Genomic DNA, 141,775 nt, shown 5'->3' with positions numbered 1-141,775 from the left:
TTTTATTATATATAATTATTTGTTGAGTGTGATATTTTAAAAGAAGTCACAATAGGTAAACTGCAAACCAAACAACTTTCCATGTTCTTTACAAAGAATACAAAAAAATAAACCCCAAAACTTGATCTATGAAATAAATGGCAAACGACAAAAAACAGTTATTTATGTTTTAGTTTGTCTTATAAGTGTGTAAAATCTGGTTGTAATTTTTTTTAAAGCACTTTTCTTTAATGAAAATGTTTTTTCAATTTTAATTTGAGCTATTTTGTTCACTATAGTAACCTTCAAAACATGACATGTACTTTATCCCTGACCCGGCTTAAGTTCCAAAAACATGCATCTTCGTTGATTCAATGAAGACACAAAATTGTCCATGCATACATACAATTTATGCCTTACTGCCACTCCAAAACAACCCCCTGAAAGTCACTTAGTGGCACCTCCCAGAAAGTAAAAATAAATAAATAGATAACTATCACCAGTTTCACAGATCAAAGCGAAATTTGGTGGTCAACTCTATCCTATCAGGACACTTGATAAAGTTTCAAGAACCCTTGCCCAGTACTGAACAGAAACAGGAAGCTGGCCATTTTGGTTTGAAGTCACCATTTTGGGAGAATTCCAGCATCCTACTTCATTGTTTCTCATTGGCAACATTGAGCTTTTGGACTAAAACCAACAAAAACGTCATTTGAGGCCCGCCACAAACGACTTGTTGACAGGCTGCTTCCTTCTTATGCAAATTAATCAAACGGACCCGTGAGCGCCGCCGGCTCGCGCGGAACAATCAAAATCTGTTTTTCTGCTCCATTACATCACCACCAGGGGGCACTTGATTCCTGGAGCGTGCAAGTGTTTGTGTTTGACAAATTGCCACGGAGGTAACATGTACTCAGCAGAGGCAAGGAGGCTTTTACAATCAGCCTCCGATGACCCACGTCTGATTTTATATGCGTGTAATCTGCTCCATGGTGACAGCCTGCACGTGACCATGAACAACATGCTTCACTGATAGGGACTCCATGTTGCCATTAAATACAGCTATAGGCATGCCACAAATAATCAATTACCAGTCATTTCCCATAATGGTACATTTAAATAGTTCCTTTTTGTGTCATGAAATTTACATGAGTGGTAATATACATATGTGATGGTGCAATGATTAATTGTTAACTAATCGATTATCAAATGAATTGGTATTTTATGATGATCAGATCAATTAATCGTTTTATCTATAAATTATTGACAACATAACTTCCAAATTTAAAATGCAAATATTATCATTCACTGCATCTATTCACGGCCAATAACAAATGTTCAAAGTACCAAAAAATGAATACATAAATAAATAAATCCATATTCATCCCATCTGTCATATTTTTTGTACATATATGGAGCCTTTACACTAGTGGACGATTAAAGCACTAAACCTTAGAATTAAATCTAAACTATAATGAAACCCAAGACTTGTAATTATACAAATTATGAGCGAATTAGAACAGCTTTTTGCATTATCTCAGTAGCAACTAGTGTTGTTTCGCTGCATGTTTCTGTACTTTATTGATCTATAAATGTCATTGCATGAGTGTAAGCACTAACCCATACGGTGAGCAGCTGCCATCAAAACCTCTTTTTTCTCATAAATGTTATCACGGAACAAATTTCCCCATATTAAGTGCATATGTTTAAAGGCCCGTATAGCTTGAAGTTCAAAGAGTCAACCCAGGGGTTGAAGCGCCGTATGAATTATTTGCCGGGAGAAAGAAAAAAAAAAGCACGATGCATCTTTTAACGTGTGCAGCCACTGCAGAGTGCGGAGCCTACAAATGTCACGTCCTCTCAGCGTCAAAAGTAATTGGCCAAGCTGCACAGCACGCCGCGGCGGGGGTAACGAGGCGCTTTGCTGCCGTAACAGACTCAAACGACGCGCTTTGCCGCGCGGCGCATGAGCTAATAGGCGTCGCGCAAGTACACAGCACACTCGGCGTATCTAAATATAATAGCTAAACTGATTGGCCACTTTTTTAAACTCACCCACCACCTGTCAGCCATATTGTTCTCATGCGAGTTGCTTGTTTGTGTAGTGGAGTTGATGCACAATTACATCAACAACAATTGTCAGTTATAAACAAAAACAGAGCTCTCCTTTTTATTTGTTAAGCCACCATTTAATTTTCAACAGATTTTTTAAATTCAACACCAGTAACATGATCACTGAATAGCGGATGTTAGCTTGTGCTTTGCAAGGGTACTAGTAAAACCTCTCTCCTCTGAGCTCGAAAATGCTGGCTGCTGTTAGCAGCGTGAGCTATTAGCTCAGCAATCAGCGCTCTCGACTTTAGAGCTGCAACCGCAGTGGCAGCGTGGGTTTGAGGTCAGAGACGGTGTAGCTGGAGAGCGCGAAATTGCCGCCATTACACATCACAGACGTGCTACTTTAGCTAATAATAGCTAACTGTAACATTGATGTTAGCTAGCAGGCTAGCCATTATGTTTTGCTAAACTATGCAAAGAAAGACAGCTCAATCAAACATTTTATACATATTTGAAAAAATGTCTTCCACAACACCAATGATAGAGGTTTGGTTGCTAGTTGACCCTTTAGAAGTTGCCGCTCTGCTTTAAGGTAGTCAAAGCGATTATTGACTTTCTTTTTTTAAGGAAATCGAAACAAAAAAAACATTTTGGGTATATCATTGTCCATTCAAGTCAGCAGCAATCACTCACTTTCTGCCACCTGAAATGATCCCACCACCCTTTGCTTACAAAACATTATGAAATGGTCTATGTATGGGTGAGCAGATTTTCTAAATTAAAAACTGGGATGCTACAATTTTACTGAAAATCAAACACAGCGTACAATAAATTCTCACCAGAAGCTATTTATAACAAATTTAATTGCTAATCAATCTGGTGGCCGGTGGTTGTGTTATTGCGCTAGCTACTGCTAAATGATATCTTGGTTGACAGTTCAATAGCGCCAAAAAAGAAATGCATTCAGCATTATCTTACTTTTTTGCTTGGTTTTGGAAGCTATTGCAAGCTGGATCTGCCGTTTACCTATTGCCGGTCCCTCAGTTTAACGTTAGATATTTTGTATGTAACTTATGGAATAGATTTAATGAAATCGTCATTTAAGTGCTTTTTTTCCAGCCCTATAACAATACATAATGTTACCTCTTTCTTGTTTTTGTACTGAAATTCAATGTTGTCATTATGGTGATATTTGGAGAGGTCATTTAAGAATTTTTGGATGTGGTTCTTGGTGTAAACTTTTTGGGAACAAGTGAGCTGTATGACATTTGGTCACTTCTCAAGTCAAAAAATCAGGTTATGTATATTGAGTGATTTTATTCCAAGGAGTGACATTGAAATGTAAAGGCCATTAGGAGGGGCACAAGGAGGTTGGGGGATGGTGATGTGCGCTGGACTCGTAGTGCCGTGCCTGGCGGGCTGCAATGAAGAGAGTGACATCAAGGGAAGCAGCTGATGTGCTCCAAGTTGCCCTTCGCCACTTTATCCCGCTGCATGCGTCTTCCTACCCGCCAGAGATCACGTCAGCTCTCATGAGTAGCGCCTCATGTGAGCGTGCACATGTGCTTTTATTCCAGGGTCAGCAGCTACTTCAAAAACGTGACCCAATGCATGCCGTAACCGAGGTAATTGGATAGATGGGATGCAAGGATTAATATTCAAGGTATAGAAATATGTAATTTTCTTACAGTTCTTCCAATAGGAATGAGAAATAATCAATCCAATGGGGTCAAAATGGGGTAATCAAAAAGCCTTTAAACACCCGGAGGGCTTAAAGTCCTAGAATAAATTAAATGAACTAAATAATATAAATTATACAGAATACAAAATAAACTACAAATTTTAAATTATAAACAAATACAAAATCAAATTCAAAATATTTCAAATTAGATTTTTAAAAACTAAATATTAAAAATAGTAATACTAAAATAGTCTCTAAATTGTCCGTAGGTGGGAATGTGCGCGTGAATGGCTGTGACTGTCTATTCATGCCCAATTAACCTATTGATCGACAAGTAATCGATTATCAAATTAATTTACATTTATTTCAATGGTCAAGTAATCGTTTAGAGCCACTGTTTAATTTAAAATTGTCCTCTGAGTTCAGACTCTCAACAATAGTTATTCTCTGATTTCTGTAGTGCCTAATGAGCTTTTGTTTTTTAATCAAAATAAAGACGGTTGAGGGTATTGTGTAACATACTTTAATGCATAGTAAAATGTTCATTGAAATAATTGATAGAATAAACTATTCTAAAAGTATTGGAATTTAGACCTATATGTAAATTATATTTTATTTTAACTTGAATTAAATAAAAAATTCTAAAATTAAATCAAATATATCAAGACATACAATTTTCATTTAAAATGTTATCAAAAAAAAATATTTTGTGAAAGTACAAATTGATTGAGAATTTAAGAAAAATATGTTGGAAATTTAAAATATAAAAAAATTGTATTACAATTTATATTGAAATCCAAATTGTATTATTTAATTAAAAAAAATAAAATACAAATTTGAAAAACTTGTATTGATTAACTGCATAAACAATGTCTAAAGTAATGTTTTTTTAAGTGTCATAAAAGTATAATAAAAAAAGTTAATCACTTTCCACTTCCAACAATACACTCAACTTAACAGAAAAATGGCAAAGATGCAGTGTAATAATTTAAAGTCCTTAAAAAAGAAATGAACCACTGTTAATAGTAAAACACATAAAAACAAAAATTACATTACAAAAGTGGTTTTGCAGTTAGAAGGTAAAAATCAGCACTGCTCTACAAGAAAGATGTGGGAACATGTCGCACAGTCGTCAATGGCTAAGTAGGTCAAAGGACCGTACGTGACCCAGACATGGGTGGCGCCCCTGCGGGTCAGCGGCCAGTCAGGCATGAGGTGCCAAGTGAGCGCCTCTGATTTGACTCCCAGTAAGGTGGCCGGCCTCTGCTTGGCTGGCTTTCAGCCCTGAAGGCGCCCCCCCACCCCCAAACCGGCGTGATCTCTGACATGAACGGAAGACCTGAGATCACACCCAGAAAGTCTGCTTCACTTTTGCATTGGTTTCTCTCAATTTAACCAAAATTATTGACACATTTTGTTGAATTATATTAAAGGGGAAGTCAAGTCAACAATTTTCTTTATAATGTTCTAGTCTTCACTAGTCTAAACATGGTATTCTGATTAATATTGTTCTTGTGGAATACAAATTAAACAACAAAAAACACCTGTTTGTATCCATCTCAGGGGGCAGCCATTTTGTCAAACTGTCAATGTCTCAAAACCAAACAGCTCAGCAGTGATGGGTCGTTAGGCACTGTGATGCCTTTTTCAATTTCCCAAAGATGCCCTTTTTTTTTTCTTTCTTTTCTTTTTAGTTAACTCTTTCACTGCCAGACGTTTTCAGAAACGGGTTGTCCCCACTGCCAGCCGATTTAAGCATTTTGAGTGATCTTTCAAGGTCCACAGAAAATGTTGTGTTTGGACTATGGAAACACACATACTACCAAATGAAAGATTGGACTCAGCTTTCATCAGAAAAAAAAAGTTTGTTTCTACCTTATTCCGTTCTTCAGTAATCAACAATAGAAAATGGTTACTTTCACCGAAATTCTCTGTTTTGAAACAAAAAACGGAGAAAAAGAGCTTTTTGTGAAACGATGTTATTTCATGCACTCTAGTGAATTGTACACTTCTTTTTGTCCATGAATGATGCCACAAACACCTAAATAGTGCTTTACTTCTGTAAAACGCTTTCACCAACAATGAAAAAGTGTTTTTTGATTGCAAAATACGTTTATTTCCATTCAACAGTGTAACAATTTGACAAAACAATTTCGCAAACTATTTACAAATGTGTGCAACTGTGGTACTACTTACAATTATGTGGATGTTTCAAATACAGTTTTTCCTTTTGTAACGCTCTCCTGCGTGCAAGGAGACGCCAGGACTCACGCAACAGTTTACTTTCACTTTCACATTGGTCCGTTTTGCGTGCAAACGTTACACTTTCTTGACGGCCTTTTTTTCCGGGGAATAAAAAGCAAGTAGCAGACTGTACACACTTCCTCCGATGAATATGCATTGGACTCGGGGCACTCTCCGTCGTCCGATCGAACGTCCGCCTGTGCGTGCTCGGTTATGCTCCGTGTTACGACACCGTCATAGCCGCCGCGTCAGCGGTTCCAATTTCGCCGTCAAGCTCGGATTCACCTTCATCATCATCGTCATCAATGTACTCTTTTAGAGTTGGTCGATGCCTTTCGTCTTGTAAGTGTAGAGCTGCTTGCAAACGCTCGCCATTGCCCGTTCCCTCCTCCATCTAGCTCCATCTAACGTCTTCTACTGCCGCGTCAATGCTTCCCAACCACGGAGTCACCACCCTCATCTTCATTATCGATGATGATCATCGTCGTCAACAATGTGCTCTTTCAGCGATGCTTTTGGTCTTTGAAAAAAACGGCTCGGGCGTGAGCTCCTCGCGACCGGCTGCCATTTTTCCTTTGTCTTCCATTCTCATCTCCTGCTCGACGCTCTAGCTCCGCCTCTACTGACGCCCACCCGATCTTGTCAAAAGAGAGTCATCGCTGCCCTCTAGGGGCCAAAAATAGTCATTAGGCACAACAGACCGGCTGGAAACTTTCACCACAGCTCCGGAAGCCTTGCCCGCACCCGTTTCAAAAAAAAAAAAAAAAAAAATTGGATGACGTCTTTAGACGTCATTGGCATTGCTCCGTAGGTTTTTACTTGACGTCTATAAACGTCAATGGCAGTGAAAGAGTTAATCAATTTTTAAAGCAGTGGTGTCAAACTCATTAGCTCAAGGGCCACATGAAGGAAAATATATTACCAGGCGGGCCGAATCTGTAAAATCATGGTATATAACTTAAAAACAATTGGCGTCAATTATATGCAAATGTTCACTATTTATGGGTTAGCCCTACATTACAGGGCTCAAATGTAATTATATTATTCCAAAAAATAACACAAATGCAAATGGAACACAGCAACACTTTGCCTGTATGAGTTCCGGATGTGTTGTAGCTACCCGTTTTGTGTATATATTGTTCCCAGAATGCATTGTGTGGCACAGTTAATGAAGTTGTAAGGACGTTAATCCTTGTTATATGTGTTTATGTTACCAGTTATTTAATTTGTGTCTTATTTAACATGTTTTATGTCGGTCTATGATTTTATTTTTTTAACTTTAGATGGTGTGTAACATAGTGACATCCAGGGCAATTCCATTTGCAAGTTGCATTGCTCATCTGAGGATTGCTTGTGAAATTATAATTTTATATGTTTTGATTGCGGGCCAGCTGATTAATTGGTCCGACTACTATTTTTTTTTTAACTTTACAAAATCATCTCGCGGGCTGGATTACACCCCTGATCCGACCCGCGGGCCGTATGTTTGACACCCCTGCGTTAAAGGATCAGCAGAGAGCACTTGGTGTTTTATCCATGTGTTATTAAATTTGATAAATTAATTAAAAAATTAAACTGGAAAAAAATGTGTGTTTCATTAATATACTTAATTGTGTTCATACAGTGGCATCTCAATAGATAATAATTATGCTAAAAAATAATTTCAGTTCAATTTCAGGGTGAAACATTCCATTTCTTTCTTTTTCTTTTAAAAAAAATGATTATAGCCTTCGGAAAAGTTTTTATTTTTATTTTATTTTTTTATGTGTTTACGAGAATGTATGGCTTTTTAAATGAATTTTTCTAGCAGAGAGACCAAACTGTAGAAATGTGTCTTCTGGAGTGTGATACTCCACTAGTACTGTATTGACTATAAGCTGTCCGTAAACAACATACAAGTACCTTACTCTTTTGATTTGTATTTATTTTTGCTGCGTTTCCTTGAAATCGCCTTGCCTCCTGTCACTTCTCAATCGAGTGTGAAGACCCTTAACCTGGGATTTCGACTTTTCACAATCATCAAGGAAATATTTGGACCATTGTGTTGCGTTTGGAGGACTCACAAAAGCAATTCTGAGTGAAAAGCCCTGAAGCTTCTGATTGACAGTTCGACACACAAAACAACAACAACTGGGAAAGGCTCCATTTTTTAAGGCCTCCTGCAGGGACAGAAAATATTTGTTGGGGTTTGCCCATCAAGGACGTGATTTATAAAAGCTGTTGCAGGAAAATGGGAGGAAGAACATAAACAACATCACAAACACGACCAAAGAGTAGGAAAGCAATCTCTCTCAAATATCCCGTTAAATTGATAATCTTTTCTTTAATTATGTATTGTTTTGTTGTCATTTAAACAGCTTCTCGCTTTCTAAACTATCCTAACTGACATGCTTTCAGTGAATTACCCCAAATTTAAGGATTACAGCACGCTTTATCTTATTGAAAATCTGATACAAATGAGGCACTGCTCACCTTTCCCCTTCTGCTGTGGGGTCTGTCGAAGCCAAGCATAGGTTTAATTTACACGTTGGGGGGGCTACTTGGTGAGCCACAAGTTTAAATATATATATATATATATATATATATATATATATATATATATATATATATATATATTCAGTTGACAAAAAAACTTGAAAAACATGGGACTGTATTTTCACTCGTGAAGGCAACACTTCATCCAATTAACGGACATTTCACAAACAAAAAAATAAGTGATGTAACATGTCATATGCCAAAACTGACATTTCATCGCTAATTTCAATGTTCAATTTCATTATCATCGCGAGTATGTACACAAAAGCTTTCTCAGGTTACAAGCTCCATCTATGATAGCCTAGAAATGCAATGTGAAAAAAACACCACTAGAGGTCAGTGTGTTGGACACTGTGCTGTAGAAAGCAGTGACAAAAAGCTGCAAAAAACACAGCACTTTACTTTACTCCTTGCTTTAAAAGGAAGTGTGTTACATGCCTTAGTTCTGGTTTACTGGTCAAATGTTCCGCCACACTATCAAATGAGCCACAGTGGATTCATACAGTGATCTTGGTGAAGAGACATTTTCCAAGGACCCCTTCATAATCCTAATGCCAATGCCCCTAATTGCCAGAGACATGGAAAAGATGCCTAAGTGGTAAATAGTTGTAATATTATGATAACATATTCTTCTTTTTTGAGAGAGAGAGAGAGAGAGAGAGAATGGTTTGCAATTTAATGAAAATGAAGTTTTTTTTGTTGTTTTTTTAATCATTACAAGAACAAAGCAAACAGCATTTTGTTGGAAGAAAAATTTGTTATACGGGTTATTTTAACAAGTCAATTTTAAAAATCTGATTTGTATTCTTGAAAAGATGGCTTTCATCTCTTAAAAAAAAAATAATATTTATATTAAAAAAAACATCAAAAATAGGAATTTGTTCCTCCTAATAATATGCCTTTTTGCTTATAAAGGGATGTCACAGATAGAAATGTTACTGATTATATGTATTATTGATTAAAATAAAATAATATTCTGTGTACCCAAGACACAACTTGCCGACCCCCTGGGAGTCCCTTGACCCATGTTTGGCAACCACTAAGTTAGAGTTACTACACAGTCAACAATATGGTCACCCAGATGCTTTTTTTTGTTGTTGTTTTTGGGTGGGGGCCCGTGGGCTAACAGCATCGTGGGATTTGTCAGTCATCCCAGTATTTAATAATCCCTTGCTTGTCATTTTTTTTTCTCTTTTGCTGTTTGTGTGTATATTAACCTGTGGTTGAACCCTCTTTAGTGGCAACCTCTCGCCACAAAGTTCAGTGAACATTCAGCACAGAAGCAGCGAGCATGTCATCTCGCATCTATTTGCCCACGGGGGAGACGGCAGCGTCCAGTCAGTGTGTGTGGAGCTCGCCCTCTCTTTCTCTCTCTCTCTTTCTCACACACACTCGCACAAAACTCACACACACGAACGAGGTGAGCTTGTGTGTGTGTGGGGGGGCACACACTGATGGTGCATGTAAGTGAGATGATTACATAGAATGCCCCGGTGTTGACCTCTGCTTTTTCACTCATGCTTAATGATCTCATCACACCACGCACCGCGTCACTCTCACCCCCTCAGAGCTCGGCAGAGCAAGGAGAGAGATGAGCGGATATGGTTAAGGTGTGTTATTATTTAGCTTCTCAGCGGTTCCACATTCGCGTGGACGATAGGCCGATGAGATGAATGCAAGGCGGGCAATTTAAAAAGCATGACTTTAAATCTCGTCGTACCGCTTGAAGAGATAAATTTTTCCCATATGAAATGCCATTCATTTGTGCAAAACAAAAAAAAACGCAAATTTACAAATACATATAGCTATACATATACAGTATACATACATAATTAAGGAGAATGTAAAAAAAATAAAATAAATAAAGACAGCAAAAAAATGGCCGATTTTATGCCATTTGGCATTTATTTTCCAGTATTTTTAGTGGATAAATTTTTTATTTTTTGCTTATTTTTGACCATTTTAAAATAGCTACTATTGGCCGATTAAGTTGTTATCAAAACCATAATTAAAGCTAATTTGGGCAAATTTGTCATTGCAGAAGTGTGTATCAAACTGGTAGCCTTTTGCAATAACCAGTACCTAAGAAGTCATTCTCAGCTTCAAAAAGTTTGGTGAGCCCTACTGTACTGGACAGGATACCACAAACTATGATCTGATTGTGATACATCCTAACCAAGTCTTGCTGCATGAACTGATGAAGCCTTCTCGGATGATATACGAAACGTCTTCCATGACAAAGTAATCCAGTTTTTATTGAGTAATGACCTGGATGAATGAGAATATCCGCAAGCATTTTGAAAAATACAATATACAAAGCTTGTTGCTCAGTCTAAGTTTATCAATACAAAATATTGTACTTTCTTATTTAGACAGAGCTTTAGTGACACCTTATGGCATCTTCGTGCATTTCAGAAAGCGCACAGAAAAGTAGGTGACTTTTTCAGGGAACAGCAAGGAGCAGATTCCACAGAAGGAAAGTGGATAACAGTGAATATGTGGGGGATTACTGTATTTTTCAACGAGCCCTTGTTCATGTTCATGTATGTCCACCAAACATAGAGAAAATGTGACTCTTTTGGGAGGGGAGTAATTAAAATAGGCCAAAAAAGAAATAGTGCGTGCGTGATTTTTATTTTTGTATTTCTGCATTTTGCTCACAATTAGCCATTAACTCCTCAAACACTCATAAACCGCACATTCTTTTTTTATATATATATAATCCATTGTCAGAGGATTAACAGGTTAATTAAGCAAAGACAAGAATTGGAATTATCTCATGTTCATTAATCTCCCCAAATTACAGACCCTGGGCGCTTTTCACTTCCTATACCGTCAATTTTATGTATGCTGCATGGGCTACTGCAGGCAAAGTATTTTATTTAATGTGATCTAAATGCCATATTGTTCAATTAAAACATTTCCTAAATTATCTGGGGCTAAAATTCCTCAAGATTGTAGAAGTCATTTTCATCCTCATGAAATACATTTCGACATCCCCCATTTATCTTTGCCGCCCATTTTCTTCCAATGCTTAACCTGAGCAAGCCTGAAGACCCCCCCGAGAAAACACCTCCAGTATTTCTCTATGCGCTCGTATTTAAGCGGCCCGATTCTCTCCCTTCATTTCCAGAGGCGCGTTCAGATTAGCACCCCGCCGACCACTTATTCCGTTCGGCTCATTTTATGAGATCAACATTAAGATTCATGAGCAGGCTGTAGAGGTTTAGACGCTGTTAACATATTCTCACTCATCCCCAGAGAGTCATTACAAGCTTTTGTCAAGCACAGGTACAAATAGTGTGGCACATCCCAACAATACGAGCTTAGTAATGTTGGTGTAGGCGTAATGTGGGGGTGCGGGGGTGGGGTGGTGTAATGGTGTATGGTAAAACCAATCACACCGTTAGCTAGAAATTGACAAACAGATGTTAGTCATTCTACACGCAGCTGATACATTAAGTCACCGAAAAATATGAAGGTGCATGCTAGCACAATGGGAATCAATGTTTCAGCCAAGGTATTCGAATTTTCAGTTGGACGAACGTTTTCAGGAAAAATATGTGTCTTGTGCTTTTTATTCCGAATTTTGTAGCGTTTTTGGATCATTCATCACATTGTTGACAAATCGACGCCTTCTTAAAGTAATAATTTTTTTCACATTTTTCAGGAAACAAAAAAAAATGTAACCATTTTTAAAATGAAATGATTTAGGCAAAAAAAAAAATGCAAAAAAAATGACTTCGGCAATTATTGTAAACCATTCAGACTCACATTTTTTTCTGCTGGGCAAAAGTTGTCTTTTTTTTTTTTTTTTTACTGATTTTGACTCTTTTACCACATAACAATATGGGAAAAAAATTTGGGGGGTTATCTTATGTTTTTATTTGTTATAGTGGACGCCAGGATAATGTGTTGTAAACTAAACTTACAAAGCTTATATGTAACATTTTTAACATGACCATCATGCAAATCAACTTGCGATTGTGATTGGTTAGCTAGGATCCAATCATGAACCAGAAGTGTTGACATCATCCAAATTATGCATTTTTATGGATTTAGACACGCATATAGGTCATGTCCACTGCAATCATCTATGGGTTTGAAGGGGTTAAGAGGGTGACAATTATATTCCCTTCCGGTGATAACATACATTCCCGATTCTATTATATATATGCCATACTAAATGGCCCATGGACCGATGACTGCAGACCACTAAAATTGTACCAAATGTCCCGTGCCTAAAATATGAATACATATACCATTACACTCATAGGCTCCAGTGAACCCCCCCCCCCCCCTTCCCCGCCGGCCCTAATGAGGACAAGCGGTTAAGAAAATGGATGGAGGGATACCATTACACTCCTGTTCTGAACAGTTGTTAAAAAATATAATCAGTTATTTTTAAGTATAAGTATTTGGTTCCGTTTGGGGGGGGGGGGGGGGGGGTTCTGAAAAAATTACCTGGGTCATTATTTTTCGATTTACTGTACACTTGGGGCGGACTTCATTTCTGTTGGCAGCTTATTAAATTAGCATGCAGCATAACAGCTAAATGCTGCTTCACCATGTTTGCGCTGAAACCTGGGCTCCACTAACTTACCCGAGTCCACATACCTCAGAGCCCTATTAGGTTTATATTCAATGAGACTTTTCTTATTATATTCAGGACCCAAACCTTCTTTTTAGACCAAAAGTAGAATTTTCAAATCTATTGGAATTTATTGTAATGTATTGTAAACTGATGGGAAAGGAGAGCCACGCTCGTAATGAACTTTTAAAATGGCACAACTATAAAACACACAAAGACATAAACTGCTGTCTGCCACGGCTCCCACTCGGACACTCACACGCAGACTTGCTAACGTTATAAATCATCCTAATGGGTTCCGCCTCTTAAAAGCACATTAATATACACAAACAGTATTTTTCTCTACAGTTTATGCTTGCAATTTTTTTCTATTCAAATGCATTTTCAATGTGTTTAAATGTGTGTTTCCGTAAGTTTCAGTGTCTTTGAAGCATGTGGAAGTGGTAAAAACAATTTCACAAAGTTGTTTATTCCTGTATCGCAGATTTTCAGCTATCACGGATGGACCTAGAACCTTGCGATAAATAGGGCTTAACTGTATTTTTTTTTTAAATCGTCATGACATAATGAATTGTTCTGCTATGAATAATAATTTAATAAGATGTTCGCACCCCGTGACGGCTTTCTAGTACAAATCAGCTGTAGCAAATGAATTCAATCTAGAGCTACTTAGTGTCAGTAATAAATTAAATGTTTAGACTAGCTCGAGCCGTGAGCTTGCAAACTGCCGAGCTTGTAAAAACAAATCAGAAACGGTCGCTCATGTGAAAAGCCCCGGGGTGACGTTCATGTGTGGATGGTGGTTTTTGGCCCCCCCGTACGTTCCTGATGAAGGGTTAAGTGGGGCTAGTACAGGTTTGTTTGGCTCCATAATACTCGCCGTAGTCACCGACAGCAGCAACAATGTGTCTTGAAAGTCGGCTTATAAAAGTTTGATGAAACTCGAAGAGCTTAAGTGATCTTCTCCAGCTCTGCGCTAGCCCTGCGGCAAGAAGGATGCCTGCTTATATTAATTTCATGGAGTTTAAGAGGTCACCAAACTCATTTGGAGAGTCTTAGTCATTTATGAACTCTGCAACCTCTCTGTTCCTCGGCGCTCCGAGCCACGGGCCCTGAAATGCTTAAATTTACAAGAATATCACTGGAAAAAAAAAAAGAAGTGTGGTGTGTTTGGAGTTTGAAGTACAAGGCAATGAACGAAAACGCACTTTGCAATGACATTTACCTGACTTGAAATAAAGAGCAAAGCGCAATTTTATCTGCTTATCGGAAATTGAGGAGCCGCACCCGGGGAGGGAGACTTTCAGATAAAGGCTTTGGGCGGAAAATTGGTTTATCCAATATTCACAAGCTTAGCAATAAGACAATGGACTTCTCCAAAAAGTGGCTTAGCTCTGCAGCACTGAAGCCCTGAGAGTGAAACCGAGTAAATGAGCTCACGCGCCGGTTTTCACTCACGCAGAGACCGTTTCGACAATGGAACGAGGGGAAATTGGACATTCCTTTCAATTAAAAATGAATCGGAGGTGCTCAAACAGGAAGTGGTTGAGGCTCAGCTTGAAGGTTAATCTGATGATACCGTCGCTGATCGACTTGCCCCCAAGTAGCCTGACAGTCGCTCGGCAGCCAGCTTGACGCCCCACTCGAACCCTTTGAAAGCTCACTTTGTGACTGAAATATTTAGAATATCAGTAATGTTATGTTTGTTTTCACAATAAGAGTCCTGAGTTCTGATTTTGACTTTTGAGGTCTGCAAAATCTATTTTGCGTCAATTCTAGACAAGAATATACTGTTTGCTACTGTACACAATGTGAATTAAAAAAAAATAATAATTGATTCTATTACGAAATATATATATACAGTATATATATATATATAAGAAGAATATTACAATATAACAAATGTGTATATATATATATATATATATATACATTTGTTATATTGTAATATTCTTATTGTGTACTAAAACCCTTGCTTCAGGTCCCTGGGGTTAACCTGAAAAAAAAAAAAAATGCTCCACAAAATTATAAAGTTGCACCTCAAATAAAGTTATGAATTCACAAACCTGCTCCTCAAAAAAACGAAAAAATATTTTGAGCCATCCACTGTATTTGTTTACTTCTCACCACTGGACTCGGCCGAGGGCGGTCAGCGGAGCTAGCGGGTGATTAATTGACGGTCGGCGACTGCTGTCCACGGCGCCTTGACGAAGAGGGATTAGGTTGGGCACCGCAGGCGCAGCTGATAATAGGAGGACGCGGAGGAAGTGCTGGTGTCACGGTCCACAGCAAAGATTTCAATCAAAGACCTCTTCAGTCAGGGTGCCAAGGTGCTTTAAGACCTTCACTCAGGTCTTTGTTGAAAGATGGAAGGAAGTGTGTCTCTAATTATTTTTTTCCCCAAACTCTACAATTTCTGACAAATATTGTAATGCAATCTAAGAGACACACACGATTCTTCACAAATTCTATGCACTTGTTTGTTGGCCAGAGACAAAAATATTTAAGTACAGTGGTGCTTTGACATACACGTTTAAGTTGCTCCATGACTACGCTTGTAACTCAAAGCATTCATATCTCAAATTATTTTCCTTATTGAAACAAATGTAAATGGCATTAATCTGTGCCATCCTTCCAAATAAAACAACGAAAAATCGTTTTCCAGATGGCTAGTTTAGCATGCGGCACAATAACCGACCAGGGTTTTACCTTTGGCCACATTGTTAAGTATGCCATTTTAAACTACCTGTAAAAGCAAAAACGTTAATTTAGGAATTTCAAATCCAACCGATGTCAACACGTTTAGGGAAATTGGATTTTGAGCTCTACTGTTATTGGTTTCAGTTTCTTTTCAATAAATTTCCCTAAAAAAGTGATTTACAGTCTAGTGAGACTGTTTTTTCTTCTTCATTATGCATTTTTGACTGGTGCAATTATAGTCTGAAAATACAGTTCATACCAGACCATCATCAGAATTAGGTGAACGTTGGTCTAAACATGTTAAGAAGAGTGCTGTTCGAATTTGAGGCATTCATTGATGAATATAAAATGTTGTTACATTTAATTTCCTGCAAGATTAGAATACTCAAGTTTCTACATATGCAGTTGGAAATTGAAAGTGAAAGGATTTATACATTTTTTTATGAAGCCAAGCCTTTATTTAGCCCTCTTTCTTGTTCCCCTTCCCGCTGAACCAAGATCAGTCTGCACTTTTCCCGAGAGAGCACAATAATGTCACATCCGCATGTGGCAAGACGATATTTCACATCCAAACCAAAAGCTATTAGGGATGACTACTTACCATAGACAAGATACTGTATGTCCTTCAAAGCAACAACCTTCACATTCACCTCACAAACGCGCACACACTCACACACAGAGTGTATTCTTTGAGTGATTTTTCATCTACTCGCACGTGTGACGATGTTATCCTTGCATTCTTAAAAAAACGACAATATGTGTGGAGCAGAGCACAACTTAATGACCAGTGTCTATGACTTCACCTTTAAACAAGTGACTGGCTTATAAGACTACAGTACTTTTATACACAATGTTGTGGTTAGTTTTGCACTACCGTCATCATGAGAATCTTTGGCAAATCTCATGAGACTTCAGCTGAGAAAAGGTGAAACTCCACAAGTTGTTTTTCTTTGGATTTTTGTGTGTTGTGTGATGCCAGAAGGGCATCGTGGTAAATGGGAAACAGAGGGATGGGCCATGCATTTGGTACTTGCTTTGCCACAGACAAAGTTAGCTTTAAAAACTTTTGTTCTGATCAACAATTGAAAGACAGAAAACTGCTGACGTGATTGGGGAAAAAACACGGCTCAAGCTCTGCCACTTTAAAGGGGGGCACAGCACGGACAACTGAACTCACTAACACATGGTAGAATGCTTGTTACCGTATTTTAGCATACATGCTACCATTTGTTTTTAGCATGCATGCGCCAAGTATGGTACGGTGCGCTCGTTTCGGAGCTGCAGTTACCTACAGTTTGTCACCAGTAGCTCTGTGTGTGTGTGTGTGTGTGCGTGGTGAGGACGTGTGTGAATTGGAAAAAAACAAGGCAAATTGACAGTGCAACATATGAAGTGTAAAATGACAATATTTTTTTATGTTAGAGCATACAGAAGGCTTTGATACAGCTTCTGACATGAAGAGGTTACTTAAAGCAATGGTAGTTATTACAAAAAAAAACGGCCAGCAGGTGGCAGCAGAGTATAAGAGATCAGTCAGGGCCATATTGCAAAAAGCTCTTTCCCCCACTGTTTTCAACAGGTTTATGAATAATGACGAAACTTATATATTCTAATGCTCATTGCTGCAAAACGGAAGAAGAAGAGACTCTAATCTTTCTTTTGGTAGGTTCTATGTTACTATAGCAATAGAACAATAGAAGCAATAGAATATTCTGTGGACCTTGCAAAATCAGTCAAAATCTAGTAAAACAGCCCAAAGCAAAGGGAGTTGCTTCCGTGAAAATGACTGGGAGTGAGTAAGTAAGCACTGTTTATTCGTAATTTTTATGAATTATGTCTTCTTCTTGCGCAAGTGGCATTATGGGAAAAAGTTTTTAGCAATTACCCTACAAGTACGTTCGAACATACAGACGCTCCCCTACTTACGAACATTCAAGTTACGAACAACGGTACATACGAACATGTCTGCGCGCATGTCAAAAAATGTTCGGAAAGAGATGCTGTAAGTTAGATTTTGTATTGCGCACCTTTTTCCGAGTACTGTAGTGCTTCTTTCCGCCGCTAATACCGACGCTTGGCGCTGTGAGAGCTCACCCAGCATTGGAGGCTCAGCAACGTGTCGAGGAGGAGGAAGAAGAAGAAACGCCTGTCGCTCATAGATAAAGCCATCGCACTCTTCGAGCAGCAAGACCCAAATATTGAACGTTGCACAAAGGTTGCAAATCAATTGAATGATGCCATACAGTGCTACCGCATCATTTATGATGAAAAAAGAAGAAAACTGTGCAATCGTCGTTAGATCGCTTCTTTCGGCCAGTTTCTAGTAAATCCTCCAAGGAAGATACTCATCAACCCTCATCTTCTTCTCCTCGACCCTCAACTTCCTCCTACATTGAAGTTACGGAGGAGGAAGCCCATTCCAGTGACGACGAAGAACCTCTCATGATATAAAATCCTCCTCTTCCTCCTCCATCATCTCCTTAAGCATCGAGTACATCTTCCAAAAGTAAGTTAAACTTCATTTTATTTATCTTATTACGTACATGTACATACTGTGTGTGTCTCTCGCTCTCTAGCATACGTAGTACAGTACTGTACGTATTCTCTTTAAACATAAATTATAATACAAAATATAGCACTGAAGCAACTTACGAACAAATTCACCTTACGAACGATCGCTCGGAACATAACTCGTTCGTAAGTTGGGGAGCGTCTGTACTTGCAAATACGTTTAACCGTATTTGCAAATATTATTGGCAAGTATGTTTAAACATAACTGCAAGTGTATTTGAACATATTTTCAAGTAGATTCAAACATACTTGCAAATAGTACGTTCAAATAGAAATACTTGCAAATAGTACATTCGAACATATTTACCAGTCAAAATGATTTACTCCATATTGGCAGTTTCACACTTCCGTACAAAACAGCTTCACAAAAGTAAGTCGAACTACATTATGTTGATGTGTAAAATCAGCAGTATTCCCCATACAAAAAATAATACGACGCACATTTCTACTGTTAACATTTCTCATGTTAACATCTGTATGCATCTGTGTTTGTAGCGCTAAAGAACACTTTGATTTATATCCTCTCCAATTCTTTTGAACTATAAGAAAAGAACTCTCCACCTTGACCGCTCTATTACAGTAAGAAGCCAAAGTTATCAATCGAGGCGCCGAGAGCAGGGGGAGTCTTTTTCAAAAGGCATGTTTGCTTTGCGGCCTAATAGATCATACCCGACGGCGGAGAGAAGGAGTGAGATGTTGCTTCAAACTGTATAGCTTTGACTGATTATGCGTTTTCTCTTAAGCTATTCATAGAAGATAGATTCATCATTCCAATTTGTCAAGCGGGTGAAGATTTCGATTAATTATGTGCAGGGAGGGGGAAACACACGGTGGGTGTATTAGGCCTCTCCTGTCAGCTCTAGTCTGAGGCCCCATTTACCGGACTCAAAATAAAGAGGTATCAGAGAGGTGCTTGGATCCGCCAGTAATTAATTTGATGAATGCCTCGGTGGCACAAATAGTGGCAGCCGTGCATCTTTTCATCACACACACCAGCGCAGGCTCTGTGTGCTTGGTGCTAATTTGAAGGGGGAGCTCATCTGTATAGTGTGTCTGGCGCTATTCTTCAACCCATATAGTCGCAGCCTCCTGCTGTCCACACGTGCAGGGGAGGGGAGGGGGGGGGGGCTTTATTGTATTCTGTCAACTCTGTCCTTGTGCCTGCACTACCTGCTCCACATTGTGGCTGTTTGTTGACATTGCGCCCTGAACTTAATAATAGGGGGGAGCGCCTGGATTAATGGAAGGTACGATTCAGGTCATTTCCATGAAAAATACATCAGGATTGGGAAACACCTGATCCATCCATTACTGCAGACTTTTTCAGCAGAATTTTACATTTGTCTTCTCCACAGCACCCAAAATATATAAAGTAGTGCCATAAAATAAGAGGGTTGGCCAAATTTCAAGAAAAAAAATTTAAGGATACAAGAATCAGTTTGACATGATTTGACTTTAATGTATTAAATAGTGTTGTTCCGATACCGATACTAGTATCGGCAGAGGCACCGATACTGCATTAAAACAGTGGTATCGGTGAGTACTAACAAGTAACATGCCGATACCATTAATTCTGACGCTAATATAGGACTTTGGATGCAGCAGCTTGTGTCTTGCTCATGCACGACATTCACAGATGTGTGGCATGTTCACTGCATGCCGAGCCCTTGAATGCTCTGAACAAATGGCAGAACAGCTTTTTCATGTTGAGGATTTTTTTTTTTTTTTAAACTTATCGGTATGGTATCGCCATCGGCCGAAACTGCAAAGCTGAGTATCGGGGGCCAAAAAACGGTATCGGAACAACACGAGTATTAAACATGCTAAAACTATTCCTAAAGTGATTATATATTGTTTCTATATTTTTATTGACATCCTCATTTTTAATTTTAGTCAACATTATCCTTAAATGACCCCTTCAGACCAAAATTGAGGCTTTTTGAGGGGCTACTCATGAGACACGCCTACCATTTCATGTAGCTACACTGTAAAAAATGATAATAAAATAGCGGCAATTTACGGAAAACTATAAATTTACAGTGGATTACCATAAAAACAATATAGTACTGTGCGGAACAAAAGTAAAGATTACACTATTATACTGTAACCCAGAAGTCTCCAACCTTTATTTGACCGCAAGCTACTTTTAGAAAAGCAAAACAGTGAGCTACTCATGTTTGACAACATTTATTTTATAGCCAAACGTGTGTTACATTGCCTTTACTTCAAACACAAAAAATCAACAAAATGGTCAAAAAATGCATACGGTGGCATAAAAAAAATAAAAAATCACAGGCCTACCGAAATTATGCTTAATATACATGCGCAACATCTCAAAACCATTGCCAATTAAATACATACTTGCTCCTGATTGGCTGCTTCCTAGAGCCAGGATGTTACTTGCCGGCGCACGATGTTAGTTGAGCAGGTAGCGCGCATGGACTGGTCGCCGGGGAAGTAAATGATGTGTAAGTAAATAAAGTTTGTTAAAAACTGGAGAAAATTGTACACTTGAGCAAAAGGGTGGACATGAGACGGGGCAGGGCACGACGCGACAAATCACACACTAACAGACCACGACTGTGATGGTACACACATCTGAAACCAATGTGGCAATCATGGGCTCTCCTGCGCTCCGATTGGCCCGTCAAACTGGCGACGTAGGCCACCAATCACGTAAGCGAGCTCGCACATCCTGACATCCAGGACACATGCACAAACAAAAACAAACAGCCATGACACGGAAGGGCAAGCTAAGTGGTATATGCAAATTTCGCTGTGTGAACGCACGCTCCTGATTGGTGGGCTGGTTTCACGCTCGTTCACATTTTTGTCAGCAGCGGTGAGTCCAAAAAATGAACGTGGACATCTAAGACAACTGAACTAGAGGATAGTGGTTAAATAAAATAAAACATTGGTTAAATAAAATAAAAAATTGGTTAAATAAAATAAAAAAATGGTTAAATAAAATAAAAATTTGGTTAAATAAAATAAAAATTTGGTTAAATAAAATAAAAATTCGGTTAAATAAAATAAAAAATTGGTTAAATAAAATAAAAATTTGGTTAAATAAAATAAAATTTTGGTTAAATAAAATAAAAAATTGGTTAAATAAAATAAAAATTTGGTTAAATAAAATAAAAATTTGGTTAAATAAAATAAAAATTCGGTTAAATAAAATAAAAAATTGGTTAAATAAAATAAAAATTTGGTTAAATAAAATAAAATTTTGGTTAAATAAAATAAAAAATTGGTTAAATAAAATAAAAATTTGGTTAAATAAAATAAAAATTTGTTTAAATAAAATAAAAATTTTAAAGAGAGTTGCCAATGTGGATTCACCGTTGCTGCCTTTTTTGCGGACCTGCTTGCCTGTCTTCTTTGACACCACCTTCCCCAGGCTGGTCTTGCTTCTCCTCTTGGGATCAGGCATCTAAAATGAAATAATAGAGAAAGAATGATTAGGTACAGTAAGTAAATATCATTTGCATTTAAAATGGAACCCTATCAGTCAGCGCAGCGTTATGCACGACAACCGCACAATGCTGTACAGTACACCAAGGGTCTCCAAATCCAGTAGGCTGCTCAAGTGCTGGATTCTTGCATATTTTACATAAAACAGTCGATGCATCGCCCACACTATGAGAAAAACTAACATTTCATGATTGACAGTCATCCGTTTACGTAGTATACATGGCTCAAAATTGGTAGCAATTAGACCAAATCTAAGGGGAGGAGTTTCACTTTGAAGGAGCCCAGGAAATGGTCAATGGCCTCTTCAAAACAAAATGGCAGACATTAAAGGTGAATTTTTGAAGTGGAATCATCCTAGCAATTTCATATGTTGTCAGAAACTTCGGGACGCAGCTTTCTATGATTAGTCTGCTTTTATTTTGCTGACAAGCTTGTGTCTTAGATAAATCTAAAAAATGGTGCACGTTCTCTCTCTGTCTGTCCCATCTTATTGGGCTTGAAAATGAATAGCTAATGTTATTTTTTGAATATGTATGGCGTTGTATCACTAAGTGTCATCTTATACTAGAGAACTTATTGTCTTTGTTCTTTGTTTACCTACACTGAGATAAAAACATATTTTCCTTTGCCTACAGGCTTCTTTCACACCTGGCTAAACCATAAAAGCTTGAGATCAACCAAATGGAATCTGAGCTATGTGATGGATCTGTGTCTAACTCAAGCCTGAAGTATTGTAGGACTCTATTTAAACCATAGGTCAACTTTTGTAGTTAAATAAAGAAACCTAATAAACTGTCGAATCTATGTAATTTATACGTAATACACCATGCTTTCCTTGTCTTTTAGACATGGCTTCAAATCCCATGTTGACAAGTTAAACTAAAGTTTTGGGTGGCGAGTGAGTTACACCCACAATGTTGACCAAACATAAACCCGATGCCAAGAAAAATGTGTGCATGCTTGATGATAATGTACTTTGATAAGGAAAAATAAATTGACTCATTTTGCCTCCTGATGGTAAAAGTTTCACATTAAAGAAAAATGTAAGCATATGAAAAGGGTCACATCCCAGCGAGAGGTGTGGTCAGGCCATCGAAAATGATTGATCATATTATTGTTATTAGGTGAAAGCTACAGTAGCAGCTGTTTGCGGATGCGCACTGTCAATGTCAACGGCGCCTCGGCCCAACAAAAAATAATTGGACCCGTGCCACATAATTCAGGTTCGTATTTTCACAAGTGTGGGGAGGGAGGGGGGGGGGACCTCATTATAAATCAGGTCGGCCACTGATACGAGACCATAAATCAAAAGAAAGACACGGCTTGAACAATTAGATAATTACTAGAGTGCCGTTTCACCGCCGTCGCGATGTTATGCTTTTGTCTCGGAGACAGGAAAGGGCCGAGAATCCAAGTCCCACTTTGGGAATCAATTCAGTGTGAAGACGAATATTTTGATAATAAAATAATTACCTCCACCAAGTGCAAAGGCGAAAGAAAGTGGTGTCTGCTGGTTTGTTTGCTTTGTAGTTAAGCCAAAAATAACATCACCAATTTCTACAAAACTTTGCAGAGGGGAGGCACTTGTTCTCTAGAAAGTCCAGTTTGTTTTTGATGTAGCTCTGGCTACTTACTGTGATGCCCTCACGGTGGGAAAGGAGAGACACGGACGCACATGAACAGTTAGCACACACAAAGCTCATGTTCAGACATTCTTGCCGTCATTACAGGCCACACCTGCGTCTTGTAGGAACATACACATTTCTACACATTTTATTGTTGGACTCTTTTTGGTGTGTTTAAATGTATTTAATTAATTTGCTCCCAAAAACGTATAAATATGTTCTATTTTAAATGTTTTAAGTGTCCCAAAGACGTATTGATAAAAAAAATGTATGCTGGAGCTTTGATGCAGCCTCTCAACTGCACAGTATGGTTGAGGAAATGGTAGTTATTACAAAAACGGCCAATAGGTGGCAGCAGAGCAAAAGAGAACAACCAGGGCCATGTTGAAAAAAGCTAATTTACTTTTGTGAATGCTAATGCTAATTGCTGCTGAATGGAAACCGATAGGAATATACAGTTTTTTCCAGATAAAAATCTTTCTTTTGGTAGGTTCCATGTTTTGATAGCAATATTCTGTGGAATTTGCCAAATCAGCCAAAATCCAGTAAAACAGCTGGGAGATTGTTTCAGTGAAAATGGCTGAGAGTGAATGAGTTAAAGTAGGGCTGTCAGGTGATTAAAAATGTTAATCGTAATTAATCACATGACTTCAATAGTTGACTCATGATTAATCTAATAAACAATAAAATGTACAAATATTTTTATTCATTTATTATATTTTTTTAAGTGTTCATACTCTTAACAAAAGTGGAAACAAATTAATTAAAATAAATATGAATGCATCTTTTAGTCATTGATACAGTAATTTCATAATTCATAAAATTGGGTTAAAATGTATATATAGTGTGATATTGATTTGTGTTGAGGTCATTTTTCCTGCCACTAGATGGCATAATTGCATTTGTAACAAGTTGGTGACAGCTCAGTGCATTTTTCATTTTACGAGCTATCTATTCTTTAACATGAAGTAACTTGTGACATTCAAAGACAACTCAACACCAGTCTCCAAGTTTATTACTGCAAAATTTTGACGTGGACTGTACGTGTGTCTGCTGCATTGCGACTGGAATTCCCCCAGTACAGGTTTTCCAAGTAATGGGCGCTTATTAATAACGCGTAAAAAAAAATAGTAGCGTTAAAGGAACTTTAAATTAACTCAAAGTTAACGCAGTAATTTGGACACCCCTAATTTAAATAAAACTGTTCCTTGAAAAAGATGAAATATCTTTTGAAACAGAGGGCAACAGGGTACTGCACAAATGCTATCCTCTGTGGGAAGTCATGTTATCCATGATGGTAACAGACTAGTGTCTGGATGATGGGATGGACTGCCACTGACCCCTAGCGTTGCTTAAATATTCTGTTACACTAGCTGATCCACAGCCTGCGACTTTAATTATATCTACGGCCCGTGATTACCCCCTGGCAGAGAAGGCTGCCGGAAATCCAGAAGCAGGGGTCCAATTGACCCCAATTGAAAGTGTCACTTCACAGGCTCGCTAAACTGGAGACGCTGCTGCGGCCCAGGATGTGGGATGTTAACGCACGGCTCTTCCACGGTGTCGTCGTTTGATATTTGAGCAGCTTCTGTTTGCTCAGAAAGGGGCGAGTGTAGCTGACCGGCGTCAGGAAAAAAAGCGCACAAGGAGGCTTTAACGGCAGTGGAGACGAGAATTGAGGTCACGGCAGTGGAGTGGAACGAATTGTGGTGGAACCTTCGGGCTTTGGTAGACACGTGTTGAACCCGGCCGGCATCACACCACGTCCAAGCTTTTACCTTCCCAAAGGTTGGCCTCATAACGACCTTGACCAGTGGCTTATGGATTGGGCCTTTCAAGTCTACTCCTGCCTGTTAAGACACAGGTTTACGGTATCTCCTATTTGTGACATTTTTGTTTGTTTTTAACGTAAAATAAAATGCCTCAGTTAAATAAAGGTTGCAAAACCCCACTGCATATGATTCAACATGATATTTTTTGATGACTGACTGCGGCTTGGCTCTGAGCTTTCTTAAACCCCCGGAACAAATGTAAATGTCTCATTAGATCATTGTCTCCAAAGCACTTAAAATAGACGTTAAAGCCGCTCTGCGTAAGCCCCATCTGTTCTACAACACATCCTCATCGAGGAGAGGTCTTGTTTGAAGGCACAATTGAACCTTTAATAATGTCATGACTGATGTATGACCCTCGGTGGGCTCGGGGGCGGGGGTTGTTTGTTCTGGGGAAGGATGATGGGACTAAGACAGGTATGATATCTGTTTTCCAACGGAAAACGTCACATTGCGTTAGCGGGCCACGTCGGTCAACATTGATGACATTCTGTCATTATTGTCACTTTGCATGAGAAGCGGGACGGTAAACAAGGAGCTTTGACAGCAGAGTGACCCCAGATGCTGTGCATTTGATTGATATCTCCACAGACAATGATCTTTTTCTTTTTTCTTACGCTGCCTTGGTGGTTTCATACGGGAGGAAGCAGTGGGCGGGGGCAAATACAGGAGAAATGTCACACCAGGGAAGCCAGCGAGGCGTAAAGCCCTGCCTTGACGAGCGCGGGGTCAGTGGCTCCTCTCTGCCCCCTTTGCGCCCCGGGTAAAATGATCTAAGTGATTCTGGACCTCTGCCACCGATCTGCTGGGGTGCAGAAGTCAAGCGCGTAGGCATGGAGGAGTGAGGCCTGGTGAAGGATTTGCTGGTAAAACTACATGTTGTGGGCTATTGCCTAGAGGAAACACTCACTCCTCTTTGCTGGCTTTCTCCATAAATAATAACACGACCTAGGACTCAAAATATCCTCTGTAAGCCTATGAGTAATTTCATGTTTGTTTCATTATGCTTTATTTCTGAAGGAAGAGGAAAATATTTTTGCCTAATGCTCACTATACATAATACAAGTACAAATTGCGATTAAGTCTGCTTATGTCTCTGCAAGGGAGCTAATAATCCTCGCACACTCTCTGATAATGAGCACAGCACTGCCACCTACTGTAGTGGATGTACAATTACACTTAATTCTTCCATCCATAAAGTTAAAGTACCACTGATTGTCAGGGCAAGGGAACACGGTACATAGTCTCGGTGGGTCTGGAACAGTTATCACTTCATTATGATTTTTCAACTAAAAATAATAATAATTCGAGAATAAAAATGAAAAATATCATTAGAAAATATGTAATTTTACAAAAAGGAAATCTCAACATTAAAGAAATTAAAATAGCTTTTTCTTCTGCATTTAATTTTTTTTTAAACAACTACAAATAAAAATATTTTGGAAATAATTTTAAAAACTCACAATATTTAGAGGTAAGCTAAACCACGGCCACTCATCTTTAAAAGGTGACAATTGGACTGTTTTTGTCTAAATGAAGTTCCTCAACTAATTTTAACAGTTCTTAGGCACCAAGATGCCAAATCATTACTGTTATTGGTTTAGCTTGAGCACAAAAGCGATGAGTGGACAAGTTCTTCAGTAGATAACGGGGAATTGGCAAATTCTTGGCTCTGCAACTTTGTGGGGGTTCTCTGTACATGCTTGAATTGGGCCATGACCAAATACAGCAATATTTTGTGCACATTCTGTGGTATTTCTGTTTAGCCGGCACCAGTGCATTTTATATTTATAGCTGCAAACGAGCCTCTCCAATGATGGCTAAAGGAGAGAGGTTAGCATCACATTGTTCTGGTAAATTACTTGCACATAATGGCTGGGAGGCAAACAAAAAAAAAACACAGGGAGGGAGAGAGAGAGAGAGCGCAGTAACATTCAGCTATCCACATTCAGGTATCCATGTCTGATAATGACGATCAGGGTTAATTAAAGCAAAGCTCAGTTCATTTAAGCTTTAAAAATAAAAAAAGAGTTCGTTACCGCTAAAATAAACTTACACAAGATTTACTGAATCCTTTCAATGTAAAGTTAATGTTGTGTGTTAACCATCGTCACTCTGGGGGTGTGTATGTTCCGCAGTCAGAGGGTGCAAGTGATGGGGCAAGTACGTTACTGTGCAGGGTAATAAGGTCAATGCAAAAAGCAACCCAAGGGCACATTTCCCAGCAAATAGGCAGAAACACACAAAGGACGCATACACACTACTGTCCCGGCCTTATGTTGCACAATCCAAACCAATCGAGTCAATTGCCAGAAAACATGACATGACCTTTCAGATTCACTGAGCATCAAGCGTGAGTGGGACTGGCGTGCTTTCCGTTTCAGCGCACCCTCTGCCCCTCCCGCCCACTCTGTCACCCCCCGAGGTCCTAAAACCTCCACAAATAATTACTCTCGCTGGAGTCCGCGCTCCACAAGGCAGAGCCAAAAAGACTTGACTCTGATTTTGACCCGTACTTAAGGTGCTCCCCGCTATGAAAACAGACTTGAACAATTGTGTCCATGTTAAACGAAGGAGGTCGACATCATGTTTGGACATAAAATGTCAGAAGCTTGCAGGTTCGGCTACATTCACCGCCATGGCGAGTCCAGACTGTATTCGAAAAAGATACTCTGAGTCTTTAGTCCTTAAAAGATTTAAGAAAGGAGTACTAAAGCGGGATAGACATGACATGTAGTGACAATTGGACTAAATTTGAGTACTGTGTCTCAGAAAATAACGTGAAAACGCCATGAAGAAATCAATATATCAAAGTTTGGCTCGCTTAGCAAGTGGCAACGTAAGATGGCCGCCACACTTACAAGTAGTTCTTGTACTCAAAAGACCAAGATTTTTTGCAAATAGAGCATGCACAAAACACAAACCAAGTTCCATTTAAAGGAGGTACCCCGATTGTGTTTATATGACCAAATATATAAAAGGGGTACCCCAGGGGTCTTATTCAGGTTTTTGCACGTTAACCAAATATTGGCAGAGTTATTGACTGCACAGTCAGACCGACAATCGCAAATATGTTAAACCTGAAGGCCTGGAGATCGTGCTGTTGGCAGACACAAGTTGAGGAGTAACTTAGTTTGCTATAACAACAGAAATTGATAGAGATTTAAACAAATGTGAATTTTAAAATGTTTGCCATGTGTTATACATTTTCTCGCGAGTAAAAATGATACGATACATCCCGATGTTGATGGTTTGCTCTCCAGGAAACCAAACTAATCTTCATCTGGTATCCTTTGACATGTAAACACACATACGAGTTCCGTTGTGTACTACTTGCACTTGAGCAGACAATGTCAAAATGTCAGCGGTCAAACAAAGTGCCAGTAGAGGGGTTTTGTTTCAGTGTTCTGCATGGCAGCACCTGCTTTAGACACGGATCACTGAGGATTGTCACAAAGGTGAACTTCAATAATGCCATCAGAAACCTTCATTTGGAGCTGGGAGCAAGGTGCGATGTGTCTTTTTTTTATTTTTATTTTTTTTCTGGAGAGCTCAGTATTGTTCATTCGGTAATTTTACCGATTTGACATGTCATCATCATTGTTCTTTTTCTTTTATGTGGGTGAGTAAGTGTATGTGCGAGTGTGTGTGTATTCATTAGTTCACCTAAGACATATTAAAAAATCCCATACCGTTCACCTAAACCGAACACTTCCAGCCAGAGTCGTGAGGCTGTCAGGAGACCCGAGGAAGGACCAAAGAAAGGAAAGTGAAATCCAGCACCGACCAGACACCACCCACCAGGCCACCAACCAAGGTGCGATGTGTCTTGATTCAACTGAGGAAAACAGATCATTGTGGCTTGTCTATTATTCTTTGACTAATAAACTGAAACAGTAGAGGGGGGGAAATAGCTCAAGGAATCAGTTTCACCCGCGCGAAAGTCTCCAGGAACCATGCCCGAAAATGAACAGGAAGGCGGCTATTTTGGTTTCAAGCAGACATTTTGCACCAATTCAAGGAATTGCCAATATCAGCCCCAATTGAAATCAGGTCTAGAAAAATGAGAGACCTAAATTACTAAAAATTTTGCCAATGCTGATGTGGACGAAGCATACAGTCAAGGCTGGATGAATAAATGTAAAAAAAAATGTCTTATGACCCCTGAACAACATTGAAGAGGAAGTCAGAAGTCAGTTTAGTTGGTAGTTTTGGGCGAATTCTAGGACTTGTACAGATTTGTAATATTTCCTTCTAATTCCTACTAGGGTTTTTGTCCAAATGAGCACCAAGTTTGAAGAATATTTCCAGGATGTCAAATGAAAAAGGAAATTAAAAAAAAAAAAACAGTCCGCCATACAAGCTCCACAGATAGACCAGAACTTTGGTGAACAGGTCACACTAAGAAGTCCCATACCCGAACAGGAAGTCAGCCATTTTGGTTTGAAGCCACCATTTTGGATTGTCTGCGTTCCATTTGAGTACAATATCCATCCTGCATCTTAAGAATCAATACCAAAATCGACATCCTTGAAGAAACACACCCGTCAACTACACAGGATCTGTGTTTACCATGAAGGGTACTAAGAAAGACAATCACGACAGCAAATGGGACAAGACAGATGCATGTTATTCACATCCAAGAAGAAAATCTGTGTCAAGGTCAAACGTCATCGTTGTTTTTAGATATTGCTTTTGATTGCGACTGGCTCCTCCATTATCCTCTTTCTCACCCACTGGATTTAATGCCAGCAACAATTCAAGGTCAAATACGGTTAACCCTACATATTTAACCTTTTCCACTGTCATCTATCTTTAAATTAATATCAGCCCCGAGCGCATTTGTTGTCCACAGCGGGGAGGATCCAACAAGTCGCTTTATATTAACCTCAAACGGAAGAAGGGCAGAGTGATAGGGGGGGTCACAAGTTGGACTGCAACAATCTTATTTCATGGAGGATTCTACACTTTCGCCCTCTTTTTGTGCCTGTGGTATTTTGATTTGAAGTCATTGTAAGTCCTTTTAATATAAGTTTGGGTCAGAGATATTTGCCAACTGGCGAGGTGGGGGGGGGGATCTTTTTTAATTGTCAGGTCACTTTGTGCAGGGGCAGAAGATCCTTTGGGCACACATTCTGTCTTTGTGTGAGCGAGCAGCCTTCGGAAATCCCCCGCCTCATTATAAGGGAGGGAAGATTAATTGACCAGTTCAGCAAGTGGCAGCCTCAAGACTAGATCAAGCCGAGGCCTCGCCAATTAAGACCGGACTACAGCACCTTCTCTTATTCCGAGACTAATCCTTTTTTATCGGCATTAGTCACAGTGGTTTTGCCGAGAAGATCAAGGCTCAGCTGTCCTTTGTCAGAGGCGGAGACATATCTATCACGCTTGACAATGAGATTTAATATTCTTAATAATAGCCAATCAATTTAAATGTCACTGCACCCATGTTTCCATTCGCTAAACAGTTCATTTCAACATTTTTTTTTGAAATCTTAAAAGACACGTTCATTCGAGTCCACAGAGCGTAAACCCTTTACATAAACAGCACTACAAAAAAAACCTTAAGGCCTTTTTTCACTTTCCTTTCTTTTCTTTGATCCTTCCTCGGGTCTCCTGACGGCCTCACGACTCTGGCTGGAAGTGTTCGGTTTAGGTGAACGGTATGGGATTTTTTAATAGGTTTTAGGTGAACTAATGAATACACACTCACACGCACGCACTCACCCACATACAAAATAAAAATAAAAATAAAAAAAAAGAGAAAGCAATGATGATGACATGTCTGAGCTCTCCAGAAAAAGAAAAAAAAAAGAAACAAAGGCATTTTTACTCTGTCTTGTCTCGGTTTCGGATAAGGCGGACTCGAGATTTTTTTTTGTCAAGACCGGTCGAGACCAGTGAAAGAACAAATATGCTTAGATTTGAGGTTTTTTTCTCTTGATAGTCTTGGTCGTGTCTCGGTCTCAATACTCTCCAGTCTCGATGATGTCTTGTTCTCGGTTGGTGTGGTCTTGACTACAACACAAAACCAGCATACTCATACGTCACCCATTGAGCATGTTTCAGATGCTCGGGTTCGAGGTATACGATATCGGGTTCTAGTTCCTACCCAGTAACTGTGCACAGTCTTTGAAGAGGACTGAACCAACATTCCACTAGCCACAATTAACAACCTAATCGACTCTTATGCTAAGGGGATGTGCTAGATGCTACCCTCGCCAATGAAAGATTTTCTGACCCCTGAAGCCAAATATGAGCATTAAATCATACGTATACTTTGCAGACTACAGAAGCCCGATCGTGAAGGTGTCAAAGGCTGCTGCCAACACCTGCCGCTTCCCCCCAAGCCTTAATATCTTATAGCGCAATACTCACACATGTATACACGTTTTGTTTACAAGCGCAAACACGCACACACATTCTCGCTTGGTGTTTTGCGCACACCTAAAATTCTCCGAGGGGGCACAGAGTGCTAAAAAAGATGTCATCATCGCTCTCTTCAGGAGGCCATTATGGATGAGAAGCTAATACACACTCCAGATATTTCCCCATCTTTTTCACCAAGGGCAGTTTCCCCCTCGTGGGTGATGGGTAAAATTGCTTGACATTTTCCTGGCTCCAATTAACCTTTGATTTGACTCTCAGTTTTGCCTGTCTTTTTTTATTTTCCTCCCGAATGTGGCAAATGGAGAGCGCCATTGGAAAACGCACTCATTGTTTTCTCAGGTTGATCATTTCCTCGTTTTTGGTCTAATTGTTATTTTTTTCCCCAGAGGATTTTCACATATACTGTATATGTGGATAGAAAATGTAGTTCAATGGCAGGTCGTGACATTTTGCACATTGGGTTAATACAGTACCGCTCTTTTATTGTATTGTATGAAATGAACTCATAAGAGAAAGATGGGTGTTATTAAGATGTTTTGTTTGAGAGTCTCCCAGTAGATGCTTCTAATAAAAAACGGAAAACTTTCTACAAACTAAGAAAGATGCACCAGTGAACTTTTCTTTCTCAACCCTCCTGTTATATGTGTTTCTAAGCAACAGCAATTATGTTTCTTGGTCAATTTGATTGAGGGCATGTTTAATTAGCCAAAGTCAGAAATGAAATTCCGGTAGACATTGATTGAAGCAGGGCATGTTTGATTAGTAAAGGGTATCTGAAACAAAGCCAAACCATGTTTAGTGGAATCATTTTCCAATAAACGTTCTTATTCTGCGTTTTGGATTGTGTTCAGGATTAAGTTTAGGATTAGGGTTTAAGGCAGGACTCCTGGCTGGCCCTAAATGTTGGCATTTTGCTCCCCAAAACCTGAGAGGGTGCAAGTAGCCTAAGTTTTATCTACTCACGCAAAAGACACAAGTAAATTCTTATTCAGTATTTTTTTCAGTTGCACACCCCAAAATTTTCTACTTGCGCCCCGGAATTTTCAGGTTAGGAGCCACTGTGCTCTGGGAGACCTGGGTTAGGGGTAAAGTATTTCGGTTTAAGGGTTTAGTGTTAAGTACACAGTAAATTTTGTAGAGTACATTTGACTCTAAAAAGAGTCTATTTTGTGCCACTCTAAAAAGAGTTCAAATTTACACTTGGATGAGAGTGAAATATTTTGTGTATGGGAGAATGTTTTTGGTCTCCTTTTGAATATCACCGAACAGTAGGAGTGGCATAGCTCAGGTGGTAGAGTGGCCGTCTCCCAAGCTGAAGGTCGGGAGTTAGTTCCTCAACCCTTGTGTAATGTTTATTTTTTAATTATTATTATTATTATTATTTTAATGAACTACATAAATGTAGGCCTACTCAAAATTCCTTCTAAAATTTACTTTGAATTTCTTAGTGAAAAAAAACTTTACCAGGTTTTTGTCATGAGATCGTACACATTTACTCTGAATATTTTACTCACTTCCAAGTGTAAATCTTACTCTGTTTAGAGTGGGACCAAATACTATTTATTTTTTTATTTTTTTTGTTTTTTTTGTTAAATGTACTCTACGCCATCGCATCTCATTTCTCCCTCACGGATCGTCTTTGTAAGATGAGGTCGAAACGGTGCAGGCATCACTTCTGTGGCGTCTCACCAACTTGAATGCATTATTCAAATCCCAAGGTCACAAGGAGCCTCACATTGGATTCAACAACGCCAAGCAAGCCACCTCATGACAGCACTTTAAATACTCGCTGCTTTACAAGATACGCTTCCCTCAGAACGGCAGAACATGAAACGTGTCAGCCCGATGCCAAGTACATGCATTAGAAAATGACCTTAAAGAAAGCACCGCAGATCAAGCTATAGTATATCCGGGCCTTGTGGACTGGTTATCTTCTACAGAAAGTTTGATTCAAAAGAAAGCACAGGAAGTGAAAACCAAGGCTCATTGAAGCATGCAGTGAGCAAGGACCTGGTTCATCATTCAACTTTCTTGTCAACATCACAGCTTGTTAAGCTCGTGTAGCTTCAGGTCAGAAGGCTCACTGACGGAGCTACACTCGCATCTGAATAGATTTGACTTTGAAAGACACCGTTTCCCTATTATCCCTTCTGGGTAAAAACCTAGCAAGATGTCAGTGGCCTTGATTGAACTCAAACATTATAAAAATGATTAAAGGTGCCAGCTCAGTGGCCTAGTGGTAGAGTGTCCGACCTGAGACTGGGAGGTTGTGGGTTCATTCCCCCCGGCCGGGTCATACCAAAGAATATAAAAATGGGACCCATTGCCGCCCTGCTTGACACTCAGCATTATGGGTTAGAATCGGGGGGTTAAATCACCAAATGATTCCCGAGTGCAGCCCCTGCTGCTGCTCACTGCTCCCTTAGGGGATGGGTCAAATGTAAATTGAAAAGAATGTGATAATATGTCAATTAACCAAGCATCTGTGGACTTGAGGGCATTATGAGGACATGATCATTGAGAATACAGTACCTCTATATAGCATAACTGATAAGCAAGTTAGCCACAAAATGAGTTAGAACTGACAAAATTTGTAGGAAACTTTCTGTAGTGATAGTTTTTAAGTATGACTATTCAAGTAACTACTGTATAGTTGCACTGACAATAAATGTTGGCATTTTAGGATATATTGACAATTGCCTAAAAACTGCACAAACTCTCAGGGCAGTGAATCGATCGCAATTGGACTGTTGTGGTTGTCTTACAAGACGTTTTGACGCAGCTACCACAGGGTTCATATCAAGTGGAATCAGCATTTTCTCTGTGCTCTCTTGGTATACTGTATGTTAGCAAGGAGGCCATTTTGTAGGCTAAGCATTCTTCCAAAAAAGGACCTTGAAATGGGGCACAATCTTTATAAATCTACGTTGGCATTTCTCTAGTTAAGTTGCTATGTTGATATTAAAATATCAATTGTTAGCATATTAGAATTTTAGCTATTCTCTTTCCAAAAAGTACCTGACCCCAGTAAGGGCACAATGTAAAATCCTCATCTCGTTTTCTCCGCTGAAGTTGCTATCTTGATATTAGCATATCAACTGTTAGCATATTAGCATTTCAGCTATTCTATTTCCAAAAAGTACCTGACCCCAGCTAGGGCACAATAAAAAATTCCCATCTTGTTTTCTCCGCTGAAGTTGCTATCTTGATATTAGCATATCAACTGTTAGCATATTAGCATTTCAGCTATTCTATTTCCAAAAAGTACCTGACCCCAGCTAGGGCACAATAAAAAATTCCCATCTTGTTTTCTCCGCTGAAGTTGCTATCTTGATATTAGCATATCAACTGTTAGCATATTAGCATTTCAGCTATTCTCATTCCAAAAAGTACCTGACCCCAGCTAGGGCACAATAAAAAATTATCATCTTGTTTTCTCCGCTGAAGTTGCTATCTTGCTAATATTGTTAGCATAACAACTGTTAGCATACAAGTATTTCAGCTATTCCCTTTTTTCTCTAAAGTACTTCACGACAGCGCACAAAGTTAAATCCCTAACAATCTGCCCATGCTATATGATAGCATAACAACTGTTAGCATTTTAGCCAAAGTCATACAAACAAGCTGTATATAATAGGCTCAGTGACTGACTAATCGGCTGTGTTACTTGTCAACAAGAACCGTTAGGCTGGAGTTTCTTTATGCTGTTAAAATGTGACTAAATTCAACTTGAAGCCATTTTATTCCTGTTTTACATCCCGCCCTGTAAAACACAAAAAGTCCAATCGACCAATCTAAGACACCAAGGTGTTTTGTTTGTTTAATTCCAAAAAAGCTACGACCGATGTTTTGTGTAGGTCACATGCGCAGATGGCCTCATGATCTGGCACAATGCCCCCAAATGTCCTAGCCCCGGTTTAAGCTAGGGCGAGGTTATACAGAGCCTCAGATCTCATAGCGCTGGAGTGTTGGCTCAACGTCAATCAGCGTAATGTTAGCTGACACACTGGTGAGGGTGGTGACAGGGCAAGGTTATGTGTCACTGTATGCTCCGGGCCTGTATGAAGACCACCAATGCCAGGGTTCTGTCTCATGTGAGTAGGCAGGGGGGGGCGCAGGGTCACCCTTGGGGGGGTTGGGATTCAAATTAATTTACACCACTACTGCACTGCACCTATCAGCAAATCAGTTCGCGGAGACCTCCGATGGAGGGCCTTCAAGCAGCCTCAAACACATCACCGTTGACAGACACGCGCCATCATAATGTATGTTTGCTGCCTTCACACGGGAAATTCAATGTTTAAATTGGTAACAATATCATTTTTGATATGCAGTGTTCCCCTCAAGTATGAACCATAAAGCGCATGTGAGCCCCCATAAGAAAATGGAAAAACGTGGATTGTTTTTTCACTCATGGAGGCAGCACTTCAAGTCGCTAAAATCACAAAAATGTACATGAGAATTCTATCCTATTCTTACAACTACATTTTTACTATCATGACCCAAGGAATGAATGACTAAGCAGATCATATGACAGATCACTACAAATGTCTAGTCAAAGAAACATGCTTTCCACTTGCGACAATGATGTTTAGTTGTGTAGGTTTCAATGTTTCCTATTAAATGATGGATGGATCGTTGCATCTCTCTGCTCCGAGATGTGAATCACATTCACCTGGCGGGTCGACATTTAATCAATGAACGTCTGAAATGTTGCCGTGACCTTAAGCCATAAGAATTTCATTACTCGCGTGGAACCCCCGCGGATTTTCCGAGACAAAGCTCCAATCGCCCGCTGTTGATGTCAACATTTATCACGCTCTAGTTTTTGCAAGGCAAATAATCAAACCTACTTTATCTGACGGAGAACGGCGACAAGGAAGGGAACAAGGCCTGTGTCAACACTCCATTAACAAACGTTGCGGAGGCATCTATTAATAATAATGACAATGTGTTTAATGAATTGATCCACAATGATTCAGAGGGTTTGATGCGCACGTATTTATGAATGAAATACTGACATGTATGCGGAGCTCAGTATCTTATCTTACCTGCACATCGATCAAATTCGCCAAAAATTTGAAGAATCTAGCAGTTAAACTAGTTGTCTACCCTGTGTCGGCACTAAGACGTGGCCTGAGGAGGCCTAGGTTTAGATCAGGGGTCACCAACTGTTTTGAAAGTTAGAGCTACTTATTGGGTACTGATTAGTGGTACTGATAAGGTTTTGAATTCCCTTAATAATATAACTATATCATTTTCTATTTTGATATCTATTTTCACATTTTTTTCTCTTTATTTATTTGCTTGTTAATTAATAAATGTATTTATCCCCAAAAAAAATTATTTACACTATACTTGATAAATATTAAATATCATATTATAATATTAAATCATTTTACATTACTCATGTTAGATTATTTTTTAAAATGTTTTAAAATAAATTAATTGATATAAATGTGTTAAGCTGTTTGTGTTGTGTTATTTTTTCTTTCTTACTTTTTTCTCTTTATTTATTTGTTTGTTAATGTATTTATTTATTTATATATTTATTTATTTACACTATACTTGATAAATATTAAATATCATATTATAATATTAAATATTTTTACATTACTTGTGTTACATTATTTTAAAAATGTTTTAAAATAAATTAATTGATATAAATATGTGTTAAGCTGTTTGTGTTATTGTGTTATTTTTTCTTTCTTACTTTTTTCTCTTTATTTATTTGTTTGTTAATGTATTTATTTATTTATATATTTATTTATTTACACTATACTTGATAAATATTAAATATCATATTATAATATTAAATAATTTTACATTACTCGTGTTAGGTTATTTTAAAAATGTTTTAAAATAAATTAAAGTGTTGAGCTGTTAGTGTTATTGTGTTCTTTTTTCTTTCTTACTTTATCTCCTTTATGTATGTATGTATGTGTTTATTTGTGTATTTATTTATTTATTTACACTATACTTAATAGATAGATAGTAAATATAATATAACATTCAATTATTTTACATTAAATATTTGCGTTAGATTATTTTTTAAATGTGTTAAAATTAATTAATTGATATAAATATTTTTGCTAAACACAATGTCATACAGTATTTTGTACACTGGTTATACCAAATTATTAAAATACTCAAAATTTGCTCAGGATGTGATATTTATAGGAGTCTGATACACCTTTCCGACATAATTTCCCATGTATAATATTTTAAATATACAAATTAAATGTATTTCTATATTAAAATATTGATATAGTAAGTATAAGGATATATGATCGATTCCGATCTCAAGTGTTGAAAATGGGTTGCGCTCTTTGAGATTCCTTGTAAATTGCAATGCAAACAATGCATACAAATGTGCCGTTTTTGGGTTGTCCTGAAAAGTGCTGATTTTGGAGGTACGAGGAATTGGCATGACGCCAGCAATATGTTCCAATAGTTAGGTTGTGCAACTACATTCATAAAACAAGCAAATCAAGCTCAAGTGTGTGTGGGGGTGAGCTAGTGGGGGGGGGGCAACTATAATGCAGCCGCACAGCAATACGTTTGTAGACGCGGCAACCATGAATCTTTCACCTCCATAAATATTTGACCATTTCCTTTGAATGATTTAAATAAAGGACCACTCTGTTATTTTGCAGGGCAACATGTGCAAGCAGTATACACTTTTTAACCCCCCACACTTCACTTCTCTCCATCCCATGCCACTCTCTCTCTCTCTCCCCCTCCCTTGCTCCCTCTCTGACAAGCTGCTCAGTGGCCCTGAAATCTCGCACATTATGCCGCTTTGTTGCTCATCATTCGCGTTCCACGCCGCATCTGAATGCAATGTAAACGATATGATGATCTGCCCCTCTAAGGCAACATTAGCTTTATGATCGTTAACGCCGTCGTCAAGCGCAAGGGTCAAATTTGTCTGATGCTCCTTTTGAACGCGGTGGACCAATTAAAAAAAAAAAAAAATAAGAAAATAAGAAGAAGAAAGAAATGAATATTTTGGCAGCAATCAAGGTTAAAATGGTCATAAAATCAAAGTGCACACCAATACCATGTCACGTTTTGTAAATGAAACGGAGCATTTGGACACAAGATCTGATTAGCGTTGAGTCAACTGTGCAGTCTGGAGTCAACTGGAGGTCATTGGTGCTTTCCAGCTGAGTGGCGATGCATATGTGGAGAGCAACACTAGATTATGCATGACTGCTATTAGCCACAACTGCTCGTAGTTTAGCTCTCTGTCAAATGGAGACTTGGGGGAGATTATACAGACGAGGGATCAAATAAAAGTGGAGTAAAAAATGTGTAATGCTGTACATTCAAGTACATAAACTCTTTTGAAATGTATGCATTTCCTGTCCAGATTTTGTTAGTTCACCTCTTACTAAACATCCATTTTTTAGAAATAGCAACGTGTATGATAGAATAGACTTGACTGCTTATTAAATTGTATTTTTATCATTATAAAGGAGTAATATGATCACACTGAAAAGGGAAAAAATGAAGCTGAGATTTAAGTAAAATTTAAGAATCTTAAATAAAGTAGTCAAATATTTTATAGAATTATAATTTTTATAGAATAAAAAATGTTATACTTTCAATATTACAAGAATACATTTCTATATTTCCTAGATTATAATTGTAATGTTACAAGAATAAATGTGTATGTTTTTTAGATTAAAGTTGTAACATTAGAAAAAAAAAAGTTGATCATGATAAAACATACTTTTTTTAAAATTTAAGTCGTAATGTTGCAAGAATAGAGTTGTATATCTTTAGATTTAAATTGTAGTCTTAAGAGAATAAAGCTGTATCTTTTCTAGAAAAAAACAGTAGTATAATGTCTAGAGAAAAAGTCTAATGTTTTTTAGATTAAAGTAGTAATATTACAAGACAAAATATATTATTTAAAAATGTGACTTTTATTTATTCAAGATTCAAGTCGTAATATTTCAAGAAATCGTTTTGGAAAATAAAGTTGTATATTTTCAAGACTGCATTTTTTAAAATGAAAGTAAGAATCTTATGAGAATATATTTGTATATGTTTAAATTATAATATTACAAGAATACAGATGTTTATTTTCAAGATTAAAGTTAAAATATTGTAAAGTACTGCATGCATATGTAATAAATATATATTTTTAAGTGTTTATATACAATACAAAATAGTTTCAAATTTTGTCATAATAATACGAGAATAAATCTGTACGTTTCTTTCAATAAATTGTATATTTTCCAGTTAAAAGCCGTAACATTACAAGACTAAAGCTTTCATATTTTCAAAAAAGTTGTATATTTTATCTATAAAAGTAGTATATTTCCAAGAAAATGTATATTTTGGAGATTAAAATTGTACTGGTATTCTAGATTAAATGGCAATGATAACAAAATGTGCTTAGTGTGAGGAATAAGCGGTTAAGAAAATAGATGCCTGGATGATAGACAACCACAGTATCGATATATCCTGGCCATGTTTAAATGCTCTATATGTACAGTATGTACCATTTTTACTGTTTGGTAACCCCAAAATATACTTTTGAATGTCATTAAATCTATGAGGAAAATGTCAGCGGTGAAATATGGTATACTGTTTTAAAAGTAACACCCAGTGGTGACCCTCAGTGGGTCTTCAAGCTAGACCATTAAACGTCATGTTTCATATAAATTTATCTCATTTGCACTCTGATTTTGCATATACGTATCCTACGATATTACAGATGGGGGAGTTGTGACGTCATTGAAGGTTTCTCTCCATACTGGAATGCTTCCCCATCTGCATCTGCAATGACCACAAAAACAGCATCAGTCTCAAATGTCATGACCAAAACACTTGTTAAGCGAGGAAACCAATGAGACTTTTTGATGATGTGATGCCTTCAGGTGTTTAAAATGTAATATTTTGCCAGCGTGTAACTATTGCAAACTTGGAGAAACACTTTGGTGAATTTTTAATGGGGTCAAGCACAAGAGCAAGAGTGATTTTGTTGTCCTGCTGCGCCCTCAGGTGGCCAAAGATTGAAACAACATGTAAAGCGTGCAGTGATATACTGAGCAGGTTAGACATAATTACAGAAGACACATCATTCCAATAAGGGGAGATTATATTTTTATGAAAACTGTTCAAAATCCCATTCAAATATGTGTGTGACTCTCGCAAAAGCTCCATCTTAACCTGCAGTCGCCATGCAAGCCTGACTCATATGCAGGCAGGCATGTGCGACCGCAGCGTCTGTTGAAAGCCTCTGGCCAAAAAAAAACGATTCCGCAGTCGCCGCTTCAAAAGCGCGTGCCAACCAAACTACACCTCTGCCAGGATCTTCTGGGTGGGCGCAACAGATGTAAACTATTACAGCAGCAGAAGGTGCAGGCTTGTACTGTAACGCGGAGGTGCGTGGGAAAACGGCAGGTCGTTAATTGGCAGGGGTGGAGGCTTGCGATGATGGAACTACAGGACACTGTCAATCGAAAATACTGGCGATAGTTAAGGCTTTGATCAATATGACAAAATGCACGTTTTGATGATTGGAAAACTCAATATCAAAATACGCCTACATCCTAGTTTATATACAGTGAGTACAAGAACGAGGTGCGTTTGATTTTAGTCAGTGCCCAAAAAACTACCAATATTGTTGAATAACGCCATCTAGTGGCTAATTATAAAATAATAATAATAAATGCCAGTTTATTAAATATTAATTTAAGACAGTAACTGCGCTGAAATGCTGTAGAATGAACATAAATTGAGACATAAGGAAGAAAAAAATAGATGGATTGCAGGAATAACTTGTAAAACAACTCCATTAATTTGGATGGGAATATTCTCATGGAAATGTACAATTATCCAAAAACTGGTTAGATTTTGAATGTTAAACATTCTGAGTTAGAAAGTTTGCTTGAGATATGGTAAAAGGTGCGAAGAGTATTCATTTACTACAAACAACATATATTTCTTCATCAGTCTATGCCATTGACTTATAGTGACAGGCAGAACAATTTAATTACTCTCCCACTAAATGTCAAAAGATACTATATGCCTACAGGCATCTGTACTTTCTTGATTGTTTTATTTAACAACCGATTTATTCCCTACATGCTGATGTCTGTGAATACTGTTTTGTCAAAATAAACTGAGCACTTATTATAACCTACGCAGATGACGGAAGGATGGGGGGTAAAGAAAAAAAGACGTGTTCTGTACTGTAACTACGCGTGACAGCAGAAGTCAAATGGCATAAATATTTCATGACGTCACACATTGTTTTTATCACCCGGAAGTACGTGCTACGTCACGGTAGAGTAACGGCTTTAAACCGCGAACTACATATGAACATATGGAAGAAAAAAAACATGAAAACGCCGCAGAGAAATCAATGTATTCAAGCTATGAGCACTGAGAAAGTGGCAACGTAAGATGGCCAGCAAGACACTTCCGGTGGCTTCCGCGCCTTGAAACAGGTTGTAGTTCTGGCGGCTGAACATAGAGTGGCGGTAGTTAATCTCCGGCCTAGTGTGTCTACTTTTTAACACCCATAGAAGACGAGCTCGCTGACGTCACTCACGCCAACTTGAAGTTAGTTAGCCCAAAAGTAGCTGGCGAAGGGGCTGAAGAGCATTACGAGAGTGGTGCCTTTTGTTGTATTTCCCTTTAAGGTAATACGTTGGAGCCGCGACAGCGTAGGCGACTTTATGGTTGTGTGTCTAAAAAGGCGCTCTTGAAGACAACCGTAGCAGAAGTATAACACGTCGTGTTTGGGGAACACATGTTCCGGGAGTAATGCGCTAACAAGGCTAACTAAGCTACATATGCTAACCAGGCGTAGCTGACTGTAACGGCTGTCATCCAGCTGCCTGAACAAAAGTGGCACTCGTCCTGGCTTGACGTCATTTAACCTACCAGCTGAACATGTTAACATAAAACATTCAACGTAATCCATTTTGAATGTTGGGTTGGGTGACTAGTAGTTCTGTCCACCCGTTTTTATTTTTATAGCAACAGGCAGTTAGTTACTAGCCACGTCCAAAGCGAGTCAAATAGGTTACCACGGTAACGGCTCATCTGATGTTCAACATCATGCAAACAAACCAATCAAATAACTGTACACCCTATCGTGTCAGCTGAAACATAATTGTACCATATAAGAACCACACGAGTGAGTAAAATTATTTAAACAATACAAAGAAAAACAATAGCACTAACTCAGTGTACCTTTGTGAACAGAGGACCGCCTTTTTTCTTTTCATAACATTCTCTTTTCTCTTCATTGTTGAAATTGTTATTCCAGGCCGGTGTTGAAATATGCGGCGTGGTGAGCATGTGCCGCATGCGTTCCAGGCCCCGGTGGACGTCCACGCCAGTGCCGATGGCCATGTTTACATGTTCAAGAGGAAAGCCAATGGCACGGCCGCGTCGTCGGACGACGAAGATGACGAGGAACTTGGCCTGATGGAAATGAGACCTCGAGCCTTCCAAGAGTCGGAGCAGGACAGGCTGAGGAGTTATCACCTACTGGAACGAGACGTGCTGGACGGCGACAATCTCAACAAGCTGGCCTTGCAGTACGGATGCAAGGTAGGTCGCGGAAGGATGTCGGGCTACAACTAGGGATGGTCGAGATTCATCTTTTTATCTACAAATAAAATATATTATTATTATTAGGGATTTTCTATACCACTTTTTTTTGTCTTTGTTGAAAAAAAATGTCATGGCAATACGGCTGAAAAATTTGTCACAATATAAGTATTTCATATCAGCCGATATTGATGAATATAGATTATTTATTTTAACTATTCAAAATGAGAAAAATTCTGATAGTAAAATTTTAGAATCCCATATTCTGCTGATTATCACATTTGGGTTCGCCATCTTCACATTCTCTACTGTAGTATCTGTGACTGAGTGTATACGCTTTCAATGTTGGGGCCTGGCCTGGTGAGTGACGTGGGCATCGGCGAATGACAGTATTGAGGTGGCTTGCCGGGGGCGTATTGACAACTTAATTTAAACTTGTTTCAGGTGGCAGACATAAAGCGCGTGAACAACCTCATAAAGGAGCAGGATGTATTTGCACTGAAAACCATCAAAATTCCCATTCCCAAGCACAGCTTTTTAACGGAATCGTACGCAACCCTGAGTGACCCTTTCATGGAAACGCCAGTCAAGGCCCAGCCGAAGAGACACCAAGTTATTACGGACTTCCTCATCGAGGTGGACAACGACACGGAGAAGCTGATCCCGACTACGGACGACTTTGACATGGATCTGTTGGATGACGAACCCAAAAGGTCCCCGAAAAGACAGAAGAGTCAGGGTGCGGACTGGGGCATCCAGTGGTGGAACGCCGTGGTGGCCATGCTGCTCATCGGCATCGTGCTGCCCTTGTTTTACGTCATTTACTTCAAAACGCAACACAGCAGCGCAGCCTCGGCAGAAGATGGCGCCGTCACCGCCTCCCCCGTCACGTCAAATAGGACCACCACGGGCAACTTTGGTACCGGTGGGCCCGAGCCCGGATAGAACGGCTTCATAAAGCGGACTACCTTGAACATCACGTGCAATTACCCGCCTCGTCGGCCATTAACAACTCGTTGCACTTATGTCAACTTCAATTTGTCAAATTTTCCCTATAATTGCTACTGTTTCGTGTGTGGTTTTATGGTCATTATTTTGTGTTTTCAACCTCATTTGACATGCGTTGAATTACCATCGCAAATTCAAAAACTATATTTTCCTTTTATTTTTTAAGCATTCTTCATATTTGCAGTTCTCTATTCACAAATTGCCTTACATAGTTAAACTATGGCGTGTCAAGTATTTCTCTACTGCAGGGATCATCAATATGGTTCCTTGGACCACGAGTAGCCCGCAGGCCTGTTCTAAAAATAGCTCACCAGTGATGGGGCACTGTAATTTTCTAGGGATGTTGAAAGAATTAGTGAATAGTGACGCATGAATATGTGGAAGCTTCCTGTACACTGGCTGTGTTCGAGTAAATAGAGAGTTTTGGCTTATGCTGCTGTATGTGATGAGTCTGTGAGCTGTTGTTGTTGTTTTGAAGTTAATTTATAGAAGGTTTGTGTTTATTCATTTGACATTGTTCACTCAGGCTGGATTCACTTTTTTACACTACAGACCCTAGTGAATAAGTCAGATTTTAATGCCAATATCTGATTTTTTTATTTTTTCTCCATGAACTATTTAAGTGAATGATAACACAATTGGCTGTTTACATTCATTCACAGTATTAGCAAATACCCCAAATGTGTCAAGTCAACTCATTCATTGCCATTGACGGTTATAAACGTCAAAAATTCATTTTAACTATTTCTATTAGTTTAACATTTTTTTTTCCACTTTTGTTTACAAGAGTATGAAAACCTAGAATTTTTTTATTGTACATTTAGAACAGATGTAAAATTTGTGATTAATCGTGAGTTAAGTAGTGAAGTCGTGCGATTAATTACAATTTTAAAAAATTAATCGCCTCTTGCCCCTAATTTTTAAAAATGAATTTATGGCAGTGAATGAGTTAATTTATGGTTTGCGTTTATTAATTTTGCATTGTTAACTTAGGTTGGATTCACACTACAGGTCCAAGTGAACAATTCAGATTTTATTGCCAATATCTGTTTATTGTTTATTTATTGTTTATTTCCATGAACCTTTCAAGTGAATGATAACACAATTGGCTGTTTACATTCACAGTATTAGCAAATACCCGAAATGTGTGGGGATTTTTTTGATACCCGTTTGGACATTTGGAAGACGTGTGATTCCAAGTTTCGATTCCATGCATGTTTTATTTCTTCTGTCTGCGTTGCCATGACTCGTATCCCAATTGCGTCAATTTCGACATAGTGTAAATCCAGCCTTGTTGCTCATGCTGAGTGGAGCTGAACGGTGTGCCAAACGTGTGAACTGTGTTTACGACAGCGCAGTGTAGTGCAATAATGGATGTGTGACGTGTTTCTGCCATCTAGTTTGTAACTTGAAATAATGCGTGGAATGATAATACAAGGTGCCTTAAACGTTCACTGTTAAATTCAGATTCTGAAATGTGCACCTTTTTTGGACTTCAGGGAGTTTTTGATTATATTTTAACCAATTAGCCTTGAACGTGAATGTGGTTTAAAGAGTATGTTTTGAATAAATTTTCAAACTGTTCAGTAACTTTGGACGCAGTGACTGATGAGCCCCCCCCCCCCCTCCCTTCCCAATACAAGCCTCACAAGAAAGCAACACTTTGAAATTAACTTTTTACTTTTAAATATTAGGCCTAGGAAATACTTTATTTGACCAAGTTTATGGAAAGTGTTTTTTCAATTATTATTATTCCATTTACTGGAGAAAAATGAAAATCTCACCCAGTACAGTTTTTGTCGTTGTTGTGTTCTAGTTTGTGGCGTTCACGTCTGCTTGGCGGTTGCTAAAGTGCAGTTTGGTGCCCGGCCGGTGGCCCTGTGGCTCAGGGAAGATGCTCCTGAAGGTCAAGTTGATGCGAGGACCACGGTCGTGGTACTCTTTCGCCACCTGGTGCTGAGAAGCAGAAATGCCGTTCAAAATCAATCAAGTCAGCCTCTGACATGATCAAAAAACAAGCATCCACTGACTTTACCTTTGGTTTTTACAAACTAGTGGATACCTTTAAAAATGTACAGGGCTCTTGATAATTCCTGATGTAGTGTAAAAGATGAGAATTCTCCATTTTCATTCAATTAAACAAAAAAGTATAGATGTCTGAATTATTAGTAGAGCCTACCTACCTGCCAGTCGTCCTGCGTGGCTCCGTCCATCAAAAGCAAAGTGCCGTGACCCAGAGGAATCTTAATACGTTCCACGTAGGTGTAGTCACCATTTTCTTCCTATAACATAAAGAAGACCATGCATTACAAACACCACTGGGTTTGCGCTATACTCACACACATGGCACAATACTATGGCCACACATACTACTACTAGGTAAAAATCCAGATCACTCTTACAATGGTGACAAATCTTACCCCCAAAAAACTGTTTTTTTAAATAGAAAAAAGTTATTTACAGGAATAAAGAAATATATTTTTAGACATTTTTTAGAGTATAAAAAAGTTGTTTTTTACCCCAATTAAATAAAACAACCTACAAGAATTTTTTTTTATTTTTTTTCAAGTCAGAATCTTAAGAGAATGTAATTGTTTTGGGTTCTTTTTCAAGAAAAAAGTTTGTATATGATATTTTCATCAAGAAAAAAATACATTTTAGGAGAACAAAATTAGTATTTTTCAAGAAAAATAACCAGAGTAAAAGCAATATTTTTTTCAAGGAAAAAAATGCAATCTACAAGAGTATAGTGGTAGTTTTTCCTTAAAGAATCTTAATTTTGCAAGAATTAAGTTGCTTTTTTTTTTCTTAAAGAATAATTTCAGATTTTTTTTCCAAGCCGGATTACCTTTACAAGATTAATGCCAGATTTTTTTGCCAACAAAGTTCTATTTTTTTATAAAATAATGTCTGTGTTGTAACTTGTTTACTATAAAACAGATACGTCAACAAAATCTTGTGAGATTCAGAATGTAGTGCTTTGTATCCATACAAATACCAGTGATTGCAGAATCCCAGAGAATAAACATAATCTTACAAAATGAAATCATTTTAAAATCAAAATTTTACAAGAACAAAGTTCTTAAAAAATAGTTATTAGAATCATAAATAGTGAAAATACTGATCTAAAAAAATACTGAAGAAACAAAAGTCATATTCCTACAAGAATAAAACAGTATTTTTAAGTGTAAAGTGGTATGTTAAAAAATTTTTAAAAAAAGAATTTCAGAAATGTATGAGCCCGAACGTGCGTGTGCACGTGCGCGTCTGACCGGTGGCGGTTTCTTCCGTAGACTGAACACTCTGCTGTCACCCAAGCTAAGCGAGGCGACGACAGGCCGCGGGCCCAGCGAGGCCTCGTCGTCGCTGTGCCAGCCGATGCTGTCGTGTCCGTCTCGGTATTGGTTGCACAGCAGCGAGTTGAAGCAGTCGCCGCCGCTACATCCGCCGCCACCGCACGCCTCGGAAACCGCTCGCCGCAGGTTCATCAGCAGCGGATGCCACTAGGACAGCCGGACAGTCACGGTTCAGTCAGTGTGTGACAAAGTCAACAAAAAGTCATTTGTATTATTTGTATTCAAATGAAGACCTTTGTGTTGGCGGCCATGGTGGAGCGAGCGTACGTGTAGGGTAACTCTCCAAACCAGCAGGTCAGCCTTGGTTCTGCGTAAGCCTCACCTGATTTTGGGGTTTTAGGGATGCAAGTGTACACTGAAATGTGTGTGGGGGCATGAAAACATGAGCGTGGAGTCATAATGTTGACTTATTAGAATCAACCTTGTCTGATGTTGGTCTTTTGTGACCAGGGAAGCTCTGCCAGCAGTTTACTGAACATCCAGTCGGCCTCCTGCGCTGGAAGAAAGCCCGGCACAAGCCGCAGTCTGAACCCAAGAAAGATCATAATCATAAGTTTACGTAAAATAACTAAATAACTCAAACTAAATTGAAAAACTTTTTGCAAAGGAAATTTTTTTTTTTTTAAATGAGTGCTTTTAAAACAATGATAACTACATTTTACATTTGTATAACAAACACTACAATGAATCTATTTTATTTGTTTTCATCCTTGCCAATTAATATCACGCATGAGCTTTAGGGGTTCACTTCAAATGTATTTATTTCAGTATTACTGTATTGCCGAACAGAAGAAAGAAGGTCAAACAGTCATTTGGGAACTTATAAATCTTACACTAAAACTCCATTTAAACAATCTAATACTAAAAATAATGTAAAAAAATATATATATAATAATCCTGATTAAACAAGCAACAATTCATTTCATTGCTGACCTTGACACCCCAGACGGTCCATGGCTGATCTCGTAATCACCTGCCTGGCTGTTGAAATCAAAACACAAAATAGAGTTATATGTTATGTTATATAAGCATTACACAAAAATGATAAGCCATTCCATTCAAACCGGACACTTACTCAATAATCTTCTCTGGCGGAACATCTCGAACTGGCTGTGAACAAGACAAAGCCTTTTTAATAAATCCGATGCTGTAAATTAGTATCATGTTGAGATTGGCTTTTTTTTATGTGACCTTAATGGGCTGGTTGAACTCAACCCCTTGAAAATTTCCAGATGTCGTCTGCCGATGTACTCCCCAGGATGCGGCAGCTGGATTGGCACTTTGGCTATGAGGAACTACAGGCCAAATCAAAAATCAACACATATAAGACCACATTTTTACATTGGGTTTGAGTGTACGCAAGGGACTTTAAAGTACCTGCTGGTCTGGGTTGTTTGGGCAGCTGTTTGGCCCAGGAGCCTTGCACCCTGGCACGCTGGCGTTTATCTGACATCACGCCACTCGTGTAGGGGACTTCACTGTTCAAATTTCTTGCAGTGGTGGCTTTTGGTTTCCATTACATGAACAATATAATCAGCAAACTTATTTTTTTTTAATCATTAAAATAATCAATGTGTGCCATGAAGCTAATATACGAGTATCCGTTTTGAATTGTATTACACCTGCTTGCATGTGAACGCTTGTTTTAAACAAAACAAAACAAAATGGCATAAAACGTACTACCGCACAATACGTGTCGATATCTTCTCAAATTCAGTCATTCTTTTCTATAATTCAATTCAATTTTTATGGAATCAAACTAGTCTCAAAACGACGTTAAACTGACTTTTTCTTTCACTCCACTTACTGCTACAGTACTGCTACTTCGCCTAAATGTAACTTAACTTCCACGAAGTAGAAACACGAGGATATTTTCACATAAACATTATAAAAGTGCAAACGTTATATTTACTTATACAGTACAGTAAAATAACTTACCTAAGGAAACAGCCGTGTATCGAAAGGAGGTTCATTTATCAAATGCAAGGAGGGACGGCCATGTTACGTGTGTCACACCAAAATAAACACAACCCGGAACAAAGATGTAGACTTAATGTTCCGTTATATTTCTCCAATTCATTTTAGCTTTTTTTGTGCTTTTAAGCTTTTATAGTATCTCTCTATCTATCTATATATAGATACATATATAGAAATAAATAAATATAAAGAAAGAGAGAGACATGCGTTTAGAAACGGTACCTGGAACAGAAACATTTACCTTTTTTCCCGTAAAAAGCTGTTACTTGCACTTCGTCCGACTTTGGAAAATGCCTATAAAAATAATTGTAAAAAAAAAATTATGGTAATTAACAGAAATGCAAGTGAATTGGGAGAGTAAAAAAGATGTTCAAATTCAACCTATTTCAGGGAACTGTGCTCAGGGCAGCCGAAACAAGCTGATTTCGGGCCTCCAGCAAAAAATAAATAAATGATTACATTGTTTATTCTTTACAAATTTGATCAAAGTAAAAAAAATATTAAGGTGACAGATAGAAAGTCTACCATTAGTGCTGTAGTATTACAATGACGTGCAAATAATGCAGAAAGTCATCAGGGGAAGAATAGTGACTAGTGCAATAATTACAATACAATGACAGTTGTGATTGACAAGAAGGACAAGAGTCGTCGGGTGGAAACTATGCATTAATATTTCTTATAGTTGCAAAAAGGTCGTGAAGCCTCAAAGCCTAAAGAGACTGTTTTTGTTCATTTGTTGGCACTAGAATTATTGAGTCTCAATTATTAAGTATCTTTGGAATGGAGGGAAAACCTGGAGGAATGAGAATATTCACAGATATGACATACAGTAAAGAGTAAGCAAATGTGAAACAAAATTCACGCCAACTGTCAAATGTATACTTTTATTAACAAACGGTAGCAAAAATAAGCTACAATCAGAAGTAAACAGTGCATATTACATATAAAGTGAAAAAATATAAAGCATTTTTAAAAGACTGCTGACACCCGAGAGGCACTCATGAAAACGTTGCATACACCTAACTCGGACCATCACTGCTGAAAAAAATATATATCTGTGAAGCAGTCAATGTGAAAGGTTTAACATGGAATAATATTGTCCGTTGCTGTGGAAGCACGTGTGGAAATAAAGGCAAAACATGTCGTTCCCATGTAATTCCAGCATCAATGACCGCAGAAAGGCACTTCTGTGTAGCTTGTCAATCCAAAATAAAACAAAAACAAACACTGTGATACATTGGTGGTTTACAACAGCATCCCACCACATGGCGTCGTCATCAATAAAGTGTCACAACACTTCACTTGCATGCAACGAAACGGGCACTTCCATAGGCTTGTCATAAGAAGCACCAATTGACGAGTATTAAAGCATCAGGTTATGTGTGTGGTCTTATACAAATATAAAATAAATAACTTTACATATATGTATCTACACCATATATATATATATATATATAACATAAAAAAAGCCCACCACCATTTTCCACTGCTTACAACAGCAGGGTTTAACAAACTACTATTTAATTCTTCTTCTTTTTTTCTCCAAGGCGGTAGCAACTAATCTCACGTAACAAGTCATCTCCTTTTTTGTGAAGGTTCTTCAGCAGCACGCAAACTCACACGCCCAAGTTCTCTTAATAGGACTCCCACCCCCAAAAGGGAGACCTTACACACTCACACTCACACTCACACACGAACGAACACTCAATTAAATACTGCGTTCGGGTCGCGTCGCTGCTCTTAATCAGTTTTGAAGCCGGTTCCGTTTTTAATCTCGCGCAGCTTCCTCCTGTGCAGGTATCCCGTACGCTGGAGGCGGTTCATGCGCGCCCCCAAGAAGATGACGATGCCGATGGGTACCATCTTGGTGGTCACCCAGCCCTGATGGGTGCGAGGGAAATGGAAATGATTCTGTTCATGTCAAAGTTGCAAGGAATGAATATGAACACTATTTGTACGGCGCGTGTTTTTTACCATGACAGCGTGTGGGAAGTATCCGTTGGTCTGACTCTGCAGCCCGACGGTGCTGAGCTCGGCGGCCACGTAGCGCTCCGGGGTGGGCTTGTCCAGGGTGGGCTTCCTGATGCGGGTCATCTTGGTGACCACGAAGAAAGGCAGCACGCTCTGCGGGAAGTCAGCGTATGCTCTCAAAACGGCTCAATATTGAACAGGGTTAGAACGGCTTTGAGAACAAGTTGCCTACGTTTGGGTTACGAAGAGATTAATTACATATTTTGTGCACCGACGGATGCGGTTTATATGTTGGGCAAGATTTGATGGAGGTGTGTTGAGACGAGGGGGTTGCAGAAGTAAAAGTGCAGTATTGTCTATGAACAGCAGGTGTCACAAGAGTGACAAAAGCAGGTGCTAAATATAGAACGTTCACATGGAAAGTTTGACAAGATTCCTTGACAACAGAGCAAAAACAAACAACTTCATGCACCATTTAGTCTTCAAAGTTGAACACATAGTTCCACTTGATTGATTCAGATCACTATTTTAACACCTTGTTTTATTTTATTTTACTTCATTTGGTGAACTTTGTTTTCATTTTTTTTCCAATCACTATATGACCTTATTTTTTTTACTGTATTTTATTGCCTTGTTTACTTTTATTATACTGTGTTTTACTGCCCGTTTTATTTATGGCATTAAAAAAAAACGATTTTACTGCTTTTGTTTCACTTTGCAATATTTGCTTTATTTTACTGAATGATAGCGTCTTACGATGTTTTATTTTACTGTATTTTACAAACTTACTTTGCTTTATTTAATTCATGTATTTTACTACCTTTGTTTCATTTTACTGTCCTACTTTGTTTTTTTAATGTAGTTTATAGTTTCCGTTGTTTTGTTTTGCCCTTTTTTAGTGCCTTACCTTATTTTGATGTTATGTATTTTACTGTCTTTGTCTTAATGTACTTCATTGCATTTGACCACTTTTATTTTACTTTAATCAACGACCTTATTTCTATTTAATGCATCTTATTCTATCTCCTTATTTAGTTGATATCATTTGACAGCATTTGTTTTATTTTACTTAAATTAATTCCAACCTTACTTTAAATCATGGGACTCTACCCATTTACTTATATTTGCATTTGACTTCATTTTCTCACCTTACATTGTTATATTTAGGTGTGTCCATGAGGTCAATTCACATGAGCGTGAATCCTCCAATCTCCGTGAGAGAGAGAGACAGCGAGCAGCCTTACCTGGATGATGATGCCCTGACGCCTGTACTCCTCCTGGAGGCCACGGGAGAAGAAATCCACAAAGGCCTGGCGTGGAAGAGAAAATAAGGAAAATAAAGATGGTGGGAAATTGTAATCATTTTGGCTTCAGATGCCTGGAATGAGGACGGCATGCTAACCTTTGTGGCAGAGTAGATGGTGAGCAGAGGGACGGGGTACATGCCGCTGGCCGAGGAGATGTTGAGGATCACGCCTTTGGATCTGAAACATAAAGAGCAAAAGGAATTGCAATGGTGTTTAGTTGACCAAGCGTTTGTGCAAGCAGAATGATCACATCTCATCTCATTTTTGTTTGTTTTTTAATCCAGACTGTAAATGGCAACTTCAATAAGTCATTTTGCCACGATTGCCCTCAAACGCCCTCATGCTTGGCTGAGATCATCATCTTATAGTAGCTTTTAGAGCGTTTACAAATATTTTTTCTTTATGATGTTACGGTAATAAATACATCAATAAATAATGTATAATTCCATTTACTTGGCAGCAAAATATATAAATTATTAAAGTTAATAAAAGGTAATATGGAAAATCAAAAACATTTTATGGAAAGAAAAAAAATACTCAAATGTGTCATGTGGATGCATTTTTTAAACTAAAATAAAATCAAGATTTGCCATTTTGATTTGGGTAAAATTTAAAATGTATGATATTACATTATAATCTATAAAATATATAAATTTATATTTATATCAAATTTAAATAAATAAATAAAGTATATATCTGTGGAAAATTGTGGTACATTTAACAGAAAACCTATTTAAAAAGTGTGCTCAAGATGAATCCGGTTAATAATAAAAAAGCAACAACAACAAAAACAAACTAAACCTATAATAATAATAATAAGCACTTTTTTATTAAGGCTTTTTTTTTTTAAGAAAATGTATTCACAGGCAGTTTCAAGTGTTCAAACCTTTTCTCTGAATCTATTTTTGGATCAAATCGCATCAACAATTTCCCAGGGAACCCTTCGTCTGCCCTCTCAAACACACACAGTGGCAGTGCGCGTTGCCATGGCAGCCTGTTGCTGCAGTGATGTAGTCTAAAAGAGAGCGAGAGAGAAACGCTCCGGCCTCACACGGCTCCAAAATGTGCCTGCGACGCCATTGGCCGCCGCCGCCGGTCACGTGATCGCATGCCGGACCAATCGTTGCAGGGAGGGCACTTTGTGTGAATTGAAAGCTTGTCAGCGTTTGTGAACAAAAGGAAGGAGAGGACGCAGCCATGACGGGGAAAGACTCGCTCATACTTCATATCTAAAAGATTCTTATTTACATTTTTATGGGTGGTGGGGGGTTACTCACCTGTCAGCCATTCTAGGCAGCACCAAGCGGGTCATCTGTTGGACAACAAACACAAGTTAGTGTGTAAATGCTTATAAAACACATGTAGGAGCCTGATGGGGTTAAAGAATTAGAAAACAGAAGAGAGGTAGAGAGTGTGGGAAAGGAGGGAGGGATGCGTGGGTGGTTGGCGGGTGCAGACGGCGTTGGTGTAGTCCACCGTTGCTTTGGGAACGAGCGAGGCACTGCAGGTATCACCAAAGAAGAAGAAGAAGGAGCAGCAGCAGAGGAGCAACAATTGCATTTACATGGAGGCTGGAACGTTACCTGGCACACTGAAGTCATGTTGACGTTGATCATGTTGGTGATGAACTGAAACGCACATTTGGCACGTGACATTAAAAAATGTGCTTTACCAAAACAAAAACAAAACAAAACAAGTCAGACTTACATTGTCCAGATCTGGAATGTGGAGGTAGTATTCGGGGTATGCATAGGACACACCAACATTATTGACTGTTAAACACAAAAAAAGGGGGGGGGGGGGTGGGGGGTCAATTTGTGTACCTATAAAAAATTGTCACATGTGAATGTCATACTAAAAGCATCCACAAGGGGGCAGTAAAAGCAAAGGAGAGAAACTATCCAGTCAGCCACACCTCACAACCAGCAACTACTGTATATTTAAAACATGGGCAGAGTTCTTTGAATGTGTGAATAAGTGAAATTGACTCTATAGTAATAAATAATAATAATAATAATCCAAAAAATATATATATATTTCATACATAGTGACGTAATGCATTGCTCAACGACTGGCTCTACATTTTTATTACATGATTTAGCTGTACATTTTGTTTTGTCTTTTTTTCTGTAGTACTGTGTGTTTTAACATTCTTGGAGTGGGTCAAACAGGGGGGAAAAGCGCCTTATTACAAAAAAAATCATGGGGACCTTGTTCTTTTCTTAACTTTATTTTTTTTTAAATAATTGTACTAAATGTTTTTAAATTGCAAAAATAAATGTAGGCTTTGGTCTTTTCTTCTTTATCATACATTCTTTTACCTGCAGAAAAATACTTTTAAAATGGCCTTGCACTTTTCTTTGTATATCCAAGTTGGTTTTTTTTTAAGAATGACTTAAAAATATTGAGCAAGCAGTGACACAAAGGGGTTAAAAAGAGCGGCGAAATGTCTATGTGTACCTTGTTTTTGCAAATAAACAACTTTGATTGTCTGGGATTTTCAAATGGTCTCTTTTTTTAATCATTAAACAGGTAAGCAAATCACATTGACCCATGAACATTGTTGGTAGTACTGAAGAAAAACATACAGTGAGCTTTCAGTTCATTGATGATAAAACCAACAGTGGTCCAAAATTTAAAACAAACCTAGTCCCTTAAAACAATTCAAGTAAGTATTTTATTTGTTTACCAAGGACACCGATCTCCAAGCCTGACAGCCCCGCCTCGATGGACGGATAGATGTTTGTCTTGCCGAAGTCCACCGCAATGGTCTTTGTCTCCACGCCAAACTGGTCCTCTGTGGCAGAAAGTAAGGAAGAATTGAGTTTTTCCTGCAGTCATCGCTAACATTTACTTTGTGGAAAACAATTACTTAGCAATTAGTCAAGACACAAACAGAATCGTTGGCATTAGGATCTTTGTGAGAATCCTACTGCAGTGTCAGAATTGAACAGCAGAGGGCGCTGCAGACCAACAAAGCAAACTATTATGTCATTGCATGTCCAAAGACGTCCAGGACAATTATTGACGAAACACCCTAAAAGAAGCTGAATGACAACACGGCCAGATTATTTCCAAAGTTGCACACTTACCAAGTGACCTGGCCACGTCATCCAGTTTATGTTGGGAGCGGCTGATCAAAACCATGGCAAAACCTCGACGAGCGAGCTGCAAGCAAAACGTGTCAGGTTACGATCAATCTTTTAAACACAGAACACACCTTTAGAGTAGAGATTTGGGGTAAAAGATGGGGGTTAAATAATGATTTTAGAAAGAACCATGAACTAGAAGGTTGGGGAAACCCTTGTTTTAACAGTAAGCGTTATTTATGTGCTGGCCCACACAGAATGGGTGGAAATCCACAATATACTGCATCTCATGGGTGCGTACTGAGAATTACCAATAGAGTGGTGGAACACTATTGTTTTCATGAGCAGCACAAATATGCACCACAAGCATTAAACCAAATGTTTCAAAGCCATTATACATATTTCCCCTTATACAAGAGTGGCTGTGGCCTATGAGTAAACTCTCACAACCTCTCTGTCAAAAAAAAGTCTATATAGATTTTTATTATTTGATTGAAGAAAAGGTGAGGGGGGAAAAGAATGCCTTTCAAGAGACTCACCTCTTCTGCGTAGGATTTCCCGATTCCATCAGTGGCTCCCGTCACAACTAAACAGGGCAGAGAAGGTAGGTTAGAGGTCAGTCAAGGGTTTTAGGACAATACGTTCACATTGATTGATAGGCATTCTGAGCACAAAAAAAAAGTCTGTTCAAAATTGAGCAAGTGTATGAGGTGTGCATGGTGCAAGTATGAGGGAGGGTCATTTTTTTATTAAAAAAATAAAACAGTCATAATAAAAAAAAAAATAATAATAATAATGCCTGTTGCAAATACAGATTTTAATGCATACTTTTATTTTATTATCATTTGTAATGAACATCTCAAAATACATAATATTAATCATTTATTGTAATGTCATACTATTTAATATTTTTACTTAATTAGTTCTATCCTTGACTTATTGATTTGATGCTCCTTTTTCTAACAATGTAAAATTAGCTCATTTTATAGCAATAGCTGAACTCTTCGTAACCTTGCGGCATATTAGCATGATGTCTGCAACATGGCCGCCTCGTGCTGGTTGACTGCAACGCAGACAAAAAAAACCCTTCAGGTTGGACCGCTTGTCAAGGCGAGTGAGCGGTGGTTAAGCTCCAATGTGACGGAGATTCCCTGTGACACAATGCCGATGTTTGTAGATAAGACGCATGTTGTGGATGGGAGTAACTTTTAAAAGCTTAGCGGGATCAAGGCTGAGGATCGGTGTTAAGTCAACGAAACTTGAGGAAAGTTTTCTCTCATGCGGCAACATACCTGTAAAGTGTAAAGTACAGCATTGTGTAGAAGCTCTATCACCTAAATAATTACTGCTCACATTTGGCTAGAAAAAGGGGAATTCACTCCTATCCCTAAGGCTTGGCAGCATGTTGCTAGGCAGAATTTTTGGGGGGGAAATCCAAGGAGAGCAGACTAAAACCGTTTGTCGCTAACAGTTGACATTTACTGTGAAACAAAAGAGAATTAAACTTTATATACTTTAACACCAAAATGTTGCTCTAACCATCTAATTTGATCTAAAAAAACATCAACTAGCTTTAAGCTAACAACAATGGAGTGTGAAATGCTATAAACAAGTTAACTGAATTTAGCAGAGCAAGCATTCACCTCCAGGAAGCAAGCTAACATGGCATGTGAGCGAAAAGCGCTAACATTAGCCGAGCAACCAGAAGAGGCTAAAGAGAAAAATGATATATAGTGTTAATAAACCATATATTCCATTACACTGATGCAAAGTAGATTGATTGGAAAAGTTTGTTGCTACACCTGTTGCTAGGCAGAATTTGCGGGGCAAGGTAGTTCATCACCAATAACTGACTGTTACTGTTACTTGTACAGCTTTCCCTCATATTCCGCTGGAGTAAGGTTCCAAAAAAATACCCGCAATAAATGAAGTAGTTGGCTTTATGTTTTAAGGCTCTAAAACCCCTCACCACACAGTTTATACACTTTTCTAATTGAGGCATTTACATTTTCTCACAGTCTCTTGTTTAAACATTTCTCAATGTTCAAACCTTCATGAATAAAAAAATTAATAAATAGGTACATTAAAATTGCACTAAAAATAGTGGCAACCGTGTTATAGTGAGGAAACACTATTTACAGTTACAAATTGACAAGCCTTTAATAGTATTTACTAGTATTATTACTAGTATTGTATTTTTTCAGGAAAAAAAAAAAGAACCACCTCACCAATAAATTTACAGACCAACTACTACAGCATTAATTCGACAGCATACAGTGGACCCTTGGAATTTGAATGGTGAAAAGAACTTAGCATAGCCAAAAAGCTAATGCTAAATTAGCTTAAAAAAGCTACTAATGTGACTTTCATTAAACAGCATGGTTGATTGTTGCTATGCAGAACTCAAGGGACAAAGTCATTTATGCCCCACAACCGGAGAACAGAGTCAACCAAAATTAGAATTTTGGGGAGTGTTTGAGATTAAATGGTAGGTCCAAAAAAGGTATCAGAAAACCATGCATGTTGTTCAGAAAAAAAGGACCACCTAACAAATAATTAGACCAGTCTTTCTCCAGAAAAGACCCCACGCTCAAAAATCAACAGTATACTATTACATCAACGCCATTCGGAACCTGAACGTCTGAATCTGAACTTTCAGATGAGGATAGTGTGCCATTTCTCATGTGCTTGGCAATTTGTAATTGTAAATAGTCAGCTATAGGCACTCAATTGGACCACTTGGGATTTTCCTGGGAACCAGTGGTTGGCCTTCCAGTTTGTCAAACGCCGCCTTCGAATTGATGAATTTGATGATGAAGCGAAACAAAACGCTAAAAAATAAAGCTGATGCACATGATGGTGCGCTCAACGCATCTATGATCAGTTGATGAAAGATTAATGGAGGCATAGAGGACATTCTCTGGCAACGAGCGAGAGAAGAGGAGACGAGAGGGAGGGAGCGATGACGAACGAAGAGGAGGAGGAGGAAGAAGAAGAGGGGCTGGCGGGATGCGGAGGGATCCTGGGGGCGTCTAAAAATAGAATTGGAGCGAAGCAGGAGAGGGAGCGTGTGAAGGAGAAATGGAATAGAGAGACGGATGGATGGAGGGAGGGAGGAGAGGAAGGCGAGCGAGAGTAGCACAAAGTCAAAAAGTGAAAAAGGCGAGCGGAATTTATTTTTAAATCTGACTCTTTCGTCGTCGTTGTCCTCCCTCCCTCCCCTCCTCGATGTTAAGAATGAAACACTCCGACACAAAAAGCCTCAATGGGAGCGGACCGCACCAATGCACACCACAGGGGAAGCAGGAGTCAAATTGTTGAAGAGGAGAACCAAATAAGTGTGTGATTAACACTCATTATATCTAGAGGTGTCACAATGAATCAACAACTAATCAATAATGATATAAATTGACTTGATTATTTTGATAAAGTATTCATCCATTTTGTTTTTTTCATACAGCAGCTCGTTTGCATTGGATGCCACTGGAAATGTGCATCTGATATTGTGAGATGAATCCAAAATTGTAAATATTAACACAATAAAAGCAAATTGTAAACGTTTCAAAATAAAATAGACAACACGTGAAGATATTTTCTATATTATTCTTACGGGACGCCACAAAGTTGCATCTGCATTGAAGCGGGACGTGCGACGAGGCGCACGTCAAGGGTCCTGTAGCTTCAGTATGTGCATGAATGCATGTCACGCATGCCAGGTGATCGGGGGCGTGGCGGGGCGGGCCAAATTGACTGATGTTACCTTTGGCAGCTCTCAAATTGACGAGCTGCGGAGTGACGAATGATGCGACACAATGTTTTAAATGCCCCATGATATGAAAGTCGGTCCTGGCTGCTCAGTAAAATATTCCGATTCTGTATTAATGACCAATCAGCAAGCAACACAGAAAAAGATAACACCGACGGGCGTGCAATTGAATATCACACAAGGTATGCTCAGTCAAAAACTCCCATTTCAAGCTTTTAATGACCACAAAAGCTTAACTGCGTTGAATTCCTTGGACACAGCATTTTTTTTTTTTTTGCAACAGCCCCGGAGCTTCACAAGCTTACCCAGGGAAGGTGAACCTTAGGGCAAGGCAGCATTCTTGCTCTACCCCGAGCCTCCGCCTGGAGTTTAAAATGCTTCCCCAGAAAACGTGACCCTTCCTGGGCCTCTTCCTCTGGAGCTTGTCGAGCTTACCGAGGGAAGGAACTTTTGAGGGGCAACACCCTGAGTCTCTGTATATGTTGGCAATGAGAACAAAATACACCCCGTAAATATGCAAAAGGAATAGAGTTGATTACTAAAAGGGACTTTGGTAAACAAAATGGGGTGGACACAAACTGTGTTTCACCTCCCAAGCTCGCATTTACACTTGTGGCTAACCTCACTTCTGTTGGCAGCCTATTCCACGCCTGTGCAGCATAACAGCTCAATGCCCCTTCACCGTGTTTGCTTTCAACTCTGAACTCCACTAATCGAGGCAAGTCTGCGAGGACTGTGGTTTTAAATTTGACTTCAGTGCCAACATTTTCACTCTTGTACGACAACCAAGCTAGTCCTATAGTCACTTAAAACAATTTGCTATAAACATTCAAATGCATTTTGCACCATTCACAAAAACATTTCTTGGTGGGTGCTGCTGAGATTCCAGAGGGAGCTCCAGCACCCGTTCGCAAACCCTCACCCCTCCTTTCACGCACATCTCCATATCCGTGCTGTACTTATGAATGGCAACACTCCTCCCACCTATTATATAATAGCACCATTCTCTCAATAACCGTCGCATGTGTGCGTGCGCGTGTATTGCCAGTAGCGCGTGTGTGCGTGAATGTAAGCGGGCTTTGGTACACAGATTCTTTACTCATTATGGAGACATCGTTTTAATGGAAAATAGATATAACCAAGCATGATACACATAATATGAACAACAAATACGACAGACTTAGCTACATTATTAGAAACGGCGTCGTCGACACTTGAACATCTCCGACCAGATCTCATTAGATTTTGCAGCTGAGCGCGAGTTCTCACATTCACATCACGCTTATCAACCTTTCTCTCGTCAGACCGCGGCGAGAGCGGCCTGACGGGGGCGCTTTCACACCGCGAACGCCGACTTGGCGCTGCACGTCACGTCCAGAGGTATTGACGTCCCCCAGCCTTTTGTCTCCCTCCCCCCTCCATCCTCCCCTCCCTGGGCTGAGGAGCGGCCGCTGCCAGCTCGCTACGGCGCGACTCTAAAAAAAGCAGCAGGAGGAGTAAAAATAGCAGCGACTGCCTCGTCTGGGAGCTAAACCCCCGCTCGCCCGCCCCACCGCCCTCTCGCTACCCAACAGCCCCCCAACATCTATCCATCGCCTCCCGCCTTCCATGCTTTGCCTGCCGCATGCACCTGAATACCAAGCAAGATCGCCAGCGTCACCGTCAGCATCATCGCCACGACAACCGGGGCTGCAGCATCCACGCTGCATGCTGGGAAACACCACGCGCGCACACGCTTGGAATCATGATGGCAAATGGGAGAAATTCAACTAAATATAGATAATGGTTGCCTGTTACGATATAATATTGATAAAATGTTGATAATGTGTCTTAGTGATGCATTATAGGAACTTTTGGAGCAAGCATAGTGATGGCCAACAGGTGGAAAAAATGACAAATACAATGTGAAAACATTCAAACTTACCAAAACATAAAAAAATTGCAAACAGTTATATTTTTTGCATCTGGCTTTAAGAGGCGGGGCCTGGTGGGATGACGCAATTGTCTGGGTGCGAACTGTGGACGACATCAGCTTCTGCGTGATTATGCTCATTGTGTTTTATTGCTGTTCCGGTATGTAATAAATGACAAAAAAAAAAAAAAGTTCATTTGTGACTTGACATTGGTGGCTCTCCTTTCCCACATGTGAGGGCATCACAGTAAGCATAGGGAAACCAAAAAGATTGATTAAAAAAAAATTGCGCTAATGATGACCCGCAAAGTAGAGGGGGCACACTGTAGATCAGGGGTCAACAATCATTTTAAAAAGTTTGAGAATAGCAACAAAAAAAGTTAGATGTGTCCAATGGGAGGAGGTTGTTTCTGTCGAAAACAGTTAAAGTGATACTTGATTAATTAGCCGTTTTCAGCAGTAAAAAGTTTTGTCTAGATTTTAATTAATTTGATGACATTATTTTCCATGTGCAATTAAATACACATTTTGCCACTTGCTGTTGACTGAAAATGACATCACAGGTGCTCAGGAAACGACCAATCACGGCTCAGCTGTTTTCTGGTGTTGGTCATGTGACGTTAGCAAACTGAACCATGATTGGTTGTTACCTGCTTCCTGAGCAAGGCGTGATGTCATTTATTGATGGCGGCAAGTGGCAACTTGTTTTTAAAGGTATTTATTGTACATAAAAAATAAGTTATCACATTAACCAGACAAAATATCTTTTTACTACTAAAAATGGCTAAATGAGTCAAGTATCCCTATAATCTATATATATATTTTTTAGAATTAATTATAGTATTAAGACCATTTAAATTTAAACAATGGCTCTAAACGACTTGATTATTCAAATAAAATATTATCATCAAATTATTTGATAATCAATTAGTTGTTGATCGATGAATCTTTTTCACATCTACATGGTTAGCTTATCAGACCGGTGTGGTTTCGGCCGTTTGTTTGCTGACGACGGCAATGTTCTTGTACTGTCATGAATCCATCAACGACAACAAACGTTGTTCCTGTGGTGAATGCTTGGGAATTCCAGTCAAACACCTGCGCAGGTTTGCTTTGGCTCCATGAGCGCATAGTGTCGGTCCCCTTTTCTGTGTTTGCGAGCCAAATATGTGTCACGTTAATTGTCTTATTGGCTCCACCAGTTTATACTTAATCAATGTTCCAGGATGCTTTGCTTGAGAAGCTTGCTTTATTTTTAGTTTTGCGTTTTTGTGGCAAAGTGTTGCCCGCGGCATACTTGTTGCATTCTATCAAAATAAAGGACACATTTGGTTTTGTCTAGATTTTGAAACCATCATAAACAATTTTAAATAATAAATAATCTGTCCCAGCAAATGTTTTAAAGGAAAAATGGTATGTAATTAAAACGTCTTAACATTCTTTGGTCAAAATTACAAAAGCATGTGGAGGAATCGAACATATTTGCAAAAAACGTTCCAGCGTATTTTAATACTTAGAGTAAATACGTTCGAATGAGTATGTTTGAACATAATGGCAAGTACGTTCAAATGTACTTGTAGGTTAAATGCTAATAACTTCACAAGTCGTTGCCCTGTGGCATTATGGGGGGAAAAATGCGAAGTTTTGTTGCCCGTGGCATACTTGTTGCAATCTATGTTGTTGTCAAAATAAAAGGACACATTTGGTTTTGTCTAGATTTAAAAAAAAATAAATTGCGCTAATGATGACCCGCAAAGTAGAGGGGGCACACTGTAGATCAGGGGTCGACAATCATTTTAAAAAGTTTGAGAATAGCAACAAAAAAAAGTTAGATGTGGCTCATTAGACAATGGGAATTTTACAACCCAAAAAAAAAGAAGACATTAATTGCTACTGTGAAAAGAGACTGGGTTTGTCTCAGCCAACGTAAGGGTCAGTGAAGGCAACATGTACCGAGACTGGCAATACTTTATAAGCAAACTAGGTACAGTATGTCTTTTTTTAAATGTTCATGTAAAAAATAATAAGAAGAAGTTTCCTATACCATCAATGCGTCACATGTTCATAAATGTCAAAAAAGTTTGACATTAAAAGGGTTGCAGTCACCGTCTTAAAGACACAGTAGTGAAAATAAGTGTCCGGCAAATCCTCAATTAAGATTCTCAGTGAGGAGAGGCTGCGGTCCTCGTATGCCCTGCACTTGTTATGTAATCTGTCGCACCCCAAACTCGCCTATCAACGAGCAGAGGCCTCCTACGTTACACTGAGGAAGGGAGGGAGGGAGGGAGGGATGCAGCACAAGATGGAAACACACACACACACACACACACATGTATATTTCTTTAAATAGCAAGGGAGAAAGTCACATGGGTAATATAGAAGTCGACAAAAATAAAGCTTGATAGGGAAGGAGGGAGGCTTGAGGACTTGTACTTCAGAGCCAACCAAGATAGAGGCAGCGTCTATATTTGGATCCACAGAAAAAAATAGCTTTAAAAAAAAAAAAAGGCAAAAATACCCCCCCCCCACACACACACACACACACACAAAAGTAAATTTATTTCAACTAGTTGAGCTGATTTTTGAGGAAACTTCACAACTTGGAGGTTTTAGTGCACACAACATGAAGGGATCCAGACAAAAGATGGCCTTTCAAGCCACCGTCTCACAAGATGTGAAGGGTAGAAACAAGTAACTGTGCTTTGTTTTGATATATTTTGGATGCACTTGTTCCAAAAGAAGCAGCAGCCTCAACACAAGGTGTTAAAATAAGAAGTCAGGTCACATTCAAAGCAGTAAGAATGTAAAAAGGGAAATTGAGTATGTTAAACAATGAAAATGTCAATTTTCTTTGTAGATTGATAACCATGTTTTTTTTTTTCTTCCTTCAATTTTTTGACTGCTAATTATGTTCAATGTTATGTAAAAGGAACATTCAAGAATATTGACTTTAGAAATGTTCTTGTTTATAAAAAGTGGGGTGTCTGGAGACCTATTCACCCTGCATCAAGAGGGAAATGAAAATCAACCACAAATTATTCATTTACAAGTCTGGAGGTGGGAGGGGTGAACATCCGTGTGTTCCCAAAGGAGTTTAAAAGTCTTCACAAGTCACCAATAACGCCGGAAATAATAGCTAGAGTTGTCACGATTTGAAAAATCACTCGTGAGAGGGGAAAAGTCACCAAGTTCGCATAGGGTAGTCCTGGATTCATCGTAATGCCTTAGCTCCGCCCCCAGTCGCCATGGTAACGCATAGCAAGTACAGACGCTCCCCTACTTACGAACATTCGAGTTACGAACAACGGTACATACGAACATTTCTGCGCGTACAGTATGTCGAAAAATGTTCGGAAAGAAATTCTGTAAGTTAGATTTTGTATTGCGCGTAGTGCTTCTTTCCGCCGCTAATACCGACGATTGGCGCTGTGAGAGCTCATTGGAGGCTGAGCAACGTGGCGAGGAGGAGGAGGAAGAAAACGCCGGTCCCCATGAAGCAGGAAATAACTTTTGAAGCCGATTCCAGCGACGACGAAGAATCTCTCATGATATAAAATCCTCCTCTTCCTCCTCCTCCATCATCTCCTTAAGCATCGAGTACATCTTCCAAAAGTAAGTTAAACTTCATTTTATTTATCTTATTACGTACATGTACATACTGTGTGTGTGTGTCTCGCTCTCTCTCTCTCTAACATACGTAGTACAGTACAGTAATGTACGTATTCTCTCCATTTTATTAAAAGTTTTTTTCAGTACAAACCAATGCAGGTTACTTGTACAAGCCTTAAACATACTTATATAAACCTTCAATATACTTATATAGGCTTTAAACATAAATTATAATACAAAATATAGCACTGAAGCAACTTACGAACAAATTCACCTTACGAACGATCGTCCGGAACGTAACTCGTTCGTAAGGTGGGGAGCGTCTGTACGTTCAAACTTATTTGTAGGCTTCAAAACTTTGCATTTTCCCCCCCCATAATGCCACAGGGCAACGACTTGTGAAGTTATTAGCATTTAACCTACAAGTACATTTGAACGTACTTGCCATTATGTTCAAACATACTCATTCAAACGTATTTACTCTAAGTATTAAAATACGCTGGAACGTTTTTTGCAAATATGTTCGATTCCTCCACATGCTTTTGTAATTTTGACCAAAGAATGTTAAGACGTTTTAATTACATACCATTTTTCCTTTAAAACATTTGCTGGGACAGATTATTTATTATTTAAAATTGTTTATGATGGTTTCAAAATCTAGACAAAACCAAATGTGCCCTTTATTTTGATAGAATGCAACAAGTATGCCGCGGTCAACACTTTGCCACAAAAACGCAAAACTAAAAATAAAGCAAGCTTCTCAAGCAAAGCATCCTGGAATAATGATTAAGTATAAACTGGTGGAGCCAATAAGACAATTAACGTGACACATATTTGGCTCGCAAACACAGAAAAGGGGACCGACACTATGCGCTCATGGAGCCAAAGCAAACCTGCGCAGGTGTTTGACTGGAATTCCCAAGCATTCACCACAGGAACAACATTTGTTGTCGTTGATGGATTCATGACAGTACAAGAACATTGCCGTCGTCAGCAAACAAACGGCCAAAACCACACCGATCTGATAAGCTAACCATGTAGATGTGAAAAAGATTCATCGATCAACAACTAATTGATTATCAAATAATTTGATGACAATATTTTATTTGAATAATCAAGTCGTTTAGAGCCATTGTTTAAATTTAAATGGTCTTAATACTATAATTAATTCAAAAATATATATATATAGATTATAGGGATACTTGACTCATTTAGCCATTTTTAGTAGTAAAAAGATAATATTTTGTATGGTTAATGTGATAACTTATTTTTTATGTACAATAAATACGTTTAAAAACAAGTTGCCACTTGTCGCCATCAATAAATGACATCACGCCTTGCTCAGGAAGCAGGTAACAACCAATCATGGTTCCGTTTGCTAACGTCACATGACCAACACCAGAAAACAGCTGAGCCGTGATTGGTCGTTTCCTGAGCACCTGTGATGTCATTTTCAGTCAACAGCAAGTGGCAAAATGTGTATTTAATTGCACATGGAAAATAATAAAGTTATCAAATTAATTAAAATCTAGACAAAACTTTTTACTGCTGAAAACGGCTAATTAATCAAGTATCACTTTAACTGTTTTAGACAGAAACAACCTCCTCCCATTGGAAAACTTCCACTTTTTAAGAACTGTTTTTAAAACGTTTGCATTTTCAGTAGCTAGATAGACCGATTTGTTTTCAGGGCCGATACCAATGTCGATTATTGGTAGTCAAGGAGGCCGGGATATTGGCATCATTTTTTTTTCTAAACAAATGACAATCTTGACTTAATTGTAAAGGCTTAACGCATGTTTATTGAACAATTTGTCAGACTTTTCAAAATGTAAAAGTTCTTTTTTTAGACAAAATCTTTTTAAATTTCTAATAAAATGTTCAGTGAGCTCCTAAAAATACCTTACTGAAAACTTTCACAGAAGGTTCCCAGGGTCAGCAATAGGCTATCTTCACAATGATCTTCACTGAATATTTAAATAAATGGTTCACTGACATCAAAATGGTTTTAGATTTACCTTTTTATTGGATTTCCAGATTATTATTTTTTTAAGGTTACCGATACTCATCAAAATGCCCAACATCGGGCTATCCCTAATTTTCCGGCTCCAAAAAAATAATCATCAAGTCAACTAAAATCCCATTTTTGTTGCGTAAACGGCACTTGGATACATATTTAACAGTCACGCCTTTGTGTCTTTACTTGACGTTGACTCTGATATTAGTCCCAAATAGTTTTGGTGCATCACAAAAGTAAAAAAAAAAGTAAAAGAGCAGCGGAACAGAAAAGTGAATGAGAAGATACTGTAGCTGCACGAATCGACAGTCTTCCCATCCTACTCGGCGCGTGTTGCTGAGGAGGTTGAAAGGGAAGCTACAGCATAAGGTTGTTTTTTTGTTTTTTTACCCAGCATCCCCGGCTGTGGCACGTGTCGCTGAGCGTGTTCAGCACATGAACAGCGGTGTTCTCGCTCTCCACCCACACACACACACACACACACACACACACACACACAGACACACGCACGCACGCACGCTACTGGGGGAAGTACATTCACGAGGATTAAAAAGGCATTCATATACCTCGCGCGCGCGCACACACACACACCATTCACATATATGCACATTCGCCTTCAAGTACATGAATACAGCCTGGCTACATGCCTCTTATGTAATGCTCCCGTTTTCTCAATAAAGTTACAGGACTTGCTTATGATGGAGTTCTACACGCGCGCACATGCAGCAGAACACACACTGGCCTTATATAACACATTGTAAAGAAGCATCATGGCAACGAGTAATATTTGGCGACAACATTTTGAAATAAATCCTAGTTAAGATTTTGGTCGGACTAAACATCCACATGTACAAACATCTTTTACATGCATGCAATGAGAGATGTTGGGAGTGCGTGTGCAGGAGAAGGTGAATGGGGGAAGCCGCCTTGACTCACACTGCCTGCATAAAATCAATCCTGCCACTAGGAGGCGCCTGCTCTACAAAAAGGGGAAGTCGAAGGAAAATCCCTGCTGCTCAATGCAGAGCTGCTGAGCTTTTTTTCATCAGATGAGTATAATTAGAAAAACTAAACTAAACTAAAATGAACGCTTGCATTGTTTTTCATTTTGTTTAATTTATAATTTATCCAAAATGTTTTGTTTTGCTTTTACTAGAATGTGTAATTTAAAAGTAGCAAATTGGTCTGCACAAATAATATGTGGTATGCATCTGAAATGAAAAAAAAAATCCTTAATGATTCGTAATTACCTTTTTTAAAGCACTTGTACTGCATATTATAACGAACCATTGTGTATTTTATTGTAATGTATTGCCGTTGAGGACTTGCGGTAAAGCTTTCATCTGAGCCTTGCAATGTTCAAGTTTATAAACGCAACACTGCGTGTGCACGACTCGCGAGTGGAAAAAGAGAGAGATAGAGGGAGAGCGAGACCTCCGTGAGGGAGCGCGTTCGATGTCAACACGTTCAGTGGCATACAAAAACTGTTTCGGTTATTAATAAACGCCAGTTTGCTGACTAAAACCTCCGAATCCTTAATAGACCTTACAAATATGTTAGCGTACCAAACAGAACATCACGTTACACGCACGGTGCTAACGCTAGCTTCCAGACATCACTACACTATGGGAGAAATGCTATTAGGCATCAGCCACAACATGCTTCCTTCTTTTTTTTTTAAATGCTGCTTTATCACTGTCGTGGTGCCGTGAAAATATAAGGGAGGGTTACTTCGTATTTTGGGTGAAATGCAAAATTCTGTTGCTAACACGGGTTAGCCATGACACTCCACTACCCATAATGCATTTGTTTCCATCGTGGATGACCCGGATGATCATTACTGCGCATGTGCGTCAGAGATGGCATCCAGCCCCGGGAGAACTGAGACGAGGCAGTTTTTGATAGAAAAACAGCGCCAAATAAATAAATACATAAATAAACGACTCGTTCACTATTAATATTAATTGCTGATGATTATGATTGTCGACGTCGTGGTGACTAGTGGACTAATCTTGGCAGTTGCAACAAACTTCCCCCCCCCCCCCCACAGTTTTAAACAGATTTGTGAATAATGATTAAACTTAGCTATATAATGCTAAACAGATAGAAATATACTTTTTTTCTGATGAAAGAGGAAAATCTAATCTTTCTTTAGGTAGGTTCCATGTATTTTATAGGAATAGATCACAATATTCTGTGGGCCTTGCAAAATCAGTGAAAATCCAGTAAAACAGCCGGGAGCGAAGGGGGTTGCTTCCGTGAAAATGGCTGCGAGGGAATGAGTTAATGACACCCCAGTTGGAGTTTCATGTAAAACTAAACACAACAAAAAGAATTACACACTTTGTATACAAATGTGACATGGCACGAAATACAATAACTTGAGGTCCGAAAATAGCCCAGTAAGTCCCAAGACTTGTATAAATAAAAATAAAATAAACATGATGAAGAGATAAGGGAGATGCTTATTCACGATTTGAAAGTGTGCAAAGATGCAAGGCTTCAAAAGGTGTGGATGTAGCGGAATGAAAATGTAAGAGAAATGAATTTCACATATTTACTTTGTACAAGGTTATTTTGTACTTTACAAAAAGAATAGTGAGTTCAAGAATAAAGTGTTCAACATGCAGGGATGAGGCATGAGGCTATGATGATTGTTTTAAGTACCGGTAGTGGAATGAATACTAAGTTTTGAAGTCAACGAATAATCATTTTATTAATCCCGATTTCAATCAAATAATCTTGATTATTATTATTACAGTATTGTGTGTATGTGATATATATATATATATATATATATATATATATATATATATATATTTAATAGATTTAAATTGGATTAAATTTCGAGTGCCCAGCCCCAACTTGTGCAACAGTAGATTTCAATAATAAACATGTGGACTTTCCTTAAAAAGCCTGATTTTGAAGCATGACGGGCTGAGCGCGTGCTGACAAACCAGTTGGACTGGCAAGCCGCCAGTCGTAAGACAACGAGAAGACCACACGCGGAATGCAGCTTGTGACACGAGAAGAAAATTACATGGATGGGCTTCAAGGAGAATGTGAAGAGCTGCAGGTGAGAATGCGGTTTTCACAGCCACATTCCCACCGAGAGCAGCATTCGGGTGACATTGCGCTGCAGAATGAGGGGGGTCGCCGTTGTGCAACATCTTACAATGCGGCTTTGCAAAACAAAGAAGTTCACTTTTTGCTTTTAAACACACACAAACATATGCTTAGCAGTTCCATTCATTTATTTGGGGGGGGGTTCGGGTTCTTTACTACTTGCAGGCATTTTCATAAAAAATTCTACTTTTGAAATATAATCATTAGTGAGCTGAAATTGTTTTGTTTTTTTATGTACTGTATACTAATTCAGAGTATAAATGTATCTATAAAAACACCTTTATTTTAGGGCGTTATTCAAATCTGCAATTTACTTTTTACACGAGAAGTTTTGTATTTTGAACTTTAATACATAGAGTAGAACATATATTCTCGCCAAAAACTAATTTTAAGTAAGTATTTTTGGAGTACTTTCACTTTAAGGCATAAAGTCTGACATTTTATTTATAGGGAAGTAGGTTTGACTGTATAAAAATTGAATTCAAAATAAAAAAATTGGATTTAAAAATCAAATCGGTAAAGAATAGTAAATACTGTGGAGCATATATAAAACGCAATCTGATAATAATTAATAGTAATTTTACTTAAAGGCATTATTCGAATGTGCCATTTTACCCTAAGTGGGGTTTGTTAAAAGCAATGTTTATTTTGAGGTTTTTGTTTTGTTTTTTTACTAGGAGGTTATAGTTTAAGTACTAAATATTAGGGGTGTGCCAAAAAATCGATTCTCATTTAGTACGATTCAGAATCGATTTTAAATGTCCCAAAATCGATTTTATTTTAATTATTTTATACTGTTTTGCCTTTGTTTGTGTGTGCCTTTATTGGGAGCGCTGTTCATGTTGTACTCAATTTGGCCACTGAGGGGCAGTGTGGTTCCACGCGGTCTGGTACAATGTTAAGTTGTAGCCACATTAGAGAGTAGAAGGAAAAAGTCATTCCAGTAAAAGTTGTTTTTTTGCAATGTGGAGCCGTTCTTTTGAGTGATAAAAGTGCAGCGAGTAGAGAGTCAGATTGGAGTAGATCATTAAGATTCCTTTCACATCTGTAAATTTAAGCAAAAATCAATGTCAATCAAATCATTTTAAATCAAAAATCGTCCCCAATCGAAAATCTATTCTGAATCGAATCGCAGGCCCAAAAATCGGAATCGAATCGTGACACATTCAAAGATTCCCACCCCTACTAAATATTGTTAATCTAATCATCACTAACTATGGGGGGGGGGGGGGTAATTTTAAAGACCCTGTAATCGAGTAGTTTTGGGAGGGGAAGGGTGCTTTTGTTTAGTTGTTTTTATCCGTCATTTAGCTTGGACTGTAATCGATGAGTAATTTTGATGTGTCAATTTGCTTTATTCAAACCTGCGGTTAAGAGGTTTTGTGCGGTAAATTTATTCTCGTCATTACCAGGTAGGAAAATAATTACCACCAAAAAGTGAGCGAGAGAAGGAAAAAAAAATGACTGTCGTGGAGTGTTTTTAGGGTTAAAGTGAAACGCAATCATTACAGAGTGGGAACAATCGTTTTAACAGTGCACTGTAATTGAGTATTTTAAGGTAATCTAGCATTTCAAGACATTAAAATCAGAATTTTTACTTTAATTGGCTTTGCTTCAAATTTTGTACCCTTTAAATCCAATCATTAATGAGTGGGAGAAAATGTGATTGAGTACTGTAATTAGGGGGCAATTTTACCTTTTCGATACATTCAAATCGGAATTTTTAGATTTATTCAGTAGGGATTGGTACGTTTCAAGGGTTCTCCCTTTCAAATCCAATCATTAGAGCTTTCAAACACTAAACGGGGTACTTTAACTAAGACAGTGTTAAGATCTGCAATTATACTTTAACTTTGAACAACCCAGACCACCAGCTGATCCCTGCAAAAACTACAAAAGTCTCAACTATTCAAACTTAAATAGTCCTAATGTGGACTTTTCCCACAGATGGTGCCCCACAGGTTGAGGAGACGACGCGCGAGAAAAAAATCACGTCATTCACCACATCAACAGGGCCGACCTGCGCATCTGGTCCGACCAGCTGAGGCGAAAGCGCTTGTTGGAGCAAGTAAAGGTTTCTCAAATGCACCTCTTATCTGGGCCTTAACTGCCAGCCGTGCTCACCACGCGGCATTCAACCGGTTTCTGGGAGTGGTGTTAGTAAAGGGGTCAAGTTCACACACACACACAAAAAAAAAAAAAGAAGATACGGCTAACGACCACAATCGGGCAAATCCCATTTTGACCGGGTTTTCCCACTTGCAGCTCAAGAATGATTGATCAGCAGTTTTCCCCACATTACGTACACTGAGCGAGAGGTGTGTGTGTGTGTGGGGGGGTTCACTCGGGGCAGCCGTCAAATTATCAAGTGTCAGCATCCAACTGAAGTGGATCAGAAAGAGACCTGGATCCAGGTTCCAGTAAATTACAATGTGAGCGCAAAGTGATCAGGAAAAAGGACTTTTTGGGTTCACATTGCACATTAGTTTGAAACAGGATCCCATTTTGGTTCACTTTTCTCATTTAATAGAATGTCAACACAATCTAAGTGACAATTGGATGAAACCAAATGGAGATCACCTCTGTGCAATGTGAACACAAACGGGATCAGAAGGAGATCCGGGTCAAAGTTCAAATTGGCCTTTTGGCTTGGTTCACTGTAAACAAGGTCAATTCATCTCTTAAAATAACAAAAAAATTTTTTTGACTTTTGGGGTTGTATTACCAGTTGACTTGACAAAAAGAACCAGTACTGGTTCTGGTCCACTTTCTTATTCAGTACAAGGCAAAACAAATCTAAATAACAACGCGATAAAACCACATTGAGGTAACCTGCGGCAATAGTATCAGTTATGTGCATGGTAAGCACAAAACGGATCCGAAAGAGACCTGGGTCCAAATATAAATGGAATCGCAATGTGAACGGAAACTGAACAGAGCCTCATTTTGGGTTGGTTCGAGGTCTGTGAACAACTTTCTAACTATGATTTGAATTGAATCTGAACAACTTTACAAGTTAATTTGAAAAACCTGATCTAGTTCTGGTTTAATTTGATTACAATGCTTTGGCTCGCCGCTGTGAACAATGAACTTTTATCCATTTCCTCTTTTAAACAAAACTAACAAGTGTGATCACATTGTAAGCTCATTTAACTAATTCATTGCCATTGACGGCTAAAAACAAAAATAATTAATTTGAACTATTTCTATTAGTTTACGATTTTTTCCCTCTTTTGTTAACATGAGTATGAAAAGCTAGAATTTTTTTTATTGTACATTTAGAACAGATATGACATTTGTGATTAATCGTGAGTTAACTAGTCAAGTCACGTGATTAATTACAACTTAAATTTGAATCACCTGACGCCCCAAATTTTTAATAATCTTTTGTTTTCTTTTATTTATTTCTCTTAAAAAAAAAAAAACGAGTGTGATCACATTGTAAGCTCATTTAACTAATTCATTGCCATTGACGGCTATAAACGTCGGAAATTAATTTGAACTATTTCTATTAGTTTAACATTTTTTTCCACTTTTGTTAACAAGAGTATGAAAACCTAGAATTGTTTTCCATTGCATATTTAGAACAGATATGAAATTCGCGATTAATTGTGAGTTAACTAGTGAAGTCATACGATTAATTACAATAAAAAAAACATATTGCCTGTCACCCCTAATTTTTAAAAATACTATTTTAAATTAATTTATGGCAGTGAATGAGTTTAAAAAAATTATCCGGTTCTTGTGCTATTCTGGTCGACTTTCCTAATTAAATACAATGTCAATAAAAGGCGATGCGAATTTGGGTGACACTTCTGAAGCAAAACCAAAGTGAGATCACATCCGGGAGTTTAAAGGATGTGCAGTGTAAATACAAAAGGGACATCATCAACCTAAATTGGATCAGAAAGCGACCTGAATTTAGATTTGAATGACAATATGAATACAAACTGAACTGAATCCCTTATTTTCATGTAAACAGGTTCATTTTCTTAACAAATAACAAAAGAAGGCGGAGGAGGTTGGGGGGAATTTTGCCCACATCACACACTATTTGAAACAGGATGCAGTTCTGGTTTCAGTCCATAATGTCAATACAATGTATTGTTAAGCGAGTATGGTTGACACTTCTGAAGCAAAAGCATACCAAGACCACTTCTAGCAAAAGTCTCAACTTAGGATGAGCAATGTGAATGCAACGTGGTGCCATCAACCTAAACTAGATCAAAAAAAGACCCATGCCTCGATACCAATGTGAACGTAAACTGAAGTGAATCCAGTTGTGTGTTGCTTCACTGTAAACAAGGTTAGTTACAGAGGAGGGGGACATCTTTTTGTGGTAACAGTTTCAGAATACAGGTCTGGCTCCAGTCCACTTTCCCTAATTGATGTAAAGTGACCAATTATAGTGGTGTGTTCACATTGGACAAGTGAACCAAATTGAGACCAAATGTGGCAAGAAACTACTGACTCATCACTTGGAATTCATTTGGCTTCATTTACAGTAATCAATCACAGAACTATTAAAAGGTTGCACAATTGTTCCCAAATGGTTTCCAACATTGTGCATAGTGCATAGTTTAGACTCGAGAGACGCATCACAAAGAGAATCTTTATTAAGCCTATTAAAAGGTATGATGTCATAAAATTCCCAGTCAAGGAATGAGATGTGTTCAAGTGCCATTGGAGTTCTGAATGCACTCCAAGGACGGATGCAAAGGGTGTGTGATCACAATTCCTATATGGTCAACGGATGACTAAGCGGTGAACGGGTGCATGACTCATCGATGTGCACCGGTATGTGTGTGCGCGCAACATCAGTGACATAGAAGGGGAGGGGGTACAAAAAATAAAAAGTGCATTAGTCATCCCTGAAGGCACCATTCATCAATGCACCTTCATTTTAAGCATATTAGATTAGGATTTCGTGCCTAAAAGGAGGGTGGGTGTGTAGGGGCGGTGGGGTGCTACTGGCACACTGCGCAGTATTTTCATCCATGCAGAAGTGGGTCAAACCCTAGCAGGGGAGATTCCAGCGAGACCATATTTGCAAAAATAACAGCAAACATGCTTACATTTTCATCTAACGTTCAAACTATCCTGTCATATAGAAAATCTATATTTTATGGCATACAAATGTAGGTCAGCTATTCAAAAATAGGAGCATGTGGCTTGTGAGGAGTTAATGAGGCTCAAAAGTGCGCTAAAGGAGGGGGGGTGAAAGTGGGGCACCCAAAATGTAGGTGAAAACCCACTCGCACAAAATTGAACCCCATGCCGTCATCTTGCCAAGCAATCAACTGCTTACCTGCCGGTTATGCAACCACCGCAACAACCTTGATTGAGCTCACAAAAACTACCCCCCGCCACCTTTCAGAAAATAATAATGCGCCAAAAGTGAAGTTTAGGCACACCTGGCTTCACTCCAAGTGGTGTGTTAAGGTAAAGTAAGGAAAGGGTAGGAAGGGGCACTCACCTGCCCACTTGCCCAGTCGGGGTGAGAGCAGCTGCCCGTTGCCCAGCACCCACACCCTGAAGCCGGAGAAAAGCCGGTAGAGGATCCAAACAAGCAGCGAGGCCACCGTGAAGGCGCCGACCCAGAAGAGAGGCGTCTCGGCCCCGCGCAGCATGTCCTGAACGTTGGTCCACGTCATGGCGGCGGTAGTGTTAGTAGCGGTTGGTGTTCGGTCCAAAAGTGTGTGTGCGCGAGTTGCCGAGTGAATGAGACCTCAATTGTAAGGCGCTAATTTCCACGGCAGGACGTGAGAGAGTGGCTTTATAAGGAGGTTGTAGCATCACGCTCCTTCACTTCCTCCCCCCTCAACATTTGCCGAGTCTGATTTGACCACGCCCCGCCTACCTCGGCTTCTATTAGCCACGCACGCCGCCATTCAAGCCTATGCCAGCCTCCCATTGGCTTGCGCTCCATGAGGGAGGCGTAGCTAAAGGAGTCTGGGGAGCGTCGCCATTGGCTGGCAGCCCGAACAGGTTTGTCGGTTTCAGGGTGCGTTACGAAACACCCGCCGGAGTGCCCACGCCGCTTTATGAATGAAAGGCGAATCTTATTGGTCGGAAGCCCGTGCCTCGGTCCCCCCCCCCCCTCCACGGAGTGCGCCGATTAGCCGCGCCACACGTTGGTCAGTGACGTCATCGCATGACTAATCGAACAAGAGTCACTCATGCGGTTATTTCAGGTATCCGGTCGTCTCTGCATGGAAACCGGAACATACCTGCTGCACTCATGTCTGTCTGTCTGTCTGTCCATTCCTCATCCTGCCATCAATTCATCATCCATGATCCATCGATTCCATTCATCCACCTATCTACCTATCATTCATCATCAATCTATCCAGTCATCATTCATCCATCCATCCGTCCGTCCATTCATCATCCAACCATCCATCTATGTACATCCATCTACATCCATCTGTCATCCATCTTACAACATCCATCCATTCATCATCCATCCATCCATCCATCAACCCATTCATCATCCATCCATCCATCCATCCATCTTTCCATTCATCATCCATCCGTCAGCAGGCACTGAAAACAAATCCAAACTATAAAGTCATAGCGGCAAAAGTCCCTCTCGCAGTTACTTGCTAGGCGGAAAAAAACTACAACTCCCAGCAACGCTTTTTGCAGGCTGCTCCCACTCTCGCGAGACTTCCCCTCTCCCTCCTATAGTCACCACCATGACTTGTACGAGTACGTTTCTAGAAGGGGACGGTGTTACATAAACAAAAACACACGGACAACACGCTTGTCCATATACATCGCTTTATTTTTACATCAATTTACTGTACATACACGTCGTGCATATGCACGTGTTCGCATCTTCTATATCTTTTCCTCTCCACCATCACTCACCCACAAACACACACACACAAGTGCAGTCACCATCCTCTCGCTCCCCGCACGCACATACGCACACACGCGCGTAAAAACTAAACGTCAAATGCGCGCGAAATAAGCCATGACGACGTCACGTGAAGTCTGCCGCGTAGTCTGCGAGCGTGCAAGACTACAAAAATGTTCGTGCACGGCCGGCGTGCGCGCGCGTCGGCTCGCAATCCGCGTCACAAGTGCGAGCCGATACACACACGCGCGCGCGCGCGCACACACACGCTGGATAAAGTTCAAAATCACATGATATATTTCACACGTGACGTGGGGGAAAAAGACAAAGAAGTATTTCGTTTTTTTGTTTTTTTTTTGGAGTCCCCCTTGACACGTAGACCGTCCTGAAAGCTGTAAACAGAAAGAAAAAAAAAAGTTTAATACTTGGAAAACGTATGATAACTATACTACTAACTACTACTACTTTTAATGACTTTTTAAAGCATTTTATGTTATAGACATCATGATTTGTTTTCTTAACTCAAAGTTCTGCTTTCTCTTTTATCTTGCTCACACTCATACACACACTCATTGAGTTGCATAGTTTTTTCCCCCCTGCCCCATCTCTTAAAACACACACAGAACTACGCTCACAGGTCACTTGATTAGGTACACCTACACACCCTGGTGGACCACACTGAGAGGTTTTTGTAATGTTTGGGACAAAATATTAAAAACAGCTCTCTGTGTGACACATGCACACTCACACACACACACACACACACACGCGCGCACACACTCACTCGCACAACCTCAATCAGACAACTAAACTTCTCTCAGATTTAGGTTTTAAGCTTTACACACGTGCACAAAAATATACCATAAAATGTATTTATGGAGTATGTCACATTTTGTATTTATCCGCGTGTGTGTGTGTGTGTGTGTGTGTGTGTGCGTGTGTGTGTGTGTGTGTGTGTGTGTGTGCGCGCGCGTGTGTGTGTGTGTGTGTAACTACATAGGCACATACACCAACTTAAAGTAAGACATTTAATGTTGTGACACTTTTTAACCACTTTTTTTTTAAACAAAGGGAACATAAAAAGAAAAACCTATAATGAATGCAAAAACAATAGTTATTAACGTTTTGAACACAATCTTTGTCTTTGTATTTAAAAAAACAACAACAACTTTGTTTCTCTTGCTTTCCCATTTCAGCACCACCGAAGTGGACAGCGACACATACACACACAGCAAATGGGAGCGTGTCTTCCTCCCCATTTTCACCATCATAATATTTTAACACAAAAGTGGGCAAAGTGACGGCAAAGATGCACACTGCTCAAATATGAGAATATTACGTATTTACATAGAATAACAATAGAATGTGTCATAACATACCTCCTCTGGCTATATGGTGGATGTCTGTACATCTGAACACACACACACACAAAGAAAGAGAGAGAGGTGAGAAATGTCTAAATTGTTGCAACTAAAAATTGTTATGCTATTTTTAGCCATACTTGTTTGTGTGGTTGTACTTTACACAAATTATATATATATGTGTGTGTGTTTGTGTGTGTGTGTGTGTGGTTTTTTAACTTGAGCCCAAAAACTCACATTCTCCCTGGAACGTACAGCAAACAAAGTGTTCAGCTTATCATTATAAATTACACATGATATTGTACACAAATATATTAAAGTGACTGGAACACGCATACACGTTCATGGTCATTAATAATACCAATTAGTTTAACACATCAACGCTGAGAAGTTAAAAGTATTTTCACATACGTCTCAATTGACACAAGAAAATGCACAGCTAAATTAAACAAGAAAAAAAGATTTAAATAATAACATACATTTGTTCAAAACAAACATTTTTTTCCCTCACTTTTTGCCTGCAAACACTTCAAATCATTAATGTGAACATGTCTTGCAAAGACAAAAACAGATTTTTTTTATAACTATTAATACATTTTTACTTGCATATTAGATTTTTTTTATGAGTGTAAAAGTTGATTCAAATCAGCACATGAGAGAACACACACACACACACACACACACACATGGATAAATGTTAAAAACGTTGTTCTCTTTGTACATTAAACTCATAACAATTTTATGTAAAATTCCCAATCTCATGTCAGAAGGTAAAAAAATAATTATTAATAATGACGTGATTGCAATCACAAAAAATAATGCGCACACACGCACGCAAAAGATGCAAACACTGAATTCCTAGATGAGATTTATTAATTTTTTTAAATATGCTTTTTAACCATTCATTTGAGTCACGTTCATTCAAGCATTTGATATAGATTTATAATTGATTTAGTCTGTGAAAATTATGCACACACACACACACACACTCTCACTCACACACAGATATAAAATTTCAGGTCAAGTGTGAAACTGAAAAAAAAAAACGTGTTGTGTAATTCATGCTTCAAAAAGGAGAAATTGTACATGGCAGACACGGAATGGAACGCAGGACACGAGATCTTCTGACTGGCAACTGACAACTGCTGGCTGCTAAAAGTTGAGCTGGTTCTCAATCGCAATCAAACAATTATTTACAGCTACAAACCCAATTCCCAAAAAGTTGGGACACGATACAAATTGTGAATACAAACTGAATGCAATTATGTGGAAGTGCCAAATTTTAATATTTTATTCAGAATAGAACCTAGAGAACAGGTCAAAAGTTTAAACTTGCGAAAATGTATCATTTTAAGGGAAAACTGTGTTGATTTTAAATTCTATGGTGTCAAGAAATCTAAAAAAAAAAAAGTTGGGACAAGTTTCTCAAGTTTAGAACTAGGAATGCTGTCCCATTCTTGTCTCTCTAACTGTTAAACTGTTTTGGGCTTTCTTTGTTGCGCCTTCCGCAAATGTGCTCTAGAAGTGAAAGAAGTGGACTGCAGGCTGGACATTTCAATACCCGGATTTGTTGTAATTGGTGCTGCATGTGGTCTGGCATTATGGTGTTGAGAAATGCAAGATCTTCTCTGAAAGTGATGATGCCCGGATGGGAGCAGATGTTGTGCTCCTTTCTGCATTGATGATGCCTTTCCAGATGTGGAAGCTGCCCAAGCCACACCCACTCATGCAACCCTATACCATCACAGATGCAGGCTTAGAAACCGAGTGCTGATAACAACTTGGGTTGTCCTTGTCCTCTTTAGTCAGTATGATATAGCGCCCCAGTTTTCCACAAAGAACTTGGAATCGTGATTGGTCCGACAGGTTTCCACTTTGCCACCCTCCATTTCTTCTTGGTCTGCTTTAGAAATGGCTTCTTCTTTGTACTGTCGAGTTTCATCTGGCAACGGCGGCTGGCACGGTGGATTGTGTTCACCCACAATGTTTTGTGGAAGTATTGCTGAGCCCTTTCTGTGGTTTCCCTTACAGTAAGCATTCCTGTTTGCGGTGCAGTGCCATTTAAGGGCCCGAAGATCCAGTCCAGTATGACCCTTACACACAGAGATTGTTCCAGATTTTCTGAATCTATAGATGACGTTATGCACTGTAGATGATGATTACTTCAACCTTTTTGCAAATTTTCGCCGGTAAACACCCTTCTGATATTTCTGCGCTACATTGGAGGAATTGGTGATTCTCTACCCGTCTTCGCTTCTGAGAGACACTGCCACTCCCAGAAGCTCTTTTTATACTCCAATCAAGTTGCCAATGGACCTCATGAGTGGTAGCTGGTCTTCCAGCTGTTTATTTATTTATTTATATATATATAAGTGCAATTGACTTTTCCAGCCTCTTATTGCTACCTGTCCCAACTTTTTTGAGATTGGTTGGCACCATGAAATTTACATTCAATCTTATTTTTCTCTTAAAAATATATTTTTTCTCAGTTTAAACTTTTGATCTGTCATCTATGTTCTATTCTGAACAAAATATTGAAATTTGGCACATCCACATAATTGCATTGTTTTTATTCACAATTTGTATGGTGTCTCAACTTTTTGGGAATTGGGTTTGTATTATTTGGGGGGTGGGGGGTGGGGATTGGATAATAAAAACACACACAACAAGATAGATTTTTTTTTCTTCAATTAAGTATTTTTGTATTTAATCTGAGTTTTTTTTAATTTTTTTAATTAAAAAGCAAATAGACACAAATCAATTCTTTTCTTGAAAATGACCATAAAAATATTTTTTAATCCTAAAATGTTATCTTCAAATATTTTATTTTTCTAACCTTCTAAGCCATTTCATAAACAAATGTAAAAAAAAACAAAAGTGTTAGCATTAATAAAGATAAGACAAACTGCATATTTATGATTTATTTATTTGTATCTTTTTCTCCTCTTTAAGTGCAACTATGGGTCTGTTTTTAAAATTGTATTCATATTCGGACACATCATAGATTTCAAATTGTCTAACAACCTACAAATCAAAATTTTGCTATGAGATAAAATCGCTATCAAGACACAAAGAGTGGTGAGTCAAAGATCTCTTTTGGTGTTAAAATGGTGGCAGTTGGACAGAGATGGGAAACCTGAGCAGCCATTTTGTCTGCCGAGGCTTCATTGAGAATCAGGCTTCTTTTTATTTTTTTGAGGTGGGAGGGGCTTGTGAGCTGTCGTCACCAATGTGAAACGCACACCAATTGTGATGTAATGGTGATATCATTACATTCGTTCATACATTCATCAACACTTCTTAGCCCTGAGGTTTGTCACAACCAAGATGGCCGACCTGCATCAGGAACATCTTTTTTTCCCCCTCCTGCCTTTTTTACCATACACTCACACACACAGACAAAATTGCACATGTTTATTTTTATTTGCTTATAATGTAAATCCTAATATACAGTAAACGTAACCTCGTTTTTAATTTTATCTGAGAATATTGGTTTAGATATATATATATAAGGTTATGAACAGACCCACAAAAAAGTCTCAAGAAGCCACGCTTGAAAACATACAGGAAGTCTGCTGCTTTGGTTCGAAGTGGCTATTTTGTGATCTCCTTGGCCATTTCCTGGGTGTCCTCAAAGTTAAACTACAAGAGATGTTACTAAATTGCTACCATTACTAAACCATGTATACTAGACAGATGAGTAACGTTTTAGAAATTCAAATTCGAAAACATTTGACTTTTCATTACATGAAGACACAAGCTTGGGAGTGAATTTTGATGAATTGCCATTGGCCAAGCGCTCCCCGGAATTCTTTGGAAATCCAACCATCAAAGCCGGTTTCAGTTTCACCCCAAAAAAAGTCTCCAGATTTGCTTGAAATGAAACAAAGTCTACCATTTCTGTTTGAAGGCCATTTTCAGGGGATCTTTCAAAGACAAACTTTTACAGAGTTTGTCCGATTGCTACAGTAAACGCTCCTCCATCATGGGTTCCACATTTGCTGATTTTTTGGGGGGGTACAGTCAGATAATAGCTCTATTTTGTTGTAACGCTCATTTATCGCAGATATAATTCCATTATCGACCACTAGATGGCGGCACACTTTATTAGTTTAAGAGATGGTGCAAATTTAATTTGGAGGACATTCAAAGACAAACTCCTTGAGATTTTTGCTACCAAATACCCCCCACCCAACCCACTCGCCCACCTTTAAAAAGCGATGAGGTGCACTTAACTGCCCACTGCAGTGGAGAAGGGTTCAATTGAATAAGTGTACTTACTGTACGCCTGTGTTAGCCATTCAAAGTCGTTCATTAACGTTGTTGTTGAAGCTAAGTTGTTCAGCCGTGGGTCTCAAAAAAGGAAATTTTACAAATTGGACAGCATTATGAGTTAGTGGGGTCATTTGACAAAAAAAACTTTTTTTTTTTCGTTCATGGGATGACAACAACAAAATGTTGTACTATACAGTATTAGAAGAGCAATATTCAACTATTATAGCAATGGAACAATTGATTTAACTTGAACCAATCAGATTTTAAATTGGGCTCGGATGAGCCAGCTTACTGGCTACTGACTAAGTCACCATTTTTCTGTGCTCCGGTTGGTCAAAGCAAAATTTGTTCCAACTATGACTAGAAAAACACATCTGTAGTCATTTGCATACACTAATTCATTTAATAATCAGCGTCTCTGGGGAGTTGCTGGTGTTAAGAGGTGGAATAAGGGTGGACAATATGCAGGGATTGTACATGGCGCAAAAATACAACATCAAACCGTTAACATTTCGTGTTTGGCAACACTCCAAAATAAATAAGCCAAGCTACCATTGTAGCATCCATGGCTAACACTAGCTTGTATACAATGCATGTTGTATGTACAGGGCATATTCCACCTATAAGGCAGGTAAGAGGCCACTGAAGGCAAAGACACTCTAAAAACAGTTGGGTCAAAAGTAACCCAATTATGGATCAAAACTGGACCGATCCAATTTATGGGTCGACTTGACCCAAGTTGTTTTACACTAAAAAAAAACATTTCTTGACTCAAAGTTGGGTCAAATAGACCCAAGTAGAGGATCGCTCCATTTTTGACCCAATTGTTTTACAATACACCACTGGTGCAAAAAATAAATTGAGAAGCTAACAGAAAAAAGAAAAAGCGAAAGAAAAAGAAATCCGTGAATATCTTGCTTCCATTCCTGATATCCTCTCTTTGTGAAGCTCGAATTTCTGCAATGACAGCGAGCAAAACAAAATTACGGAGCGGACTGGACATAAGTAACACAATTCCGCTGTCATCGTCTCCCGTTACCCCAAGATGAGACTGGTTGGTTGGATAGAAACAAGCGCACGGCCCTCATTGATTCCAAGAACTTCATTCAGCATAATTGTGAGTTGTATTCATCATAATGTGTTTTGATTTGTTTCAATGTCAGTCAATTACAATTGTTGCTTCACGGGAAGCCGGTCTGTGGGTCTTGTTGGCACACACCACAGTTTAGGGAAGAGGGTAAGTCATGGCTTTGGTCAAATATAAGATATTTTGAGGTCAGGAGTGAGGGAAGAATGGAGTGAGAGATGGACAGACAGATGGTCTGCAGTAAAGAAGGCTTCAATCTGGACTCTTTTTTTTTCTTCTGAAAACTGCTAATGAAAGGGTTTCGAAACTGGTTACGTCAAGCAAAAAATGTTTTGTTGTCAAGCAACAATGAGTTTTGTAAGCACTTGCTTACGTAGTCTCCTGTTTTAGCAATGATTTCCCCAATTATTTAAACTCCAATTTGATATTTGCAGCAAGTCAAGATTTTAGTGCGCTTAGATGATAGATAGATAGATAGATAGATAGATAGATAGATAGATAGATAGATAGATAGATAGACAGACAGACAGATAGATAGATAGATAGATAGATAGATAGATAGATAGATAGATAGATAGATAGATAGATAGATAGATAGATAGATAGATAGATAGATAGATAGATAGATAGATATGATGTGCACAGTTTACATATTGTACTTGTCTGAAGGCTTATTTAAAAAAGAAAAAAGTTTAAGCCCATGCACCTCCTGTCAGCCATTTTGGAAATGACGTCATTGTTGGATGTCCGTCAGAAGCAGGAAGTTGCAAATGAATTTCCACCACTCATATCCACATAGCGCAGAACTGCCTACACCACGGTCACATTCACCCAAATCGCGTTACACCACCTGTGCCACAAACTAGACCTGCTTTCATAAGGTCTAAAGTTGAGTCTTTTTTATATATATGTGTATAGAATTAAAACATCCAGCGTTGCGCAGCAAACACATTAAACAAGGCTTGCGTTGGCACAAAAATGTGTTGGCGCTATAGCTTCCTTCTGTCAACCATGTTTCACAGCTGTGAAATGTGATTTCTCCTGTTTTCTGAAGCTGAGCTGTGATTGGTTGTTACCTGAGCTCTGAGCAACATTGACGTCATCTTCAGCAAGTGGCAAAAATGGCCGCCCCCAAGATGGATAAAAGCGGCTGGATTTTGCTTTATAACTCTTATTCCACAAATGTAATATTAATCAGAATGTCATATTTAGACTAGTGAGGTCACATATAACATATTATTGTCATGGTTGTGTTAGATGGGTTGGGTCGACTTCCCCTTTAAGATTCTTCTTCGGGAATGGGCGTGGCCAAAAGATAGGGAAGATTAAAGGGTGAGAAAATGGAAGATGAGCATGCTATAAGTTGCCTTGCAATATTAATAAGGTTCAGTGAAATGATTGAAATTTAGTTTATACACCGAATGCGGCATTCATTTACATTCACGACATCATGATTTTCTCACAATTTAGCCGGATTCTGTACAAAACTATGATAAGGATAAAGCATATATATATATATACACACAGTATATATTTTTTTATGTAGTGTACTTCAACCAAATTTAAAACTTTTAAAATGATGACATTGTCATCTTGGAGCATTTCCTTGCAATATCTGAACGGGATTTTGCACAGAAAATGTAATTACTGCAAAAACGGACATATATTTACATCACTTGATCTCATTTTAAGATTTCAAATGATGGAAAATTACAGTATGCATTAGATGGACCGATAGGAAATTTTTGTATGGTCCTCGGAGAGGTGTTTATAAAAACTACTGTTAGGAGGGGGGAAAAGGTAAAAAAAAATGAACACAATAAAAAAATTATTTTACATGTGCGACAGACGTCCACTGCGTGTGTGTGTGTGTGTGTGTGTGTGTGTGTGTGTGTGTGAGAGTGAAAAATAAATAGCAAGGGCAACAGAGAGAGAGAAAGAGAGGAGCGAAAGAATTGTGTGCTGTGAGTCACGACCAGAAATGACGATACACTGCTCTTACTCAGACTCACACACACACACACACACACACACACACACACACACACACACACGAACACTGTCCCCACCCAGTGCAATATCGAGAGAGGGCCACCGTTTTTTCTTATCACGAAGGCCTCAAAGATGTTCAAGTATCACAAAAAGCCAAACAAACAAGCCCAGCTGTTAAAAATGTACAATTAATAATATCCGGGAAAAGGCTTTTTTTTCTTTCTTAAAAAAAAATGTTGTAATAAAGACAAGATGTGACCGAAGAGTGCATATACTTCTTCCCTGTGTCTCATAATTTTAAAAAAAATATTTTAAAAATGTAAAAATATCTCTGATGATGAAATATTATCGAACACAAAGAAGAAAGCTTGATTCTTGCATTTGTCTTCTCAGTTTGCCCAGCATCATTTACGTACTTCTTATTAGCCATTGAATCATAGTGTAATGAGTAAAAAATAAATAAAGAAACTAACAAATTCATCTACAATGGCTGAGACGCAAAAGGATTTTCTATCTGATAAATACAGTTTCCATAAATAGCATTTTGCAGGAAAATAATTTTTTTTCCTCAAATAAATGACTTCTATGGATTTTATAAAAGGATACAAGATTTCTGCAAATAGCTTTTTGCAACAAAAAAAAAGATTTCCCAAAAAATAATTATCCATAAGGGACATGCGATAAACAACGGAGGTCTGTGTGTGTGTGTGTGTGTACAAGTGCATAAAATTGTTTCATTTGGGAAATTAAAAATACTATACACAAAAAAATAGGCAAACAAATCTTAATTTATATACTTACAGTGTATATTTTTATATGTATTCTGATCAAAATTGCAGTCAATCCTGCCAAGAAATCATGACTTTCATGCTCTTTTTTTAAAATACACAATACTGAAAAATTCGACTGTGTTTGTAACTGCCACCCTCCCTTTTCTAAATTATCATTTGCTTTGTATTGTGTGAGTGATATGGGGGGGAAATGAGCAACTATGGCACTGTAATGCCTGAGCATGTGGGCAAGGAGAGCCACAGTCGCTGATGCACTTTGACAAACAGTCAAAAACACAAATACTAAATGAGAACACTCGCAACGACCCGCTGTAGGCTTAAAACATTTCTTGACAATAATATATTATATGAGACCTCACTAGTCTAAACATTTCATTTTGATTAATATTACATTTGTGGAATATGAATTAAGCAGAAAAATCCAACCATCTTAGGGGCGGCCATTTTGCCACTTGCTGTCGACTGAAGATGACATCACAGGCGACAACCAACCACAGCTAATCTGTTTTCTGAAGGTGCTCTGTGATTGGTTGTTACCTGAGACCTGAGCAATTGTGGTGTCATTTTCACGCTACAGCAAGTAGCAAAATGGTCGCCTTCTGATATTGATTTAAAAAAAAAAAAATAATGCTGGATTTTGCTGCTTAACTCGTATTTCAGTAATGCAATATTTAGACTGGTGGGGCTGCATAGAACATATTATTGTCAAGAATGGTTTTTTTTGGGGGGGGGGGTTGACTTCTTTAAAATGTGTCACATTACCCCGGACTGTTGAGCAGTTGAAGCTGTACATCAAGCACAAATTGTGAAAGAATTCCACCTACGAAGCTTCGACAACTACTGTCCTCGGTTCCCAAACGTTTCTTGAATATTGTTAAAAGGAAAGGTGATGTACCACAGCGGTGAACATGATCCTGTCTCAGCATTTGGGAACGTGTTGCAGCAAGAAAATTCTATGTTAAGGAAATCTTTGTTAAAAACAATAGAAGTTGTCAGTTTGAATATTACATATCTTGTCTTTCTATAGTGTATTTGATTAAATTGAAGTTGAACATGACTGGCAAATTGTTGTATTCTGTTTTGATTTATATTTTACCCAACGTTGAAACAAACCTACACTGAATCCATCTTTCTTTTACAGAAACGCGCTATTTGTGTTATTTGTGGTTGTGGATACAGAGCCCACACTAATCCATTATTTATACAACTAAAAACATTAAAGGTTAAGGAATTGATGGAGTTTAACCACCTTAAAATATTGTATAAAGCCCATCATTAAGTTTTGCCAGTTAATATACAATCTAAGTTAATAAAAAGGGAAAGTGAGTACAAATTAAGAGGAACAGACATTTTTTCCGAAACTAAATGTAGAACAAAACAAAAAGTCAGTCTGTGGAAAAATCTGGATTGTAAAACAAAATCTTCTCAGTCTATTTGTATTTTTTTAAATATATAAAAGCACAATTACAGACGCTCCCCTACTTACGAACATTCGAGTTACGAACAACGGTACATACGAACATGTCTGCGCGTGTGTCCGGAAAGAGATGCTGTAAGTTAGATTTTGTATTGCGCGCCTTTTTCCGAGTGTAGTGCTTCTTTCCGCCGCTAATACCGACGCTTGGCGCTGTGAGAGCTCACCCAGCATCCACCTTCCTCTTCCTCTAATTTTTATCATCAAATATCTCGTGCATCCATTATTCAATATGGTTGGTGAAAAGCGAAAGGCTTCTAGTGAGAGTGGTAGTGCAAAGAAGAGGCAAGCCATTTCATTTGAAACGAAAGTGGCTTTAAACATAAATTATAATACAAAATATAGCACTGAAGCAACTTACGAACGAATTCACCTTACGAACGATCGCTCGGAACGTTACTCGTTCGTAAGTTGGGGAGCGTCTGTACTGCAAATATATATATATATATATATGGCACAAGGACACGCAGAATTATTTTGTAGTCTTGACCGCTCGCTGTCATTCATTTTGTGTTGTTGTTGTTTTTGAGCTGATCAGGTGCAGACAAAACAAGTTTTACTTCTTTCTGTCCCATTTCATTTCTTTTGCTGCACTTTGAATTTGAATATTGCTTTTAATTGTCTTTCTTTTACAAATGGATGATGATGATGATGATGATGATGATGATGAACGTTCCAACTTCATTGGAATTGGCTTTGTATGACCCATTGTGAAACAGTTTTTTAACTGTATACACATATTTTAAGTCCCATATTCTTCACTGTAATTAATACAAGTGTAAAACCTGGGAAGTAAGACGCCTCCTTTGACTGAGCGCTTGAGCAAGAACGATTTTAACACCTTACAGAAAGCAGCAATTTTACACAGAGACCAGGCAATCCGCAGTCAAGCAATTAGATGACATCAATGTCAGTGATTGGTTTCAAACAAGACACTTACGATGGCGATTTTCACACAGACAATTACTGGTGTCAAAATATTTTTACATGATTTCCCACTAAATTCTTGTAAAAAAAAATAAAAATGTCATCATCAGTAATATTCGAATTAGCCATAACCGCAACCAAGTCAACAAAATATTCAATCAATCAATAACCTCGTTGCTGTTAAACAATCCAGTTTGTATGTTTTCCCTCCTCAATTATTTTATGCCAGAAAGTAAAAGCCAATAAAAACAGAACTTGTTAATAAACAAGCAACCACTGGTCTGATTATTTGCAAAAGCAGCACCGCACAAACAGAATATGCGTCCTGGCTGGTCCACCAAACTTAAGACGTGCTCACCTGCTGTGGCTTTAAAACTAAATTGGAGATGCTTAAATCAAAAACACACACGCACGCACGCACAGAGCCTTTTTCAGCACAGATAAAACAATACGAGCTCACCAAAATAAAGAACTTATCATCTATTTTTTTGTTGTAATTAAATGTGATTTTTTTTTTTTTTTATGACACTTAAATAAACATGTGAGAGCAGAAAGATATAACTGTCACAAATAGCTCACATTCACACATTCAGTGGCCGTCCAACAAAAAGTGTGCACACAAAACATTTTTCAATTCATATTTATGTCAATCCTGCCCACAAAAATCAACATTTGAAATTGATTGTGCTGCAAATGCAATATGTTTCCAAAAGAGTGTACATTGTCTGCATTTGATTTGCCCCCTCTTCTATGTCAAAGAATGAATAGTATAGATATGATACATTGAATATTGCAGACATTTTAAAGATGATATTTTGGCAATGAGAAGACAAGCTTTGTGTCACACAATATGCAATCCTCCACGTTTGTAATTACCGCCAATCCTCTAAGAGACTATTTAGTAGCATTTTGTACAACAACAACAAAAAGCGTAAAGGTAATTTCAAGAAGAAAAAAAAAGCTTTATACATTTTAATAACTACATTCTAATATTGTTTTGTATCATTGTTTGGTGTTAAAATGTGACTTTTCCGCCGGTGAGCTGTGACGGTACTCGTGAGGTTTGGCGGGGAATGTGACGCTTACTCACACTAGCAGACAAACATTTTTGTACAATTTTCAATTACATTTTACACACACACACACACACACACGTTCATTGACTTGAGATGTATATGGTTACAGCAAAAGTCTGTTTTTGTAAAAAAAAAAAATTATAATAATAATTAAATTAAAGAATCAAAAATCAAGACAGTGTAATGAGTAGAAAGCTTGTTTGTTTTTTACAGAGGATTATTATTTTTTTATCCATGTATATTAGTAAAATAACACACACTTTCCTTCTGACATCATCAGAACAACGTTTTTTTTACTTGATTTACAGAGCCTAATTCTTTGTATGACTTCCTATAGTAAACTGCTTTCACATGATTAATATTTTTAATTGGCTTTATGTCACTTGAAACCAAGTATCAAATGTTGTACATAACAATATAGATGATGCTCATGTTGCTCAAAATTAGCGCAGCTAACAGCATAACTGGTTGTACAATTTCCTCCTTAATTAATATCAGTGGCTATTACCATGAGTAATGTTTTGATTCGGCCACAAAAGCAAGAAACTAAATATTCAGTGATAGTAGAAATGAGTCTAGTTATTTAACATAACATGATGTCAAACTTTTTAGTAGTAGTAATGAAAATATATTGATACTGTAATAAAAGACTTATTTGTACAGTCTTGTGTAGTGCTTCACTTTATATATTAAACTAAACTAACTACTAAATTATTGTTGTTAAAAATAATGCTTTCATTATTGAAAGATGGAGTGTAGCGCGCACAAGCTATTCAAATCCATTTTGGTCATTTATGACTTTATTAGTCAATTTCTCTGAGAATTAAGTGGGATTTTGAATAAAAAGTAACTAGTGGACAGATTTGTTACATTATTTGAAAATGATTAGTTATGTTTTTTTTTTAACTCTAGCTTTGAAAATAGTAATAGGCTCTTAGAAAATGTGGGGGAAAGTAGCATTTGTTTAGTCAACATGTAATAAAAGCAAAAGAGCATTTATCATCAGCCTCTAACTGCTCTTCTCACAAAAATCTAGAAGTATTTCAAACAAAAAGAGGAAAATGTCCATATTTTGGGGGATAACTTGAAAAAAAAGTTATAAAAAATGATTGTATTCTGTGACAATAATATGCCCTAATGCTAACCTCCAAGAAAATCTCACAAAGCCTTTCAAAAACAATATTAACAAGCCCAGCCTGTCGGCCATCTTTGTGGAGTTTATTGCAACCCAATCAGCAAACATGGATGTTTTTGTGTTTTGGTTTTTTTTCAAAAACAGGGCTGACTGTAGTTAGTTATGTTACATTTAAAGTATGATTTGTTTTTAGTCTAATCGTAAAAAAAAACTTCAAAGTCCTCACAAAATATTGTGTTTTTGTAATAATGTTAGTTAGTGAGTGCCTTGCAACCAAATCTACTAATTAATTTTTTGTGCAATGGTAATAAAATGCACCGGATTTAGATATGTCTTTTTTTTTGTGTGTGCTTTAAGCATAGTCTGTATAGAATAACTTAACTCTTGCCTCTGAGGAGTTCTTGTTAAATTAGTAGCATAGCGCGTCGGCTGATATTTTGGTAACGACAAGATGGACCCTAAATTTGTAACGTTATGCACTAGACAAAATGTGCTTTTGTACAATCGGGTAACACTAGCAGCACAATATGTCGGCCATATTGGTGGAGCCTTCAACCACATCATGGATGATATTTTGGCAGGATAATGTTAACGTTAGCTTTGGCAGTATTTGTGGATTGTTTTTACCACATCATGACAAAATGGGCTGCAAATTTGTTATGCTAAGCATTAAACATATGCGTAGTTCTTAAAAAGTGTAGCGCTTTTGCGACAACTGTAGAAATGTAGAAATACAGAAAGTCGGCCATATTTGTGGAGTGCCTTACAGCCTCATCCACCATTTCAGGAACAAGACGGGCTGTGACTTGATTGCGTTACTTGAAAACGATTTTCTCTTTTTACACTAATCGTAACTTCTTAGACATTTCCGCAAAAATAAATTGCTTTGTTACTGCATTAGCTAATGCACCATGTCGGCCATATTTGTGGAGTGTCCCACCAACATGGATGATATTTTAGAAATAACTAGACGGGCTGCGGATTAATTATGTTACCTGAAAAACATTTTTGGTAATATGTCAGCCATCTTTGTGGAGTTTTTTTGCGCTACCAGCATAGAACCCCCTAATCACAAACTCCTAAAAATTCACGCTTTTATGACATGTAACATGCAATTTGTGAGTGTTGGATGTGTTCCTTTAAGGGGTGTGGCCTGGTGAGTGACATCAGGAGCTACATTAAGGCTGGCCGGTTCTAATGTTTGCATGTGAGCGTCTTGACTGCGAGTTGAGAGTTTTCTCATTTGGAATTTTTGTGTTTGACTGTTTGCTGGCTCTGCTAGCCCACATATTACAATGCCAATCAACAATTGATGCTCACTAATGCAAATCGGCTATATTGGCCAAGTATGCTGAAAAACACACAAGGAATTAGCCATTTGTCAGTAGTTGGAGCCACTAAACAACACGCACACATTTATAGACTGTACGCAACTTAATTTAGCAATGAAGTGCTAATTTCTCAATATGTAAAGACTGGACGCATTACCTGCATGTGCATGTGAATTAAGGCTCATTTAGGTGATTCTATTGTGTTCTTACCTTATCCTACAAAGTAAGACATGCATTTTCTATCATGTGACAGATTTTTGCAACACGTTCATTTGCATACTAAGCAGACAAAAATGTCCTAAAATTAGCCTGATTTGTATTTATTTTTTTAGATCTGACACCTCACATCTTTTACTTTTAACAGCGAGGGAAACAAATTCTGCTACTTCTAACACACAGGTGTCAAATTCGAATTTCAGATTTGGTCCACTCAAGTGTAGGCTACTTCACGTTTCTGGTAAATTGGGTGGTTCTTCTGATTTGGGCTGAAAACTGTACCACAATTGTTATTTTGCTTCATTTTAAACAGATTTTCCCCACTAAATAATTTTTAAACATAAATTGAACAGTAGGGGTGACTATAGGACTCTTTCTTTTCATTTTAGATGAATGTGACAATGCCAATTGGTATTGTTTTTTCAATTAGTATTTATTACAAACGTGAGAGTCAAACACACACACGCTTTGCGTCCATTTGGTTGCCAGACTGTCATTATGATCTCAACTAGCACGAGTTTATGTATCTTAATCTAACTATATACATAACTTGACTTAATTGAAGTTCATCGGGGTGGAAACAAAAAAATGTATGCGCTCACGTAGCAATTAGCCCTACCTCTCTCAGAGAAAAGGACGACGTCACTCCCAATCTCGGGGTATTATGGGTCACCAGGACACGACTGGATTGGCCACCTGGTCCTAGTCTTCGGGTTTGTATTTCCTCCTCACCTGCGAGACACGACACACACGCACGGTGAGAAGTTTTTGCATGTGAGAGTGCGTGTGTATGTTTCGCAACCCGTTTCCCCGTGACGTCACTCATCTAGATGAGCTCATCTATTTGTTTTACGCACGTCTATCCTTTTTTCACGTGAGGGTTTTAGAAAAGTATTACGAGTGGTCAATTATGGGACTAGATGGTTTACCTTTTTTTTGTACCCTGTTAAAACTTAACTTATCGTCATATATCATATTTACAACAAACGTTGTGCATTTTTCACGTCTTTTTAGCCCTTTTATGCACTTCAAGTGGTGACGTATAAGTATACTTTTTGCTATGGCACCAACCTGTTAAAAACGTCACTGATACCGTCAATTTTTTTTCTTACTAAACTTTATGCACAATTGTCACGTCTTTTTTTCTTTAAATGTAGCTGTTTTTAAATAAATAAATACCATACCATTTGTTACCATCCGTATGACCTCATCATAATTAATCAAATTATAAATAAACTTCCTGCCTGTCACGTGTTATTTTTGTTAAAACCGTCATCCAGCACTGCCCTCATCATAATATGAATACATTTCATATATATATTTTTACAACATGAGGTCTATTCACGCCTTTTTGGTACTGTTCTGTTAGACACTAACACGCTCTTAATCTTGTTGTTGATGATGATGATGCGTTGACGGGACAGATGACGTCACCAAGCGACCAATCACGCCGCTCTTGTGACTTCTTTGTTTATGTCTGTGCACGCCACGCGTGAGCAGTGAGGACGAGTGTTGCGTTCGCGTGCACATTGTCGTCAAAGGGCCATTATGGGCTTATTATTGTTCATTTTAAATGTTGCACTTCATTTTTTTTGAATGGGTCAGGTGGTGGTCGTGGAGTGCACACGTGTACTTGTGTGTGTGTGCTGGTGGGGTGGGGTGGGGGGTAAGAGGGAGGAGGAGGGCGGAGGATGCTCGAGGTGCGTTCACTTCTATTCATAAAACATGATTGAGAGTGGGGCGGGCTTATTATTACAAAGCTTCTTTTTTTCGACCCTCTTGTTATGTTTGCAAAAAAGAAGATGTTGCACGCCATAAGTCGTAAAAAAAATGTCATAAAAGATGGCTTTCATTGAAGAAGGTTGACGTTTGATTTTTAAAGTTCACAGTGGCTCAATTTGACCCGCGACATAACAGGAGGGTCCGAACAAAGTTAGTTTAAGGGGAGCTTGGTGTGTATGTGAGTGTTTGACACAAAGTTGGTGTGTTTTGTCAAACTAACAACAGAATAAAACATTTGTGCAGAGAAACATGCAGGAGTTGGAGTAAAAGTCAAGCGGAATTAAAAAAAAAAAAAAGTGTGAGGAGGGGGCTTGAGGGGGTGTAATCCGTCAACTAAAGCCCACAACAAACAGCTGCAGAGGTTCCACTTTGGTGCAAGCAAGTCGAGTAAATAAAAACAAGAGCATCTAAGAAAAAAAATCACACCGAGAGAAAATAGAACACAATAATAAAAAAAATACAAATAAAAAAAGCGAGGAGCGCGTATGGGAAATTCCACGAGTGGCCGCGATGAAATCCAGCCTCCCGATGTGTCGTCGATGTTGGCGGCGGCGAGTGCGCCCCCCGCGAATGCTTTTTGGGGTAAGGGCTTCCCAGATGAATAGCTCAGAACAGCAAGCCCAGACCGCAAAAAGATTCGAGAAGGGCAATTTCTATGTTGTTGTTATTTTTTTTCTGCTGGGATGCTCCTCCGTGACTTCTGCTGCCGTGAATCTCCCTCTCGCTCTCCTGCACTCCACTCGAGTGCATCTCCGGCATTACACACGCGCGCGCGCGCACACACACACATAAACGGAAATAGCAAGAATAAGGAAGGGGAATCTCCGTAATTCTAGAGCTGTCCGTGGTTCTTTTCCCCTCTCCACTGGAAGCTGTTTGCATGCCACTATATGCATGCATGCACCCGCACCCCCTCCTTTCTCCTCCCTTCTCGCTCTGTGTAGTGTTGGAGGAGATGCTGCTGCTGCTTTTTGTTGTTGTTGTTGCTGCTGCTACTGCAGCCGCTCCGTGTGAGGAGGGAGCCAGGCTGTAGACTGCTGGCAATAAATAGAGAGCAGGGGAGGCGTGCGATTGGTGCGCGGGCGAGCTCGTCATCAGCCAATCGCAGCCTCGCTCGCATAGGGACCCCCCTTTTTGAAAAAAAAATGAAGAAAAAAAAACAAGAAATGACGGGTGATTGGGGGTAGGGGGTGGGTGGTGGTACGACCGTACGAGACCAATTTGTGATCAATAGCAATGATAGTGGGATCGTGCTATTTCCTGGAGTTTTTTATGCAAATTGAATTAGAAGTTGCGTTGGGGGCAGTTAAACCAATCAAAACGCTGCAATGCAAAGTGTCCACGCAGCATCCAAACAATTCGTGTAGAGAGGAGGGGGAAGAAGGTAATAAACTTACCTGTATCCTTTCCCAAATAAACCCATTTAAGCCCCCACTCGTAAACTTTCCACACCAAACAAATTTCGGCTTGATTTTGGACTGCGGCTATATATGTATATATATATATGTATATATTTTTTAATTCATTAATTTATTTATTTTTAATGATGATGGTAATGGTGGTCTTTTCATTTGCAAGCCAGTCAGTCACGATTCTCCCCCCTGCCGTCTGGGCTGCACAGTGACTGCCTCTCTCCTGACGCAGCCAGCCAGCGCGCACGCTACCCACGTCACGACAAAGCGGGATGAGATTGTGCACACACACACACACCCTCCCCCCTTCCACTCAGCTTTCGCGCGCTTTGCCTAATGCAAAATGAACTAAAAGAGAGAAGAAATAGAGAAGGGGAGGGGGTTTTGCGGGGTCCCTTTCACCCTGTTTCTCTCGCCATTCACTTGGCGCGCTCATTCACACTGAACTCGGTTGGCGAAAAAAGCAAAAAAGTCGCAAGAACCGCCCTCTGGCGCGCCCTGCTGGTCACTAGAGGGAAGAACCACAGTGAGCTCAAACTGCAGAGTTCGGGGAACGTGGTCGGAATTTTGTACCCCACCGGCCACACACAAACAATTGAGTCGTTTTAAATGAAGAAAAGTTGTGTAGTGGGTGCCTAAAATTCTGCACAAGAAACCTCTCTCGCGCGCACACGTTGAAAACCAGCTCACTACCGCCACTTGGCGTGCGATCAGCACCACCGACGATGGACAGCTCCCGGCTTCTCTCTCGCTCTCCCTCCCTCCTCCTTCTCCTCCTCCATGCATGTGTGCGTGTGCACCTCTTTAAAAATAAGAAACTGGGGAACCCCCCCATACCCCTTATGGTTTTCACACACACATTGAATTGAGATAGAACAGACAAAGGGAGGGTGAGGGTTCTTACAGCGTGGAAGCGTGGAGTGTGTGTGTGTGTGAGGGTGATTCCAAGCCTGCAGGAAGTGTGTGCGGTTGCCATTCCACGCGATAGGGGGTGAAAAGGAGGGAAAACGAAAGCGGTACAGCATGCACGCTCGATGTCACTCACCTGGCTGCGTTCGTGTCCACCACCTACGAAACAAAAACACATTTGGTCAATCATTTTTTTTTTTAAACCTTGAAGAAAACATCTACGAGTTTTCCCCGGGATCGCCTTAGTGACACCACCCCCCCCCTCCCTGAGTTTTTTCTATATCACTCAAACTACAAGCTATTTTTAGAAGAAATGTTACGTGAAGCTGCATGCAAATGAGCCCTCCACAAGTGTGCACGAGAGCCGCCGCTGTTTGTTGCACCAATGCAGCGAGCGATGTTATTTTTTGTTGTTGTCCAATGTCCACTTAGCCAACAAGCAACTCCAAACATCCACCATTCCGATGATGATGAGGAGGAGGAAGGTACATTCTACCTGGCACGACGCTCCTCCACAAGTGGACCAGTCCTCTTATTTATATTTTTCTACAAAAACAAAACCTCTCCCGTAGAGTCGAGCAAATAATGTCAAGCTGCTTTGCTGACGAGACTAGAAGCAACTCCTCTGCAAAAAAAAAGAAATAAATAAAAAGCAGTTTTTCTTTTTTTGAGGGGGGGCTAGGGGGGGTGAAGGGCTGCGTCAGTTACTAGGCATTGACGTCACGTTCAGATTCTCTCACTTTTTTTTCTCCGCCCGGTGGAGCTTGCTTGGAAAGATGCTGCTTGCTGCTGCCCCCCTGCGTGTGTGTGTGGAAAAAAAGACTCAAAAATATCACATGTGAATCATGTGATATTTTGCTCTGCTTATAGATTTGTAAACGTAAAAAAAAAAAAAAAAGACTAAAAAAATACGATTGTGAGGGTGTTGTTTTTAACTACAAAACAATCCACTACTGGATGCTTTTTGGGAGGGTGGATTGTGTTTTGTGGTGGTAAGTGGACAAGTGACCCAACAAAAGGTGGTTCCAAGAAAAAGTGAGGCGAGGGAAAGGCATAGGAATGGGGGGGGGGAGCAAAAGGGCTGCGCCCGTCGCATCGCTTGGTGCTATTTTTAGCCCTGCCTGTGGGCCAACTGTATACCGCGAGTGTGCGTGGACGCGCACGCGCAAATCATGAAAAATACACGTCAGTCTTCCTTGCTTTGATGCTCCTCACAACCCCTCCCCCAAGGGAAAACAAGAGCCGATAGGATAAGTGTGCGTGTGACGTCACCGAGGACACACGCAGGACACTTCAGGGGGTGGGGAGGGAAAAAAATTGCCCTCAATCAAGCAGGGAACATACTTATCAATGGGACTTGTAGCCCAAAGGGCAAAGGTGCAGTGCCGGGAGTTGGCCGCTTGGTGTCGACAAACTCGACTAAGAAAACACGCCACCAACTCCACAGAAGAAGAAAATAATTGGAAAGGTCACTACATGGGTTTTTAGTTTGTGGAAAATAGTGAAAAATTTGGCAAAATCTAAATATTTTAAATAATTGCTAAGTTTTTCAACCACACAATGCATTTGAAAGGAAATCGAACATTTCTAGCTAAAATAAAGTACATTAAATAGTACACTGCATAATAAAAATGCTGAGACAAACATTTAAAATACTTAAACCACATAGTGCCAATGCATTCTTCACCCTTTGCATGAAAAACAAAATATATTTTTTTAAAGGAAACAGTAGTAAAGTAGTTAAAAAAATCTTTACAAAAAATAAAAAATATTGTGGGGGAAAAAATATATTTTACCCACTTTCATTTACATAGATGAAAAATACCCTTTAAAGTACAGTTGTATAAACAAAATACAAGGAAAACAAAATAAGGTAATACAGCAATGTATATTTTTAATAAAAACAAAGAAAACAAGATATTCCAAAAAACCCTTATAAAAAATAAATATTGAAAGCAAAATTTTAACCACCAATCCTCAAACTGAGGAAAATAAAAATAATGATTCAATAATCACGTAGAAATTCAATAACAAATCAGAAATAAAATACTTGAAAAAATATATAACCACAAAGTCTTTAAATGTTGGTGACACAGGATGCTCTTTGGGACATTATGAAATCAATCAGAAAAATTGCTCTACCTTAAGGATGTAATAATGTCATCAGTCCCCGCCAGTCCGCTAACTTACGTTACTAAACAATCACGTGGAAGAATCAAGAGGGGTGGTGCAGCCCAGCCCACGCGGTACTCAATGTTCCACGGCAACCTGCTGCTGCTGATGTTGACTTTCTCACTTTACTGCTGACTTTTTGCAACGCTTATCTATTCATTTATTTCAAGACGATCGCGCATTTCCCCAAAGAAAAGCACTAAGAAACAATAAAGTTGTTTTAAACAGACAAATGGTGGCGTCACAATATATTACAAGATAGTTTTTTTTCCTAACCTGCCTTGTGTGTTTCCTGCTTGCTGTTGCCGAGCGGCGCGGTGGAGGATCCCCCGGTATGTGAACAACACTCCTACGCATCACTGCAGCCTCATGCATCCTCTCTCCCTCATTCTTTCCTCTCTCTCTTTCTCTCTCGTGGAGTGTCTGCAAAATCACGCAAAGATACCTTACCACCCCTCCAGCCCTCTCAGCCAAGATGGATTGACACGTTCACCTAAATCCACTCGGCAACCACGTCAAGTTTGTCCTGAAAATGCCCGGATGAAAGATGGAGGGAGGGAGGGAGGGAGGGGAATCTATGCCCACAGGATGTCTTCCAAAATAAATAAAAAAGACACACATATGGTCAAACTTTTTGGACTACAAATAGAAGCACTTACCTTCAAAACTGTGAGGAGATATTGTGGAGGGGGGCAGGAATCAGGTCATTCTAGTGCCGATGCGTCCTCTCCTGGCTCACTCCCAGACGCAAATGTTTGCCGGCATTGCCATTCCCGATCCAAATAAAGGGAGGGGGTGGGGGGGGGGGGGTGAGGTATAGAGGAGAGTGTAGGATACAGAGAGGAAGTGGTTGGGGGGCAGAGTTACAAATATGAGGCAGCGCGCCAAATCAGAGAACACAGGTGGGGAGGGGGGATTTTGGGAGAAGCACGATTCACCTCAGTGTGTGTGTTTCAAGACAGAGATGGGGCACGAGGAGAAGAAAAAGCATGGAAACCCACCATCCAGGGAGGGATGGAGGAAAGTGGGTCATGGCCAAGTCTTACCCAGAAAAGAGGCTATATACCTGGGCTGTAGAGAAAGGACGCCAGCCTCTTTGTGGAGCTGTGTATGTATTCAGTATGTGTGCTTCGAGACAGCAAGTTAAACGAGATGCATCCTTTCATGGAAACCCTCCATCTTGGGAAGAATGGATTGGGGGGCGGGGGGGGGGGTTGTCACAAGATGCAAGTTGTACCCAGAAACAAGGCACCACGGCTGGGTTGGAGAGGCACGATATCAGTCGCTATATGGAGCTGGGGGTGGGGGGGGGGGGGGGCAACCTCTCCCTTTCTCTCAAGCTGTCACTCTCCATGAGTCTCTCTCTCTCCGGCAGCGTGTTATTGACCTGCATTGACGTCATTGCGTCATTAGGTATCCCTTAGAAACACTGACTTTCAAAAATAGTATCAAATTAATTCAGCTCACAAGCAGAGCGAGAGAGAGAATGAGAGAACGACAGAGAGAGAGACTGAGGGTGGGAGCGTTTAAGGTCGGGGTGTTTTGGGGTGATGTCTTATCACCCAAATAGCCCACCATCACATCCTACACATACACATGTGCGCGCAAACCAATTTGATTCTAAATTGGGATGCAAACAGATGGCGCTGCAATTTTCTTTGGGGTCAAAAATGTCAGAATGGAAGCGCCTCCACGATGTGCGTGTCTGTTTTTGGAGCTGATCTAAAAATATCGCCCAGTCGGCCACATTCAACAACATCTGAAGGACCCTGGCCTCGAGGAACAACAACATCATTAGACTCAGGAACATTATTGAAGAAAAAAAATCTTAAAAAAAAAAAAATCCAGCCATAAAGATAAAAAATATATATAAAACATGACAGAATATGTGCTAACCATTGCAAGGGTGTGTCCATTGTCGAAAAATAAGAAGGGTACCAAAATAACTTGTCCTCCGTTGACCGAGTCAACTTCCTGATCTTTGTCAACGTCATTGGCTGTCACCAAGCTATGATGTCATGCTATGATGTCACACTGTTTACGTCGTGGATAGCGACAGGCAATCGTAACATTAACAATCAGGATTTGTTGTCCTGAAAGTAGGTGTTACAATAATGGATTGACATAGCAGGAGCTGTCTGTGGTCCTGAACTGAGTCTTTCCCATTATGTGTTAGCATTAGCATTAAGCTGGCGAACTTAAAGGCTAAGCTATAAGGTCTTTTTAAATACAGTACAATACATGGGTAATTCTCTGTAAGATTTAACTCAAGAGTGGTAATAAGCACAAACAAAAGGTTCATATCTTGAAAAAAATTAAGTCGTGTCACTCGTATCTCAAAGCACAAAATACTTAAATTGACAAAATATTAGGTACAGCTTTCGAAGACATCCAATGAAAGAGATGTATCAGAAAAACAATCTGCAGCTAAAAGAATAACAAAGCTGTTTATTTTGTATTTTTCCACATTTCCACGTGTGAAGGAAAGAGTGACAAAGAGAGACCCAAAAAAAAAATTATAAACACTCACAAACAGCGTCAGGACAGAATTAGCTGTTATGATTCACCCACTTGAATTGAGGTGGACAGTAGCTCCAGTGACGTGGGAGGTTCCATTTCTCGCCTTTTGGTACTTCGAGCTTTAAAGGTGACACAAACACACGAGAACACGTTTGGTGGGTGCTTGTTTTGGAGAAGAAGTGGAGGAAGATGCGTCACGCTAACCTGCTTAAATGGGTGTCCATTCTATTTGGACACGATCATCTCAAGAAGTGTCCAGGCAGTTCTGAGGGGAAAAATGGACTTCACAGGCTGAAGCGGCAGGTGGCGCTATAACATGCTAACTGTATTTTTCAAAAGCCTGAAGAAAAGGTAGAGATCTCCGCAAAGGCCAAATAGCCAACAAACACTGCTTCCATTTGAGTTTAGAATCACAACCACGGCCCGGATACAAGTGTAATGTAACAATGTAAAAGTCAAACTACGTTCATCATCTCCGCATTTTACAGCAAAAACTTTCACCTTGAACTTTGTGGTTCATGAGTGGACTCGACCACTTGCGTTTTGGAATGGGTAAAGTTTACATTTGGACTAAAAAATGGTGGGAAAGAATAAAGAAATCATGAAAACGCTGAGATGGGGGAAAAAAATTTCTACGGTCATTCAAAAACGGAATAGAAATTAATAGTGAAAAATTCCTGTTAGCTTTGTTAGCTAGCAGGCTACCGCTGGTTCATGGAGAATGACATAATAGATGACTGATGAATACTGTATCATTTACATTCGGGACGGGGGAACATTTCCACTGTAGCTGCAAAAAGGGACAATAAATTCACAAAAACTTTCTTTTAAGTGCTACATTTCTGTTAGGCTTGTTAGCTAACAGGCTGCTACCTTGGTTGGTTAAGGGTAAACAAAGAATAGATGAAGTGGCCTGCACCATTTACATTTTGGGATAGTAGAACGGTTAACTTTCCTTTGAATCGTAAATGGGGAAAAAAGGTTTGGAAAAAAACTTTTGGCCTACATTTCTTAGCTTTCATTGGCTACTTTGTGATTCATGGAGAGCACAAGAAGTAGGAATAGAGGAAGGGGACCTTTTAAGATCGTTATTTGTTTTATTAGCCTTTTTAGCTGTCAGGCTACCTCATTCTTCTAAAGAAAGTGTGGAGGAAAAAACATCTTAATTTCAATGTCAATTTGTTGACAAGCAGAGAACTTCCTGGATTATTAAGTATGACAGGGACTCCACAACTTGCAACCTTGCGCCATTTTTTAAATCGTTTTACATCAAAGGTTCCATGGAAATCTGCTCTTTTGGTGCGTAAACCCCAAAAAGAACCACCAATCAATCATGTGAGCCCTAAAAATGAGGACAAGATGGAGGAGAGCCCCCGCCGGGGGGGGGGGGGGTATGTACGACAGAAGCACGTCACTGGAGAAAGTCACGCTGCACTCAGGCGTGGCTGCCAAGGCTGACGACACACGGCAAGATGCTGGGCGTGACTAAGGCACTTGGAAACATGCACACACAAATACACACACGCCCTTTTAATTTGTTCTGATGTCCCTTCCCATCTGCTGGTGGCTTCCCACTCATGCTGGTGGGCCGCATCTTTCCGGTAAAGAGCGGCTGTTGTCTTCCCGTTTCGAGTATTTGGTCCCAGGCGAGGCATTCAAGGGACCTTACTCCAATTTTGAGCGCCACTTTAAAAAAGGAGTCCTTTATGAGAATGGGTCTCTTTTTTCAGTGCCAAAAATAAAACAATAGCTCGACTGTTTGTCAAATGTGAGTCCATGTTTGTAGCTGTGCTGCTTCTTTAGCTCAGTGAGTTAAACATGATTATTGTTGAATATTCAATTTTCTGAACTCGTTGGAGAGAAGAAATTACCAGAAAAGAAAATCGTTAGGCGGCAACTTGGACTTGCCCAACAGTGATCCCAGACTAATTTGATTAAATTGGGTTGATAAAAATCACAATTTATTTTTCATTCTTACATTGATTGATGCTTTTCAATTCATTTACACATTTTTTGATATTTTTACAATTATGCACCTTTAATTTTTGTATTCATATAGGTTTCTAAAAAAATCTACTGGGAAACTGATACAGGTGATCGGTTATCGTCTGGTTCGGCGGAATTCACGGGTTATTTTTTTTTATACGGTCATTCGCGGAAAACCAAGGTTATTTGTTTTGTTTTTTCTTGATTTGCCCCTTATTCATGTTTGTTAATTTTACACAAATCCCCTCTTATTTTTTATTAAATTTTTTAAACAGACATTTGGAAAAATGCTGTTTTTTTTTTAAAATAGCAATTATAATTTTTCACAGATTTTTGCTATTGTCCGGTCCCCATCCCCCACTATATTTGAAAGAAAGCGTATTATATTTTTAAAAAAAGAGTTTAAATGAGACCTTTTCTTTAAGGAACCCTACTCCATTCCCCACCCCTCTCTCTCTCCTCACTATTTATTTTTCCATCTCTCCTGCCTAAATGATGTCAATGGAAGAGCAGAGCTATAGTGGGGCTATTTTTAGACTTCGCGCACACACAGAATCCTTGGCATCACATGCTTGGTTGGGAGCTCTGCTGCACACAATAAAGCATCTCCAGAGAACGCCTTTGTCACAAATGCAACACCTCCCCCACTCTCCTTCATGCTAATGTGTGTGTTTGCTTTCCATGTGTGATTAATAAGAAGCAGAGTAGAAGGAGAAGAAATGGGAGGACAAGCCCCATTGAGACAGAGAGGAAGGAGGGCTTGCCTTCTTCATTCACTCACTCCTTCATTCATCACTTCCAGACTCACCCATTCACGCCTTTTTGCGAGCAGAGATTGTGAATGAATGCAGAATTAGTGTTCCACTGATGTGTGTGTGCATGTGTGTTAAAGGAAGGAGGCCATGTGAAAAGTGGAGTATGCAGTGTTCCCTGCCTGCCAGGAATTTTGGGATATCTGAACACGCCTTTTTCTTTGCCATACTCTTTTGCCCCTGAGTTCAACCAGATTATTATTGAATAATAAATGGTATAATATTAACTCAAGATCCTACATTGGTGAGAAAAAAAACATGAAAAAAGTGTAGGGCAGGTAGCTTGGAGTTGCCAAATAGTGAGTCAAATGAGATTAAATTATCTAATTTAAAAACAGATTGAAAAAAATAGAATGTGTTTAGCAAAATGAAACTGTATTTAAAAAAAAATTTTAATAGTGTTATTTTATGTTATTGAGAAAATGTCTATTTTTAAAATAATTTATAAACTTTAGACCCTTTTGTGTGTTGTCTACTGTACATTCCTTTTATTTTAAAGAGACTAAAAATATATATTTAATTTCCATAAATGGCTACATTTATTTTAAAATACTGTACGTCATTATTTTACACATTTTACTGGGAAACTATCTAAATATTGGGGAAATCATTAGCTTTATTTAATATCCTTTTATAAAGTGGTTTCACAAACTACAAATGAACCAAATTGTAACTTTAAATTCATCATTTTAAATTCTGTTTAAAAATTAAATTGATTTTAAGTTCAATTTTAAAAGTATTTTTATGCAACATTTAAGATTATATATTATGATTTAAAAAAAAAAGTTATTGCGTTGTTGATCTGTATGCTAAAAAAGGGAAGGAAAAATAAAGATGAAAAGGAAAGGAAAGACAACCTCCTCCTCTTTCTCCTCCTTCGCTCCTGACATTCACATGCTCCATTACATAACACGCTTCGGTTGGGACGGGTGGGGAGCATGTTTAAAGTCTCCTTCAATCAAATAAGTGCACGCTTTGCTGCACAGGCGTCTTCAATGGAGCTCTAACTGAGCCTTTTTTTTTTTTTAGCCCTCATTCTATTTCCGAGAGGCAGCCATGATAAAAATAGACCTTCCCACTCCTCCTTTTCCCACCACCACTTTGTCAAAATCCTTCATCCAGTCTGATTAAATCGTCATCAATGAAACCGTGCAGTTGGCTATCAGGACTAAAAAATGGCCTTTTTCAGGAATGATTGTGTGTGACATCATCTATTTAAAAAAATCTGGTCAAAAATGTCTTCAAATTAGAGTATAACTTTATTATTTCTCAACATAACTCCTCAAACTTGTCTTTTCTCTTCTCAGGTTTGAGTTATAAAAAAATATATATATATCCAGCAATCAACACGTGCAGGTCAGAAATTTCGAGGGGTTTCCAAGTCCACGCTTCAAAACGGTGTCTCTTTGCACTAATTTTTTTTATTTAAATAGAGAAAAGGCAGTGAAGCAGCAGAATAGGTCATGTACTTCAGTCATCAATAAGTTTTGTTTTTCCCCATGGATTTTTTTTCATTGTTATCGCATTTTATGTGTTCAGTCCATGTTTTTCCCCCCTTTTTCGCAAAGACGGCGGTCCTTTGTCAAGTTGCTATATTAAGCAGGACAATTAATAAATCTTCTGTATGCGCTGCATTAACTAGAATTTTTTTTAAAAATTGTATTAAAAGACAATAGATAGATTCAATGCGCACTCTGCTTTAACTTGAAAGATGATGTCATTGTTTTCGGTGGGGTTGCGTTTGAGATTTTCATAGCTAACACCATGTGCGTACGTAGGTTCGTATGTACACACACACAAACACACGCGTGCAGCAGCAAGCGCTCCTCTGCACTCCCGCTGAAGTTGACATGTTAACACTCACTGGCTGCTATATTTAGCGCAGCCTCGCCGCACTGTTACTATTCCCAGCTTTGCGCATGAGGGGGTGGACGGCTTTTCATGCATATCCATACATACATGAATACATACCGGGGTTTATAATGTTTGGGTATACCAATAATAATAACTCTAACAGTAATAACATAAAGAAAGGGAAGAGGACAAAGAGGAGGAATAAGAAGAACAATAAGTGGAGGAAGAACAGACAGAAAGGGTAGAAAAGGGAAGAACAAAGAGAGGAAGAAGAGGAGGAGAAAACAGACAAATAAGAAGCAGAGGAATAAAAAGAGCGGATAGCGAAGGAAGCCAAGAAAAATCCACAATCATCACAAAAACATTGTACAAAAAGCATTGTGGCTTCAATTTCAGTGATTGTGGGTTTTTCATTCTTAAAAGTGCACCAAGAGTTTGCCTGTGCCATGTGTAAAAAGAAAAGAACACTGTACATCCTGTTGCGCTAGCATCAGGTATGGTCTGAGGCTGCCTAAAAAAAATCATGTGCCGGGTGGAAAGAAATCTCAAGACTATCATGGCATTCTGGAGCGAAAAAACAACAATGACTGAGAACAGAACATTGGAAGAAATGTTTGAATGATTAGAGAAGTATATAAAAAGAGGCTTCAAAATTGTGAAAAATTATGAGCGTGAATGCTCTATGACACTGCCCTGCTCAACTTTCAATTAAATATCTCCAAAACAATCTCCCCCAAAAAATGGATGCTACTTCGGTTAGCATCTTTCTTACACCGACACATATGTACATGTTGGAGCCGCAGAAATACAGCCACCTAAAGCCTCCAGTGGTTGGAATACTTTATTGCGACAAGGCACTCTAAAGCGGCCACGCCAGCTCAGAACCCCTGTTCACACGCTCTACAATTTTTTTTATTTATTTATTTATTTTTTAAGTTCGCCCTTCTCATAAGCTTGCGTTTCTTTGTTTGATGTGCGCACACTTATGGCCAACAATTAGGCACTCTAAATTGGCTACATCAGCAGAATATTTGACAGGGAGATTCATTTTTGGGGCGTAGGCAGATCTAGCCAGCTAACTGCATGTCACAATTGCGCCACGTAACAACTGATGTAAACAAATATATGGTGGGCAGGGACCAAGTGACAGTTCTCTTTCGGACATAGTAGTTCAGCACCAAGGAGAGTTCCAGAGAAACTCTTTCAATAGCCCTTTGCTTGACCTTCAAAAAACAATGAAGTTGGAAAGGATGTAATAATTCAAAGTTTAGAACAAAAACAAAAAACAATCTAACTGGAGTATAAATATGGCGCCTGCTCTCTGTGATATCAAAAGAAAAAAAACAAAAGTGCAATGCTGACGCAGTTGATTCTTTTTATAGTCTTTTTACAGGCCTCTAACGGCGGGCTCCAATGCCGGCTTCAAGAGGAGGAATTTCAATGGGCGAATTTGAAAGCAACGCAAACTCGGTTCTGGGATATCAGTCGTTTGGGTGCACACTCGCCTTTTTGCGCTACAGTCTCAAGAATCAAGCGTACAACTCTCTTTTTGAAAAAAAAAATTCATTTTTGTTCGTTTTATTTTATATTTTAAGCTAGACAATCAACAGATTTTACATGCATTCTGCATTAACTAGTAAATTACAATTTTAATTAAACCTCATTTTATTTTAAGACAATATTACAGGTGCTTTTTATTAACTATAAATATGACATCCTTTTTATTTAATGACATTTATTTACGCAAACAATCAATAGGTATGTGCGCTAATAAATGCTGACATATTTTATTTTAAGACAATTGATAGATATAATGCATGATCTGTAAACACTAAAAATAAGTTTTCTATTTATTTAGGTTTAAGACAACCAATACATTTTATGTGGATTCTCCATTATTGAGAAATGTGCCATATAAAAAAAATAATGTAGTTTTGAACAAGACTATCAATAGATTATACATGCTTTACATTAACTATAAAAAAAATGTATATTTTATTCTCACTTTGTGAATTGACTCACATTGGCTTGTGTGGTTCCCGTGGTAACACTAAATGACCCGAGCAGACACTAAAAGGTGAGAAGTGGCGTTACCTTAAATTTCTTGCTCACGTTTCCATCTGAGCGGACAATCCAATGTGTGTTTGGCTGTGAGTTATATGAAGAATCTGATGGGGGAACAACAATCGAACACAATATAAAAAAAATATTAAAAAATTGTCAGCATACTTCTGAGGCCCTAAAATTGAAGGCTCTCTGCATAAATTGGTCACACATTGGGAATAGAAAAGCATGTAAAAAGAAAAGCCACGATCCAAAGCATACCACATCACAAGATGGAGGCAGTATTATGAGTGCATGGCTGCTCGTGTCCAAACACCTTTGAGCCCGTACAAATTGATATGCTCTGAAAACGGGAAGGGAAAACCAAAACTATGGCAAAAGAGACAAACAGCTTGTGATCCAAAGTATACCACATCACATGTCAAACATTGGTAGCAGCAGTTATGGGCAAGGGTGCTATGCTCCCCAAAAGCTTCGATCCCCTGGCCGACCACGCCTCCTCCTCCTGCTGTACCACTGCATTATTCTCAGCTCTGCAGAGTGTGTATGTGTGTGCGTGCTTTGGGAAATACCTGGTCACGATCAATCACCAAAGAGAGAGTTATTTTTTTCCCCCACGGTTGTTTACCACCACCTGCTGGCCAAAGGGGAGAAGTTCGAGAAGGACCTTGAACGCACCACAGGCGATACAGACGTCGGACTGCTAAAACATAAATGCTCTCTGGCCATCTCGTTCAGAAGTTAATCTAATGAGATTCAGTGTAAACATTTATTGTTATGCCCAGTTTTTGGGTGTTAATAAAACAATGTGCTCATCGTGGTTATAGTTTGCGTTGCATCAATTTGAGAGCTTTTTGGCAACATGATCGCGACACACCTTAATCATTTTGAGGCAGCAATTGCAGAATTTGAGTGTGAAATCTTGCTGCATGCTTTGAATAGGGGAAAACAATACATTATCACCATCTGTTATTTTTTTTCTTTACAAGCTATAATCCTACATCAATCATGATACACGCTTATTTTCAAAAGGCACCTTTGCAGAAATCAGTAAAAGATGTGACATTTTGCTGTATGCTTTGAATGGGACAGAACAGTCACATCACCTGTATTTCATAGAAACTAATGTGAATTTTCATTTAGAAAACATTAATACATATCTGCAGTGTTTTCTCTGCATGCAAGACAAAGAAAGAATGACGCTTGAAACGTTCAACAGAGCTAAAAATAGAACTGGTTGTTGCTCTGGCAGGAGGGAAAACCCTGGTCTGGATCGCCCCCTACAGGGGAGAGCCTATCACAACATTCATTTATTTATATTATATATATATATATATATATATATATATATATCTATATATATATATATATATATATATATAGCTCCTTTATCTTATACTCCATCCCAAGACAGAAAAAAATCATGCCAACTGTGGACATTTTATAAAACTGAGGTAGCGGTTTTTCAGAATTGCAATGGTTATGTCGACTAGGAATATGTACAGTTGGGGTCCAACTCCCCTTTCATGTGTATATTATGTGTGTATATATCAAGTCAGGAGCATGATCATCCGTCTATTTCTGGGCACTCAGCCACTCAAAAGTAGAGTGTCCCCATTTTGCATGATTTATTTATTTTTTTCCAAAAAGAAGAGTTACTTTTCAATCACTCAGTAGATATAATGTATTGTTGATGTATATACATCAGTTGCATTTCTGGTTCTACAGGGTGGGCCATAAGTTTGCATACATAGGAAAATGTATCGTCCATATTTTATGTTTCTGAGACTCTAGGTCAGACGGTAGGCAACCCTGATCCTAGAGAGCTAGTCCTGTATGTTTTACGTGTCTCCGTCCTTCAACACAGGTGAGGATCGTTATCAGGTTTCGCCAGCGCTTGCTGATGAGCTGATCATTTGAATCACATGTGTTGGAAGAGGGACATATCCCAAAAAAAAAAAAAAAGCTGGACCACGGCTCTGCCTACCCCTGCTCTAGGTATACAAACCCTTGTGTATGTGTTATCACATTTTTGTTATTACTCCGGTAGTGTAACAATTCAAAGAAAAAGCTATTGTCGGCTCATTGCGTATGTGTGTACATTAAGACATGACAACCACCGTTCATACTTCCGTACAAGTTTATGATAAAAATCCGACAACATCAGCAATTCGTACAAAGTTGTAATAGTCAGCCAATTCAAACTGAAGCTCTAATAACATTTTTCTTAAATGAAAACAAGATTAAATAAAAAGGTAAAAACAAATGCATTCCAACATCACGTGGGAAACCAAAATGAGGACTGTTGTTTTTTTCTTTTTTTTCTCTTTTCTGTTTTGAAAAACACCCAGCGGGACCAAAACTATTTGTGTGTCACGACTTGGTAGTCTTTTTGTTCCACAAGGATAAACGTCATTGGTAAAAACAACAAGGGAGAGGATCTAGAGCTACGGGCCTTGGCTTCTTGATGGGTTCTAGTTGGTCTGGATAGAAAAGTCCATTGGGACGAAGAGTTGGGGGGGACTTATGGAGACCCCCCCTTTTTTTTTTTATAACGGAAGCGGGACAGTAGTGGTGGTACATACATAGTCCATTTAGGTTGATGGTAAGGATCCCAATGTGATGCAGTTCAGTGAGTGACAAGCGACCCCACCCCACCCCCCTCATGACCCGCCTCAATAGATCCGCCCTCGGCTTCTGTTGCCTCTGGTGCCGAAGCCCCGTCCCCGTCCGCCCCTGAAGCCGCCGCGCTGCTCTGTAGGCAACATTAGTGGTGGAAACCACGTTAGCAATGGCCCACACAATTCACACAAAATAAATTAAATCGAAAAGTTTTTGAATCATTACACAAACAGCAGCCTCACTTAAGGCACCCTTTTTTTTTTAAAACTACTTTCTCTCCATATATCAAGCAAGCACATATTTCAAACTCATCAGATGTCAGAGAAAGTATTTTTTTTTCAATAACTTTTGAGGATCCAAAAACTCATGGTTTTATCTTTAAACATTTTTATTATGAATTGAAGAAAAAGGGCCCCGGGGATGATTTTTCTATTAACTTAGTAATTATTTGTAGTAATTGATCAACAAAGGACTGGGATAAAAAAAATTATAATTGAAAAATAGGGCCCATGGTTATTTGTTTTAGATTTTCTTTTAAATGCCGATGTTAAATGATTTTTTCTAATGACTTTTTAAACTTTGTTTTTTAATTCTAACTGATAAAATCAGGGTCTAAGCACACCTTTTACTTTGATTTTATTTTTTAATTTAAATTGACACACGAGAAAAAACAAAGATGCTTATTTTTTTAAACCAATAAAGCTGGGGCCCAAGTCTGTATTTATCCTTTTTCTCCCTATTTAAATAACTAATAAAAATCAAATTTTCTTTCAATTCAAGGTCCCATAAAAAACTAAAGGATTCACAAGCAAATATATTAAATCATTCGCTGAATCACTGCCATTGATGACTATAGACGTCAAAGATCATTTTTTAGTGGACTGGCAGTTAATGAGATAATGATTTATTTTTAACTATAAAGTAACTATACACTCTTCATATAGTGTGACTGGGCTGGTCTTTGGAGCAATCATGTCAAGTTTTTGTGTGCCAAAATTTTGTACAATGCCATGAAAATATTTGTTGTTATTTAAGGACTAATATAGAGCACATTTGGTCATCGGGACCCAAACCTAGTAAAGTATAATCATGTCATAAGATAACATGTCCATAAAATAATCCAGAACATTTCAGTACATTACTACAAAAACGTCAACGTGCGGCATGATAGGAGTGTGCTTGAATTCCCACCGTAATTGAAGTTTCCTAGGGAGGCGCTGTATTTGCCGCTGGGTGGGTTGTAGATTTGCCGAGCATCCCGCCGAGGTTGTGGGACTGTCTGCTTCTTTATGGTGGCACCCGGACCTACGTCGTCACCAGACGGACGCTTAAGACTGCAGGGTTCAAAACAACAGGAAAGCTGATAATCAGTCATGCAAGGATATTTTGGCATCAGCTGTGTTGCAAATGTCAAACTTACGCCACCGCTGCCACCTCTGTCTTCTGGACAGGCTTCCAGGACAGAGTGACGGCGCTCTTGAATGACGGAGGATTGTGGAAGAGATCCTGTGACACAGAATTACATGGGGAGGGGGGGTGATTTGAAGTAAAGGGTGAATTATAGAAAAGAAAATAATAAAAAACTTTTAGTATTACACAACCATACTGTAAGTATGACGATAAAATATGGACTACAGTGAACAGCCGCCTTCACGGTTTTCTATTCACGTTTTATCTGTGGAATTAACCTGAGCTTTTTGCTAAAAATAAACCTCACTTATTCTCACTATTCGTGCCCTCTCTTTCACACAATGGTGCCAGAGCACAAAATAATGGAAATGTAGTCATAGGAACAATAAAATGTTTTGGTTCGCAACAGATTCAAATGGCTCAGTAGCATTAAATGTCCATGTCCATATGATAAGAAATAATAAGAGCTATTCAAATGGAAAAAGGGAGGTCTCGATTTGAGGGACGCATTTATTCTGCCAAAGTGGATGGCATGGTGTTCATTTGAGTTGGGACCACTATTTGAGGAAACAATGTAATAGATAATTGATTCATTTCTAGACATGAATAAGACATTTGTGTGAGTTCCTAATCAAACTGAAACCAACCTTTATGAGGACGTTGATGTTGTTTGTAATCTTCAGGGCCACCACCTTGATCTTGTTCTGATGACAATAAAAAGGTCCTGTTCAGCTCTTGCCTGTTTTGACAGATTGAACTAAGAAAGTTTTCTGTGTCTACCTCGTCTGTCTTGAGAGCTTCTCCCGTCTTGCCCTGCAGAGCCACTCGCAGCTGTCTGATGTAAACCTGCAGGCCTCTGGCGAAATACTGTAACCTGTAAGTGCAATCAAAACCATGTAGGTATTAGATGACATTAAAAAAGCTGACATTTTATGAGGTGGTGTGGCTCGTATCAACTGTGGGTGATGTGCACCTGATCTTGAAATCTTTGAGGCGCTCGGCATCCACTTTGTCAATGAGGAAGTCGGGCAGCTTCTTGCCCAGCTGGTGGAAGCTGAAAAGCAGACACTCCACGTAGCTGAACTGCAGGTTGGGCTCCTCGCCGGATGCCTGCTCGCCATTCTCCACCTCTTCCGGCGGCAGAGGCATGTACTCCTAAAAAATAAAAATGCCTGTCACCGATAAGGTTGCAAAGAGGTGGAAAATTTCAGGTACATTTCCAGAAAGTTGCTGCTACCTTTCCATGGAAATTTAAGATAAGGAATTTTAGAAACTTTCTATGGGAATTAATGAGAATTAGGTAGGAATTTGGTATAATTTAATTGAAATGTACAAGCATAGAGCCCGAAGGATATGGATTTTTTGTTCTATTTTAGGTCGAGGCCAATAGTGATTTTTGACAGAAAAAAAAAATACAGATGGACAGACATTACAGTGCACTTCTCCCAAATTAAAATAGCTTGAATTCAAGCGTGCCTGTCACAGTGGTAGGTGCCCAATGCATGGCGTTGCACCGCAGTAACACACACTCAATGAAAAGGTTGGTCAAAGGTGATCTGGGCCGTTTACCCACCAGTAGCTTGGTGAAAAGCATGTTGAGGTTGGTCTCCAGCTTGTCCATGTCGCCACAGAAAGGACTCATCTCTGCCAGCAGCTTGAGGACCTGCGCACAAACAGACGGCGTTAAAAAGACACGACTTCTTGTACCGCTAATGAACAATAGTGTGACTAGGTGAAGACTTAAAAGCCGTTAAGAAAGTCAAACGCGCAACACCTTGTCGACAGTGCAAGTATTGACGTCATGTTTGACGCCAAACCTGAGCTCAGGGGAATCGAGGTGCTGATTGGAAGCAGACATACTGCATGAACTCTTGTCGAGAATAACAGAGTACTTCTTCGCTACGGAAGTAATTTCACGTTTAGACGCCACTTAAACACTACGCATCTTCAACAATTCAGCGAGCAAACCCAATTACCTGTGAAGTTAGAAATACAGTACAGGCCAAAAGTTTGGACACACCTTCTCATGCAATGCATTTTCTTTATTTTTATGACTAATTATATTGTAGATTCTTACTGAAGGCATCAAAACTATGAATGAACACGTGGGGTTATGTACTTAACAAAAAAGGTGAAATAAATGAAAACATGTTTTATATTCTAGTATCTTCAAAATAGTCACTCTTTGCTCTGATGATTTTTTTGCACACTCTTGGCTTGTGCACCAGAATTTTATTGTGCTGGTGGGGGTCTTGAACCCAAAAAAGGACACAACAGGGAAATAGAAACTGACCTCAAGTTGAATGTCTAGCTCGGCCACAGAAGTTGTCAGAGTGCTGAGGTTGGGCAGGACATGTTCACAAAAGTAGGTCACAAAACGTGTGGAATGGACATTTTTCTACAGAGAGAAAGAATGGAATATATATTAGAAAGACATTTCATACAGAGACACTGACACTGAAACTCTTCTCAAATCTGTGAAAAACTAAACAAAAAACACACAGTCCATGTACTCACTGAGAAGAGAGGCAGTGCCTGGCGTGTGCACTGCAGCAGGCGGTCCACCGTGTCGTGGTCGGCCGGGTTAAGCGCCTGCTCCAGGAAGGCTTGCTCCACCACCAGCTCCACCAGCTGCTGGCGCCCACCGACTGTCTGCAACACGCGCAGGCCCGACACCAAGCGCATCAGCAGCACAAACTCCTCGCCCGTCACGTCCTCCAACACCTGAGCGGGCAAGCGGGGCGCATTGTCAACAAGAGCTTAGCTAAGATGTTTGTCTTTAATAATCAGGTCCAATTTGACTTAATATGCCATGAATCTAAAATGAAACCATTAACTGCTGAAAAAAAAAATGGGGGGGAGAGATCTCAATTTAGAAACACACAAGGCCGACCTTTTTAGCTTCGGCAAAGACGTACTCCTCCACCTCCTTTGTCATGACATCCTCTGGCAGAGTCTTGAGCTTGGTGGACAGAAATTTGATAGCCCTCTCACGCACGATGTCCTCCCCTTGAAGGATCTGTGAGAAGAGGCCACCGAGGGTGCCTGAAGGACACACGACATCCTTAATTAATGTTAGCGGGGGGGGAATGCAAACGTTTGCTGAAAAACACACATGCAAGCACACGCATACACACACACACACACACACACACTTACCCTTTGCGTCAATCTTGAAGATGGAAATCAGCGAAACGTTCACTTGGTTGAATTCGGCAGTGTCATCTAAAAGAGAAATGCAGATATTACTCTTTAAAACTGTATTTGTATCTAACACCACCAAAAAAATGAGTGACAGCAAACTTATACAGTAGGACCTTGACTTGTAAGTTTAAATTTATTACATGACCCAGCTCGTAAATCAATTAACTCGTATAGACAATCAATTTTCCTTGTTGAAATGAAATTCTACTAATCCCAAAGAACATCAATATTTTTTTATGCTTTAATGGAGAAAAACAATTTGTTCTATGCACCCCCCACTAGTCTAAACACGGTATTCTGATTAATATCGCGTTTGTGAAATATGAATTAAGCAGCAAAATCCACCCCATTTTATCCATCTCAGGTGGCGGCCATTATGCCTTATACTACCACTTGCTGTCGACTGAAAATCGCACCACAGTGCCTAAGGGCTCAGCTTGCGAACGTTACATGAGCAAACCCAGACGACATCGTCTGCTGTGGCGATGATTACCTGAGCATGTACCATAAAGTTGTGCGCGTCTTAGTGAGTGACATCAGAAGCTGTGGTTGGGAGGTTAGCCGGCATGAGAGTCAGTGCCTGAGTTGTGGCTTGCAGTTATTTCTTGCTAATTCTTCAATTTTTTTTATTTTGTGTGCTTGGCTGTTGAATTCATGGCTGAAAGTTGGGCTGGGTGATATGGCCAAAAAATAAAATCTACAATTTTTTCAGTCATTCAGGACGATTACGATTTTAATCTAATATACTCAACAAACATTTATTTAAAGGTTTTATTTATTCAAAAATAATTTCTGTGCAAAAATGTTCAGACAACAATAATGTATACTGATTTTAAATCATTTTTAAAATAAACTTAATAATCATTGTTTCTGCTTAAGTAACACAATTAAGTACTTGGTAGCTATTGTTACACATGCCTTGTTAACCAGCCATCCAGCATTCTGCCAAATTACAACTCACAAATACATTTGGATGTAACAGAACACAAGAACAACGGCTTTTAATAATCCAGAAAACAAAACTCGATTTAGCAACTGTTCAATGATTTGATTTTTTTAAATGACGATGTATCGAAGTAATTTGATTTATTGGCTAACCCTTGCTGAAAGCGTGGTGGACGACTGTGGCTCTACTTGCACATTTGCGAGGGCCTTGCAGTACCGTAATTAACTGTTCCATTTAAGTGCAAAAGTCTTAATTCAATGTACCACTTTGCTATTTATCCAATACCTGTCTGGAGGAGTTGGGTGAGAATATCCGCCACCTTGAGGATGTTATCACCAGTTGCAAACCGTGGGAGCTCCTTGATAGCCTGCCGCCGAATCTGGACCAAAGTGAGCAGGTGATCAATAGACATATGTAAATGGCGGCGCACGAAGGTGGCCCGAGATTCCGTTTTGACAGACTGCACGTAGTTGTCACGCTTACCGACACGTCGTCGTCTTCGCAGAGATCCAGCTGGGCGTTGATGGCGGCATCCGCCAACTCCGGGAAGCTGCTGAAGAACTTGGGGATGAACTGAGCCGCCAGGCGCTTCTCCTTGGGCCCGCCCTTCACGCCATTCAGGATGACTTGGTAGGCATCTTTGTGCTGCAGAATGCAAGGAACAGGAAACAAATTGGTTCTGTGCATGTGTTTAACATAATTATAGACACTGACTGATTTCCTCATTGAAAAAAAACAACTGATTGGTGTCAGTTATAGTCCTGGAAATATAGGCAAAATTGCTGCATGGTGTGGGAGGCTGCAGGAAAAGCTACTGCTCCTTAAAAAGACAACAAAAACCCATGATAAAATAGATCTGATTAAGTAACGTAAATGTAACATTTTTCAAATGTACCCTGAATACGGACAAATGCGCCGAGTGAAGAACAAAGAAAGGGGATTCTAAAGCAGTATTGGACATGCACCAAAGGAAAGAAAACAGAAGAATAGTTTTAAGTAGAGGAAAGATGCATAATAACGAGCAGCTCAGAGGGAAGGAAGGAAGGCAAAGTATGTAGGAAGTGAAAGCAGAGCTGAGGTGGAAGAAAGACAAAGGATGGTGGAGGAAGGAAAGAAAATGGGGAAAGGGTAGTTCTGAGGGAGGAAGGGTGTAATGAAAGTAGGACGCAAGGAAGGAAAGAAGAAAAAGAAGGCAAACCTGAATCAAGGTTAAGTGACTGATGAAATGACAGAAGGGTGCATGAATAAAAACTGGTATGAGTGTTAAGGGTGCAGGGAATGAAGGAAAGCAGAAAAGCAGGTTCAGGCAAAGGAACCAATAAAGTAAGAAACCATGGAAACGAGAGATGGTGTGTCAAAAGGAAGGGAAGTAAAAAGCAGATATGAGATTAAAGGAAGGAGGAAGTGAAGGCAGAAAGGTATAAGCTAAGGGAGGAAAGGCAAAAATGATAAAGAAGAGAAAAAGAAAAGTACCGTGATGAAGAAAGAGGGTCAAAAGTGGAAGGAAGAGCAAATGGGAGGGAAGGAAAGGCAGTAGCATGCCAGATAAACAAAACCGGCATAATGGAAAGCAAAAGAGGCAATGAAGAAAAGTAGGTTTCAGTGACCAAAGAAAATATGTGTAAGGATGGCAATCTGGCGGATAGAGGGAAAGAGGGAAGAAGACAAAAAGGAAGGAAAGAGAATAAGTAAGGAAAAGATGACGGGAAGGAAAACAAGACGGAGTAAAAGGCACAGGAAGACAAGGTGTTTGAAATAAAATAATAGCAGAAAGTAGGTTTTAGCAAAGGAAATGGTGGACACAAAAATAGAAAGCAAATGAGGGAAGACAGGTCAGGAATCGAAATGGGGGGGAACTAAATGTTAAAAAAAAAACACACATTTTATAGTGATTACCTACCTTCTACTCATCCTGATAGTAATGAGTCGCATTAATACCGCTTAGTAGTAGAAGAGACAAATGCTTTAAATATCCAAATATGCAATTGTGTTTTTATTATGAACAAAACAAAACTTGCCTCGTAGCGCGTTCGACTGTGAATTAACATCAGCCCATCACTAGGCTAACAGCTAGCTGCTAGCTTAGCCCCCCCACTCACAACATAAACTTACGTAAGCTAGTAGCCAGCAACATTGGCCTTAAAATGAAAGTTGAGCGTTTTGGCTCAGCCTCATATGTAAAACGGATGCTGTGTTTTTGCTATTTTCCATACCTGGCTGACGTCGTCCTTGGCATCAGCAAGGACCCCGTAGCTTCGATAGAGAGCCTCGATAGTGACCGCCATCAGCGTGCGTCCGATGTGGCTGGCGCTCAGCTCAAATAAAAAAAAAAATACTGCGCCAAAAAAATCCCCTTTCGGCCGTTTTTTTTCCTCGCTAGTTTACAGGGTCGTGGCACTAATAATATTGACACCACCTCGGCATGAACGTAGCGCCACAATGGGGATAGTGAGGCGAAAATTCGAGAATCGTGTAAATAATGAACAGCCCCCACTATCGTCCGCCGTCCCAACAGCAACGTTGTATGGGCGCGACGAGGGCTAAGCTAAAAGCTAGTAGGCTACGGAAGTGATGACGAAGCGCATGTGCACGTTTAGCCAACCACGAAGTGGGTTAAGACACACGTGACTCAAATGTGAGCGAAAAGTGCCGCGCAGTTGTGACACTCCTTTGACGATTCATTCATACATCATTTTCTTCACAATCACAAAATTAAAAACGAATTTGTACTGTTATATTTTTAATTAGGGCACGCATTTTACATTAGAGAAATCTTACACTCAAAAAAGTATTATTTTTAAATGAAATAATGGTGATCTCTCAATGTCAAATCTCACAATTTACTCACAGATTTGTTTGTTTGTGTGTACCATAATGTATGGTTTTCCTATGCATCTTCTGCTATGGAGAAGAATAATTTATAATTCTACCCGTCACTATTCAGTACTTCGCCGGCCAAGACAAGTGAGCAAAGATCAATTCTTTGTTGTAAATATATATTTTTGTACAACTGAAGGGAAATAGGATTATTATAATCCCTATATGAGGAGCTCAGAATTTATGTATACACATAGGCCTTACAATGCATAACACGGAATATTGTACATAGTTGGTAGCCATTTGTCTCCACCTTGTGTCTTAACAACTTGTCAAGCTCGCCAGTGATTAATAAACACAGGGCAACACTAATTCAGTGCAAACATTTTTATCATTGAAGTGATAAATTGCAAACAAACATCTACTACAAGCAGTCTTCCCTTTCAGCAACATGGCTGTGCCGTTCCTGTTGAACGGCGACTTGTGGCTTCAGAGGAAGCGTATTCCTGCTCCAAACTGGAACCCATCGCATATCCTGGAAGACAGCAGTCAAAGAAAACAACGTCCGATGTATTTTGGTTGAATTTGAACAAGGGTGTGCAGACTTTCACAAAAACAGTAGCTGCACTTCTGTGAAAAGGTACGTCTCATTTAACTGAAAAACAATTATCTACGTTAGGGGCGCTAATGGACATCAAGATGGCATTTGTGAGTCAATAGCATCTTTACCTGTCTCCACTCTGAACTCCCATAGGAATGCAGTAGTTCAGCTCCAGTCTGGCAATGTTGCCCAAACGCAACACAATTCCAAGTCCATATGACCAACGGATGCACTCGGCCAGTTTCTTCAAATGTGCTTGAGGGCCCTCCCCTAAGCATGAGAAACACAAAGCTCTTTATTATTTGTATTATTACAGGTCAATTTAATTTTGATACACAACCTCCTAATACCATATTTTTCAGCATACAGGTCAAACTCTGCTTTTGAAAAAACTGGAATGAGCAAAAAATACCTTCCAGAGTGAAACTGTCGCCATCATAAAATCTTAATGATTATAGGCAATGCTTTAAGAAACACTAACATTCTTTATGTATGTGTAAGTTTAATGACGAGGAGAAATGTAAAAACTAGTTTTTTTTTAGCTTCTTAAACAGCATACAAGTGTGGAAAAAAAGCGGTCTACCTTAAATTTGAGTGATGCCGCATACGGTGAGGCTGGACTCTGTGTACTTCATCTAGCTTACTATACAGTGTTCCATCGTTTCTCGCGGGTGTTATGTTCCAAAAACTACCCGCGATAATGGAAATTAGATATATTTTTTGTTCATTATATATGTTTTTTAGTTTTGGTCTGATTTCTAGTTTATTATAAATCATCAATCAATCATATGTTCTTTTTTTTTTCTTTAGTCATTTTTTCCCTTTAAAAGTTTTTTTTATTTACTTATTATACAGTATATATTTTTCGTTCATACTGTATTTTTTTCATATATGTTTTATTAACATTAACACCTCACCACACAATTTATACATGCACTTTTCTTGATAGGCGTTAACATTTTCTCACATACTGTACCTCTTATACACTCTCAGTGTTCAAACCTTTGTAGATTTTAAAATAATAATAATAAGAATAAAATAGAACTAATATCCCCAAAATGTATTTAATAAACAGAAATATAACGGCGATCGATGTATGTTTTCCTAAAAAAATAAAAATAGTAATTAAAAATACACACACACAACAACAACAAAACAGCTGTTAGAAATTACACTCTTAATTTTAATGATGATGATACGAGACGGAGAAATCCATTTTGACCGGGAGGCTCGGGAACGCATTGCTGCCTGGTGGTCAGGGCCTGCCCGCGTGGGTCTATTCGTCTGGCGGTCTCGGCACGACAAGCTGGTCGGCAGTCGATCCGCAGCGCATACGCAGCTGGTGTAATATGAACAAGCTGCAAATGGAAACAAATCGGCGGAGCGGATCCGCAATGCACACGCATGCGGTGTAATCTAGGGGTGAGCCATGGAGCATTCCTGGGCATGAAATTGGGGAAAACTCTATCTCCAGGTCGGAACGGACGGGCAAGGTCGGAAAGCGACGGGCCATACACCGTTGGAAAGGTCTCATTGAGACGAATTTGCAGATGCCCGTATGTCCCCGGTAGGACGTAGGGCTGGGGAGATACAGCCGGCCAAAAACCTCCAGGACACAGAGGATTTTCAAAAAGTCATGCCGCCGGCGATGGTTCCCATCCCGGGTAAAAATCCTGCGTTTGTCGGGTCCTTTATCTCCGGGCCGCCCTAAGACCTCCAGGACACCGAGGATTTTCAAACGGCCAGGACTGGTTCGGACGGACAATCTTGATTTTAATGAGGAAGATACGAGGCAGGACACGCAAACCTATTTTGACCAGGACTGCATCGCCGCGGTGCCCCCGAAACTCCACTCGAGCGCTCGTGGCCCGCGTGAACCGTGGGGCGGGTGGTCGACGCGTGACGAGGCACAACTGCATGGTTTGTGGCGGACAATCTTAATTTTAACGATGAAGATACGAGGTTGGACGCGTAAAAACATTTTGACCGCGGGACCGAAACGCCGCGGTGCCCCCGAAACTCTGCTCGAGCGCTGTGGCCGGCGCGGGCCTGCGTGAACCGTGGGGCGGGTGGCAGGCAGCGATGGACGGCGCGTGCATACACTGAAAAAAACAACAACAAACAAACCAAAAAGCACGCTGTAAAAAAAAAAAAAGAAAAGCATGCTGTAAAAAATCCGTGAAACAGCGAGGCCGGGAAAGATGAATCCGCGAGAAGCGAGGGAACACTGTATACTAAGCCACAAAAACCCAAAGACAAATCTAAATACAGCTAACCCACCATAGTTGAGGTTACAAAGGTTCCCAGCGTTGAGGAAGAAATGCGTTCGGAAAAGGTCGCCAAAGCCCCCCCTGCCTGGCCGGAAGGGCAGCGGAGTGTAGAGGTGAAGGCCTCCCGCCCAGTAGGCTTCGCCTCCCAGGTAGTCGCCTGTCATACCAGTTTAAAAAAAAAAAAAAAACACAAACGATGAAAATATGCATATAAAATAAGCATCAAAGCTAACAGCGTAGCCAAAAAGCTCACCTTCACTCTGCGGGCCCATGCTGTACATGCTGAAACCACGAATACTGGTGGGGCCGCCCAGATAGAACCTGGAGGGACGACAAAAAAAATTATGAACGAGGGGCTACAAAGAATGTTTAAAAGTGAAAGTCAACCCCCCAAAAACATTTCGACAATAATATATTGTGTTAGTGAGTTAAGCAGCAAAATCCAGCCGTTTTTATCCATCTCAGGGGGCGGACATTTTTTTTTTTTGCCACTTGCTGTCGACTGATGATGACATCACAATTGCTCAGGTCTTAAGGAACAACCAATCACAACCCCGCTTCAGAAAACAGGTGAGCTTTGATTGGTTGTTGCCTGATCCCTGAGCAACTGTGATGTCATCTTCAGTCGACAGCAAGTGGCAAAATGGCCGCCCCCCCCCAAGATGGATAGAAAAAAATGGCTGGATTTTGCTTCATAACTCATATTCCAAAAATGTAATATTAATCAGAATGTCATATTTAGAGTAGTAAGGTCACATATAACATATTATTGTCAGGAAATGTTTAAAGTTGACTTCCACTTTAAGAAAGATAGTTCGTACCTGTCTGCTATGCTTGTCGGCTTGTCACCAATAGGCAGCAGCAAACCGCCCCACAAGGAGGCAGACAGAACCTGTAGAAAAAAAAAATTATTTTTAAATGTTAAGGCGTTGGAGAAGAAATTTCTAAAATAAACTGTGATCATTTGACAATTGCGTGAGTTAATCTCACAGAGTCCCAGAAGAGGCTTTTATTGAGTTGGATTTCAAAGTCTTCCTTCAGGAAACTGGCATCTCCTCCTGTGTAACCGGCAAGCTCCTGCACATCAAATATTCTGTCAATTAATTGATTAAAATGAGCTTGTGCATTCGTGCCTGAAGAAGTACCTGATGGATTTTCAAGAGGGCGCCTTTCCTGGGCAGGATGGAGGAGTTTCTGGTGTCGATGACCATGGCATGCTAAGGGAGAAAAGAAGAAAGTTATCAACCTTGCAGGAACTCTTAAATGCAACACTCAAAAATGAAATGATCTGTGTTTGTGCTTGCGAGCATTCTGATTGATTCAATATTTGCAGGCAATTTAAACTGAACATGTAATCATACCATTCAAAGTAACGACTTGGCTAACTACGTCCTTGATGTAAATGACGACAGATTTATATTTTTTTCTCCACATTATTGTATCCCAGCATCTACAGTTTAAGTGTTAATGACATTTTTAGAGTTGTCACTATCAAATATTTTTAACATCAATTAATCTATCGAATATTCAATCAATTCATCTGATTAATTTAAATTTTGCATTAAAGTGTATTACAAAAAAAGCATTTTTTTCCCCCTGATTACTTTTTACTAACCAGTGATTGGTGGTTATTTTGTACATTGCATTCATATACGGATTTTAAAAAAAAGGGGGATTGATATTGTATACTATGTTACCGGTTCGGTCGTTGTTTATCAAAGTAAAAACAGATGTTTGCAAAAGTCTAATTCTTAATAACTATAGAAGATAATCAGTCTTCTTTAATGAAGGACAACAGAAATCAGTGAACAATTACTGTTGATAGGCTGAAATCATAGGATTTGGACAGTTAAATTGAAAAATGGCTCCAAGATATTACTCGATTATTAAAATAGTTGTCGATTAATTTGATAATTGATTTCTTGTCAATTGATTTAGACAACTCTAGACATTTTTACAAAGAGGTGCATCTTAAGAACTAAGAACGAGATACAAAAGTTCATTTAACTCAAAAAACAGTTTGATTATATTCCACAATGCAGCCATAATTATTAGAGAAAAGTGTTTTAAAAAGCCAATTTCTACATTAAAAAACACCTTGACTGTTTCTTATGTAATACTGTATTCTAACTTTTAGAGATTATTGAGGTGTTTTTTTTTTAATATTATTATTGGCCTTAAGATACACACCAAATGTTTCAGTCTGTGTGTAGTGTATCTAAATAATACATTACATTCCTTTTTTTAATTATACACACTAAAATAAATGAACAAATATATTGTCTTGCTCCTGGTGGGGCATTATAAAAAATAATTGACAAGCAATGTATTAAGATTTTAAAAAATGATGTCATGTGGTAACATGGCCTTAAAGCCTTAATACCGCGAGTGACGATTTGAGGGAATGTCCACTCTCTTCCCGGACAGCGAATGAGGCGGTGCGAGCCAGACATCCCAAATCTCTCCACACGCCTTCCCACTTCAAGGTTTGGTTGGTCTTCCACACGGGGAACTGAGCATGGATGGATGGCATACAGTCAAATTCTTTTCACAACAAAACGGCAACAACGACCACGTAAACGTCATTTACGTTCAGCTCGGCTGAGACGCCTCGATCCGTCTCCCTCAGCGAACTCCACGGAAACTGACCGGTCACTTTGTACGCGTTGAGCGTGATGCTGGATAAAGGAAAAACTGTGAAATGGAAATTCACTTCACGACACAACATTCCGCTCCTATTCCAGAGCCATTAACCCTGGAGAACCCACGAGGTCAAATTTGGCCCCTATAAATTCTGCTACTCAAATAACAAAGACCTTTTCTTTTCTTTTTTTTATACAAATTTAACTTCAAAAGTCCAGAGTGCCACTTCTGACCCCTGCATGGGGCCATCTAGTGGATGAATATTGCACTTACATGAGCCAGAGTGGTGGTGACAAGATGGCTGGCAACATGCTGTTTTGTTGAGCTGGAAATCAATCCAAACAAAACCATCTTCTCAGCAAACAATCAGATGGTAAAATTGTTTTTTTTTTGTTAATCTATTTCATATCATGTTGCAAAATGCCTAGGAGTATGTTTTATATATATATTTTGATGAATTAGCAACTCTGAGCTAGTTCAAAAAACAAGGGTTAAAATTGAAAAAATATTTTGGTGTTCAGTGAACTTATAGCAGTCATTTAATGTATAATTCATAATTTTCCAAAGAACAAAAGGGTTCTTGGCTTCTCCAGGGTTAAAACACAATATTATCAGCTATAGTGTATCAACTGTAGAATCCTGATGCAAGCATTCTCTCATTAGCACCAAGGTATGCCAAAAAGTGATCTAATGAAGGAATCTCCCATTCTTACTTGCGTTCAAAGTTGCCCACTTGAGGTTTGAAAAAGGAAAGACCGTAGGAAGTCTCCTTGGTGCCGTACGAGAATTGAAAGGTGAGCTTCTCGGCCCGGCCAAACACATTGGGCAACTTCATTCCCAGCACCTGCCGTGCAACATTATTATACCATCACTTAGAACGAGTAGTGACACGACTACAATGAAACGGTCTTCTATGCGATTGTGCACTCACCATGCTTCCTTCATTGTTCCCGACCATAGTGTTGTAACTGCCCGTCATTCGCCTCAGCTCGGTGACCTCGAACGTCACGTCGAGGCCGTTGGGAAGAGCGTCATCACCTTAAATATAAAAAAGTAGGTAAAGTTGGATTGGATTGAATGCTGCCTGATTTTTTTCGTCTTGCAAGTCCCCAAGATCACAGTCAAGTTATTTTTCTCAAGGTCTTCTAACCATGTATTTTTGAACAAACATAAGCAATAAATACATCTGTATAATGTTTTTTTTTTTTTAAATGCCAGATTTATTATATGTAAATGTTTTGGTCTAATAAAAAAGGATTATGCTAAAATAAAGGAAATTGCACGGTGAATAAATATGACTTAAGACTTTACAGTGTTTTAGGTGTACACTACGACAACTTCACGGAATTCTACCCAAAAAAGTGTGGCGTAAATATAAGTCAGTGTATGTTTTTTTTTCCGCTCTTTTTTCTCCAGAAAAAAAACAGAAAAAGGAAAAGAAAAAAAAGACAGAGTATGTGATAAATCAGATTACAATAAAAATGGGACTAAATCTGTGCATTTATTGCCTCAACTTTTCATTTTTCGTGAAACTCTTAAGCATTGAACTTATCTATACACTACAGTAAACAAAAAAACAAACAAAAAAAAATTGCAGTCTTTTTGATTAGAAAATTGTATTATTCTACATAGCAATGTCAATTAAAATCGTATTAATTGTTCAGCCCTTATTTTTAAAATTCCCCGAAAATCCATCTCCCAAATTTTTGTCTATTTTGTGCTTGGACCTCTCGAGGTGTCAATAACAACTTCGACTGTGCGGAAGATTCCGAGACGGAGCAGCTTCTGCCTGGCTTCGTGAGATCTTTTCATGACCTGAAACAACAAAGAGCATTCAGGAGTCAGTCACTGGACTGGAATTTCACTTTGCACTTGAAGATTTGCAGGACTGTACATACGTCGATTAAATTTTTCGCACGGAAAACATCTGAGATCTCATAGGACAGCACGTCCTCCTTGGTCCTCCCGAGTCCGTCTATATGCACCCGCTGGACCACCACCTTTGGACAGAAACATAAGGAAAATTCATTTCACAAGGAACGCTTTGTAGAGTGTTTGGCAACTATGTGGATCTTACATCCTTGTTTTCCAGAATTTCCTGCTTGGGTTCTTGCTCCATATCGGGAGGCTCAATGTCATCGGCGTGAACTCCCAGCTCAGGACCCTGCATGGGCAGAGGGTCCAGGCTCTACAACAACACATTACACAAAGTTAATCAAAGATCTGAGACACACTGTGATTAAAGTTAAATAATTAAATCCATTTACTAAAACCAGCAAGTAAACAAATGCTTTGTGGCTTTATTAGTTGTTGTTTTTTTTACAGTATTTCTGCTGTTGTTACGCAAACTCACTGGACACTCCATTAGTTACGCCTCCACCATCAAGACAATACAAGACTTGCATCAAAATGTTGCCTTTACAATATTACTGTATACTGTATCTGCATTGTCTCACATTGCCTAATCAAATGAATGAACGGAGTGTTATTGTTTATCATGCTGTATTATTACACATCATTATACAGTGCGAGTGTACCTAAGTGTCCAGTGAGTCTACAACACAGTATAGTATATCTCCATTATGTCAAGTTTTTTCAGATAAAAAAAATGTGATGGATACATAATAATCAGTGTCGTGAAAACAGCGAGTTTGTCAGTGTTGTAGGGTGCCTGAAATGCACCGCGTACAAAATGCGATTAAGGTCAGGATGCACAAATATGCGTATTTTGCTCGATAATAAGAGCGGAATTTGCCAGCAATGCCAATGTCTCGTTGAAGGGTGGACGCTGTCACCGAGGGCCTCCCTTTTCTCCTTAGCAGCCGCACACGCCGAGAGGTCAAACGCCGAAACCAGCACGTTTCCGTCGCTTTTTCTTACCCTGGCGTGGACGGTGCCCATGCTGAGATCCAAGCGACGCCGACCCGGTGAAAAACGGTGACAGTTGAGATAGGGAGATAACCTAAGAAAGCAAACCCCCAAGACTAAGCAGAGACAGGAGAAAGGGCTTCACGCAAGGAGGCGGCCATGTCACTTCCGGAATTGGGTTTGGCCACGCCCACCGGAAAGCGGCCTTTGCACATGTACAGGGCAGTACAGTAAAACAAAATGTAGTAATTGACAAAAAGATAAAAAGAAAAACAAGTACATGTAAAAATTAGAAGTATAAATACAGCAACTATTAAAATATATTAATAAAATACAGCAAATATAAAAAGAAATACACTAAATGTAAAAAAAATAAAATAAATACAATCCAGTATAAATAGACTGAATACACAAAAAACAAATAAAATACTTCAAATATACAACACCAAAACAAATAAATAAAATACAAACATTAAATGTATATTCTGCGATTGGCTGGCAACCAGTTCAGGTTGTACCCTGCCCACTGCCCGAAGCGAACTGGGATAGGCTCCATGACCCTTGTGAGGACAAGCGGTTAAGAAAATGAATGGATAGATAAATGTATATTAATGTATTAAAAATGTAACAACTGAATGTTTACATGATATGAACTGTGAATGCCACCAATTCATACCAAAAAAATTGCAACCGAACTAATGTGTTTAAAAAAATCAATTGTTTATTTTTTTAAAAATAAGTAATTTGTTTCAAAGACAAATATGTCTGTCCAATGGATGTGTGAAAATAGGTAGGATTCATATAAGAAAAATATTTACTACTAAAATGTTTCATACCGCATTTCCATACATACGGTAGACCATCCATTGCACTAGTGTTCACTTATTGTTCTGCATCATCAAACTTTTGCTCCAATAATTGCAATTGGCATTTTGCATTGATTGATTTGTGGTAGATACTTTATCAGACTTTATTTCTCATGATCATAGTCTTAGAGCTTTTACATATCTGTAGAATTACACACGAGATAAATGTATGCACCATCTCATGACTTACATGCCGTACACAGATACTTTATATGCTATACAATCACTGCTTGTGGACTTCTGGTTTCATGCATTCTGCATTTTGTTGCCTTGTACTTGTGACATGTGTATTGACAATAATAATCTAATGTAACACAATTTAATATATACTGTATACACTACTCTTTTTTAGCATTAGCAAACAACACCATTGGAGTTTTTAGGTCCATACATAAGTTCCACCAAATATGTTTCCCTTTTTTGTTATTTTATTTATCCATATTTACATTGTTATGAAATCATATCATGCAGTCATATTGGTCTGTTTCAAAACATAAAATAGAACAGAATTGCAAATGTGTCTGAAGATACAAAGAAATGGTCACTCTTAGGTGCTAAAAACACATCTCTGCAAATTGCAAAACACCTACTAGGAATGACAACATCAAGTTGCACATAAACTTAATATTATGGACATTTTAAAATAAGCATTATAATTTAAGGTTGCTTGTATGTCGCTGAGCTTTTCTCCAAGCTTAGCATCCTGTAAAAATAAGAAAATAGGTATTATTATGTTGTTAAAATACCGACTTTTAACAAGCAAATTCTCACACAACCTCTCTTACCCTTCTGTTATGAAAGTATCGTAGGATATTTTATCTTCGTTTACGCCATCAGGACACTCGTTGATGTCTTTCATGCCCAAGGAGATAAGAGCTGTGGGAAAAAAATAAGGCTCTATTAGCAGAAGATAATAAAAAAATATATATATCTTCAGATGGGACATACTCACCCTGTTTATATTGTGCAAAGGTGACATGTCTTTCATTGGCTGGGTCCACTATACCAAACACTGCATCCAGATTGGAATGGCTGAGCAGACTGGGTGCTTTTTCACCACTATCTCGAGCTTGTTTTAGTTGTTTCAGTTTCTCGATGAGAAACTCTTTGGGATCATCTGAATGAAAAGGACAAATCAGTTAGAGTTGCGATGCAATTGAAAAGATACCAAAGACTGATTGATAAAGAGGTTCGGACTAAAATAAATGCAAAGTGGCCAAATTCAGTCAATCTTCATAGTACTTTTCTACATTCACAGTATATTTATACATTTTGTAGACACAAAAAGATGTCTGACAAACGTAGACGAAAAAAAATAATATATAGAACACTGTATTTTAATCAAAAAAATAAACAGTGACATGCTAGTTTAGCTAACTGTGAGGTAAAATTGAGCCGTTTTTTCCTCATAAAGTGCGCTAAAACAACAGGTGTTTGCCACACATAAAGGACTAACCGGGTCTATAAAAGAAGAGCATGCTGGTGAGGTTTTTCATGAGGTCGAAGATTTTGTGTTTTTCCAGATAAGCCGAAGCTTCTTTCTCTCGTTCCGTCGCTACGCTGTCGTCCATTGTTTTTGTTGATGTCGGTTGCTAGGATACCACATCGCCTCAAGGTCCTCTTGCTTGTTACTTTCTTTGTCCGACTTAAAAACATGTATTTATTTCGTATATAAATAAACGTTGCTAGACAAATTCCAAACAAAATTAACACCTCGCTAAGATATATAATATATTCAAAATCATATTTGACACAAACATTCATAACAGGCAACTGCAAAATGCCATTGACTGTTTTTTTATTTTTTAGCCAGAGTACCAGTAGAAAACCTATACAAGCATAAGGTGAACACTTACTGTAGAAATGCCTGAGCTGAGATTCAAACTCTGAACCACAAAACTGTCAGTCAACATGCTCGCTAATTTGCTGTTTACTTACATTTGGCCTTTTAACACTTGTGTGACAGTCAAAAATCAAAAAGTTGTGTCAGCTGTTAGATGTTTCACTGAGTTCTTTTCTCTCTCTCAACATTTTCCTCCAAAAATAGAGGGCTGAAAGGGTCACTTTAAGATTCTTCACCTTTAATTGATTTAATACCATATAGCAAGCAATCAGTGTAGGTAAATATGGAGAGCAATTGTGTACTGTTTTTATATATTTATTTCACCTATAGGTGAAATGGCTGTTTGGAATTAACCAATTACATTCAAACTCATGTTACATGGGAGTTCAGCATACACCTGCCACCATTTAAAATGGAAGATAACACCAAATGAAGTTCAACTGTTCAAGCAGGCTTTTCCTCGCATTTTCACATGCTCCAATCAAATCAAAACAAACACTGATAAGTTAATTTAATGTCCCCACTGCGTTGTCTTCGTCTGAAAATGTCGAAACCAAAGTCTACTATAAGTGTCTATTCCCCTGAGGATATTTTCATTATATAGTTCATTATTCCAATTATATTTCCGTATTAGTCCATCTTGGGTTTTGCTTCCATCTGCTGCTGTGCGACAACTTCTCTGAGTTTGAAGCCGAGTAATTCTGTCTGAAGCTCGCCAGGCTTTGGGGGGACCTCTGGTATACTCTGATGGCAAAGAAAAAATACACACATTTTCAGAAAAAAGGATTATAACAAAGTTATTTTAAACTAAAAAGGAAAACCTTTTCAGCTACACTCTGGTAAATTTAAATGAGATAAGTGAATATGGCTTTGCAAATGTATGATGAAGATAGCGCGCTATACAAGTGCACTCCATTTACCATTTTGATGAAATTGGATTTTTCATGTGTTAGACTATGATGGGTTTTTTGTTGTTTTGTTTTTTTTAATCTTTTTTTTTTTAATCACAAGACGTGAATTGATTTGAATGTCATTTGCTAACATTAACAGTTAACATGATTCGCAAATGAAGATTTTGTGTATGAGTCTATGCTCTATTATTAGCACTAGTCAAAATAAATATACTATATATGAATACCAATCATACTTTTGACAAAAATCAATAACATAAAAAATACATTTTCAACATTTTAAAATTACAATTGAACAAAGTCTCTTAAGGAACCAAGATATTTGTTGTTTACTATTTAAGCCATAGGCAGCGTAAAATCTCATATGACTCCTTTTAATTCAGCCCTCTCACCAAATCAGGCAAGTAGTACTGATGCACCGCCTGTGCCCCTGCAAACATGGCCAACATACTGACTCCATACATCCTCAGGTAACGAGACCACGAGACGCCAGCAGGCATTTCCCCACTCCTTCAACGTGGAACACAATGCACACGTGCAAACTGTGAACAAACACAAACATGTATCATGCCATAAACGTCAACACTGCACATTGCTAATATGACAATATATCTGGCTGTGCTGATCACGTTTTAAGAAAGAGGTCCCTCACACACCCGCAGTTTTACCTTTTAAATACAGATCTTGCTAGATGTTTGCACTATTACACGTGTAAAAGCTGATTTAAACCCAATTCCCAAGCATCGGTCATTTGGGACACAGACTACACGAAGCCAGTAGTAGAAAGTCACAACAACACGCAAGAGAATCCACTCTGCTTGAGTTTACAAATAGTGCAAATACAACGTAAGTGTTTACCGCTGCTCAAACTTTTATTTACTGTAATAATTAGTATAATTTTTGTTTGACGTTTAACACGTTAAGTTTTCACATTAATTGGTAAAGTTAAAATGGACAGCTCATTTTATACGAAGTGGTGTACTTACCTGTGTTATCTTTGGTCGCCTTCTTCTTCGGTGACCAAATATGTAGAAGGCAGCGTGACTACTACAATCCCCAAACGCGCATAAACGACAGAATATTGCTTATTTAATTGTGCAAAAAATATGTTTATAGTGGTGTTAGCTTTTATAGAATTGCAGTTTAAGAGGCTACATCAGCGCTGTTCCTTGCTTTTACTAACTCAGGTCGCCTTTTGTCCAATAGGTGGCGGTAATGTGTATAATACATCTTTTCCACGAAGAAGAAGAACAAAGTGCATCTTCCGACCGATAGGTGGCGGTAAGCGAACGCGTCGCAAAGTTTAAATGCTCTTTGTTTTGGAATCGCTTCCCTGCCCCCTCGTCTCCAAATCCGAAGCCTAAAAATGTATGACAGGTATGTCAGCTTTGGCATATATCTGATTGTTTTATCCCACAAGAAGTATATTATTTAAAATTGTCTGTTAAACGTAACGTAGAGCGACAAGTGCCATTGTCCGTCTATGGTTCCTGATTTACACAGCTTCGTTGTTCTCACGCTAAAGCTAACAATTGTCATTGCAAACCAATGAATGTTGATGTTTTTGTGAAGTAAATCAACAGTTAATATGGAGGAAAACGAGTTTACACCATTGACGGTGTCTACGGATTATTTCCAGCAGTGGTGAGTTGTTGTCGCTGGAAGTGGATGCTCTCCGAGGAATGCACTCATCATCTCGGCTTGTCTTTTTTTTTTCTTTTTAAAATCATTTTCGTGAATGCAATGTGTAATCTACAGGCTAAATTATTCACAAAGACATGCAGCTGTATTTTACGTAAACATAGTATACAACAACATTTTTTTTTAGCAATTCCATAGTTTTTTTTTTAATTAATATTATTTTATTTTGCATGTTGGTTGGTATAGCTATGTGCACTAGCTACTCACAAAAAGTTAGAGATGTTCGACATTTGGGTGACATTGCAGGATGTAATAACTTAATTTGACCTCTTAAACTGTTGTCCAGCTTTTCAAAGTTTCAGTACTTTTTACAAAACCTCACCCAAAAAAAATACAGGGAGACTGGAAGAGTCACGGAAAGAAATAGAAGTGAATGTTTTCATGAATCAGATTAGACCTGTTAAAAAATGTGGTGTTGAGCTCCTTGTCAGAGTGCAAAAAGTACTGATGCTATACAGTTGGACACGTGCATTCAAAAGTTTAATGAAGGACAAATTAAGTTGAGCTATAAAAGGGTAGTGTCCGTTTTAGTTGCATTCTGAATTTTCACTCCAGAGTCCAATTTCCCAAACTTTTGGAGTAGTCTGAGGAATCTTTGCAAGTTTAAGTGTTGTGCATTTGTCAAATGTCTTCTTTGACCACCAGATATAAATTCCTATCATACTTTAATGGAAACTTCTTTGAGCAAAATTAAGTTCAATGAACTAGTATACTCTTTGTCCTTATGTACTTTATGTTGGGTGGCAAGGATATCGACTAATTGCTCAAATGGCTTCCCGTGCTCTTCCTCCTCTTCTTCCTCTTCTCTTTCCAAGGTACCAATCGAGCCAGCAACACCCCGAGGTGCAACATGTGATGTCGCACCACAACCACTACAGCGAGGGCCTCAGGGACGAGCCCGTCATGACCGAACTGTCGGTGCACGGGGAACAGCCGCTCTACCAGGAGCAGTTTTATCAGAACTACTCCCATTTCCAGGAGCCCGTCTACCAGCAGGAGCAGCAGCAGGAGCAGCATCCTGCTTACCTACAGGAACAACAACAATATACAGTTCAACAACAACAACAACAGCAGCAGCCTCAGTATGAACATGCAATACAGCAACAACCTCAGTATCAACATACAACACAGCGAGAGGAGCTAAATGTTCACCACCAACCTCCACCTGCTACTCCAACTCAAGGTAAATGAAATGTACTTTGTACCCCCCACCCACAAGCGCTATAGAAAATGGATGTAGGAACCACTTTCCACATTGTGCCAGCCACCTATTTGTACACAAGTTAAAAAAATAACTTATTTTCTCTTAGCGGTCACGCCGGTGAAGAAAAAGCGAGGCCGGCCGCCCAAGAACCAGAGCGAACGAGGAGGGGGAACGGTGAAAGAGGAAGAGGAGGATGCGAGCGAGGCGGCGGCAAAGAAGGCCAAAAGGACGCTGAACCGCTTCAACGGCATGTCAGTGGCTGAGGTTATGGCCAAAACGCTGCCTGACGTTATTACCTACAATCTTGACATTTTGATCGTGAGTTATAAAGAGCATACAGTATATACGAATTCCTCACTCATAACAAGTGCACAATTCTCAGAAGACGTCGGGTTTTTGTCTGAAGAGCGTGGGGTGTCCTCTGGATCTGTTTTCGTGGTAACCGCCTCATATTTCTCCTCAGATTGGAATTAACCCGGGACTGATGTCGGCCTACAAAGGGCATCACTACCCCAACCCTGGCAACCATTTCTGTATGGTGACTTTTCATTACTGAACTATTGTTTATTAATAGAATAGTTTACAAACTTAAAAGTGAATTGAAGTCAAAAATGTTCTTTCAAAATGTTCTAAGTGCCCCCACTAGTCTAAGCACAGTATTTTGATTAGTCATCCATCTCAGGAGGCGGCCATTTTGCCACTTGCTGAAATCTGAAAATCACATCAAAGCCTTGGAACTCAGCTCAGAAAGCAGGTGATCAGTGATTGGTTATTACCTGCGCTCTTCGGCACTGTGATGTCATTTTCAGTCAACAGCAAGTGGCAGTGTAAAGCAAAATGGCCGCCCCCTCCTGAGATGGATACAAACAGGTGGATTTTGCTGCTTAATTCATATTCTACAAATGCAATTTTAATCAGAATGCTGTGTTCACACTATGTAAAGATTTGTTTTTCTTGACTTCCCCTTTAAAATGCTTCTGCAACCCATATTTATTTTTGAACTTGTTTTACGCTTTCAAAATTATTATTATTATTTTTTTACAGATTAGGATTATTTTCTTGTCTTTCTTCACCAAATAACTTTTTTTTTTAACTTTTTTTTTTACAATAGTTGTTGGAAAATGAAACACTTTTTGTTTTAACTCAAAAACAAACAAAAAAACATTTAATTTTAATTTGTGTGTAATTGTGATACTTTTCATGTTTAGATTTTGTTATGTTTTATTTTAATTTGCACTTTTGTATGTTATTTTAACTTTTTTATGTTTCATTATAAAATAAATATATTGAAAATTCACGCTGTGCATGAGCATAAAGAAGCATTGTTAAAAAAAAAAAGACGTTTTGTGTTTTTAACTCAAAAACGAAAATCAAGCAACTTTTTTGTCTGATAGTGACCATTTGGTTCACAATTTCAAAGTGACGTTTATTGATTGAAGTCCATTCATTCATCCATTTTCCGAACTTTCCACAAATAATTGTCAACCGGGGCAGGTGCAATAAAGAACATAACAAGACATAAATGCAAATATGCAACTGCTTGACAAGTTACTGACAACTATGTTTAATAAAACTGAATAAGGATTTATTAGTCCTGTAAAGAGGAAACTCATCAAAGTGGACAGTAGCAGCACACGAAATTCCCCAAATATCCTTGTCCGTATTTGCAAAATCAGGCAAATAGAATGATTGAGAATTGTATCCTGCTTTGTCTGCAGGGAAATGTTTGTTTCTGTCTGGTTTCACCGAGCAGCAGCTGAACTTCACGCACGATGAGAGCCTGCCGGAAAAATACGGCATCGGCTTTACAAACATGGTGGAGAGGACCACGCCCGGCAGCAAAGACCTTTCTAGGTGATTATGTCTCATGTTTCAAAAACAAAAGAGGTTAACAGCACTGTAAACACTTTTTAGTTAACACACTTTGTATATAAAAATAAATTCAAGCTTGTCTTGTTTTTCTTCCCAGTAAGGAAATCCGTGAAGGAGGGCGACAGCTGCTAGAAAAGCTGCAAAAATACAAGCCGCGGATAGCGGCTTTTAATGGAAAAGGTACAACTTCAAGTGATGAAAAAAAGGAAAGATGCAGATGGCTTCTATTCTGTCCGTATGACATGAACAATACATCTTTTATCCAATCAGGTATTTATGAAATATTCTGCAAGGAAATCTTTGGCGTGAAGGCCAAGAACCTGGACTTTGGCTTGCAGCCCTACAAGATCCCAGACACGGAAACGGTATGTTCCAAGACCACCACATCCACAAGTGAGAAACCCTCATCAAGAGTGTTTCTTTTGGTCTAGGTGTGCTACTTGATGCCTTCCTCCAGCCCGCGGTGTGCCCAGTTCCCCCGCGCGCAGGACAAAGTTCACTTCTACATCAAGCTGAAGGAGCTGCGAGACCACGTGAAGGGCCCAACGCCCAGCCGTGACGTGCTAGAGACCAACTACTCCTTTGACCTGCTGCAGGCTAAAGGTAAACTATCGCTGCATACAGCAACTCTAGGAGTCCTTCCGTTCATTTTATTGATTTCTTTTTAAATTGATTTGTGTGTGTGTGTGTGTGTGTGTGCAGAAGATGCAAAGAGGATCGCCATCAAAGAGGAGCAGTTGGATCCCGAGTATGAAAGCTGTAGCGGTCAGCATGAGAATGTTAGGCAAAGCAATCCAGGAAACTTTTACTGAAGTGACATTTGAAGGCAATTGCAAGCTGGAATCGGCACACAAGAGGAATCACAGTTTACTGCAGAATTTTAGTGGAATGCACTAAAAAAAAAAAGGACTGTGCTCGACTGTTTGATCCTACTCACTGTGCATGTACTGTACTAGGTGTAATATTTTCCACTATTTATTGCATTTGGTATCATCTTTTTGTTTTTGGTTACTTATTTTTGTACTGTATTTTGAAATAATGGAATTTTATGTGTGAGCATCTGTGTAAACAATTATTTCGACTACGATTTGTATTAAAATCGTAATGAAGACCAATTCTCTGCTTTAGTTGTTTGAGTACTGTAAAATCTACATATGAATGGGAAACCCCGTGTTTAGTCAGATTTTCAATGTTTGAAATTTAGATTCTCAAGATTACTGCAGTTTGCTATTGGTGTATTAATTGGGGGTGTCAGGAAAAACTAAGTTTTTTACAAAAAGCGCAAGTTATAGTTACATAAACTGAACGGGTGGACGAAAGCACAATTTTTCGAATGTAAACTACGTATCATTTAAAAACGATTTAAATGCATCACCGCTCATTTCAGTGAAGATACACGACGTCGCAGCCTTTAGACGTCACAAGCTTTCAGCCAATAGAAAACTCCTTCGGGTTTAAAAGCCGAGTAACTCAAACCAATTGTACAATAGGGGGGTCATTTTAATAGTTTTTATAATCATCTGTGCAAAAATGCTAAAATTCATAAATTAAATTAGTATACATAACTTTAATGAGTATTTAGTCTCGTAAAATAATTTACACAGCGTTGCTTAATCAATTTATTTTGATATCTCCTTCTTTCGACCCCTACGTCTCGGACTTGAAATCGTCTCATGTCAAAGTTGACTGGGACTGCGCTGTCACGTCTTTGTTGCCCCTGAAACTCCTCCAATGATCTGAATAAAGAGCGGCATATGTGGGGAAAATAATATTATTTCCCCGCCTGGAGAATCCGATTAAAACAACCATTAACTAGGTACGTCTCCTGCATATCAACACTCTCAAATGTTGCGCCGTCTTTGCTTACCAATCTACTACATAAGCGAGATCATTCATCCGTGTTAGCTTAGCTGATAGCTTGTGGCTAATATTAGCTATAGTTGTGGAATGGTACTTAGGTTTATTTTCTCTTATACATTTTTTTATTCCAAAATTTCATACGGAAGGGGAATTATGTGTTTCACAAGTCGCACGGTTGATTTCGGTGTAGCCAGTTGTTGTTAAATTTATTAACAAAAGTGAGGCTACGCTCTGGATTGTTGTTAGCTTTGTTAGCTTTTAGCCACGTAGAAAAGGAGGGTATTTAATTTTTTGCAAGTGCTCACGTGTCGTCGTCTAGTCGATGTTTGGGAGCACTTGATGACTCAGTGACAGTTCTGTTGTATTGGATGTGATTCGATTTGAACTTTTATTTTGAATATGAAAACATAAAGAAAATCAACCATGGACAATAAAGACTACAAACAAGTTTTCCATGCTAAAAAAGAAGTGGGAACAAGTCCAGATTCATGATTTCTCCATGTTCTGTCAATTTATGTTTTTTCTACATAGTTAGACAAGTATCACCAACCTCTCACCTAAACTGTTAAATCTCACCCCACAAAATGAAATGCAAAATATTTTCCTATTTTTACAGATTCTTGTAATTGTGAAGTTATACCCCCCACGCACACACTATTTTTAAACAAATTAGGTGTTAAATGCCATCAACTTGATAAATTATTTGTGCAGTTAGAGTTATAATCTGTTTGTAAACTGTAATAATTTTGACTCCATGAAAAGTGTGTGATTGTGATCCAGATTGCCGGTCGGACAATTTGCATGTTTCACTGCGTGTTTGATTTGTCATCTGTTGTTATTGTTTTGGGTTTTGTTGCTAAATCATCCGCTTATTGCATGTGCCACTTTCATTTTGCTCCTCACTATGCATGTTGGTGTATTTATTAAATTTATTTAAAGTTAAAGCACCCACAAGATGGACAATAAGCTGAATGGATCCCTGCCTGTTGGCTCTTCAGAGTATCTGCAACAGTGGTAAGTTGTGTAAAATGGGCCACATAAACAACCATCAAGTATGATTTTTTTTTATTTTATTTTTTACATTAAATCAAATTTGTTTCGTTAATGCTATGATTGAAAGTTTTATGTGAATTGTTTTGATTGTGTTTTGGATTGTGCGCATCAAGGGAAACTGATTTTAGGTGATTTTTTTTCATCCTCTATTTTCAATTTCTCATTTCAGGATTCAGTCGGCTCAGCAGTTCCAAGCCCTCCAAGCCCAATATTCGGCCTACAACCATCCGCCGCACTACCCGGAGGCGCACGCGGGGGGCGCAGCGGCCGCTACACCGCACATTGTTCACCCTCAGCCCATGATGGAGCAACAGGAGCCTGCAAACCTGACAAAACGTACAGTGGATTTAGAAAGTCTACATGCCCCTTTTTTAAAATAAATAAATAATTAGAATGAGTTGAATCATTTCTACCCAACATAACCTCAAGAGCTGTTTGCAATAACCGATTTTGTTGAATCCTCCACGCAGCCCCGCCCAAAAAGCGACGCCGACCAGCTCAGCCCAAGGAACCCAAGCCGCCAAAGGCCCCCAAGGTTCCGAAAGAACCCAAACCTCCAAAGGAACCCAAACCCCCAAAGCAACCCAAACCCCCAAAGGAACCCAAAGCACCCAAGGGCAAACCGGGCCCGAAGCCCAAGAAGGGTGCCGAGGGCCAGGAGAAGATCGACGAAAGCTTCAAGAAAGTGAAGAGGAAAGTGGATCGTTTTAAGGGAATGTCGGAGGAGGAAGTGATGAAAAAGACGCTGCCAGACTTGCTGGACTACAATCTGGATTACGTCATTGTGAGTAGAACTTGTGATATCGCTTTAAAAAGGCAAGCAGGCAGTATTTTGGTATAATCTTGTAAAATTGTTTTTCTCTCAGATTGGTATCAATCCAGGGCTGATGGCTGCTTACATCGGGCGATGGTTTCCTGGTCCTGGAAACCATTTTTGTAAGTGTGATTATGTAAAACTGGTTCCAACTTTCATTGCCAAAGAAGACCCCAAATTAAATTTACCATTGGACACCATTGGAAGAATGTGCAAAGAAAATTATGGCTGTGTGAAACAGGCTAAAGTTATGTTGGCTTTCTTTTTTTTTGTTTTTTTTCTCCTTAGGGAAGTGCCTCTTCCTTTCAGGATTCACCGAAGAGCAGCTCAACCACATGCACGACACCACATTGCCTGGCAAGTACAAAATGGGCTTCACCAACATGGTCGCCAGGGCGACGCCGGGCAGCAAAGACCTGTCTAGGTAGGTAAGAAATTTGTGTTATTTGTTTTTGAAAAGCTGTGTTGAACCTTCCTCGTTATTGTACTCGCAGCAAAGAGCTGCGCGAAGGTGGCAAAATTCTAGTGGAGAAACTGATGAAGTACAAACCTCTCATTGCTGTATTCAACGGAAAATGTAAGACATGTATAGTATAGTTTTTGTTTCTTTACAGCTGTGTTTCCCCCTCCTTCGTTGAGCCAAAGCACATATTTTTTAAAATCTTTCTTCCAGGCATATATGAAATGTTCTGTCGAGAACTATTTGGCAAAAAACCAAAGACGCTGAACTTTGGTTTGCAGCCGCACAAGATCCCCGACTGTGAGGTGGTGAGTTAACACCGCCCCCTTCCGTCATTGTAACATTGAGGTAGAGTTCACAATATTGAGGGGGGAAAAAATCACCCACAGATTATTTTCCAAAATCAGGCAGCTACTATGAGGATAAGCAAAAAGATTATAAAAAATATATATTTTTAATCGATTTTGTTTGTTGTCGTGGTCAGGCTCTGTTCCTGATGCCGTCCTCCAGCGCCCGCTGCGCTCAGTTCCCTCGCGCTCAGGACAAAGTGCACTTCTACATCAAGCTGCGGGAACTGCGGGACCAGCTGCGGGGCATCCAGGGGCCCAGGGAGATCGAGGAGATCAAATACTCGTTCAACCTGCAGCTGGCCAAGGGTACGCCAATCTGAAAGCGAGTCGTGTTATAAATTGTTGTGTTTATTTTACCCTCCGTCTCTGCAGAGGATGCCAAGAGAGTGGCCATCAAGGAGGAGCAGTACGACCCCGGCTACGAGGACGCCTACGGCGGATCTTATAGCGAGATGCCAGCCGAAGGAGGTCAGAGTCAGGCCAACGGGCACTTAGCGTTCTCAACAAGCCAGGAAAACAATGCGGGTAGGTACTCGTTTCCTGCGTGGGAGCCTGAAGGTACGATAATTAATGTTGTTCCGATACCATTATTTCCAACGCTAATATAGGACTTTAGATGCAGCATCTTGTATCTTGCTTGTGCGCGACATTCACTGATGTGTGACATGTTCACTGCATACCGAGCCAAGATATCCTATTGGCCCTTGAATGCTCTGAACCAATGGCAGGGCAGCTTTTTCATGTTGGGAAAAAAACAACAACCTGTGTATCGATACAGTATTGGGGGCCCAAAAACGGTTTCGGAACACTAACAATAATTGCACAAAAACATACAAGCCGTCACTAGTAAGGTTAAGAGCCGTAGAAAATGGATGGATTGATGAACTGCTAAGAAAAAGTTTAACCCTCGACTAGAATTTATTAAATTGATTCACTGAAAATGTTGGTAAATTCAGCTAAAATCTGAAATAAATAATGACAAATGTCCTGGTTTTTGTTTGTATATATTTTTTTTACGTCAATA

General features: G+C 39.0%; 10 protein-coding genes across 36 annotated transcripts in view; 3 read left to right on the top strand and 7 right to left on the bottom strand.

Moving 5' to 3' along the window:
- Positions 1–20,527: 20,527 nt before the first annotated feature.
- On the bottom strand, positions 20,528–49,646 carry alkbh3 (alkB homolog 3, alpha-ketoglutarate dependent dioxygenase). 10 transcript variants are annotated; one of them, XR_013294382.1, is made up of 13 exons: positions 49,563–49,646; positions 49,002–49,127; positions 48,816–48,919; positions 48,700–48,734; positions 48,558–48,605; positions 48,046–48,149; positions 47,858–47,946; positions 47,541–47,771; positions 46,452–46,550; positions 46,053–46,224; positions 42,898–43,318; positions 40,407–40,470; positions 20,528–21,789 (listed from the first exon to the last, which is right to left on the bottom strand). XR_013294382.1 is itself a non-coding variant. In XM_077567709.1 (11 exons), exons 2-10 carry the CDS (start codon positions 49,075–49,077, stop codon positions 46,081–46,083), a joined length of 930 nt encoding a protein of 309 aa, XP_077423835.1. In that variant the 5' UTR covers positions 49,078–49,127; positions 49,563–49,646; the 3' UTR covers positions 20,528–21,789; positions 46,053–46,080. The 10 variants fall into 10 exon arrangements, 4 of the variants coding, with proteins under 4 accessions (XP_077423835.1, XP_077423833.1, XP_077423836.1 ...); XR_013294384.1 differs by lacking the exon at positions 42,898–43,318 and having other exon boundaries at positions 40,399–40,470; XR_013294383.1 differs by lacking the exon at positions 42,898–43,318.
- On the top strand, positions 42,222–45,858 carry lysmd4 (LysM, putative peptidoglycan-binding, domain containing 4). Of its 2 annotated transcripts, XR_013294388.1 has the most exons (4): positions 42,222–42,341; positions 42,974–43,260; positions 43,705–45,413; positions 45,469–45,858. XR_013294388.1 is itself a non-coding variant. In XM_077567712.1 (3 exons), the coding sequence occupies exons 2-3, from the start codon at positions 42,988–42,990 to the stop codon at positions 44,203–44,205; spliced, it is 774 nt and encodes a 257-aa protein (XP_077423838.1). In that variant the 5' UTR covers positions 42,222–42,341; positions 42,974–42,987; the 3' UTR covers positions 44,206–45,858. The 2 variants fall into 2 exon arrangements, 1 of the variants encoding a protein (XP_077423838.1); XM_077567712.1 differs by having other exon boundaries at positions 43,705–45,858.
- Positions 49,647–50,471: 825 nt separating the features above from the next.
- hsd17b12a (hydroxysteroid (17-beta) dehydrogenase 12a) lies at positions 50,472–76,368 on the bottom strand. Its single transcript, XM_077567706.1, has 11 exons — positions 75,875–76,368; positions 56,508–56,554; positions 55,972–56,047; positions 55,569–55,676; positions 54,587–54,651; positions 54,463–54,507; positions 54,157–54,191; positions 52,975–53,056; positions 52,817–52,882; positions 51,576–51,725; positions 50,472–51,482 (listed from the first exon to the last, which is right to left on the bottom strand). The coding sequence occupies exons 1-11, from the start codon at positions 76,050–76,052 to the stop codon at positions 51,342–51,344; spliced, it is 993 nt and encodes a 330-aa protein (XP_077423832.1). The 5' UTR covers positions 76,053–76,368; the 3' UTR covers positions 50,472–51,341.
- Positions 76,369–77,164: 796 nt separating this feature from the next.
- Positions 77,165–99,989, bottom strand: LOC144053957 (uncharacterized). Of its 6 annotated transcripts, XM_077568920.1 has the most exons (6): positions 99,860–99,976; positions 99,481–99,623; positions 97,165–97,187; positions 93,545–93,657; positions 78,640–78,671; positions 77,165–77,652 (listed from the first exon to the last, which is right to left on the bottom strand). In XM_077568920.1, exons 2-6 carry the CDS (start codon positions 99,573–99,575, stop codon positions 77,547–77,549), a joined length of 369 nt encoding a protein of 122 aa, XP_077425046.1. In that variant the 5' UTR covers positions 99,576–99,623; positions 99,860–99,976; the 3' UTR covers positions 77,165–77,546. The 6 variants fall into 6 exon arrangements, 2 of the variants coding, with proteins under 2 accessions (XP_077425046.1, XP_077425045.1); XR_013294562.1 differs by lacking the exon at positions 99,481–99,623 and having other exon boundaries at positions 99,860–99,989; XR_013294561.1 differs by lacking the exon at positions 99,860–99,976 and having other exon boundaries at positions 99,477–99,732.
- A 1,960-nt stretch (positions 99,990–101,949) lies between these two features.
- api5 (apoptosis inhibitor 5) lies at positions 101,950–119,168 on the bottom strand. Of its 3 annotated transcripts, XM_077569051.1 has the most exons (15): positions 118,832–119,168; positions 117,102–117,263; positions 116,904–116,997; positions 115,628–115,693; positions 115,362–115,513; positions 114,986–115,192; positions 114,762–114,866; positions 114,042–114,131; positions 113,442–113,623; positions 113,249–113,342; positions 113,116–113,172; positions 112,479–112,564; positions 112,250–112,392; positions 108,467–108,540; positions 101,950–101,985 (listed from the first exon to the last, which is right to left on the bottom strand). In XM_077569051.1, exons 1-15 carry the CDS (start codon positions 118,901–118,903, stop codon positions 101,965–101,967), a joined length of 1,605 nt encoding a protein of 534 aa, XP_077425177.1. In that variant the 5' UTR covers positions 118,904–119,168; the 3' UTR covers positions 101,950–101,964. The 3 variants fall into 3 exon arrangements, with proteins under 3 accessions (XP_077425177.1, XP_077425176.1, XP_077425178.1); XM_077569050.1 differs by lacking the exon at positions 101,950–101,985 and having other exon boundaries at positions 108,398–108,540; XM_077569052.1 differs by lacking the exons at positions 101,950–101,985; positions 108,467–108,540 and adding an exon at positions 110,559–111,191 and having other exon boundaries at positions 118,832–119,167.
- A 639-nt stretch (positions 119,169–119,807) lies between these two features.
- samm50 (SAMM50 sorting and assembly machinery component) lies at positions 119,808–128,001 on the bottom strand. 2 transcript variants are annotated; one of them, XM_077569395.1, is made up of 15 exons: positions 127,830–128,001; positions 127,027–127,137; positions 126,848–126,949; positions 126,677–126,764; positions 125,881–125,987; positions 125,663–125,793; positions 124,897–124,984; positions 124,690–124,818; positions 123,452–123,523; positions 123,297–123,383; positions 123,128–123,198; positions 122,561–122,627; positions 122,317–122,473; positions 120,165–120,306; positions 119,808–119,970 (listed from the first exon to the last, which is right to left on the bottom strand). In XM_077569395.1, the coding sequence occupies exons 1-15, from the start codon at positions 127,848–127,850 to the stop codon at positions 119,925–119,927; spliced, it is 1,419 nt and encodes a 472-aa protein (XP_077425521.1). In that variant the 5' UTR covers positions 127,851–128,001; the 3' UTR covers positions 119,808–119,924. The 2 variants fall into 2 exon arrangements, with proteins under 2 accessions (XP_077425521.1, XP_077425522.1); XM_077569396.1 differs by having other exon boundaries at positions 122,317–122,463; positions 122,560–122,627; positions 127,830–128,000.
- A 757-nt stretch (positions 128,002–128,758) lies between these two features.
- efcab10 (EF-hand calcium binding domain 10) lies at positions 128,759–130,389 on the bottom strand. Its single transcript, XM_077569160.1, has 4 exons — positions 130,140–130,389; positions 129,636–129,800; positions 129,469–129,559; positions 128,759–129,386 (listed from the first exon to the last, which is right to left on the bottom strand). The coding sequence occupies exons 1-4, from the start codon at positions 130,252–130,254 to the stop codon at positions 129,341–129,343; spliced, it is 417 nt and encodes a 138-aa protein (XP_077425286.1). The 5' UTR covers positions 130,255–130,389; the 3' UTR covers positions 128,759–129,340.
- Positions 130,390–130,464: 75 nt separating this feature from the next.
- Positions 130,465–132,654, bottom strand: uqcc6 (ubiquinol-cytochrome c reductase complex assembly factor 6). Of its 3 annotated transcripts, none has more exons than XM_077569164.1 (3): positions 132,424–132,654; positions 131,830–131,947; positions 130,465–131,270 (listed from the first exon to the last, which is right to left on the bottom strand). In XM_077569164.1, exons 2-3 carry the CDS (start codon positions 131,935–131,937, stop codon positions 131,157–131,159), a joined length of 222 nt encoding a protein of 73 aa, XP_077425290.1. In that variant the 5' UTR covers positions 131,938–131,947; positions 132,424–132,654; the 3' UTR covers positions 130,465–131,156. The 3 variants fall into 3 exon arrangements, with proteins under 3 accessions (XP_077425290.1, XP_077425289.1, XP_077425288.1); XM_077569163.1 differs by having other exon boundaries at positions 131,830–131,979; positions 132,424–132,648; XM_077569162.1 differs by lacking the exon at positions 132,424–132,654 and adding an exon at positions 132,106–132,406 and having other exon boundaries at positions 131,830–131,979.
- LOC144054078 (G/T mismatch-specific thymine DNA glycosylase-like) lies at positions 132,151–137,329 on the top strand. 6 transcript variants are annotated; one of them, XM_077569155.1, is made up of 11 exons: positions 132,151–132,283; positions 132,644–132,718; positions 133,010–133,081; positions 133,954–134,321; positions 134,449–134,660; positions 134,806–134,875; positions 136,061–136,196; positions 136,312–136,394; positions 136,485–136,579; positions 136,646–136,817; positions 136,917–137,329. In XM_077569155.1, exons 3-11 carry the CDS (start codon positions 133,026–133,028, stop codon positions 137,024–137,026), a joined length of 1,302 nt encoding a protein of 433 aa, XP_077425281.1. In that variant the 5' UTR covers positions 132,151–132,283; positions 132,644–132,718; positions 133,010–133,025; the 3' UTR covers positions 137,027–137,329. The 6 variants fall into 6 exon arrangements, with proteins under 6 accessions (XP_077425281.1, XP_077425284.1, XP_077425282.1 ...); XM_077569158.1 differs by lacking the exon at positions 133,010–133,081 and having other exon boundaries at positions 132,154–132,283; XM_077569156.1 differs by lacking the exon at positions 132,151–132,283 and having other exon boundaries at positions 132,497–132,718.
- Positions 137,330–137,889: 560 nt separating this feature from the next.
- The window catches only part of LOC144053526 (G/T mismatch-specific thymine DNA glycosylase-like), a 5,574-nt gene continuing 1,688 nt past the window's right edge, over positions 137,890–141,775 (top strand). The window contains exons 1-10 of one of the 2 annotated variants that reach the window (XM_077568060.1): positions 137,890–138,030; positions 139,014–139,088; positions 139,297–139,463; positions 139,598–139,911; positions 139,994–140,063; positions 140,230–140,365; positions 140,436–140,518; positions 140,615–140,709; positions 140,886–141,057; positions 141,124–141,276. In XM_077568060.1, the coding sequence (XP_077424186.1) occupies positions 139,030–139,088; positions 139,297–139,463; positions 139,598–139,911; positions 139,994–140,063; positions 140,230–140,365; positions 140,436–140,518; positions 140,615–140,709; positions 140,886–141,057; positions 141,124–141,276 (1,249 nt within the window). In that variant the 5' untranslated portion in view covers positions 137,890–138,030; positions 139,014–139,029. The remainder of the gene's footprint in view (positions 138,031–139,013; positions 139,089–139,296; positions 139,464–139,597; positions 139,912–139,993; positions 140,064–140,229; positions 140,366–140,435; positions 140,519–140,614; positions 140,710–140,885; positions 141,058–141,123; positions 141,277–141,775) is intronic. The other variant, XM_077568061.1, reaches the window with a different exon arrangement.

The sequence above is a fragment of the Vanacampus margaritifer genome, chromosome 6 (genome assembly GCF_051991255.1).
Source record: "Vanacampus margaritifer isolate UIUO_Vmar chromosome 6, RoL_Vmar_1.0, whole genome shotgun sequence".
In the NCBI taxonomy this organism is placed as follows: domain Eukaryota; kingdom Metazoa; phylum Chordata; class Actinopteri; order Syngnathiformes; family Syngnathidae; genus Vanacampus; species Vanacampus margaritifer.
The sequence above is the reverse complement of the archived record's forward strand: the minus strand, read 5'-3'. Positions and strand labels throughout refer to the sequence as shown.

What these genes read in the sequence shown, in the direction of transcription:
- lysmd4 (XM_077567712.1), top strand. Translation starts at nt 42,988, where the DNA reads ATGCGGCGTGGTGAGCATGTGCCGCATGCGTTCCAGGCCCCGGTGGAC. An exon ending in CCTTGCAGTACGGATGCAAG is followed by an intron (nt 43,261 to 43,704) that starts GTAGGTCGCGGA and finishes AACTTGTTTCAG; the next exon opens with GTGGCAGACATAAAGCGCGT.
- alkbh3 (XM_077567709.1), bottom strand. Translation starts at nt 49,077, where the DNA reads ATGTCAGATAAACGCCAGCGTGCCAGGGTGCAAGGCTCCTGGGCCAAA. An exon ending in CCGCCAGAGAAGATTATTGA is followed by an intron (nt 48,606 to 48,699) that starts GTAAGTGTCCGG and finishes TGATTTCAACAG; the next exon opens with CCAGGCAGGTGATTACGAGA. An exon ending in TACGGAAGAAACCGCCACCG is followed by an intron (nt 46,551 to 47,540) that starts GTCAGACGCGCA and finishes TTTATGTTATAG; the next exon opens with GAAGAAAATGGTGACTACAC.
- hsd17b12a (XM_077567706.1), bottom strand. Translation starts at nt 76,052, where the DNA reads ATGACGTGGACCAACGTTCAGGACATGCTGCGCGGGGCCGAGACGCCT. An exon ending in GTCAGGGCATCATCATCCAG is followed by an intron (nt 51,726 to 52,816) that starts GTAAGGCTGCTC and finishes GACTTCCCGCAG; the next exon opens with AGCGTGCTGCCTTTCTTCGT. An exon ending in ACTTCCCACACGCTGTCATG is followed by an intron (nt 51,483 to 51,575) that starts GTAAAAAACACG and finishes CGCACCCATCAG; the next exon opens with GGCTGGGTGACCACCAAGAT.
- LOC144053957 (XM_077568920.1), bottom strand. Translation starts at nt 99,575, where the DNA reads ATGCATGAGGCTGCAGTGATGCGTAGGAGTGTTGTTCACATACCGGGG. An exon ending in CGTCCTTTTCTCTGAGAGAG is followed by an intron (nt 78,672 to 93,544) that starts GTAGGGCTAATT and finishes GTGTGTGTTCAG; the next exon opens with ATGTACAGACATCCACCATA. An exon ending in CCACCATATAGCCAGAGGAG is followed by an intron (nt 77,653 to 78,639) that starts GTATGTTATGAC and finishes TTCTGTTTACAG; the next exon opens with CTTTCAGGACGGTCTACGTG.
- api5 (XM_077569050.1), bottom strand. Translation starts at nt 118,903, where the DNA reads ATGGCGGTCACTATCGAGGCTCTCTATCGAAGCTACGGGGTCCTTGCT. An exon ending in CTTCAAGATTGACGCAAAGG is followed by an intron (nt 115,514 to 115,627) that starts GTAAGTGTGTGT and finishes TGTGTCCTTCAG; the next exon opens with GCACCCTCGGTGGCCTCTTC. An exon ending in AGCTAGACATTCAACTTGAG is followed by an intron (nt 114,132 to 114,761) that starts GTCAGTTTCTAT and finishes GTTTGTGCGCAG; the next exon opens with GTCCTCAAGCTGCTGGCAGA.
- samm50 (XM_077569395.1), bottom strand. Translation starts at nt 127,850, where the DNA reads ATGGGCACCGTCCACGCCAGG. An exon ending in TGGGCACCGTCCACGCCAGG is followed by an intron (nt 127,138 to 127,829) that starts GTAAGAAAAAGC and finishes GTGTTGTTGTAG; the next exon opens with AGCCTGGACCCTCTGCCCAT. An exon ending in GTGGGCAACTTTGAACGCAA is followed by an intron (nt 124,985 to 125,662) that starts GTAAGAATGGGA and finishes TCCTTTATCCAG; the next exon opens with CATCACGCTCAACGCGTACA.
- efcab10 (XM_077569160.1), bottom strand. Translation starts at nt 130,254, where the DNA reads ATGGACGACAGCGTAGCGACGGAACGAGAGAAAGAAGCTTCGGCTTAT. An exon ending in GCTCTTCTTTTATAGACCCG is followed by an intron (nt 129,801 to 130,139) that starts GTTAGTCCTTTA and finishes CTTTTCATTCAG; the next exon opens with ATGATCCCAAAGAGTTTCTC. An exon ending in CTTTGCACAATATAAACAGG is followed by an intron (nt 129,560 to 129,635) that starts GTGAGTATGTCC and finishes TTTTTCCCACAG; the next exon opens with CTCTTATCTCCTTGGGCATG.
- uqcc6 (XM_077569164.1), bottom strand. Translation starts at nt 131,937, where the DNA reads ATGCCTGCTGGCGTCTCGTGGTCTCGTTACCTGAGGATGTATGGAGTC. An exon ending in AGTACTACTTGCCTGATTTG is followed by an intron (nt 131,271 to 131,829) that starts GTGAGAGGGCTG and finishes CTTTGCCATCAG; the next exon opens with AGTATACCAGAGGTCCCCCC.
- LOC144054078 (XM_077569154.1), top strand. An exon ending in ACAATCTTGACATTTTGATC is followed by an intron (nt 134,661 to 134,805) that starts GTGAGTTATAAA and finishes ATTTCTCCTCAG; the next exon opens with ATTGGAATTAACCCGGGACT. An exon ending in CAACCCTGGCAACCATTTCT is followed by an intron (nt 134,876 to 136,060) that starts GTATGGTGACTT and finishes CTTTGTCTGCAG; the next exon opens with GGAAATGTTTGTTTCTGTCT.